This window comes from Hemicordylus capensis, chromosome 2, assembly GCF_027244095.1.
Source record: "Hemicordylus capensis ecotype Gifberg chromosome 2, rHemCap1.1.pri, whole genome shotgun sequence".
In the NCBI taxonomy this organism is placed as follows: Eukaryota; Metazoa; Chordata; class Lepidosauria; order Squamata; family Cordylidae; genus Hemicordylus; species Hemicordylus capensis.
This window is the reverse complement of record NC_069658.1, coordinates 235,730,598-235,866,226: the sequence shown is the minus strand read 5'-3', so window position 1 is coordinate 235,866,226 and position 135,629 is coordinate 235,730,598. Positions and strand designations below refer to the sequence as shown.

General features: G+C 48.1%; 5 protein-coding genes and 1 pseudogene across 12 annotated transcripts in view; all 6 read left to right on the top strand.

Annotated features, from left to right (window-relative positions):
* The first annotated feature begins 5,388 nt into the window (after positions 1 to 5,388).
* On the top strand, positions 5,389 to 47,731 carry LOC128341975 (zinc finger protein 585A-like; annotated as a pseudogene).
* LOC128341964 (gastrula zinc finger protein XlCGF8.2DB-like) lies at positions 10,622 to 17,349 on the top strand. Its single transcript, XM_053288689.1, is given in 3 exon segments — positions 10,622 to 10,742; positions 12,116 to 13,021; positions 13,024 to 17,349. Coding segments are annotated over 2 exon segments (1,062 nt in total). The 5' UTR covers positions 10,622 to 10,742; positions 12,116 to 12,213; the 3' UTR covers positions 13,278 to 17,349.
* Positions 36,681 to 42,533, top strand: LOC128341970 (zinc finger and SCAN domain-containing protein 9-like). Its single transcript, XM_053288702.1, has 5 exons — positions 36,681 to 36,769; positions 37,569 to 38,119; positions 38,559 to 39,184; positions 41,287 to 41,413; positions 42,414 to 42,533. The coding sequence occupies exons 3-5, from the start codon at positions 38,759 to 38,761 to the stop codon at positions 42,428 to 42,430; spliced, it is 570 nt and encodes a 189-aa protein (XP_053144677.1). The 5' UTR covers positions 36,681 to 36,769; positions 37,569 to 38,119; positions 38,559 to 38,758; the 3' UTR covers positions 42,431 to 42,533.
* Positions 47,732 to 66,522: 18,791 nt separating the features above from the next.
* On the top strand, positions 66,523 to 79,524 carry LOC128341951 (zinc finger protein 585A-like). Its single transcript, XM_053288642.1, has 6 exons — positions 66,523 to 66,797; positions 70,428 to 71,053; positions 72,790 to 72,928; positions 73,409 to 73,494; positions 74,177 to 74,303; positions 75,532 to 79,524. The coding sequence occupies exons 2-6, from the start codon at positions 70,628 to 70,630 to the stop codon at positions 77,700 to 77,702; spliced, it is 2,949 nt and encodes a 982-aa protein (XP_053144617.1). The 5' UTR covers positions 66,523 to 66,797; positions 70,428 to 70,627; the 3' UTR covers positions 77,703 to 79,524.
* Positions 79,525 to 79,874: 350 nt separating this feature from the next.
* LOC128341953 (zinc finger protein 260-like) lies at positions 79,875 to 129,128 on the top strand. Of its 4 annotated transcripts, XM_053288650.1 has the most exons (9): positions 79,875 to 80,176; positions 84,424 to 84,748; positions 85,617 to 86,242; positions 87,982 to 88,120; positions 88,433 to 88,518; positions 89,216 to 89,342; positions 90,994 to 92,580; positions 122,975 to 125,108; positions 127,059 to 129,128. In XM_053288650.1, the coding sequence occupies exons 3-8, from the start codon at positions 85,817 to 85,819 to the stop codon at positions 124,564 to 124,566; spliced, it is 3,957 nt and encodes a 1,318-aa protein (XP_053144625.1). In that variant the 5' UTR covers positions 79,875 to 80,176; positions 84,424 to 84,748; positions 85,617 to 85,816; the 3' UTR covers positions 124,567 to 125,108; positions 127,059 to 129,128. The 4 variants fall into 4 exon arrangements, with proteins under 4 accessions (XP_053144625.1, XP_053144623.1, XP_053144622.1 ...); XM_053288648.1 differs by lacking the exons at positions 79,875 to 80,176; positions 84,424 to 84,748; positions 85,617 to 86,242; ... (2 more) ...; positions 89,216 to 89,342; positions 90,994 to 92,580 and adding exons at positions 115,982 to 116,115; positions 117,782 to 118,407; positions 120,045 to 120,171; positions 120,660 to 120,745; positions 121,430 to 121,556 and having other exon boundaries at positions 122,732 to 125,108; XM_053288647.1 differs by lacking the exons at positions 79,875 to 80,176; positions 84,424 to 84,748; positions 85,617 to 86,242; ... (2 more) ...; positions 89,216 to 89,342; positions 90,994 to 92,580 and adding exons at positions 115,982 to 116,115; positions 117,782 to 118,407; positions 120,045 to 120,183; positions 120,660 to 120,745; positions 121,430 to 121,556 and having other exon boundaries at positions 122,732 to 125,108.
* Positions 129,129 to 133,759: 4,631 nt separating this feature from the next.
* LOC128341954 (zinc finger protein 586-like) overlaps positions 133,760 to 135,629 on the top strand; it is a 15,649-nt gene continuing 13,779 nt past the window's right edge. For 2 of the 5 annotated variants that reach the window (XM_053288653.1, XM_053288652.1), the window contains exon 1: positions 133,760 to 134,236. In XM_053288653.1, the coding sequence (XP_053144628.1) occupies positions 133,763 to 134,236 (474 nt within the window). In that variant the 5' untranslated portion in view covers positions 133,760 to 133,762. Of the gene's footprint in view, positions 134,237 to 135,115 lie in introns of those variants that run through there. The other 3 variants (XM_053288655.1, XM_053288654.1, XM_053288656.1) reach the window with 2 other exon arrangements.

Genomic DNA, 135,629 nt, shown 5'->3' with positions numbered 1-135,629 from the left:
CAGGACAGAAAAAGTATTGGCGCTTTTGAACTTTGGTGCTGGAGAAGACTTTTGAGGATACCATGGACAGCCAGGAAAACAAACAAATGGATCATAGAACAAATCAATCCAGAATTTTACATGAGGCACAAGTGACCAGGATCATACTATCATACTTAGGAAACATTATGCGAAAGCTCAGCTCCCTTGAGAAATCCATAATGCCGGGAAAGGTTGAAAGAAAAAGAAGATGATGATGACAAGCAGCAAGGCAAATGGACTCAATTATGACAGCAATGAATGCATCACTGGGAGACCTAAAAGGCCAAGTTGAAGACAGATCATCCTGGAAAGAATCTATCTATGTGGTCACTAAGAGTCGACACTGACTTGATGGTACTTAATCAACCAATCAACCAATCCTTAGAGACCACCAAACAACAAAGAGTTTAAGGATGATTCTCTAAATTTCGGATTTATGAGATTTAGCCATCATACAGACAAAACCAGTCACTTTGCACAAGGCACTTACAGGAAGAAACCATCTTATCAGGACTTTCATTTTAGAGTAAGCCTGGTTTTGGACTGCTTCCCTTATCTTTCAAGCAAACTGCCAGAGTTATCCACTGCAATCAATACATCTCTTTGAAGGAGGGAGACTTAACTTTTGAAAATACACTGAGGCTATTCCCGCGATCACTGGAAAGTGGGCTAAGGGAGCTTAGCCCGCTTTCCAGTGTTTGTGGGGACCACCGGGCTCACAGGCGAGCCTGGTGCTCCCAAGGCGGTTAGCTTGCCTCATTCCCCCTCCCCTTAAATGAGGTTAGAGGAGTGAGCACTCAGTTAGGAACATAGGAAGCTGCCATATATTGAGTCAGACCATTGGTCCATCCAGCTCAGCATTGTCTACACAGACTGGCAGTGGCTCCTCCAAGGTTGCAGGCAGGAAGCTCTCTCAGCCCTATCTTGGAGATGCCAGGGAGGAAACTTGAAAACTAGATGTTCTTCTCAGACCGGCTCCATCTCCTAAGGGGAATATCTTACAGTGCTCACACATCAAGTCTCCCATTCACATGCAACCAGGGCAACCAGGGTTGTCTCATTTTTTTGCTCACGTGTTGCCATGGCAAGGTGAAGCAAGGTGATAGCTGCAACTGAAGCTCTTGCTACCTTCTAAACATGTATACAGTCCCCCACTTTTGTGGATTCTGTGTTCTCTGCTAATATGTGATTGTCAAGAAATGTACATGCAAAGTGCTGGGGAGCAAGTGAGCAAGAATTGTCGTAGCAACCATGGATGGAATGTTGAGAGGAAGTTTTGACTGGAGATAGTTGGGGATAGTTGGAGAGTTAAGTTATTCAACATACACAAGAATTGTACTCAGAAAGGAGGTCAAAACACTCTGTGTGTGGTGTCTAACAGCTGGTTGATTTAATAACACTGTAATGAAGTCTACCTGCTCTGCTTTGCAGAGATCTCTATTTCCATCTTAAGTAAATAATAAACTTGTTCTTATTTGTTTTATACCTTATTCTTTGTCTTCCTGTATGCACTGAACACATCTATCTATCCTGAGCTTGCAAGGCTACGTGACCAAGACGTTATTTACTGAGAGCAGGGCAATAAACATAATCATATGGTGGCTGCAAAAGAAAGGAATAACCCAGGGGCGTAGCAAGGTTGGAGTGGGCCCAGAGACAAGATTTTAAAATGCAGCCCCCCCCCCCCACTGAAGCTCAGCTCATGAAGTAAAGAAATCTTAAATGAGGCTGAATAGTGGTTTTAAAAAAGCATAGTGTGTGTGTGTGTGTGTGTGTGTGTGTGTGTGTGTGTGTGTATATATATATATATATATATATATATATATATATATATATATATATATATTTAGTTATTCTAAATAACTAACTAACATGGGGGTAGACAGTCCAAATGGTAATCAAACAGAGATGTCAGATCTGATTGATACAGCACCCCAAAATGTGCTGTCCAAGCATCGGGAGAGATATGACCATTCAAACTACCAGAGGACCCTTTAAGACTGCCTGATACTATTTTCCCGAACAATTTAGCATCTTTTGACTTGGCCACTGCAAAAAGTTGATCCCAGGATTCCTTCACTGCTATTTGCTTTCCCACTAATTAGCCATTTATACTGGCTTTTCAGTTCCCTTATTTCTCTAGCCAAGTCATTGTTTTGAGAAGCCCTATATAAATTGAACTTAGCAACTAATGTATTCTTTACTTGGATGCAATCGTTATCAAACCAGCTACGGTGGGTATGCCTCTCAGGTTTACTTCTTTTAGGAGCCCTCTCCAGATGACCCTGTATCTCCTGAATAATGGAGCAAAATGGGACTAGCATATCTGAACCCAAAGGCACTATGTAACTCTAATATACCTAGACTTCCAGAGTAAAGAAGGATAAGAGCATTTCGCTATGAGCTCCTCTTCTACCGGCAACCCTAAGGCAAAAGTTAATGGTAAATGATCACTCTCAACAAATCCCACTATTCTGAAATAAATCAGATACTCTTGGACAAGCCTTGAAACATATACCTAATCTAAAACGCTAGCTCTATGTCCTAGCCAGCGCGTAAATTCGCCCTCCAAGTCATCCCGCACAGAACCATTTAGTACAAACAACATACAAAGCAAACATTGTCCGTGGTATGTTCTGTACCGTAGTTACCTAATGGTGCAGTGGGGAAATACTTGGCTAGCAAGCAAGGAGTTGCCACTTCAAATCCCCGCTGGTATGCAGTGTTCTCGCTAATTTTTAGAACAACTATTGTGACAAAAGTAGTACAGCATGAGCTATTATTGTTTCTTATTAGGCTCAGCTGTGCCCAAGACCTGTGTCTTTTTTCTGAGAGAGAGAGAGAGAGAACAAAAACCTTTCATCTTCTTAAGTTAGACCAAGAGCAAGTATGACAGAGGCAAATTCTATGCTAGGGATCATTAGGAAGGGGGAAGAAAATGAAAATGCTAGTATTACAATGCCCTTATACAAATCTATGGTGCAGCCACATTTGGAGTACTGTGTGCAGCTCTGGTTACTGTTTCTTAAGAAGTTTTTGTTCTCTCTCTTCTCTCTCTCTCTCTCTTTTTAAAGGGGGAGCTTCAGCAAGCCCAGTCAATAATAATAATAGCTCATGCGGTAATACTTGGAATACTGCGTGCAGTTTGGGTCACCCTATCTTAAGAAGGATGTTGTATTTTAGTACTGGGGAAAGTGCAGAAGGTGGCAACCCAGATGATCAGTGGCCTGGTGCACCTTATGAGGCTCGGCTACAACACCTGGGGATCTTTAGTTTGCAAAAGAGGCAACAAAGGGGAGACATGCCTAAGGTGTATAAAAGTATGCATGGAGAGGGTGGACAGAGAGAAATATTTCTCTTTCTCACATAACGCTAGAATCAGGGGCCACGGCCATCCCATAAATCTGAAGGCCGCCCACATGACTGCCGGCTCCGTCACGGAGCCGGCAGGGGCTGCAGGGACCGGGGACCACGTGCCACGGCGACACACAAGCAAAGAAATTAGGTTAACGGAGAGTTCACTCTGTTAACCTCATTTAAGGGGAGAATGTTCTAGGCAGGCTACCCTCATTGGGAGCACCAGGCTTGCCCGCAAGCCCAGGGGTCCCCACGATTGAGGGAAATTCCATCGATCGTGGAAATATCCTTTATGTTTCCATTGTCTAGGCTCCCTGGACTGCCAGCTGGCCCCACAGTAGCAATAGAAGGCAATAGAAGGTCAGGGAGATGCGAAGGAACTTATGGGTGGGGAGCAGTGGAACTTGCTGGCCGTTCACTTTGTGGGGTGGGGTCCTGGCTCCCCAGAGCCATAGGCGGTGGGCCTCTGGTCATCTTCTGACCCTGGACATGAATACCATCATTTTAGCACCACCTCTGAAAACCTCTTTTGAGCATTTGGAATTTCAAAATCTGTTTGCTGTGGTGGGGACAGCTGTGTTCTGAGAAAGATTAGGCCAAAGCCTTGGAATGAGTGCAAGCCATCCCATGCACACCAAAAGGGATGCCCGTATGTTTAGGTCACATTCAGTAGACTGGTGCTGAAAGTGATGAAGTTGGCTTCAAAAATTACCTGTCGTCCTCCTCCTCTTCTGGAACTTTAAGGAAAGCCTGTTGCTAGCTCTCTTACTTTCTCACCTCCACCCCAGCACCCACCCACCCAAGTGTGAAGAGCTGAAGTGGAGTATGTTGGGGGGAGGGGGTGACAAACAGAGTGTGGGGGGGGGGGAGAGAAGGGAGAAATGAATGAACCTGCTGCGCTCGTACACAATTGTAAAATCCATTCTTGAAAGCAACCTGGTTCTGCTGATCACTTAGATATATAAAGAAAGCATCCTCCAAGGGAGAAACGGGAGAGAAGTTGCTGCGGGCGCCCCCAACCTGCGAGGCTCCTTGCCTGGGAGGAGGGGGAGGCAGTGGCGGGCGGTGACGTCACGCAGCCCCTCTCCTCATCCGAGGAACTCGCCCCGACTCACGCGCTCCACCCTGCCAGAAATCCCCCTTCCGTGGCCCCTCCCCTCTGCCTGGAGGACCGCTGGGCAAGGGAAGGGAGTCGCGCTTCCTAGAGAGCCACCCGAGAAGACGCGGGGCGGGGTCACTGCATGTCTGCATGCACTTGGTGTTCCGTCTTGCTTGTCCTGCATGCAGCAGCAGCAGCAGCCGTCAGCCCTGTTTGTGTGAAGAATCTGGTGAGTGCAAAGTGAGGCTCTGGGGTGCAAGGGAGCCCTCCCCGCCCCCGGGACCAGGCAGGGAAAGCAAGGCCAGGCAGGCCGGGGAGGAGGCTTGGGGAAGTCTCAGGAGGAGAGAGGCCCATCAACTGGAGGCGCTGCCGCTCAATGGCAGTGTCAGTCTGCAGAGCTCCTACATCGCATGCAGAAGAAGCTGCCAGGTACAAGCCCTGGCTGGCAGCCTCTCCATGTCTCAGCAGGCCTGGGAAAGGCGGTTCAACACGAGCTGGACCGAGAGGGTGGCTCCGTAGAAGGAGCTCCCTAGCCAGGCTTCCCTCTGGGATCAGGTCAGAGAGATCTTTCTCCTGGTGGCAAGAAGAGCTGAGAAAACTGGGGCCATAGCTCAGTGGTTAAGCATCTGCTTGCAGACAGAAGGTCTCAGGTCTCTCCAAGCAGGGCTGGGAAAGGCTCCTGCCTGAAGCCTTGGAGACGCCACTGCCAGCCAGTGTAGACAATACTGAGCTAGATACATCAAGGGTCAAACTCAGTATAAGGCAGCTTCCTATTGCCCCTAATGACCCCTGGAGGAGCCCCACAAGAGAAGATTGAGCTGGATTCACCCAGGATCTGAAAGAGTAGCAGTTAACCTAGTCTTGAGGCTGAAAGGTCTTCCCCTGGAATTCTGGTGGGTGGGCTAAGCTGTCCCCCTATTGGGCTCTGGAAAATATGAGGGGGGTGGTGGTAATTGGTGCTGAGAAATAGTGATACAAAAGTCTGCCATGTTCTGATCTTAGAAACCCTTCGATTGCCCCTGACCACCACTAGGAATCCATACTGCTGGGCGTGATGGACAAGTCATCTCACTCAGGATAAGACACTGTTTGTAATCCATAAATAGGGGGATCCTGCATCCCAGCAAGCATGAATAAGGAGATTGCACAGAAAGGCTCTTGATATTAAATGATGGAGAAAGGGACACTGAGTGTTCAAGATTGGGAGACCAATCCTGCAGCAGCTTCACCCATCCTGCGGCAGTTTCATTGGTTACTGCTCTGCTTCTGGGCTCAATTGAAGGTGCTGGTTTTGACCCTTAAAGCTCTACACGACTTGGGGCAGGGGTACCTGTCGGCCCTATGAATGTGCCAGGGCCCTCCGTTCATTGTCTGAGGCCCTGCTCATGGCCCCGCCACTAACAGAGATCCGGTTGGCAGGTACTAGAGACAGGGCCTTTTTGGTTGTGGCCCCTCAGCCTTGGAACACCCTCCCTGAAGAGGTTTGCCATGCTCCCTCCAACAGTGCTGTTTTTTAAAAACAACAACTAAAGACATGTTTTTAAGGAGGCTTTTTAATGCTCCATCTTTGGTTCTATCTGGTATGTTCATTAGTTTTTCTACTTTTCAGTTATTAGCTTTTAAAATAGCGTTTAATTTGAATCTTAATTCTGATTGTGTTTTTTAACCTGACTTTTAACTTCTTTACTCAATTTGGTTAGTTTTATTACTTTGATTGTATATTCTATCTATTATTGTTGTGAGCTGCCCCCAGCAGTAGTGTACTGGAGGGGCGGGGTATAGAAATGTTAAATAAATAAATAATTTCTCCATGTGTGGCTCAGTTGTATGAACCAAACACTAAACTGAGGAAGATTTTGAATGATACAGAACCCTTCCTCCAGCCTAACTGAAGGGGGGGAAACTTAAAAATTAGGAGGGACTGTTGCTGAATAGGAGTTAGATGAAATTGTGTTGGTCTTTGATGCTCTCTGATTCTTCATGTTTTTTTCTTCTTCCCCATTTTCTCAGGGAAAAGCTGGACTTTGAAAGTGAATTATATGCCTGTCTGGAAACAACAATAACTTTCAGTGCCACCAGCAAACTTGCCTTGGCCTTGTGTGACTAAGAGGTGGATTTATCACATTCTTCTTGCCCTGAGAAGCAAAGTAGCATTAGAGGAAGAAGAGCTTTTTGATGTCTTGGGAGCTTAAGCTGAGCTTAGAGAGACCATGGATGTGCCAAGCCCAGCAAAGAGTGGATCAGGGAAGGGAACAGAAAAAGGCCCTCCAGCCACCCAGTCTGGCAATGATAAGGCATTCTGGGAAAGTACAGTGCAGAAGATGCTGGGAGGGGACACCACCAGCTCAGATGTCCAGCACAGGAGATTCAGGCAGTTCCGTTACCAGGAGACCGAGGGCCCCCGAGAGGTTTGCAGCCAACTCCACCAACTTTGCCATCAGTGGCTGAAGCCAGAGACACACACGAAAGCTCAGATGCTGGACCTGGTGATCCTGGAGCAGTTCCTGACCATCGTGCCCCCGGAGATGGAGAGCTGGGTCAGAGAATGCGGAGCGGAGACCAGTTCCCAGGCGGTGGCCCTGGCAGAAGGTTTCCTCCTGAGCCAGGCAGAGGAGAAGCAGCAGGAAGAGCAGCAGGTGAGAGAGCATTTCATCCTGGTAGTTTCAAGGGGCTGGAAGTGTGTTGGATACTGTCCTCACGAGTTCTATCACTTGCTGAGTTTTATGCAGAAATTATCTGAACTCTGATCTCCCCAGGCTCATGGTTCAGTTATACGTTGTGTGCTGGATAATGTTTTTATTTAACAGGAGTCTCTCAGCCCTATCTGCAGAAGGTGCAGATGCTCTTCCCTCAGCAGCCCGCTCCCTAAGGGGAATATCTGACAGTGCTCACATGCAGTCTCCCATTCAAAAGCCAGTCTGGGTGGACCATGCTTAGCCAAGGGAATTATTCATGCTTGCTACCACAAGACCAGTTCCCCTCCCATTCTTCCCTCTTCTAGTCCCTTCTAGTATCAGTCTTAAGTTACTATTCCAACCAAGTGGTTGTTACGTACTTGCCTGCCAACGACCTGGTTCCTTGTGGGTTACCTTAGGGCCCTCTGGGTAAGAGATTATCTTAGGAGACCCAAAATCAGAGACTGCTGCGAGAGGAACATGCCTCTGTTATGCAACTAGGGCAGACCCTTTTTAGCTAAGAGGACAGGTCATGCTTGCTACCACAAGACCTGCTTTGTATCCCACTTCTAAACAAAAGTGCTCCAAGTGGGATACATAAATATGTAAGAAGTTGGTTCTGTGACCCAGAATGGCTCAGAGCTTTAAAAAAAGAAACAGAAGGAGCCACTGGAGGATACAGTGCTGGGCCTGGATTGGAAGAGCATCTGCAGGCTTGCATGCAGAAGCTTCCAGGTTCCCTCCTTGGCATCTCCAAGATAGGGCTGAGAGAGATTCCTGCCTGGAACCTTGGAGAAGTTGCTGCTGGTCTGTGTAGACGATACTGTGCTAGGTGGTCCATTCGGATGACCCGCTATGAGGCAGCTTCCTCTGTTCCTCTGTCTGTTCCCTCCTGCTAAATATCAGAGAATCACCACTTTTTAAAGGCGCGCTCAGTCATCATGGGTTATCTTCTCTCTCCAAAGCTCTTCTGCTGCCTTCTAGAGGGCCTTCTGATCTGTGAGGCCTTGACTAGGAGAGGTTGTTCCCGGGGATGCCTGCTCTTTGAAATGCCTTGCCAGAGGGTATTGGAATAGGAACTGAGGAATGGAAATGCCTTTTTAAAAATACCCCCCACTGCGGCCTTCTCCTGTTTCAGACAGATGGGGTGTTAGCCCAAGCAGCCCCTGAGCTCCAAGATTGCGAGACGGCTCTGTTAAGAGGGATCGTGCAGGAGAGTGATGGAGGCCCCATTGCGCTGGGTAAGGATAAAGGTAAAGTGTGCTGATGAATCAGTGTCGACTCCTGACAGCCCTGTGGTTGTCTTTGGTAGAATACAGGAAGGGTTGACTATGGCCTCCTCCCACACAGTACGAGATGATGTCTTTCAGCATCTTCCTATCTTGCTGCTGGCCAATAGAGGTGTTGCCCATAGTCTGGGAAACAGACCAGCGGGGATTCGAACCGGCAACTTCATCCTTGCTAGGCCAGTTATTTCCTGCTGCGCTTTTGGCTTGGGTAAGGATGCATGGGGTGTCTTTCGACTTGGCTCTTCTCTCTTGAGAAACTCGAGGGCTGCTAAGGGGTTCCCCTTGAGCCTGTGTGTTGGAGATGCTTCTCTTGAGCCTGCTGAGTAGAGCTCCAACACAAAGCTTTGCATGAAGCCCTGAAGTGACAGGAAGACAGACTGATTTCACTGCTGCCACTTCCATGGAAAATGCCCTTCAAGCCCAAACTCTCTTCCCGCTTCCAGGCAGTGAAATGATGCTGGCGACTCCTCCTGGACCTTCTCCTCTTGGTGGTGGAGTGGAAACTGTGGCTGTGCACTCACCGGATCAGGTAGGAGATGAATCCCTGGTGGGGATGGGGAGAAAAGCAGCCCTCGCCTCTCTCTGGACCCCAGTGAGCCTCAGTCAAAGGGGCTCACTTCTGACTCTGAAAGCCACAGAGGAAATGTTGGGTCCTCCAGGAGAACCTTGAGCCTCCCCTTTCTGGCAAGACTGATGGAGATACAGTGAGGTGGTTCTCAGGACCAGCCATTCCTGGGTGAGGCAGTGCTAGCCCGGGAAAGGCTGGTGGTGAGAAGCACTGCGATGGCTCCCGATCCCGGTGCTCCTCTTCCAGGTAGCCCACCTTGGAAACCCCGGCTCAGAGTGAGGTAGGAGGTCACGTGCACACTTCTTCCCTCAATGCCCGGTTGTATGTCCTATTGGGGCTCTAAAAATGGCCGCCGGGAGTGGTGACCATAGAGCTCTGACTGTTGAGCAGCCAGGGAGAGTAGCCCTTCTGCACTGTAGCAGGCTTCCTTTGGACTGCCCACACAGGGCATTGTGGGATGAGGGAGGACTTCTTCCTTTCAATCCCATCTCAGGCAACTAAAGCAGGTAAGTCGACCCTGCCTCCCCCCTCAGCTCTCCCCAGCTTCAGTGCCATGGGTCACGTGTCCAACCTTCATGTTGTATTGCTCTTTTCAGGAGTCTGTGAGCTTGGACGAGGTGGCTGTGTGTTTCTCCGAGGAGGAGGCGGCTCTGCTGGATCCAGGCCAAAGGGCTCTGCACAGGGAAGTCCTGGAGGAGATTTCTGGGCATCTGGCCTTTCTGGGTAAGCCTCCCTCCTTGCCTCGGCTGATGGTTGTATGAACGTAGAAATGTCTGCTCTTGTCAGTCTGTAGCAAAGCACTCTGGGGATGACAGTGGCTGGACAATGTTCCTTGGATTTTCTTCTTATTTGATGAAAAAGGTGTTTGGTTGCCACCAGAGCCTACAAGACCACATTCCTGAAACCCTCAATCGAATGGCAAAACCCGCACAAGCTCCTCTTCCAAGCTGGCCAGACTGTGAGCTCCCTTCAGCCTCGTGAACCTCTTGCCACTACACTGGGTGGTGTCGGACATGGGGATTGGAGATTGTCTCCTGGCGTGGTCTAAGAGGGCGCTTTCCTCAGGGTTGGGGTTTCCTTGTCTGCACTGGGGCTGAGAGGGATACACCCTACAGATCTGTGATCGCTGGGATTCTAAAAACGGCCTGGTTTCTTTCCTTCTGAAGGAAGAAATTCCGTTCCTACACTTGAGCTCACCTCCTGGCTAGAATAAGGTCTGGAGGAGAACTGGTCCTGTTTTCGCAAGCATGCCTTCTCCCCTGGACTAAAGAGGGTCTGCCCTGGGTTGCCTCTGAATGGGGGCACCATCTGTGAGCACTGTCGGGCTCCCCTTTGGGGTTGGGGCTTCTCTGGGGAGAGCCCCTCATGCTTGCAGGCAGAAAGACACAGATTCCCTCCCTGGCAGCATCTCCGAGAGAGGGCTAAGAGAGAGTCCTGCCTGCAACCCTGGAGAAGCTGCTGCCAGTCTGTGTAGACAATACTGAGCTAGATGGACCTATGGCCTGACTCAGTATAAGGCAGCTTCCTATGTCCCTATGAAAGGGAGGGTGCATTTGTGGAGGAAGGAGAGGGATCAACAGGGAGTTGCTTGGCTGTGTGGTGGGCCTCTTTCTCCAGCAGGTCCTCCGGCTTGTTCTCCCCGGCAGAGCTTTTCCTCGTGCTGAATGTCACCCACTGGAAAGATCTGACAGGGTAGATGGCCAAGGAATAGCTGAAGTGATTCTATCTGCCGGGTGAGAGAGAGGGTACTGTTGTAAACTGGTTATCTGTTCTGATAGAAGAAGGAATTTTAAAATTTTCTGAATTCATTTGTGGTTTGGCTAGAATCATGGATGTCCTTTGATCATTTTAGATTTTCTCAGTCCATCAGCTTAATATATAAGATGATATACTATATCTCTCATTTAATACAGCTGGGACAGAAAAGACTAGAAGATTCAAGGTTTTTTTTAGAAATTTCCTTTTTAGTTAGTGTTGGAGAATAATACATAACAAAACATATTTTATTAAATATACACATTATAAGACTCTGTTAACCCACTTAATGAAAGTTTTCAAAGAACGTTTTCTTTTTCATCTTTCTTTCTTTCTTTCTTTCTTTATTTATTTATTTATTTATTTATTTATTTATACAGGTCTCAAATCAGATGCAGGACAAAATTAGAGCAAGGGAACTTATACTCTCTCTCCTATAGAATACAGAAACTAATCATTAATACTTAACACCATGTTTTTAGCTTGTGGGGCTCAAACCACAGAGCATTGGGGATGTCTTGCTCTGCGTTCGAATTACTCGTATTATTTCTATTTTATATGTCATAGTTGGGTTGGTTCTCTCCTCTTTAGACTGCCTGACAGTAGGATGATCAGTCATGCTGGGGCAGACTTTTTCTTTTTTAGTTTTCCCTTGAGGGGTTCAAGATTCTTTATTGATAGCTACTGATGCCTTATGCCTAGTTAAGGACTTTCTAGATTCAACTAATACTATTGTATTTTCCTGATGTTTTGGTTTTGATGGATAAGACGTTGTATGTAAACTTGTGTGGTTTTGTTGGATTCTCAGAGATGTAACCTTTCTGTTTCTACGTATAATACTAATAAAAGCATTGAAAGAAAGAAAGAGAGAAAGAAAGAAAGAGAGAGAGAGAGAAAAGAAAGATATGTAGATAAATAGATAGATCTGACAGGGGGAGACAGTCAACGGATAGCTGGAGTGATTCTATCCACGGGGTGGGAGAAGGTTTCAGCCATGCAAAGAAGGGTGTCCAAACGGTGGAAAATGCATCTCGTGGAGCAAGTGGCTGCCAGTTGAGACCACTCACTAGAAAGGGGTGCGCAAAGTGGGCCTTCCAGCTGCTCTGGAACTAAAACTCCCATCTTCCCCAGACAGGATAAATAGTGGCTGGGGGTGATGGGAGTTGTAGTTCAGCAACAGCTGGAGGGCCCAGTTTGCTCACCCATGCAATGGAGGCCGTTTTCTTCTTGCAGGAACTGCCTTTCCACTGCCTGTTTGACATGGTTGTCTCCTCACAGCAGTCAGCTGGGCTTGCTCCTTGAGATGAGACTCTGTTGCTCCTTCACCAAGTTCCTCTTTTTATTGCTGCAGGTGATTGGAGGGCAGGAGAGAAACCTGCCGATGGAGCGAGAAGGAGAACCGAAAGGAGCCAGAAGAGGAGGCAGACTAGTCCTTCTGAAGGGCCAGACATGCATTCCATCCCAATCCCAGGAGAATGCCACAAGGGAAGCCGAAGGAATAAGATCCCTCAGGATGTAGAAACCTTGACTAGTCAGCCACATCTAAGCAGACATCCAAGAATCTGCACAGGAGAGAAACGCTATACTTGCTCAGAGTGTGGCAAGAACTTCAGTCGTAAGGATATACTAACTTCCCATCAAAGAATCCACACAGGAGAGAAGCCATATTACTGCTCAGAGTGTGGAAAGAGTTTCAATGATAAGTCAGGACTTACTGTCCATCAAAGAATCCACACAGGAGAGAAACCGCATACCTGCTCAGAGTGTGGAAAGAGCTTCACTTGGAAGTCAACGCTTACTTCCCATCAAAGTGTTCACACAGGAGAGAAACCGCATACCTGCTCAGAGTGTGGAAAGAGCTTCAATACTAAGTCAGGACTTACTTCTCATCAAAGAGTCCACACAGGAGAGAAACCCTATACCTGCTCAGAGTGTGGAAAGAGCTTCATTAATAAGTCAGGCCTTACTGTCCATCAAAGAGTCCACACAGGAGAGAAACCCTATAACTGCTCAGAGTGTGGAAAGAGCTTCAAGGATAAGTCAGGACTTATTGTCCATCAAAGAGTCCACACAGGAGAGAAACCACATACCTGCTCAGAGTGTGGAAAGAGCTTCAGGCAGAAGGGAAATCTTACTTCCCATCAAACAATCCACGCAGGAGAGAAACCCTTTACCTGTTCAGAGTGTGGAACGAGGTTTACCCGCTATCCTGATCTTATTTCCCATCAAAGAGTCCACACAGGAGAGAAACCACACTCTACTCAGAGTGTGGAAAGAGCTTCAATGATATGTCAGGACTTACTGTCCACCAAACAATCCACGCAGGAGAGAAGCCTTTTAAATGCTCAGAATGTTCAAAGAGCTTTATTCAAGGTGTCAAGCTTACTGTCCATCAGCGAGTCCACATAGGAAAAAAACTACATACCTGCTCAGAGTGTGGAAAGTGGTTCAGTCACAAGTCACAGCTTTCTAAACATCACCGAGTTCACATTTGGGATAATAGTCAAAGGTGAATATTCACCTTAGTTGACTTTCCACAGAGACGGGTGAGTACTAAGACCTGACTTTGTCTTTCTTCCCAAAGTGGTGACAGACTTCCACGTGGCTCAGGAACTGCACCTGCCAGTCTTCTTTCCTGACCCCGTCTCAGAAAGAGACAGAGCATACCATTCTCTGGATGAGGACGAAGCACTGGCCTTTTATGTGGATAGGACGAAGCCTTTTAGAAAATCTAATTGGCTGTTGGTTTGCTATGCGGGTTCCTTCAAGGGAATGCCTGTCTCGACTCAGAGACTCTCTGTTTGGGTGTCTGGAACCATCACTTTGGCTTACCACACTGACTTCCAAGGCTTTCTGGAGAGCCATTCTTCTAGATGAAATCTGCAGGGCGGCGACCTGGTCTAGACCTCCCACTTTGCCTTGGATATCCATTCCCTGTCATGGGCAGCATATGGTGCTTCAGTTCTCTGGACTGTTTCCCAGTAGGCTGTTCCCTCCTTCCAGGTAAGGAAAGCTTGCGATGGTCCCAAGTGTGATGCACAGAGACCACAAAGGAGGAGCGCAGGCTTCCTACCTATAACTGTAGTTCTTCAAGTGGCCTAGTGTGCATTCACATGTCCCACCCTACCTCCCCGCAGCAGCCTCTTGGGATTTCTCAGGTCTTTGGTTGAGGCAGTCTCCTTGACTGAGGATGGGGGGTTGGGTATGATCCTATAGAGGGAGTTTGGGTTCTCGTTCGCTTTTCTTCTTAGGGTGAAGCATTGGGATGTCTATGTGCAAGTATTTGCATATTTTTCCCTTGGGCAGATGAGCAAGAATACAGCCAAATGTCCCTGTTCAAATCCTAGACATGGACACTGTATTTCTTCAAATGCATGACAACATTTCTCCTGAAATCTGTAGTTTTCAAGGGTATGACAGATCCAAACCCTCCCTTACTCTAGGGAACCTAAAAGACAAACTGAGATTCCCTTTTGGTCTCCATGCTCATCTGTCCTTTTGCTCCAACGTCTTCTCCCACTTCCTCCAGATTTGGTCTATAGATCCCTGGGATAAGATCCTTTTATTTAAAGAACTGTCCATTTATTTCTACCCTCTGTTTCCTGTTTTTGAACTAGTTACCGATCCACACATGAACCTATCCTCTTATCCCATGACTGCTAAATTTTCTCAAGAGTCTTTGATGAGGAACTTTTGTCGAAAGCTTTTTGCAAGTCCAGGTATACTGTGTCAACTGGATCACCTTTATCACCTGTTGACACTCTGAAAGAACTTTGCAAAGTTTGGTGAGGCAAGATTTACCTTTGCAGAAGCTATGCTAGGTCTCCCTCAGCAGGGCCTGTTCTTCTGTATGCTTAACCATTTGATCCTTGAGAATGCTTGTAGCGACCAGGCTCCCCAACCCCAATAGAGCTAACAGGAAGTGAACCCCTGGCCTTGACTGACAGGCTGGCGACCCCCAGGGCTGACCAATCAATCCACTAGGTGGGTGGGACATGAGGGCTGATGCTGGGAAGAAGAAGGAGAAAGTAGGAGAGGAGAGTGAGGAGGTGCAGGAAATCCAGCATGGTGACTCTGCAGATCCTTGAATGACAGTATTGCAGGAGGTTTGATCTCATCAGGATCTTTGGTGAGTTTTCAAAAGAGAATGGGCTTTGGAATCTAGCATAGGGAAAAGTATGCTTAGAAAGACCTTGAGTCAGGAGTTATTTTGCTTTCTGTGTGTGCTTTGCATTCTTAAATACCTGTTCTTTGTAACTGAGTAACTAAGATTTCAATGTGTGCCGTTTAAGAAAGATCTGGGTGTTTTGGAACACTGTTGTAACCAACCAAAGTGCAGCAGTCTGTAGTATAGAATAAACTGTGTTGTTTTTGTTCCTTTCTTCTTACAAGCCTCCCAGAGTTGGTTATGAACTCAGAAGAAGGGGAGGTGGAATCCCACTAGTGCACAGCGTCTCTAAGAGTTCAGCTCAGCTACCAGTAGCTCCAGGTGCAGGCAAGCGCTTGGGGAGCAGGTTTTTGTTTGTATTTGCCTAATAACCCATTCAAAAGAAACCCTAGACTAAAGCACTCTAGTCCAGTGTTCCGACCTCTGAAAGTTTAGAGGGCTTGGTGGCAGGGAATTTCAACTACCAGTTTCCCATTTTCTTTCATTAACTGCTGGCCCTAAAAGTTAAAGATTAAAACTCCAGTCAGCTTTGTAAGTTCAAGTTGACTCAACTATTATTAGTGTGGGGCCAGCTGGCAGTCCAGGGAGCCTAGCTGCTAATCACTAGATGATGGAAACATAGAGGCTATTCCCATGTTCGATGGAAAGTGGGTTAAGGGAGCTTAGCCCACTTTCCATTGATCGTGGGAACCCCTGGGACTGTGGGTGAGTCCTGTCCTCCCAAAGCGGCTAGCCTGTGTAGAAACACCTCATTTAACAGAGCAAGTGCTCCGTTAACTTCATTTCTTTATGTTGCGCTGTGGTGTGTGGCGACACATGAGTAGACCACTGACTGGGAGGCTGCAGCCAGCTTCCTGGGCTTGGGGGTTTCTCCAGGATGTCCCACACACTTGTATGCTACATCTTGGGACCTCCAGGGGCCACACGGCCCCCAATCCCTGCAGCCTTTTCTGTCTCCGTGACAGAGTCAGCAGCCGTGTGGGTGGCCAATCCGGTGCTGCCTTTTGACCCTCTGCGAGGACTGCAGACCCAACAGAAGCCCTTCTCAAGGATCATGAGAAGAGCTTCATACTCTGGTGGTTAGCAACATAGTCTAGTGATTAGTAACTTCTCTGGATTGATGCCAAAAGGCATATATAGTTGAGTTTTATGCGCTATGCTTCTGCTCTGTGGCTACCTTCTTGGGACTATTTCAACTCTTGGTGAGGAAACAGCAGCCATTCCTGGGAACAAGCTGAATCTTCGAATCCTAGGCAGTAAACCCCACTTTCTCACTCCCGGCTCTGCTGCATTCCTGAATGTTGGAGTGGAACCATCACCTGCCATCTCTTTTTGTCCCATCATGTGGCTGAGATCAGAAGTGGGGCGGGCTGCAGCTCCAGATGGCATCGGCCTTTTGCACCAATAACTCTAATGACCCCTAGGAGCAGTGGAAGTAGAGATAGTTAGAGTCTCCTCTTGCCTGCTGTATCTCTGCTTCTATGATCCCTCCTTGATAGAATGCACTCAGGAAGCTCCTGGGAGTGATTTCCTTTTTCTACTTCCCGAATTCTGACTACCATGCAGCTCAGCTGGTATGGGCCCCGCTGGTGGGGCGTGAGGCACCATTAAGTGTAAATTAGTAGGTGCTTACCTCCTGTACCGCAACACGGGAAACCTCTTCCCAGCTGCGGCTCCGCATCCAGCACCCACTGTGGCAGAGGATCAACTCCACCACTCAACAAATGGCCTCTGACACCTAGGTGGTGAAGCCGATCCTCTTCCTGCTGACAAGAGCTTCCAGGTGCGGCAGGACAGGAAGTAAGCACCTAATAATTTACGGGAGGTAAACACCTAATAATGTACACTTAAAGGCCACCACTGTCACCATGCCTCCACTGTCACTTTGTAGATAGCAGCTAGGGGCTTTCCTGTTGATGTGGATGGGGCTTGTTCCTGGGGCCGCTTAACCATTCAGTCAGACACAAGGATCGGGAATTATTAAGTGAGGTTTTATTGCTCTGCAGATAGCAATAGGTAATCAATAGGCTCATGCTCACAAACAGAATACAGTTTGGTTACAGGTGCATCTTACATTTATACCAACAATCTAAATGGTGCTGACACCCTAGACACAGTATACATGGCCCAAGTATCTAGTATGCATGCGAATGATTCATTGTTCATCGGGTGATTATTCCTTATTTGGTTAGATCCTGTTTTCTTGACTGTCAGTGAAAAACAGTGAGAACCTTGACTATGTTAACAAGTTTCATAGATACAATTTTGCTGCAGTAAAGGCAGTGATGTAAATTATGTCCCTGAGCTGGGCTGGGGTTAGAAATGGGGTTTCTAAGTAAAATGGATTTGCTTTTGTTTTCTAAACACATCACTATCACCATGTACTTCTAAATAAAGAAGGTTGGTTTCACCTTGAATCAATTTTCATTCTTATTGTTTACAAGCTGTTACTTCTGAGACCCTGTTAGCGTCTGCTGTAATGGAAGTGAGTTAACTTCTGAAAAACTCATATATATGTATATGTACAGTACTGTTGTCTTTCACCAACTGCTAAGGTTCTGTTCCTGGAATTCACAGTGGTTGGCAAATTCAGTTGACAAGGCATTGAAATGAATGGGAAACGGGGTTATGGGAATTGCGATTGGGAAAGTACCTAAAAATAAAGAAAAAAATAGAAAATATCCCCTGACCCCCAGAAATGAAGCACCCCCAGACTGTGTACCTGTTCCTTTTGGGGATGTATGACCCCATCCAGAATAGGCAGATCAAAATTGTCTTCTGAGTTCCGATCCCGCAAAATAAGTCCCTCCGTCAAATCTGGGTTCAGTCTCAGTTTGTTATTCCTCATCCAGCCCATCACTGCTTCCAGCAGGCATTTAGGGAAGTTATGTCCAATGATGTTGAAATGGAGAAGTGGATTTGGGTGTCATCATCAGCATACTGATTATACCCTGCATCAAATTTCATGATGATCTCTCCCAGCGCTTTCATGTAGATGTTAACATTGGGGACAATACGGATTCCTGAGGAACACCATACATGAACTTAGATTTTGTAGAGCAACTGTCTCCAAGGAACACTATCTGGAATCTGCCTGAGAGGTAGGAGTGGAGCCACTGCAAAGCAATGGAGGTAAAAGTTTTACCAATGGAGGTAAAAGTTCGGTGGGCAAAGTTTGCACTGCCACTGTATGATAGCATTTGTTGCCCTGCTCTCAGTGAAAATCTCTCCTTGGTTAAATAGCCTTGCGAGAGCGGGTTAGGACAAATGTTCTGTGCATTGAAAGAAACAAAGCTTAAAGTGTAAAGACAAATAAGAACAAGTTTGTTATTTACATAAGATGGAAAAGTTTATTCTTTCCATAAGACACAAACAATGTGTTAGGGAGGGCACACAGACTACTTTACAGATAAGCAGCTGTGGACACATCTGCCTCCCCTAAGAGCTAACGGGCCGTAGGGGCTGCGGGATGTGCTCATTAAAAACTCTGATCTCTTCGTTACCCCCGGAGGCCACCCTCCTCAGCAAGGAGTGATCAGCTTTGTGCCCCAGGGCATGTTGTGGGCTATAACTGGCCCAAGCACCATGAAGCCATGTGTCTCCTCTGGCTGCTCCTTCCTGGTGTTAGGGCAGGCCGTGTCTCAGCTTTTGTGCCAGTCCTGCTTTACCCCTCCAGATTGGTCCTCCTTGCTGACCTGGTCTGCACAGCATGTCTGGCTCCTACGAGAAACTGGCCCCACACGATCAGGCCTCTTTTGGATTGACCCTTGCTACCCACTCTCGGGAGGCATTCGGGTCCCCGCTTTGGCCTCCAGCTTCCCGGCCCATTCCTGAGGAGAGAGGTCCCTCGGGAACAACTGAGCTCCCAGAGTCCATTCACCCCACTGGACAGAGAGGGGTATAAAGAACTGCTGTAACCCTTGCTCCCCTCTATCCCTGCTCCTTCCAAAAAACCTTCCTTTTCTAACCAGCCTGGAGTCTATTTAATTTGGACATTGAGCTAAATTGCCTACTCAGACATTTTATATTCAATCTCTATATTTTAATAATAATATTGCATTGCCTTTTAATCAATCTTTTTTCTACTGTAAACCACACACACATACACCAAAACCCTTTAATAAACCTCATTGTATTTGAACCTCAAACTCTCTGTCAGTTTCTTTCCAGGAACAAAAGCTTTGCACAAATTTATTCAAACATGGGACTAATCTATTTTAGGTGTGCTAATTCTCCCACACAAGCCTAAAACGCAGTCAGGGGTCTTTGCCAATTCCCCGGGGAGCAGCCCCAGTAACACAGTCTCTCCCAGGAGCTCTGGCTTGCAGCTCCTTCTTCCGTCCCAACCAAACTCCCAACTGCCCCATATGTCAGCATCTGAATCACTGCCCCTGCCAACATACAGGGTTTCCATGATGACCTCTACTCCCTCACTCTCCAAACCACTCTGCTTGTGAACATCTCCTGATGTTTCCTCCACACCATTCTCACCAGAATGGTGGGTCTATCCTGAAATAATGGTCCTTAATAAGTAGTGTTGGTTTATTAGTATAATAAACCAATAAATAATAGTATTAATAACTCTATTATACTTTTAAAATAGAATTTAAGTAAAACTTAAAACTTTTTTTCTTTTTTATTGTCTTGATGAGGTCACCTTAAGTGGCGCAGTGGGGAAATGCTTGACTAACAAGCAGAAAGCTGCCGATTCAAATAATATAGTGGGCAGCAGTGATATAGGAAAATACTGAAAGTGGGAGGAGGCAGAGGCAAACCCCTCCTGTATTCTACCAAAGAATACCACATGGTTCTGTGGGTGCCAGGAGTCAAAATCTAAGGCACACTTTACTGTCTTGACAATGCATCAGCAATTACATTCTGTTTTTCTGAAATGTGTTCTATAACAAAAATGAACTCTTGCAAGATCCATGACCAACACTGAAGATTGGTGTTACTATATAACAACAATAAACTTTGTTAGCCGCCTCATAACAAATTATTCTCTGTGAGGATCACAACAGAGGATTAAAACATACAATAAACACACACAGCGCATTCAATCATAAAATAGAGGAAAATACAAGGCTACAACACCTAGGGCTTTTTAGTTAAGAAAAAAGACGACTGTGGGGAGACATGATAGAGGAACATAAAATTATGCATGGTGTGGAGAAAGTGGATAGAGAGAAATTCTTCTCCCTCTCACATAACACTAGAACCAGCGGTCATCCCATGAAATTGATTGCCAGGAAATCTAGGACCAACAAATGGAAGTACTTTTTCACACAATGCATAATCAACTTGTGGAATTCTCTGCCACAAGATGTGGTGACAGCCAACCACCTGGATGGCTTTAAGAGAGACTTTGGAATGCTCTCCCAGTGGCCATTCGCTCCTTGGACTCCATCACGGTTTTTAGAAAGCTTGTTAAAACTTGGCTTTTTATCCAGGCTTTTACATAATTGTTTTTACTGCTGCTTCTATGTGTTTTCACCTGTTGTATCGTTTTTATGCTTGCATTTTATAGATTTTTAAATTTGGTTTGTTTTATATTTTTTAGCTTAATACTTTTATTGTATGTTTTAACTTTTGTAAACCGCCTTGGGGTTGTCTTTTAACGAAAGGCGGTATATAAATGCAACAATCAATCAATCAATAAGAGGGGTTTGGATAACTTCTTGGAGGAGAGGTCTATCATTGGCTACTAGTTGGAGGGCTATAAGCCATCTCCAGCCTCAGAGGCAGGATGCCTCTGAGTACCAGTTGCAGGGGAGTAACAGCAGGAAAGAGGGCATGCCCTCAACTCCTGCCTGTGGGCTTCCAGTGGTATCTGGTGGGCCACTGTGTGAAACAGGATTAGATGAGCCTTGGGCCTGATCCAGCAGGGCTGTTCTTATGTTCTTACCCAGAAAGGCCAGATGCTCAGAAATCTCCTTGGTGACTTCCCTGTGCAGAGCCCTTTTGCCTGGAGGGCTATAGGCCACCTCCAGCCTCAGAGGCAGGATGCCTCTGAGTACCAGTTGCTGGGGAGTAACAGCAGGAGAGGGGGCAGGCCCTCAACTCCTGCCTGTAGGCTTCCAGCAGCATCTGGTGGGCCACTGTACGAAACAGGATGCTGGACTAGATGGGCCTTGGGCCTGATCCAGCAGGGCTGTTCTTCTTACAATATAAAACAGCTTTAAAAACTCATTATAAAATTAGTTAAAAATCAGATCAAATCTGAAAACTAGAATTTAAAAAGCCTGGGTTAACAAAAAGGTCTTTACCCATTTGTCATGGACTGCAACATTTCAGTGCTTTGTGGTGAGTTATCACACAGTCAGTTCTTGTCCCCAGACAGATGGTTGGAGTTTCTCCGCTGCCCATACAATTGCTGGGCATTCTTTTGGTATGGAGAAGAGTTTTCTCTCACGCCATATTACCAGAATAAAAGCCCTGCAAAGCATTACATCTCCTTCCGCTTTCCATCCCAGAATCCATAGACTGGGGAGAAACCAGACACGTGCCTAGAGTGTGGAAAGAGCTTCAGGCACAGCACAAGCCACCATCGACACCAGAGAGAAGTCCTGTTCCTGCTCAGGAAATAGAAAAACGTTTAGCGACAACGATGAAGTTGTTCTCCCGCAAAGGATCAATCCAGCAGAAAAACCATAGACCTATTCAGACGCCTCCTCCTCTGGCCTGTCTGAGACCAGGCCAGACCGTCGCCTGCGCTGCATCCCCCCCCCCCGCAGCGCCCCACACATGCATCCTCCAAGAGAGAAAGGGGAGAGAAGTTGCTGCGGGCGCCCCCAACTTCCGAGACTCCTTGCCCAGGAGGAGGGGGGCAGTGACGTCATGCAGCCCCTCTCCTCATCCGAGGAACTCGCCCCGACTCACACGCTCTCCGCTGCTTGAGATCCCCCTTCAGTGGCCCCTCCCCTCTACGTGGAGGACCGCTGGGCAAGGGAAGGGAGTCGCGCTTCCTAGAGAGCCACCCGAGAAGGCGAGGGGCGGGGTCAATGCCAGCATGCACAATGCACAGACTGTTCGTGTCCCGTCTTGATTGCTTTTCCTGCATGCAGCAGCAGCCGCCTGCCCTGTTTGTGTGAAGAATCTGGTGAGTGCAAAGTGAGGCTCTGGGGTGCAAGGGAGCCCGCCCCGCCCCCGGGACCAGGCAGGGAAAGCAAGGCCAGGCAGGCAGGCCGGGGAGGAGGCTTGGGGAAGTCTCAGGAGGAGAGAGGCCCATCAACTGGAGGCGCTGCCGCTCAGTGGCAGTGGCAGTCTGCAGAGCTCCTACATCGCACAAGCCCTGGCTGGCAGCCTCTCCATGTCTCAGCAGGCCTGGGAAAGGCGGTTCATCACGAGCTGGACCGAGAGGGTGGCTCCGTAGAAGGAGCTCTCTAGCCAGGCTTCCCTCTGGGATCAGGTCAGAGAGATCTTTCTGCTGGTGGCAAGAAGAGCTGAGAAAACTGGGGCCGTAGCTCAGTGGTTAAGCATCTGCTTGCAGACAGAAGGTCTCAGGTCTCTCCAGGCAGGGCTGGGAAAGACTCCTGCCTGGAGCCTTGGAGACGCCACTGCCAGCCAGTGTAGACAATACTGAGCTAGATCGCTCAAGGGTCAAACTCAGTATAAGGCAGCTTCCTATTGCCCCTAATGACCCCTGGAGGAGCCCCACCAGAGAAGATTGAGCTGGATGCACCCAGAATCTGAAAGAGTAGAAGTTAGCCTAGTCTTGAGGGTGAAAGTTCTTCCCCTGGAATCCTGTTGGGTGGGCTAAGCTGTCCCCCTATTGGACACTGGAAAATATGAGGGGTGGTGGTAATTGGTGCGGAGAAGTAGTGATTCAAAAGTCTGCAGTGTACTGATCTTAGAAACCCTTCCATTGCCCCTGAACACCACTAGGAATCCATACTGCTGGGCGCGATGGACCAGTCATCTCACTCAGGATAAGACACTGTTTGAAATCCATAAATAGGGGGATCCTGCAGCCCAGCAAGCATGAATAGGGAGATTGCACAGAAAGGCTCTTGACAGTAAAATGATGGAGAAAGGAACACCGAGTATTCAAAATTGGGAGACCAATCCTGCAGCAGCTTCACCCATCCTGCGGCAGTTTCATTGGTTAATCGTCTGTTTCTGGGCTCAATTGAAGGTGCTGGTTTTGACCCTTAAAGCTCTACACGACTTGGGGCAGGGATACCTGTCGGCCCTATGAATGTGCCAGGGCCCTCCGTTCATTGTCTGAGGCCCTGCTCATGGCCCCGCCACTAACAGAGATCCGGTTGGCAGGTACTAGAGACAGGGCCTTTTTGGTTGTGGCCCCTCAGCCTTGGAACACCCTCCCTGAAGAGCTTCACCATGCTCTCTCCCTCAGTGTTTTTAAAAAAACAACTAAAGACACATGTTTTTAAGGAGGCTTTTTAATGCTCCATCTTTGGTTCTATCTGGTATGTTCATTAGTTCTTATATGTTTCAGTTTCTAGCTTTAAAATAGCTTTTAATTTGAATCTGAATCCTGATTGTGGTTTTTAACCTGACCTTTAACTTCTTTACTCAGTTTGGTTAGTTTTATAACTTTGATTGTATATTCTATCTATTATTGTTGTGAGCTGCCCCCAGCAGTAGGGTACTGGAGGGGCAAGGTATAGGTATCTTAAATAAATAAATAATTTCTCCATGTGTGGCTCAGTTGTATGAACCAAACACTAAACTGTGGAAGATTTTGAATGATACAGAACCCTTCCTCCAGCCTAACTGAAGGGGGGAGGGGACTTAAAAATTAGGAGGGACTGTTCCTGAATAGGAATTAGATGAAACGGTGTTTGTCTTTGATGCTCTCTGATTCTTCATGTTTTTTTTCTTCTTCGCCATTTTCTCAGGGAGAAGCTGGACTTTGAAAGTGAATGATATGCTTGTCTGGAAACTACAATAACTTTCAGTGCCACCAGCAAATTTACCTTGGGGTTGTGTGACTAAGAGGTGGATTTATCACATTCTTCCTGCCCTCGGCAGCAAAGTAGCATTAGAGGAAGAAGAGCTTTTGGATGTGATGGGAGCTTAAGCTGAGCTTAGAGAGACCATGGATGTGCCAAGCCCAGCAAAGAGTGGATCAGGGAAGGGAACAGAAAAAGGCCCTCCAGCCACCCAGTCTGGTAATGATAAGGGATTCTGGGAAAGAACTGTGCAGAAGATCCTGGGAGGAGACAGCAGCAGCTCAGATGTCCAGGTCAGGAGATTCAGACGGTTCGTCTACCAGGAAGTTGAAGGGCCCCGAGAGAACTGCAGCCGACTCCACCACCTTTGCCAGCAGTGGCTGGAGCCAGAGAGACACACGAAAGCTAAGATGCTGGACCTGGTGATCCTGGAGCAGTTCCTGGCCATCCTGCCCCCGGAGATGGAGAGCTGGGTGAGAGAATGCGGAGCGGAGACCAGTTCGCAGGCGGTGGCCGTGGCAGAAGGTTTCCTCCTGAGCCAGGCAGAGGAGAAGAGGCAGGAAGAGCAGCAGGTGAGAGAGCATTTCATCCTGGTCGTTTCAAGGGGCTGGAAGTGTGTGGGACACTGTCCTCACGAGTTCTGTCACTTTCCCACTTTTGTGCAGAAATCATCTGAACTCTGATCTCCCTAGGCTCACGGTTCAGTTATACGTTGTGTGCTGGATTATGTTTTTATTTAACAGGAGTCTCTCTCAGCCCTATTTGCAGAAGATGCAGATGCTCTTCCCACAGCAGCCCCCTCCCTAAGGGGAATATCTGGCAGTGCTCACATGCAGTCTCCCATTCAAATGCAAACCAGAGTGGACCCAGCTTAGCCAAGGGGACAATTCATGCTTGCTACCACAAGACCAGCTCCCCTCCTATTCTTCCCTCTTCTAGTTCCTTCTAGTATCTGTGTTAGGTTACTATTCCAATCAAGTGGTTGTTACGTACTTGCCTGAAAATGACCTGGTTCCTCGTGGGTTACCTTAGGGCCCTCTGGGTAAGAGATGATCTTAGGATACCCATATTCAGAGACTGCTGCAAGAGGACTGTGACTCTGTTATCAGGATCATTCAGCTACCATAGGAACATAGGAAGCTGCCATCTACTGAGATAGACCATTGGTTTGTCTAGCTCAGTATTGTCTTCACAGCTTGGCAGCAGCTTCTCCAAGACTGCAGGCAGGAATTTCGCAGCCCTATTTTGGAGAATTCAGGGAGGGAACTTGAAACCTTCTTGCTTTTCCCAGAGCAGCCCCATCCCCTGCAGGGAATATCTTACAGTGCTCACATTTCTAGTATTCCTTTCATAAGCAACCAAGGCAGACCCTTCTTAGCTAAGAGGACAGGTCATGCTTGCTACCACAAGACCTGCTTTGTATCCCACTTCTAAACAAAAGTGCTCCAAGTGGGATACATAAATATGTAAGATGTTGGTTCTGTGACCCAGAATGGCTCACAGTTTTAAAAAAAGAAACAGAAGGAGCCACTGGAGGATACAGGGCAGGGCCTGGATTGGAAGAGCATCTGCAGGCTTGCATGCAGAAGGTTCCAGGTTCCCTCCCTGGCATCTCCAAGATAGGACTGAGAGAGATTCCTGCCTGGAACCTTGGAGAAGTTGCTGTCGGTCTGTGTAGATGATACTGTGCTAGGTGGTCCAATTGGATGCCTTGCTCTGAGGCAGCTTCCTCTGTCCGTTCACTCCTGCTAAACATCAGAGAATCTCCACTTTTTAAAGGTCAGTCATCAGGGGATATCCTCTCTCTCCAAAGCTGTTTTGCTGTCTTCTAGAGGGCCTTCTGTCCTGTGAGGCCTCGACTAGGAGAGGTTGTTCCCGGGGATGCCTGCTCTTTGAAATGGCTGCCCAAAGGGTATTGGAATTGGAACTGAGGCATGGAAATGCCTTTTTAAAAATACCCCCCCCACTTCCGCCTTCTCCTGTTTCAGACAGATGGGATGTTAGCCCAAGCAGCCCCTGAGCCCCAAAATTGCGAGACAGCTCTGTTCAGAAGGATCGTGCAGGAGAGTGACGGGGGACCCATTGCACTGGGTAAGGATAAAAGTCAAGTGTTATGTTGAGTCGGTGGTTGTCTTTGGTAGAATACAGGAGGGGTTGACCATGGCCTCCTCCCGTGCAGTACGAAATGATGTCTTTCAGCATTTTCCTATCTCGCTGCTGCCCAATAGGGGTGTTTCCCATAATCTGGGAAACATACCAGCGGGGATTCAAACCGGCAACTTCATGCTTGCTAGGCCAGTCATTTCCCGCTGTGCCATTTGCTTTGGTAAGGATGCATGGGGTGCATTTCGACTTGGCTCTTCTCTCTTGAGAAACTCCAGGGCTGCTAAGGGGTTCCCTTTGAGTCTCTGTGTTGGAGATGCTTCTCTTGAGCCTCCTGAGTAGAGCTCCAACACAAAGCTTTGCATGGAGCCCTGAAGTGACAGGAAGACAGACTGATTTCACTGCTGCCACTTCCATGGAAAATGCCCTTCAAGCCCAAACTCTCTTCCCACTTCTAGGCAGTGAAATGACGCTGGTGACTCCTCCTGGACCTTCTCCTCTTGGTGGTGGAGTGGAAACTGTTGCTGTGCACTCACCAGATCAGGTAGGGGAAGAATTCCTGATGGGGTGGGGGGAGAAGCAGCCCTCGCCTCTCTCTGGACCCCACAGTCAAAGGGGCTCCTTCTGACTCTGAAAGCCACAGAGGAAATGTTGGGTCCTCCAGGAGAACCTTGAGCCTCCCCCTTTCTGGCAAGACTGATGGAGATACAGGAAGGTGGTTCTCAGGACCAGCCCTTCCTGGGTGAGGCAGTGCTAGCCTGGGGAAGGCTGGTGGTGAGAAGCACTGCGATGGCGCCCGATCCTGGTGCTCCTCTTCCAGGTAGCCCGCCTTGGAAACCCCGGCTCAAAGTGAGGTAGGAGGTCACGTGCACACTTCCTCCCTCACTGCCCGGTTGTATGTCCTATTGGGGGTCTGAAAAGGGCCGCCAGGACTGGTGACCATAGAGCCCTGACTGCTGAGCGGCCAGGGAGAGGAGCCCTTCTGCACTGAATCAGGCTGCCTTACCACTGCCCATGCAGGGCATTGTGGGATGAGGGAGGACTTCCTCCTTTCAGTCCCATCTCAGGCAACTAAAGTAGTGCCGCTCCAGTGAGCATGTGAACGGTGGCACCCCACCCCAACTCCGCTTGTGGTGGGGAAGGTAAATCGATCATGCCTCTCCCCTCAGCTCTCCCCAGCTTAAGTGCCTTGGGTCACGTGACCAACCTTCATGTTGTATTGCTCTTTTCAGGAGTCTGTGGGCTTTGAGGAGGTGGCTGTGTGTTTCTCCGAGGAGGAGGCTGCTCTGCTGGATCCAGGCCAAAGGGCTCTGCACAGCGAAGTCCTGGAGGAGATTTCTGGGCATCTGGCCTTTGTGGGTAAGCCTCCCTCTTGGCCTTGGCTGATGGTTGGAATCAAAGTAGAAATTGCTGCTCTTGTCAGTCTGTAACAAAGCACTCTGGGGATGACAGTGGCTGGACAGTGTTCCTTGGATACTCTCCTTGTTTGAAGAAAAAGGTGTTTGGTTGCCACCAGAGCCTACAAGACCACATTCCTGAAAGCCTCAATCGAATGGCAAAACCTCCACCAGCTCCTCTTCCAAGCTGGCCATACTGTGAGCTCCCTTCAGCCCTTGCCTCGTGAACTAGGCTTGTGCCTGAAACGTTTCAGAGGCCATTATGAAGGCCTCTGAAACGTTTCGGCGCTGGGGGCGGTTTCGGCGCCAAAACGCTGACAGGGGTAGCACTTTAAGGGCGGGGGAGGGCGTACCCCATCGGCCATGTGCGCGCACGACGGGCACAAGTGTGCTCGCGACTTCCGGCCACTTCCGGCCGATAGGGGAAACGGGGCGGCAGGGAGGAACGCTGCCGCTCCAAGGGGCTTCAAAACAACAGCGTGCCGGCGGGGGAAATGCGGCGGGAGGGGTGAGTACACCCTCCCCGGCCCTTAAAGGGAACCTCTTGCCACTACGTTGGGTGGTGTCGAACACAAGAATTGGGGACTGCCTCCTGGCGTGGTCTAAGAGTCATGCTTTCCTCAGGGTTGTCGTCTGTGGCTGAGAGGGATACACTCTACAGATATGTGTTTGCTGGAATTCTAAAAATGATCTGGTTTCTTTCCCTCTGAAGGAAGAAATTCCATTCCTACACTTGAGCTCACCTCCTGGCTGGAATAAGGTCTGGAGGAGAACTGGCCTTGTGTTCGCAAGCATGCCTTGTCCCCTTGACTAAAGAGGGCCCGCCCTGGGTTGCCTTTGAATGGGGGCACTCCCTGTGACCACTCTCGGATTCCTCCTTGGGGATGGGGCTTCTCTGGGGAGAGCAGCTGCATGCTTGAAGGCAGAAAGACACCGATTCCCTCCCTGACAACATCTCCGAGAGAGGGCTAAGAGAGAGTCCTGCCTGCAACCGTGGAGAAGCTGCTGCCAGTCTGTGTAGACAATACTCAGCTAGATGGACCTATGGCCTGACTCCGTATAAAGCAGCTTCCTATGTCCCTATGAAAGGGAGTGTGCATTTGTGGAGGAAGGAGAGGGATCAACAGGGAGTTGCGTGGCTGTGTGGTGGGCCTCTTTCTCCAGCAGATTCGCCGGCTTGTTCTCCCCGGCAGAGCTTTTCCTCGGGCTGAATGTCACCCACTGGAAAGATCTGACAGGGGAGATGGCCAAGGAATAGCTGAAGTGATTCTATCCGCAGGGTGAGAGAGAGGTTTCAGCAGTCAAAAGAAGGGTGTCAAAACGGTGGAAAATGCATCTCGTGGAGCAAGTGGCTACCAATCGATACCTTTCACTAGAAAGAGGTGGGCAAAGTGGGCCCTCAGGTTACTCTGGAACTACAACTCCGATCTTCCCCAGACAGGATAAATGGTGTCTGGGAGTGATGGGAGTTGTAGTTCAGCAACAGCTGGTGGGCCCACTTTGCCCACCCCTGCAATGGAGGCTGTTTTCTTCTAGCAGGAGCTGCCTTTCCGCTGCCTCTTTGGTACGGTTGTCTCCTCACAGCAGTCAGCTGGTCTTGCTCCATGAGGTGAGACTCTGTTGCTCCCTCACCACGTTCCTCTCTTTATTGCTGCAGGTGATTGGAGGGCGGGAGAGAAACCCGTCGATGGAGCGGGAAGGAGAACCGAAGGGAGCCAGAAGAGGAGGCAGACTAGTCCTTCCGAAGGGCCAGACCTGCATTCCATCCCAATCCCAGGAGAATGCCACAAGGGAAGCCGAAGGAATAAGATTCCTCAGGATGTAGAAACCTTGACTAGTGAGCCACATCTGAGCAGACATCCCAGAATCCACACAGGTGAGAAACCATATTCCTGTTCAGAGTGTGAAAGGAGCTTCAGTAAGAAGAAAGGGCTTACTGTCCATCAAAGAATCCACACAGGTGAGAAGCCATTTAAATGTTCCGAGTGTGGAAAGAGCTTCAGTCAGAAGGGAACTCTTATTTCCCATCAAAGAATCCACACAGGAGAGAAACCATATACCTGCTCAGAGTGTGAAAAGAGCTTCAGTCACAAGGCAACGCTTACTAACCATCAAAGAATCCACACAGGGGAGAAACCATATATCTGCTCAGAGTGTGGGAAGAGCTTCAGTTGGAAAGCAATACTTACTTCTCATCAAAGAGTCCACACAGGAGAGAAACAACATACCTGCTCTGAGTGTGGAAAGAGCTTCAGTCGTAAAGAAATACTTATTTCCCATCAAAGAATCCACACAGGAGAGAGGCCTTTTAAATGCTCAAAATGTGGAAAGAGCTTCAGTCAGGGTGACAAGCTTACAGTCCATCAAAGAGTCCACACAGGAGAGAAACCATATAAATGCTCCGAGTGTGGAAAGAGCTTCAGTCACAAGGCAACGCTTAAGTCCCATCAAAGAATCCACACAGGAGATAAGCCTTTTAAATGCTCAAAATGTGAAAAGAGCTTCAATCAGAAGGGATCGCTCATTTCCCATCAAAGAGTGCACACAGGAGAGAAACCATATACCTGCTCAGAGTGTGGAAAGAGCTTCAGCCATAAGGCAACGCATCGTTCTCATAAGCAAGTACACACAGGAGAGAAACCATATACCTGCACGGAGTGTGGAAAGAGCTTCAGTCGTAAGGAAATACTTACTTCCCATCAAGGAGTCCACACAGGAGAGAAGCCATATACCTGCTCAGAGTGTGGAAAGCGGTTCAGTCAGAAGTCACAGCTTACTAACCATCACAGGATCCACACAGGGGAGAAACGAGATATCTTCTCAGAGTATGGGAAGAGCTTCAGGCAGAAGGAAGGAGTTACTGTACATCAAAGTATCCACACAGAAGAGAAACCATATACCTGCTCAGAGTGTGGAAAGAGCTTCAGTCATAAGTCTCAGCTTACTGTCCATCAAAGAGTCCACACAGGAGAGAAACCATATACCTGCTCAGAATGTGGAAAGAGCTTCAGTCAGAAAGAAGGTCTTAGTCTCCATCAAAGAATCCACACAGGTGAGAAGCCTTTTAAATGCTCAGAATGTGGAAAGAGCTTCACTCGGGGTGAAAGGCTTACTGTCCATCAGCGAGTCCACACAGGAGAGAAAGCACATACCTGCTCAGAGTGTGGAAAGCGTTTCAGTCAGAAGTCACATCTTACTATACATCAAAGAATCCACACAGGGGAGAAACCACATACCTGCTCAGAGTGTGGAAAGCGTTTCTGTCGGAAGTCACAGCTTACTGACCATCAAAGAATCCACACAGGGGAGAAACCATATACTTGTTCAGAGTGTGGGAAGAGCTTCCGGCTGAAGGAAAAGCTTACTTACCATCAGAGAGTCCACACAGGAGAGAAACCATACTCCTGCTCAGAGTGTGGAAGGAGCTTCAGTCAGAAGGGAACGCTTATTTCCCATCAAAGAGTCCACACAGGAGAAAAACCATATACCTGCTCAGAGTGTGGAAAGAGCTTCAGCCATAAGGCAACGCTTGGTTTTCATAAGCAAGTACACACAGGAGATAAACCATATACCTGCACGGAGTGTGGAAAGAGCTTCACTCGGGGTTACCAGCTTACTGTCCATCAGAGAGTCCACACAGGAGAGAAAGCACATACTTGCTCAGAGTGTGGAAAGAGCTTCAATCATAAGTCAGGACTTATTTCCCATCAAAGAGTCCACACAGGAGAAAAACCATATTGGTGCTCAGAGTGTGGGAAGAGCTTCAGTCAGAAGGCAAAACTTACTTCCCATCAAAGAGTCCACACAGGAGAGAAACCATAAATCTGCTCAGAGTGTGGAAAGAGCTATAGTCACAACCAAAACCTTATATTGCATCAAAGAATCCATACATTTTAAAGGCCATTTAAAATCCCAAACTGTGGAAAATGTTTTACTCAGGTTTTCAGGCTTACTGTCCTTCACAGAATCTTCACAGGAAAGAAACCATATTAGCTGAACCCGCACAGAGCATCTGTGCGATAGTTCACTTCCTTTTTGGGTTAAGTTGGGAGAATTCGTTTGGCTGGTCCTCCCACAGCTCTCTCGCTCGCTCTGTCCCCCCCCCCCCACTCAAGAGCTCTCTCGCTCGCTCTGTCCCCTCCCAGCGCCTCTCTCGCTCGCTGTCTCTCCCCCCCGTGCGCCTCTCTTGCTCGGTCTCTCCCCCCCGCGCGCCTCTCTTGCTCGCTCTGTCCCCCCCACAGCCCCTCTCTCGCTCGCTTTGTCTCTCCCCCCTACGTGGCTCTCTCGCTCGCTCTGTCTCTCCCCTCCGCGCGCCTCTCTCGCTCGCTCTGTCTCTCCCCTCCGCGCGCCTCTCTCGCTTGGTCTGTCTCTCCCCCCCGCGCGCCTCTCTCGCTCGCTCTGTCCCCCCCACAGCGCCTCTCTTGCTCACTCTGTACACTCCCCCCACCTTCTGCCCTACTCTCCTCCCCCCCAAGCCTTCTGCCCCAGCTTGCTCCCTCCTCCGTTTCCCCCTCTTTCTCTCTCTCTTTTTCTCTCTCTCATCCGTGCTCCCCCCCACACTTTTTAGCCTGCTTGTGTTTCCCCCGCTGGCCGTTGCTGCCTCCTCCTTCCTCCAGTCCCCAGTGTCGGACTCGGACTGCCAAGCGTTCAGCCGCCTCCTTCCTGCATGGCCCTCCCTCTAGCGAGCATCTTCCGAAGTGGCCAGCCAATCTGGCGTCTCCACCGCCCAGCCAATCTGCTGGGTTGCCGGGACGCATCCCCACAGAGGCACGTCTATGAGAATTAATATAATAGATAATGCACCCGGTGTCTCCATCAGGGCGCATATGCACTCTCCAGCCCAGGAAACACCTGACCCCAGCAGAAGCAGAGAGGCTCAGGAGACAGTGGGAGCGGTGCAGGGAAGTGGCAGGCAGCTGCAGCGGGGGACAGAGTGAGCAAGAGAGGCGCGCGGCGGGAGAGACAGAGCGAGCGAGAGAGGCGCGTGGGGGGAGAGACAGAGTGAGCGAGAGAGGCGCGTGGGGGGAGGGACAGAGCGAGCGAGAGAGGCGCACGGGGGGAGAGACAGAGCGAGCGAGAGAGGCGCACGGGGGGAGAGAGAGCGAGCGAGAGAGGCGCGCGGGGGGAGAGATCGAGCGAGCGAGAGAGGCGCGCGGGGGGGGAGACGGAGCGAGCGAGAGAGCTGTTGTGTGTGTGGGGGGGGACACAGAGCAAGTGAGAGAGCTGTGGGAGGACCAGCCAAACGAATTCTCCCAACTAAACCAAAAAAGGAAGTGAACTATCACACAGATGCTCTGTGCGGGTTCAGCTAGTTATTATTATTATAGTTATATCCCGCTCTTCCTCCAAGGAGCCCAGAGCGGTGTACTACATACTTGAGTTTCTCTTTCACAACAACCCTGTGAAGTAGGTTAGGCTGATAGAGAAGTGACTGGCCCAGAGTCACCCAGCTAGTTTCATGGCTGAATGGGGATTTGAACTCGGGTCTCCCCGGTCCTAGTCCAGCACTCTAACCACTACACCACACTGGCTCTCCTGTGCAGCCTCCTTCCTAGCAGGGTCCTGGCCCTGACAGAAGCAGAGGGGCTCGGGAGCCAGGGCGAGTGGGGTTGGGAGGGGCTGCCCCTGTAGTAGCCTGCTGACCCCACTACTCCTGCCTGCTCCCCAGAGCTTCTTGGCCTCTCCTGTTTCCCTCGGGCCAGTGAGGGGTGGTGATGGCGGTGGCTACGGCCTTGAGGTTGGCCACAACACTTTGCTTTGTAAAGTGCTTTATGAGCATTGTCTTTGTCGTAAAGTTGTAGACAGAATACAAAGATAGTCTTCCAAGAGTGAGATTTGGTCCTGACAATAAATTCTCTGCCTGGGTTTCTACCAAGCCCCGACTGAAGTGAAGCCCACCTTAGGAGCAGGAGGCTGCTCTAGCTAGAGGACCAGCTTTCATTCGACTCTGCTCCCTTCTGTGAGGTGGACTGAAGCACTAAGGCAATGGGTGCCGGCGCCAGCCGCAAGCTTGGAAGCAGCAGGGGAGCAGGCTGGGGGTGGGGAGGGCTGAGAGCTAGCGAGGGAGGGGACTGGGGAGGGAACTGGCTTTGTTAACTACAGGCCCTACATTCTTGGTGATGGCCATTTTTAAAATGTGAATTCAAGAATCAATGCCCTGAAAATTTACCTTGGCTCCTACACACCCAATCGCAGTGGGTTTCACCCCAGTGGGGCATTGGAGTTGTGCAGTTCTGATCTATGTAATCCCATCGCAATAATCTCTGGTTTATTTTTTGAATTGTTAAATGTATCTGTTTTAAACTGGTTTTAAGCTATTGTTATCCGCCCAGAGACAAAAGTTTGGGGCGGTGTACAAATTTGATAAAAGAATAGCAACTCCATGAAGCTAGGAAGCCAAGTCTCATTTTATAAGCCAGGACATGTACAGCATCTTCCTCCCGTTGACCACGCCCAGCATGACCAAAACAAAAAGGGTGGCCACCTCCTTGGCTAGGTAGGGAGAAGTAGACTGGTGATAGGAATGAGACTTGTGTTGAGTGTGGTTATTTATGTAGCAAATTTCTTGACCGCCTGACCACCTTAGACTCGAGGCTGTTTACATAAATAAATTTAGTTTACATAAATAAATAAATTAAAACAACAAAGAAGAAAACAGAAGGGGGAGAGAAAAAAAGGACACCCCCCTCACATGTTGAAAACTAAAAGCTGGTTTTGATTGGTTTTCAGAAGCTTAGGAACATAGGAAGCTGCCATATATACTGAGTCAGACCACTGGTCTGTCTAGCTCAGTATTGTCTTCATAGACCGGGAGCGGCTTCTCCAAGGTTGCAGGCAGGAATCTCTCTCAGCCCTGTCTTGGAGAAGCCAGGGAGGGAACCTTCTGCTCTTCCCAGAGTGGCTCCATCCCCTGAGGGGAATATCTTACAAAGCACACACTTCTAATCTCCCATTCATATGCAACCAGAGTAGACCCTGCTTAGCTAAGGGGACAAGTCACGCTTGCTACTACAATCGATTAGACAGTCCTCAAGTTAGTGCACATGCACCTCAACAGTTTATGCGTCCTCCATCTTGGATCATGGTGGGTGACATCATCACAAACTACAGCATTGGGGCATCCCTATGAGTCAATTCAGCTGTAGCAAATTTGGTTCAAATTGGTTAGACTGTCCACAAGTTAGCCCACTTATGCCTCAAAGGTTTATGTGTCTGCCATCTTGAATTGGGGTGGATGACATCATCACAATTGTCACCATTGAGGCATCCCTATGTGTCTCTACAGCTGTTCCAAATTTGGTTCAAATTGGTTAAGCTGTTCACAAGTTAGTGCACTTGTGCCTCAAAAAATTATCCTTCCGCCATCTTGAATCAGAGTGAATGACATCATCAAAAACTACACTACTGAGGTGTCCCTACACTCACTACAACTGTACCTAATTTGGTTCAAATCAGTTATACAGTCCACAAGTTAGCCCACTTGCGCCTTCTACATGATCCCCACCACACGTTAAGGTCATCTGAGGAGGTCCATCTCCAGTTACTACCAGTTTGGGTGGCAACTCAAAAACCTTCTCTGTAGCTGCCACGGGGCTGTGGAATGCACTCCTGGCAGAATCCATAATCTGAATTCATTGCTGGCCTTCAGGAGAGCCCTTAAAACCTATCTGTCTGGCCTGGCCTTCCAGGGTTTTTAATTTGTTGTAAATTGTTTTTAATTGCTGTAAGTGTCCAGCCTGGTTGTCCAGGGATTTTGACTGTTCAAATGTTTTAACTGTAAATTAGTTTCTGTTTTAATAGTTTTAACTGATGATTTTGTTTTTATTTTGATGTAAATCGCCCTCAGCCTTTTTTTGGAAGGGCGGTATATAAATTGAATAAATAAATAAATAAAATGTTCATGTGTCTGCCTTTACCCAATTTATTTCAAATAAATTAGGCAGTCCAAAAAATAGCCCGTTTGCGCCTCTGATGTTCAGGCGGACGCCACCTTGAATAGGAGTGGATGACATCATCACACACCATACCTTTTGGCATCCCTATGTGCCCCTACAGCTGTAGCAAATTGGGTTCAAATTGTTTAGGCGGTTCACAAGTTAGCCCACTGGTGCCTCCAAGGTTTACACATCTGCCCAGGGGCGTAGCAAGGTTGGTGTGGGCCCAGAGACAAGATTTTAAAATGGGGCTTCCCCTCACTGAAGCTCAGCTCATGAAGTAAAAGAAATCTTAAATAAGGCTGAATAGTGGTAACAAAAAGCATAGTAAATTTTTGTGTGTGTGTGTGTATAACCTATGTGCCACAACAGAACATCATCCTAAATTATTTTTTAAAAGGTTTTGTACATTGTGGACGATGCAAGTCATTTAATGGTACTAGAGAAAGACATGCTGTTCTGGTAGCTCCAGGTCTTAACACTCACATAAGTTTCGGAGGATGAATACAACTGAAGGAAGCCCGGGCGGGTGCGTGGCTGGGGGAGGCAGTCATGAGACTTGCCTCTGGGGGGCCCCCCAAGGCAGTCGGCCCCCAGACAACTGTCTCCCCTTGCCCTATTATAGTTACGCCCCTGCATCCGCCATCTTGGATTGGGGTGGATGACATCATCCCAAACAACACCCTTGAGGTCACCCTACAACTGTTCCAGATTTGGTTCATATTGGTCCAGACATTGCGAAGTGGATGGGGAGGAACCCAAACAGGGACACCCACACAGAATGCTGGGTGACCTCATCAGCCCCCTGGAAAGGAGGCTCCAAGCAGCACAGTGTGGGTCAGAGGGAGGGAGGGAGGGAAGCAGGAAGGGGGGTGATGCTGGCCTGGCGGGGGCCCCCGGCGGCGGCTCCCAAGGCCTTGAGGTCCAGGCTCCACATTGATCTCAGAGCAGCACTGGGGTCGGGCTTCTCCCTCCTGCAGTGGGGCCAGGCGTGGCTCTGTCTCCAAAGTGCTGAGGCGGGAAGGTCCGAAAGCAACCAGGGCTGGTCCTGGCTGGAGGGGCCTCCTCTTCCCTCCCTCCCTCCCGCCTGGCCTGTAATCCCAAGGGCCCCCCACCCCACTCCACCAGCGCCCCCCATGCACCCTCCAGCAAGGGAAAAGGGGAGCAGACGCTGCTGACGCCCGCTACTTCCGAGGCTCCCCCACCCGCACAGGAGGAGGGGCGTGGCAGGGAGTGACGTCATGCAACCCCTTTCCCAGCCGTGGCCGCCCAAAGAACCTGCCCTCGACTCCGCCCCCCACTTCTCTCCCCTGCCTGAGAAGATCCCCCTTCAGTGGCCCCTCCCCTCTGCCTGGAGGACCGCTGGGCAAGGGGAAAGAGTCGCGCTTCCTAGAGAGCCCGGTGAGACGCAAGGCTGGCTATGCAAGCAGGGACTTCCCGTCCGGTCTGGCTTTTCTCGCAGCAGCAGCTTCTTGGGGGGAGAATCTGGTGAGTGCCAAGAAGGGAAGATCTGGGATCCAAGCGACCCCCACCCCGCCACTCCCGGGACCCGACAGGCAAAGCAGTGACAGGCAGGCAGAGGAGGAGGCCTTGGGAAGTCAGGGGAAGTCTGGGGCAGAGGCCCATCCACTGAAGGGGCTGGCGATCAGTGGCAGTTTGGCAGACCTCTTACTAAGCGTGCAGAAGGTGCCAGGCACAAGCCCTGGCTGGCAGCCTCTCCATGTCGCAGCAGGCCTGGGAAAGGCGGTTCATCACGAGCTGGACCGAGAGGGTGGCTCCGTAGAAGGAGCTTCTAGCCAGGCTTCCCTCTGGGATCAGGTCAGAGAGATCTTTCTGCTGGTGGCAAGAAGAGCTGAGAAAACTGGGGCCGTAGCTCAGTGGTCGAGCATCAGACAGAAGGTGCCAGGTCTCTCCAGGCAGGGCTGGGAAAGGCTCCTGCCTGAAGCCTTGGAGACGCCACTGCCAGCCAGTGTAGACAATACTGAGCTAGATCGCTCAAGGGTCAGACTCAGTTTAAGGCAGCTCCCGATGTCCCTAATGACCCCTGTAGGAGCCCCACCAGAGAAGATTGAGCTGGATGCACCCAGGATCTGAAAAAATAGAAGTTAACATTAGTCTTGAGGCTGAAAGGTCTTCCCCTGGAATCCTAGTGGGTGGGCTAAGCTGTCCCCCTATTGGGCACTGGAAAATATGAGGGGTGGTGGTAATTGGTGCTGAGAAATAGTGATTCAGAAGTCTGCAATGTACTGACCTTAGAAATCCTTCCATTGCCCTTGACCACCACTAGGAATCCGTACTGCTGGGCGTGATGGACCAGTCATCTCACTCAGGATAAGACACTGTTGAAATCCATAAATAGGGGAATCCTGCATCCCAGCAAGCATGAATAAGGGGATTGCACAGAAAGGCTCTTGATTGTAAAATGATGGAGAACAATGGACATTTGAGTGTTCCAGACTGGAGACCCATCCTGTGCTTCACCCATCCTGCAGCTGTTTCATTGGTTACTAGTCCGCTTCTGGGCTCAATTCAAGGTGCTGGTCTTGACCCTTAAAGCTCTACATGACTTGGGGCAGGGGTACCTGTCGGACCACATTCACTCCTATGAATCTGCCAGAACCCTCTATTCATGGTCTCAGGCCTGGCTCATGGCCCCACCACTAACAGAGAACTGATTGGCAGGTACTAGAGACAGGGCCTTTTGGGTTGTGGCCCCTCGGCCTTGGAACAGCCTCCATGAAGAACTTCGCCATGCTACCTCCCTCAGTGCTTTTAAAAACAACTAAAGACACACGTTTTTAAGGAGGCTTTTAAATGCTCTATCTTTGGTTCTATCTGGTATGTTCATTAGTTTTTAGTTTTTGTAATTTCCCGTTTTCAGCTTTTAAAATAGCTTTTAATTTGAATCTTAATTCTGATTGTGGTTTTTAACCTGACTTTTAACTTCTTTACTCAATTTGGTTAATTTTATTACTTTTATTGTATATTCTATCTGTTATTGTTATGAGCTGCCCCCAGCAGTAGTGTACTGGAGGGGCGGGGTATAGATATTTTAAATAAATAAATAATTTCTCCATGTGTGGCTCAGTTTTATGAACCAAATACTAAACTGTGGAAGATTTTGAATGATACAGAACCCTTCCTCCACCTTAATTGAAGGAGGGGGGGACCTTAGAAATTAGTAGGGACTGTTCCTGAATAGGAATTAGATGAAACGGTGTTGGTCTTTGATGCTCTCTGATTCGTCATGTTTTTTTCTTCTTCCCCATTTTCTCAGGGAAAAGCTGGACTTTGAAAGTGAATTATATGCTTGTCTGGAAACAACAATAACTTTCAGTGCCACCAGCAAATTTACCTTGGGGTTGTGTGACTAAGAGGTGGATTCATCCCCTTCTTCTTGGCCTGGGCAGCAAAGTAGCATTAGAGGAAGAAGAGCTTTTGGGTGTGTTTGGAGCTTAAGCTGAGCTCAGAGAGACCATGGATGTGCCAAGCCCAGCAAAGAGTGGATCAGGGAAGGGAACAGAAAAAGGCCCTCCAGCCATCCAGTCTGGCAATGATAAGGGATTCTGGGAAAGAACTGTGCAGAAGATCCTGGGAGGAGACAGCACCAGCTCAGATGTCCAGGTCAGGAGATTCAGACGGTTCGTCTACCAGGAAGTTGAAGGGCCCCGAGAGAACTGCAGCCGACTCCACCACCTTTGCCAGCAGTGGCTGGAGCCAGAGAGACACACGAAAGCTCAGATGCTGGACCTCGTGATCCTGGAGCAGTTCCTGGCCATCCTGCCCCCAGAGATGGAGAGCTGGGTGAGAGAATGTGGAGCGGAGACCAGTTCGCAGGCGGTGGCCCTGTCAGAAGGTTTCCTCCTGAGCCAGGCAGAGGAGAAGAAGCAGGAAGAGCAGCAGGTGAGAGAGCATTTCATCCTGGTAGTTTCAAGGGGCTGGAAGTGTGTGGGACACTATCCTCAAAAGTTCCACCACATGCCCAGTTTTGTGCAGAAATCATCTGAACTCTGATCCTCCTAGGCTAGTGGTTCAGTTATACGTTGTATGACCACAAGATGTTTGACGTTTTAGAGAGTGAGATCATTGTCCCGAGAGCAGAGCCATAAGGCATTTTCTTCAGTGTATGCAGAAGTTCAGAACAACCCAAACTGCTTTGTTAATAATAGAAACTGCAGAGAAACAAGCTACCCTTCTAGCTAATTCCCTACTTGGCAGGTTTCAGGAGAGACTCTTGATAGAACATAGGAAGTTGCCACATGACTGCCGGCTCCGTCACAGAGCCAGCAGGGGCGGGGAGTTCGGGGGCTGTGCGACCCCCAGAAGCTCCAGCATGGCCTGCGCGAGTGCGCAGGGCATGCTGGAGAATCCCCCAAGCCGGGAGGCTGTTTTTCAGCCTCCCGGTCGGGGATCTCCTCGTGAGTAGCCGCGGTACGGAGCTGCACCGTAGCAACTCACTAGCAGAAAATCGGGTTTGCGGAGCCCGATTTCCTCCCATCATGTGAATAGTCTCAGTGAGTCAGACCATTGGTCCATCTAGCTCAATATTGTCTACACAGACTAGAAGCAGCTTCTCCAAGGTAACGGACAGGAGTCTCACTTAGCTCTATCTGGAGATTCCAGGGAGGGAACTTGGAACCTTCTGCATGCAAGCAGAAGATACAGATGCTCTTCCCAGAGAGGATCCATCCCTTTAGGGGAATATCTGACAGTGCTCACCTGTCGTCTCCCATTCAAATGCAAACCAGGGTGGACCCTGCTTAGCCAAGGGGACCATTCATGCTTGCTAGCACAAGACCTGCTCTCCTCCCATTCTTCCCTCAGTGTTAGGTTACTATCCCAATCAAGTGGTTGTTACGTACTTGCCTGCCAACGACCTGGTTGTGTCTTAAAGTTAAGTTGTGCCGTGAGTCAGTGTTGACACCTGGTGACCACAGAGCCATGTGATTTTCTTTGGAAGAATACAGGAGGGGGTTACCACTGCCATCTCCCACACAGTATCAGGTGATGCCTTTCAGCATGATCATCTACCCCCTTTACCCACAGATGGCCAGAAGAAGGTGCCTCTTCCTACCACGGTCATAGAGGGAAAGTATAAGAGGCTACCTTACACAGCTCGCCTCTGTCCTTGTGGTTCAGGCGATATTGAGACTACTGCCCATGTAATCCTTTATTGTGCTTTTTATAGGGATAGTCGCTTATTTCCCCCTTGTTAATAAATTGTCCTGGCAACACTGATCAATTTTATTTAGAGTTCTTGTTGTCTAATTTTAGAGAAACAATTTTGGTTAATGTGGCCAAGTTCTGCTTTATTGTTTGTAAGTTTTGTAAAGTTTTTATTGCTCACTTGAATGCTACTGTAAATTGTTGATTACATGCTGGTCTGTGACCGAAATAAACTTTGATCTGATCTGACACTCCTCAGGATCCTTCTGCTACAAGGATTTATATTCTGCTTTTCAACAAAGGTGCTCCAAGTGGTTTACATACATATATAATATAATAAGATGGTTCCATGACCCAGAATGGCTCACCAATCACTCAGGACCCAGTGGAGGATGCTGTGCTGCTCCTGGATTGGAAGAGCACCTGCATCCTGGAATGCTAAAGGGTCCAGGTTCCTTCCCTGGCATTGCCAAGTTAGGGCTGAGAGACACCCCTGCCTGCAACCTTGGAGATTCCCCTGCCAGTCTCTGTAGACAATCCCGAGCTAGATGGACCAATGGCCTGATTCAGTAGAAGGCAGGAATGTTCACATTCCATGGAACAATGTCCGTCCCCTAAATATCAGAGAATTGCCACGTTCTAAAGGCGCCTCTTTGCTCAGTCAGCAGGGGTTCTCCTCTCCCTCCAAAGCTCTTCTGCTGTCTGCTGAAGGACCTTCTGAGCTGTTCCCAGGGATTCCTGCTCTTTGAAATGGCTGCCCAAAGGGCATTGAAACGGAAACTGAGGGATGGGAATGCCTTTTAATAAATGCTCTCCACTGCCTCTTTCTCCTGTTTCAGACAGATGGGATGTTAGCCAAAGCAGCCCCGGAACTCCCAGAGTTTGAGATGGTGCCGTTGGTGACCCGGCAGAAGCTGCTGTTCAGGGGGATCATGCCAGAGAGTGACGGAGGCGCCATGGCACTGGGTAAGGATGCACGGGTTGTATTGCAATTGGGCTCTTCTCTCTCGAGAGACCCATGGGCTCCTTGTATGTTCCTCTTGAGCCCGTGTGTTGGAGATGCTTCTCTTTAGCCTCCAGAGTAGAATGCCAAAGCAAAACTTTGCATGGAGTTCCAAAGTTAAATGAAAAGAGACTGATTTCACTCCAGCCACTGGAATGCAAAATGCCTATCAAGCCCCAAACCTCTTTCCTCTCCTTATAGGCAGTGAAATTTCGCTGGTGACTCCTCTTAGAGCTTCTCCTCTTGATTGTGGAGTGGAAACAGTTGCTATGCACACACCAGATCAGGTAGGAGAAGAATCACTGGGGAAAGATAGGGGCAAACCTTGCCTCTCTCTGGGCCCCAATGAGCTTCCGACTTTCCCTTTGCTTCAGTCAAAGGTGCTCTCTTCCGACTCTGAAAGCCACAGAGGAAATTTTGGATCCTTCCAAAGGATCCAAAGGAGGACCTTGAGCATCTACCTTTCTGCCAATATTGATGCAGAAATCGAGAGGGCGTTTTCATGACCCACCCTACCTGCATAGGGCAGTACTAGCTTGGGTAGGGCTGGTTGTGAGAATTGCTGGGATCGCTCCCGATCCTGGCACTCCTCTGGCAGGTAGCCCACATTGGAAACCCAGGCTAAAAGTGAGGTAGGACGACGCATAAAAAACTGGGCCCCGGGAGTGGCAACTATAGAGCCCCAACTGCTGAGCAGGCAGGGAGAGGGCCCCTTCTACATTGTAGTAGGTTGGCTCTCCACTGCCCACACAGGGTATTATGGGATAAGGGAGGTCTTCTGATTCCACCTCGGGTGACTGCCACAGTGTCGTTTATGTGGGCATGCGAGTCATAGCATGTCAAAGAAATGACGCTCGTGATGGGGAAGTTCGACCAATCCTGCCTTCCCCCTCCCCTCAGGGGGGAGCTGCCTAAGTGCCTTGGGTTGTGTGAATGACCTTCATGTTTTATTGCTCTTTTCAGGAGTCTGTGAGCTTTGAGGAGGTGGCTGTGTGTTTCTCCGAAGAGGAGGAGGCTCTGCTGGATCCAGGCCAAAGGGCTCTGCACAGGGAAGTCCTGGAAGAGATTTCTGGGCATCTGGCCTTTCTGGGTAAGCCTCCCTCCTGGCCTCGGCTGATGGATGTAGGGAAGCAGAAATTTCTGCAATTGTCAGTCTGTAGCAATGTATTGTGGGATGTCAGTGGCTGGTCCATGTTTCTTGGAGATTGATTGATTGATTGATTCAATTTATATACCACCTAGTATAAAAATCTCAACGTGGTGTACAGATTAAAATATAAAATGTAACACATTTAAAATTCATAAGATAAAAATTAGATAAAAACATGTTTAAAACACATTAAAACTTAAAAAATCGAATCTCAGTTGAAGGCCTGGGAAAACAAGTACATCTTCAGGGTCCTCCTAAAAGCCAATACGAATATGCTCCTTATTTGAAGAAGAAAGTGTTTGGTTGCAACCAGAGCCAACAAGACAACATTGCTGAAACCTTCAATCAAATGGCAAAAGTTCCACAACCTCTTCTTCCAAGCTGGCCAAACTTTGATCTCCCTTCAGTCCTGGCCTAGTGAATGAGGGTATTAAAACATACATGCAAAACTGGGCAAATGGAGTCCAGCCTAGTTTGGCACATCCATGTGCTCCTCTGGGATCTGGCCCGATTCCGGCAGAACCATGGCAGCAAACCCTCCTATGAAGCCTTCCTCTCAGAACGGGTTTAGGAGAGCGAGCGCCTCCTTTACTAAAGAGGGTTTACCCAGGGAGACCCGAGTTCAATTCTCCATTCAGCCATGAAACTAGCTGGGTGACTCTGGGCCAGTCACTTCTCTCTCAGCCTAACCTACTTCACAGGGTTGTTGTGAGGAGAAACCTAAGTATGCAGTACACTGCTCTGGGCTCCTTGGAAGAAGAGCGGGATATAAAATGTTAAAAATTAAATAAATAAATAAACAATAAATATATGTGAGCACTGTCGGATTACCCGTTGGGGATGCGGCTTCTCTGGGGAGAGCATCTGCATCCTTGCATGTAGAAGGTCCTTGATTCCCTCCCTGGCAGAATCTCCGAGAATCTAGGAGAGAGTCCTGCCTGTAACCTTGCAGATGCTGCTGCCAGTCTGTGTAGAGTGTAGACAATCCTGAGCTAGATGGACCAATGGCCTGGCTGAGCATAAGGCAGCTTCCTCTGTTGCTCTGAAAGGGATGGAGCGTTTCTGGTGACTTTCGAGGAAGAAACAGGTAGCTGTTGGTGGTGTGGTGGGCACCTTGGTCAAGCTGATCATGCTGTGAGTTCTCCCCGGCAGAGCTTTTCCTTGGGCTGAATGTCACCCACTGGACAGGGAAGACGGCCAAGGAATAGCTGAAGTGATTCTATCCGCGGGGTGAGAGAGAGGTTTCAGCCATCCAAAGAAGGGTGTCCAAACGGTGGTAAATGCATCTCATGGAGCACGTGGCTACCAGTTGATACCACTCACTAGAAAGGGGTGGGCAAAGTGGGCCCTCCAGCTGCTCTGGAACTACAACTCCCATCTTCCCCAGACAAGATAAACAAGATAAAAATGTAGGTTATGGGAGTTGTAGTTCAGCAAATGCTGGAGGGCCCAGTTTGCCCACCCCTGCAATGGAGGCTGTTTTCTTCTAGCAGGAGCCGCCTTTCCACTGCCTCTTTGACACAGTTGTCTCCTCACAGCAGTCAGCTGGGCTTGCTCCTTGATGTGAGACTCTGTTGCTCCCTCACCCCATTCCTCTCTTTATTGCTGCAGGTGATTGGAGGGAGGGAGAGAAACCAGCCGATGGAGCGAGAAGGAGAACTGAAGGCAGCCAGAAGAGGAGGCAGACTAGTCCTTCTGAAGGGCCAGACATGCATTCCATCCCAGTCCAAGGAGAATGCCACAAGGAAAGCCGAAGTAATAAGATTCCTCAGGATGTAGAAACCTTGACTAGTGAGCCACATCTAAGCAGACATCCCAGAATCCACATAGGAGAGAAACCCTATACCTGTTCAGAGTGTGGAAAGTGTTTTAGTCAAAATGTACAGCTTACATTGCATCAAAGAATCCACACAGATGAGAAGACTTATAAGTGTTCAGAATATGGGAAGGATTTCACTCGGTGTGGCAAGCTTACTGTCCATCAAAGAGTCCACACAGGAGAGCAACCATATGCCTGCTCAGAGTGTAAAAAGAGCTTCCGTCAGAAGGCAGCACTCACTGTCCATCAAAGAATCCACACAGGTGAGAAGCCTTTTAAATGCTCGGAATGTGGAAAGTGCTTCAGTCGGAAGGGAACACTTATTTCCCATCAAATAATCCACACAGGAGAGAAACCACACACCTGCTCAGAGTGTGGAAAGAGGTTCTGTCATAGGGCAAGTCTTACTAACCATCAAAGAGTCCATACAGGAGAGAAACCATATACCTGCTCAGAGTGTGGAAAGACCTTCACCCGCTCTGGTGATCTTATTTCCCATCAAAGAGTCCACACAGGAGAGAAACCATATACCTGCTCAGAGTGTGGAAAGAGGTTCAGTCAGAGGTCAAAGCTTACTAACCATAAAAGAAACCACACAGGAGAGAAACCATATACCTGCTCAGAGTGTGGAAAAAGCTTCAATGATACGTCTGGACTTAATGTCCATCTTAGAAACCACACAGGAGAGAAACCATATACCTGCTCAGAGTGTGGAAAGAGGTTCAGTCAGAGGTCAAAGCTTACTAACCATCAAAGAAACCACACAGGAGAGAAACCATATACGTGCTCAGAGTGTGGAAAGAGCTTCAATGATAAGTCTGGACTTAATGTCCATCAAAGAAACCACACAGGAGAGAAACCACATACCTGCTCAGATTGTGGAAAGCGCTTCAATAGTAAGTCAGGACTTACTGTCCATCAAAGAATCCATACAGGAGAAAAACCATATACCTGCTCAGAGTGTGGAAAGAGCTTCATTGCTAAGTCAGGACTTATTGTCCATCAAAGAGTCCACTCAGGAGAGAAACCATATTCCTGCTCAGAGTGTGGAAGGAGCTTCAAGGATAAGTCAGGACTTACTGTCCATCAAAGAGTCCACACAGGAGAGAAACCACATACCTGCTCAGAGTGTGGAAAGAGCTTCAGGCAGAAGGGAAATCTTACTTCCCATCAAACAATCCACGCAGGAGAGAAACCCTTTACCTGTTCAGAGTGTGGAACAAGGTTTACTCGCTATCCTGATCTTATTTCCCATCAAAGAGTCCATACAGGAGAGAAACCACACTCTACTCAGAGTGTGGAAAGAGCTTCAATGATATGCCAGGACTTACTGCCCATCAAAGAATCCACGCAGGAGAGAAGCCTTTTAAATGCTCAGAATGTGCAAAGAGCTTTATTCAAGGTGTCAAGCTTACTGTCCATCAGCGAGTCCACATAGGAACGAAACCACATACCTACTCAGAGTGTGGAAAGTGGTTCAGTCACAAGTCACAGCTTACTAAACATCACCGAGTCCACACTCAGGATAATAGTCAAAGGTGAATATTCACCCTCGTTGACTTTCCAAAGAGACAGGTGAGTACTAAGACCTGACTTTGTCTTTCTTCCAAAAGTGGCGACGTGGTTCAGGCACGTGGCTCCAGTCTTCTTTCCCAACCCCATCTCAGGACTATTCAATTTTGTCAAAAGTCTTTGATGAGGAATTTTTGTCGAAAGCTTTTTGAAATTCCAGGTATGGAGCAAGATGGAGGTTCGGCTGTGAGGGAGGGACTTTCATGTCCTCCTTCACTTCTTTTGCATTCCTTAATTAATTACAGCTGGACAAAGCTGTTTTCAGAGGGAAGAGTTAGTTCCAACTTTGGGAGTTGCCGGAGTTAAGGAGCCCCCTTGAATCTGGTGAACCCAGAAGGAATAAATCTTCAGAAACCCGGGTCTGCGAAAGTCCTGCTTTTCCATCAGCAACCAAGAACCTGCCTGCTATGAACCTGTCCATCATTTATGGACTCCTAGATCTCTTGAAGTTTCTTACTCCTAAGTATTATACTTTTTTCACTTTGATTTTTCTTATTACTACACCTTCTCCTCTCCTTTTTATTAACTGAGATTATTTTGAGCTTCAGAATGAGCACGGTTATTTGAACATCTTCCCCTGCCTGATGGAGCTTTACTATTTGACTGCAGCAATCTTACAACTACAGCAGGACTTTAAAAACTACTCTGGACTCAGACTGGAATAAGATTTAAGACTGTGGCCATTTGTTACTTACAGCTGGATGTCGTAATTTTTCAGACTGCTGTCAGTGTTTGAGGATTTATTTCGCTCTCCTGCGTAATCGCTGCTGGTGTCTCGCCTTGTCTTTTTCTCTTTTCTCTAATATTAAAAAACTTACGCCCTCTTATATTTCTTTTTTAAGTTTATGGTGTTCTTTTTAATTGTAATCCTGGTTCTTCGTTGGAAGTGTTTATTCACAAATGCGACTATCTCTCATTCACTGCAGAAGGATTTTACAGCCTCTGTGTAGAAAAGACTTTTTCTCGCTGAGTTAATTGGACTTTCAGGGGGATCTTTACGAGACATTAATTACGGTTGATTAATGACTGCAATTTCCTTCGCTTTTTGAAGAAGACTTTTTAATTTCAGAAATTCAGTTGGACCTTTTTTCTTATTTCAGCGCGCAGGGTTTAAATTTCTCACAGACTACTTGTTCCAGTCATTTCATTACGTCATTGTCTCCTGGGCCCCCTTTCCTTGTATTGGCTCTAAGTGCATTTTGTAATTCTAACTATTTACCACATGAGGACTCAGCCTCTCATATTCGTTGATAGTCCATAGAATAGTCCTTAGTCCATAAGGTCTTTTGTTTCAATTTTAGTCTTTCAATGGTTGGTTGATCAATTAGGGCAACTGTGATACCGTTCTGGCAATAAGAAACTTATGTGTTTCTGAATACTCTATTTTTTGTTATTTGGTTAAGGGATGAACAAGCTGAAGATTACGGGAATAATGTTCTGATTTCATTGTTTACTAACAACTTCATATTAACAGCATAATTAAGCTCAAAGTATTGAGTTTGAACTTTGTATTCCCAGAGGTTAACGGCTTTCTTATAGTCATTTTCAGATAGGGAAATTATTTGAGGATTATTAGCAAGTATAACGCAATCAGAGTAGAGTATTTTAGCTTTGATTCCCAAAGAAATTGATAGCTTATTTAAACTTGTGCTTAACTAGGGATTTATTTTTGGATTTTTCTTTCTTTCTATTTATAACGCCCCCGCCCCCCCAATAAAGACAGCTTATTGTGCCATTGAATTTTTTCCTTTTTTGTTTTTCATCTCCCCCCCCCCACATCAACTTTGATGATAAGGGGAAAGGGAATTAATCAGAAAGATGGAGTTGCAATTTCAAGAAGGGATGTTATCCATCTCTGCGCTGCAACAGACTTTAATTGCAGAGTTAGGTAATTTTTCTATCTGAATTGAGAAGAATCTGAATCATTTGATTATGCTTATTCCAAGATAGGACTTGATTGCAGAGAAATCTATGGATTTGATTTGGCCGGACAGAAAGTGGCGGATTTTGAAGAACAAGAACATTCGGTTTTTCTTTTCAACATGAAGATTTCTGAACTGGTAAGGATTTCCTGGAAAGAAGACTTGGAAACAAGAGATGGGGCGACTTCCTCTTTACAAGTTTTGGACCTGTTTACTCAAGAGATCTACAGATTCTGCTTCAGACAAGATGGTGATAATAATTCTTTAAGAAACACCAACTTAGTACTTGAGTACATGGTGGCTTCAAAAGTACACATTTTTACTCTAAGAAATTGGTTTGATTGGTCTCTTTCTAGAAGGGGGAGTTAAATACAGATGTGTGGTGCTTTTTTGGCTTGAGGTCATTCTGGAAGACTGACGATATAGATTCTCCTAGAAACTTTTGATATACTGTCCTGTTATGGACTCTTTTACAATTATAGGTTAAGTTTTCAGTCAAAGAATTTCTCTTTGGAGTGAATGGCACGATTGTTATCTTAAGAGGGAAGAACTAATTACAGATGGATGATACATACATACAGTTTCCTCCTGTAGCTTAGTGTTTTTTGGCCTGATATGATCCCTTTAGGGGAGGAAGAGATGTTTTTTATTTCAATGAGATTTCAGTTGTTTTTTAAATCTAGCGCAAGTCAGTTCATACAAAACTCAATATATTACCCAAATAGCAGCAATAAAATAATTTTTTTAACAAACTTTCTAACTGCGATAGAGGTAGCTTAGGATATTTTAAATCTTATTAACATTCTAACAGTATCATCATTTTACAATATAATTTGTTAGGTTAAAATTAACTGGGGAACTTCCTCATATCTTTCTATTATTTACTATTTAGGTCCTTTGATCTATGACTTGCATTATAGTTCAACTGTATTATGGAGTAAGAATAGGTTATTAACAGTTGTTATTTCTGGAGTCAATAATTTTTTTAGGTTGGCATACATAATAATGTAAAACTATATACAGCCTTTGTAACTTGGAAATTCAAGAGATGTATCTTTGCTTTTGTTCATTTTATCTTAAAATAAAAATCTATTTGGAAAAAAAGAAAAGAAAGTAAGTCCAGGTATACTATGTCAACTGGATCACCTTTATCACCTGTTGACACTCTGAAAGAACTTTGCAAAGTTTGGTGAGGCAAGATTTACCTTTGCAGAAGCCATGCTGGTTCTCCCTCAGCAGGGCCTGTTCTTCAATATGCTTAACCATTTGATCCTTGAGAATGCTTGTAGTGACCAGGCTCCCCAACCCCAGTAGAGCTAACAGGAAGTGAACCCCTGGCCTTGACTGACAGGCTGGTGACCCCCAGGGCTGACCAATCAATCCACCAGGTGGGTGGGACATGAGGGCTGCTGCTGGGAAGAAGAAGGAGAAAGTAGGAGTGTAGAGTGTGGAGGTGCAGGAAATCCAGCATGGAGTTTGCTCCCCTGCATGGTGACTCTGCAGATCCTTGAAAGACAGGATTGCAGGAGGCTTGATCTCATCAGGATCTTCGGTGAGATCCTGAAGAGGGAATGGGCTTCAGAATCTAGCATAGGGGAAAGTATGCTTAGAAGGACCTTGAGTCAGGAGTTATTTTGCTTTCTGTGTGTGCTTTGCATTCCTAAATATCTGTTCTTTGTAACTGAGTAACTAAGATTTCAATGTGTGCCATTTAAGAAAGATCTGGGTGTTTTGGAACATTGTTGTAACCAACCAAAGCATTTTTTAACTGCACCAGTCTGTAGTACTGAATAAACTGTGGTGTTGTTGTTTTTGTTCCTTTCTTCTTACAAGCCTCCCAGAGTTGGTTATGAACTCAGAAGAAGGGGAGGCGGAATCCCACTAGTGCACAGAGTCTCTAAGAGTTCAGCTCAGCGATCAGTAGCTCCAGGTGCAGGCAAGCACTTAGGGAGCAGGTTTGTGTTTGTATTTGCCCAATAACCGGTTCAAGGGAGGCCCTGGACTAAAACACTCTAGTCCAATGGTCCGACCTCTGAAGGTTTAGAGGGCTTGGTGGCAGGGAATTTCAACTACCAGAGTTTCCCATTTTCTTTCATTAACTGCTTGCCCTAAAAGTTAAAGATTAAAACTCCAGTCAGCTTCGTAAGTTCGAGTTGACTCAAGAAAATTCTCCCTTGTGAGCCAGCTGGCTGGGACCGGTTCCTTACAATGCTTTCCACCGATTTGCCTGGAACAGACATTAAGCTAATTGGTCTGTAATGAACCTGATCCCCCCTGGTTCCCTTTTTGAAAATTGGTCTTACATTGGCTTCTTTCCAGTCTTCCGGTACAGAGCCTGACTGTAGTGATAAGTTATATATTTTTGCAAGGAGGTGAGTTCTTTAAGGATTCTTGGGTGGATGCCATCTGGCCTTGGCAATTTGTTACTTTTCCCAGACAGTTTAGGTCATCAGCTGTTGTCGCCTCTATCTGACTTGGCTCTTTAGCCTCTGTCCCTGAGAAGCCTGATTCAGGCACAGGTATAGGCTCTCCATCTTCTGCCGTGAAGACAGATGCAAAGAACTCATTTGGTTCTCAGCAATCTCCATATGCTCCTTAATAATTCCTTTCACTCCCTCATCATCTTAATAGACCAACCGCCTTCCTGGAAGGTTTCCTGCTTCTGATGTGTTTTTAAAAGTTTGTTTTCCCCCTTCATGCTTTTAGGTAAATGTTCCTCAAACTCTTTTCGCCTGCCTTATTGCCACCTTGCATTTCTTTTGCCAGAAGTTGTGTTCCTTTCTGTTCTTGTCATGTGGGCAGGCCTTCCCATTTTTGAAGGATGTCTTCTTCCCCTTTATAGTTTCCTTTGCCTTACTTGTTAGCCAAGCTGGCATCCTCCCAGACTTGGTGGTACCATTTCTCCTTTTTGATATACATTCTAACTGGTCTTCCATTATTGTGGTTTTAAACAAACTCCATGCATTGTGGAGCGAAGTGACTCTCCTGATTTTCCCTTTCAGTTTTCCTTTCACCAAACACCTTATTTTAGAGAAGTTTCCTCTTGTGAAATTCAAAGTGCCTATGTTAGACTTCCTTGGGAATTCTCTCCTTGCATGTATGCCGAACTTGATCACACTATGGTCACCTGCCGGGTGACCCCGCCCCCTTGGAATCAGCCCCTCCCCGTGCTGCTTGAAAGGCAGGATGTCTGGAAGGAGGGAAGGGGGCTTCCAGCAGTCAGTGCAGAGGGAAACAGGGCAACTCCCGGAGGACTCATCCTGGGGGTGGGCTGCATGATAGTCCCAGTGACTCAAGCTGTGCACCTTGTCAGTCACGCACTTATTGGGAGCACAGAAGGAGCGAAGCATGCCTGGGTGGAGGGAGCCCCACTTCCCCTATTTGTTTTGGTTTGTGTTTGCTGGGTGTTAGGTGGGAAAAGCTGTCTGGAATTTTTTTCCTTTCCCTAATGCAAGCAGAAGTTTGCCAGTTTGAATCCCCGCTGGTATGTTTCCCAGACTGTGGGAAACACATATCGGGCAGCAGCAATATAGCAAGATGCTGAAAGGCATCATCTTGGACTGCAGGCAATGGTAAACCCTTCCTGTATTCTACCAAAGACAAGGGCTCTGTGGGTGCCAGGAGTTGAAATCAACTTGACGGCACACTTTACCTTTTAATGTGTGCAAAGATTTTCACCACTCTTTCTCTCTCTCCTCTCTTCCACCTCCTGTGATCATTTGCTCTTCTGATTGGTATCCAGGAATGTAAAAATATTAAAAAGAAAAGCAGGTCAAAAAGAAAAAGTGCATACACCCTCTCTCGAAGCGGTTGCCTTTTTCTTTCTTTCTATATCCAAGTGATCAGCAGAACCAGGTTGCTTTCAAGAATGGATTTTACAATTGTGTACGAGCGCAGCAGGTTCATTCATTTCTCCCTTCTCTCCCCCCCCCACTCTGTTTGTCACCCCCTCCCCCCAACATACTCCACTTCAGCTCTTCACACTTGGGCGGAAGGTGCTGGGGTGGAGGTGAGAAAGTAAGAGAGCTAGCAACAGGCTTTCCTTAAAGTTCCAGAAGAGGAGGAGGAGGAGGAGGACAGGTAATTTTTGAAGCCAACTTCATCACTTTTAACACCAGTCTACTGAATGTGACCTAAACATACAGACATCCCTTTTGGTGTGCATGAGATGGCTTGCACTCATTCCAAGGCTTTGGCCTAATCTTTCTCAGAACACAGCTGTCCCCGCCACAGCAAACAGATTTTGAAATTCCAAATGCTCCAAAGAGGTTTTCAGAGGTGGTGCTAAAATGATGGTATTGATGTTCAGGGTCAGAAGATGATCAGAGGCCCACTGCCTATGGCTCTGGGGAACCAGGACCCCACCCCACAAAGTGAACGGCCAGCAAGTTCCACTGCTCCCCAGCCATAAGTTCCTTCGCATCTCCCTGACCTCTGAGTTTCCTTCTTTTGCTACTGTGGGGCCAGCTGGCAGTCCAGGGAGCCTAGTTGCTAATCACTAGACGATGGAAACATAGAGGCTATTTCCACGATTGATGGAATTTCCCTCAATTGTGGGGACCCCTGGGCTTGCGGGCAAGCCTGGTGCTCCCAATGAGGGTAGCCTGCCTAGAACATTCTCCCCTTAAATGAGGTTAACAGAGTGAACTCTCCGTTAACCTAATTTCTTTGTGTGTCACCATGGCACATGGTCCCTGGTCCCTGCAGCCCCTGCCGGCTCCGTGACGGAGCCGGCAGTCATGTGGGCGGCCTTCAGTTTCATGGGATGGCCGTGGCCCCTGATTCTAGCGTTGTGTGAGAAAGAGAAATATTTCTCTCTGTCCACCCTCTCCATGCATACTTTTATACACCTTAGGCATGTCTCCCCTTTGTTGCCTCTTTTCCAAACTAAAGATCCCCAGGTGTTGTAGCCGAGCCCCATAAGGTGCACCAGGCCCCTGATCATCTGGGTTGCCACCTTCTGCACTTTCCCCACTACTAAAATACAACATCCTTCTTAAGATAGGGTGACCCAAACTGCACGCAGTATTCCAAGCATTACTGCATGAGCTATTATTATTATTGACTGGGCTTGCTGAAGCTCCCCCTTTAAAAAGAGAGAGAGAGAGAGAGAGAGAGAGGGAACAAAAACTTCTTAAGAAACAATAACCAGAGCTGCACACAGTACTCCAAATGTGGCTGCACCATAGATTTGTATAAGGGCATTGTAATACTAGCATTTTCATTTTCTTCCCCCTTCTTAATGATCCCTAGCATAGAATTTGCCTTTGTCATACTTGCTCTTGGTCTAACTTAAGAAGATGAAAGGTTTTTGTTCTCTCTCTCTCTCTCTCACACACACACAGAAAAAAGACACAGGTCTTGGGCACAGCTGAGCCTAATAAGAAACAATAATAGCTCATGCTATACTACTTTTGTCACACTAGTTGTTCTCAAAATTAGAGAGAACACTGCATACCAGCGGGGATTTGAAGTGGCAACTCCTTGCTTGCTAGCCAAGTATTTCCCCGCTGCACCATTAGGTAGCTACTGTACAGAACATACCACATACAATGTTTGCTTTGTATGTTGTTTGTACTAAATGGTTCTGTGCGGGATGACTTGGAGGGCGAATTTACGCGCTGGCTAGGACATAGAGCTAGCGTTTTCGATTAGGTATATGTTTCAAGGCTTGTCCAAGAGTATCTGATTTATTTCAGAATAGTGGGATTTGTTGAGAGTGATCATTTACCATTAACTTTTGCCTTAGGGTTGCCGGTAGAAGAGGAGCTCATAACGAAATGCTCTCATCCTTCTTTACTCTGGAAGCCTAGGTATATAAGAGTTAGATGGTCTCTAACTGGCTTTAAGTGATCAAGTCAGGGCTCTTTTCGTTTCAGAGCCGATCTCCTCACTGCGCCTTTCTATTTTAGAAGTGCCTTTGGGTTCAGACATGCTAGTCCCATTTTGCTCCATTATTCAGGAGATACAGGGTCATCTGGAGAGGGCTCCTAAAAGAGGTAAACCTGAGAGGCATACCCACCGTAGCTGGTTTGATAACGATTGCATCCAAGTAAAGAATACATTAGTTGCTAAGTTCAATTTATATAGGGCTTCTCCAAACAATGACTTGGCTAGAGAAATAAGGGAACTGAAAAGCCAGTATAAATGGCTAATTAGGGGGGGAAAGCAAATAGCAGTGAAGGAATCCTGGGATCAACTTTTTGCAGTGGCCAAGTCAAAAGATGTGTAATTGTTCTGGAAAATATTATCAGGCAGTCTTAAAGGGTCCTCTGGTAGTTTGAATGGTCATATCTCTCCCGATGCTTGGACAGCACATTTTGGGGTGCTGTATCAATCAGATCTGACATCTCTGTTTGATTACCATTTGGACTGTCTACCCCCATGTTAGTTAGTTATTTAGAATAACTATATCTATCTATCTATCTATCTATCTATCTATCTATCTATCTATCTATCTATCTATTTACTATGCTTTTTTAAAACCACTATTCAGCCTCATTTAAGATTTCTTTACTTCATGAGCTGAGCTTCAGTGGTGGGGGGGCTGCATTTTAAAATCTTGTCTCTGGGCCCACTCCAACCTTGCTACGCCCCTGGGTTATTCCTTTCTTTTGCAGCCACCATATGATTATGTTTATTGCCCTGCTCTCAGTAAATAACGTCTTGGTCACGTAGCCTTGCGAGCTCAGGATAGATAGATGTGTTCAGTGCATACAGGAAGACAAAGAATAAGGTATAAAACAAATAAGAACAAGTTTATTATTTACTTAAGATGGAAATAGAGATCTCTGCAAAGCAGAGCAGGTAGACTTCATTACAGTGTTACTAAATCAACCAGCTGTTAGACACCACACACAGAGTGTTTTGACCTCCTTTCTGAGTACAATTCTTGTGTATGTTGAATAACTTAAGTCAGGTGTTTTCTACTGTATTTGTGAATCTCGGTGTAACAACACAGACCTCTTGTCAGCTGAACCAGGAATTCTGCCTCTAGGCACTTTTCCCTCTCAGGGTTCCCACTCAGGCTTTTTACTCCAAACCCCAGGGTACTATTCCAGTGCTCTGAACATCAATTAACCAAGAATCCACACAGAATTTGACCAATTTCCCTTGTTCAGTCATCCACACAGACACTCTGGCTCTGTTCTCCTGTCTTACTTCGTCTTCCCCTCCTAACCAAGTCTCCGACTATCCCCAACTATCTCCAGTCAAAACTTCCTCTCAACATTCCATCCATGGTTGCTACGACAACTCTTGCTCACTTGCTCCCCAGCACTTTGCATGTACATTTCTTGACAATCACATATTAGCAGAGAGCACAGAATCCACAAAAGTGGGGGACTGTATACAAGTTTAGAAGGTAGCAAGAGCTTCAGTTGCAGCTATCACCTTGCTTCACCTTGCCATGGCAACACGTGAGCAAAAAAATGAGACAACCCTGGTTGCCCTGGTTGCATGTGAATGGGAGACTTGATGTGTGAGCACTGTAAGATATTCCCCTTAGGAGATGGAGCCGCTCTGAGAAGAACATCTAGGTTCCAAGTTCCCTCCCTGGCAGCATCTCCAAGATAGGGCTGAGAGAGCTTCCTGCCTGCAACCTTGGAGGAGCCGCTGCCAGTCTGTGTAGACAATGCTGAGCTGGATGGACCAATGGTCTGACTCAGTATATGGCAGCTTCCTATGTTCCTAACTGAGTGCTCACTCCTCTAACCTCATTTAAGGGGAGGGGGAATGAGGCAAGCTAACCGCCTTGGGAGCACCAGGCTCGCCTGTGAGCCCGGTGGTCCCCACGAACACTGGAAAGCGGGCTAAGCTCCCTTAGCCCACTTTCCAGTGATCGCGGGAATAGCCTCAGTGTATTTTCAAAAGTTAAGTCTCCCTCCTTCAAAGAGATGTATTGATTGCAGTGGATAACTCTGGCAGTTTGCTTGAAGTATAAGGGAAGCAGTCCAAAACCAGGCTTACTCTAAAATGAAAGTCCTGATAAGATGGTTTTTTCCTGTAAGTGCCTTGTGCAAATTGACTGGTTTTGTTTGTATGATGGCTAAATCTCATTAATCCGAAATTTAGAGAATCATCCTTAAGCTCTTTGTTGTTTGGGTCTCTCTAAGGATTGGTTGATTAAGTACCATCAAGTCAGTGTCGACTCTTAGTGACCACATAGATAGATTCTTTCCAGGATGATCTGTCTTCAACTTGGCCTTTTAGGTCTCCCAGTGATGCATTCATTGCTGTCATAATTGAGTCCATTTGCCTTGCTGCTGGTCATCATCATCTTCTTTTTCCTTCAACCTTTCCCGGCATTATGGATTTCTCAAGGGAGCTGGGCTTTCGCATAATGTGTCCTAAGTATGATAGTATGAGCCTGGTCATTTGTGCCTTGTGTAAAAATTCTGGATTGATTTGTTCTATGATCCATTTGTTTGTTTTCCTGGCTGTCCATGGTATCCTCAAAAGTCGTCTCCAGCACCAAAGTTCAAAAGCGCCAATACTTTTTCTGTCCTGCTTCTTCAAAGTCTAGTTTTCGCATCCATAGAGTGTCATGGGAAAAACCATTGTCTGAACGATTCTAATCTTTGTAGGTATAGGCACATCATGGTATCTAAATATCCTTTCCAAGGCCTTCATTACAGCCCTATCAAGTGCTAGTCTGCGGCATATTTCTTGACTGCTGGATCCTTTACTCTTGATGGTTGATCCTAAAAGGCAGAAGCTATCCACCACTTCAGTGTCTTCATTGTCAATTCTGAGGCTGGTTGCTGTACCTGTTGTCATTTATTTAGTCTTCTTTATATTTAGTCGTAGTCCCACATCCGCATTCTCAGCTATCAGAGTGGTGTAATCAGTGTAGCGCAGGTTACTGATGTTTCTTCCTCCAACTTAAAAAGTGCACTCATCTTTTTTCCAATCTAGCTTCTCTCAGTATATGTTCAGCATATAAATCTTACTCCTTTGCCGATCTGGAACCAGTCTGTTTCACCATGTTTCGTCTGGACTGTGGCTTCCTGTCCTGTGTAAAGGTTTCTCATGAGAACAATGAGATGTTTCGGATGTCAATTTTCCTAAGGATATTCCACAACTTGACACAATCGAAGGCTTTTCTGTAGCTAATGAAGTACATGTTGACTTCCTTTTGGTATTCTTTGGCTTTCTTATCCCAGGCCCAGGATACTGAAGTACAAAATAATCCTTACCCTGCGTCTTTCCCCTTATCAATTGAGGTCCCTCCCCTCCCACTTCCCAATATATAGTTTCTTTTCCCACACTTCTTAGCAGGCAGGACACAAAGCTTGAAATAGTGGGGAGCACACAGCTGCAACCATCTGCTGACTGCTGCTTCCCCCTTTTAAACAAATCAGATGACCTGCTCGCTCCCCTCCCACACACATTGTTAATCCCCTCCTTGCCCCCTTTATTTGTGCCCTCCCTCTTCGTTGCCCCCTTTCTTTGTTCTTTCCCCTTTCTTTGTTCTGTTGCCCCCTTCTTTGTTCTCTTTTTTTCATTGTTGCCCCTCCTTCTGTGTTGCCCCCTTTCTTCCTACCTCATCTTCCACAGTCTCTCATCACCTCCTTGAATTCCTGTCTTCTTGTACTTTTCCCACCTTGCCCCATCCTTAGCTTTACATGCTTAGCACTAGCATCCTTAGCATCTACAATGCCAGGTCAGTTCAGAATAAGACCAAAATTGTCCATGATTTGATCGTGGATGAGGTAGCTGACCTGGCATGTATAACTGAGACCTGGTTGGGGGAGGCGAGTGGTCCAGTGTGGGCTCAGCTTCTCCCTCCAGGTTCCTCTGTCATGGAGCAGGCTAGAGGAAGTGGGTGGGAGCGGGGTGGAGTGGCTGTGGTCCATAAGGATACCATCTCCCTTACTAAGGCTCCTGTGAGACAGTTGACTTATTGATTTACTTACTTACTTATTTATTTTATTTTATTAGAAACACTTGATGTACCACCCACTCCAAAGACTCTGGGCGGTGTACAAAAACATGCAAAACAAAACAGCATTAAATTACATTCTAAATAAAACTAAAGTTAACAGGGGAGTGGGAATTAGGTAAACTACAGGGTAAAAGCCTGGCGAAAAAGAAAAGTCTTTAATAGAGACTTAAAAATCGACAAGGAAGTTGCTAAACAAATCTGCAGGGGAAGGGAATTCCAGAGAAGTGGGGCAGCAACCGAGAAGGCCCTTTCATGGGTCCTAGCACCCCAAACCTCCCAGAAATCGGGAACCGACAAAAGGGCCATCTGAGCAGATCTGACCGGACAGGATGTAAGTGGATGGGAGAGGCGGGTCTGTAGGTAAACAGGTTCCAAACCCTGCAAGGCTTTGAAGGTCAAAACCAGGACTTTAAATTGAACTTGGTAGTGAATAGGCAACCAGTGCAATGACTGCAGGAGAGGTGTTACCCTGTTATATTTTCTGTCACCCATAAGTAAATGAGCCGCTGCATTCTGGACTTATATTGAGTGCATATTTTTGAGGTTGGGAACTAGGGATGGATTGAGGATTATGTTGGTGTACCATCCACCCCACTGCCCAACTGACCTCCTAGCTGAGCTGATGGAGCTGGTTGCAGAGTTGGTGTTGGAGTCTCCTAGACTTTTGGTGCTGGGGGACTTCAACATTCACTTTGGGGCTGGCTTGTCTGGTGCAGCTCAGGAGTTCCTAGCGGCTATGACAACTATGGGCATATCCCAATCAGTTTCTGAACCAACTCATATTGCCAGCCATGCACTCGATTTGGTCTTTTGTTTGGCTCAGGGGGGTGTTCCATGGGTGGGGGATCCGGTGGTTTCCCCATTGTCATGGATGGACCACTACCTGATTAAGGTTGGTTTAACAGCCACAATCCACCCCTGCAGACCTTAGGAAGGTCTGTCCTAAAAGGCTGCTGGATACAGCAGAATTTCAAAAGGCCTTGGAGGATTTTGATGTTGGTGTGGTTGGTGATTCTGTCGATATCCTGGTGGGAACCTGGAACAGGGAACTCAACAGGGCAGTAGACCTGATTGCTCCTAAGCGTCCCTTCCAACCTGCTTCAAAAATGGCCTCTTGGTATACTGAGGAGTTGTGGGGGTTGAAGTGGTTGGGTAGGAGACTAGAACACAACTGGAGGAGAACTCCAAATTTGACAGGATGCAGAATGTTACCCTTATGAAGACTTATGCAATAGCAATGTGTACAGCGAAAGAGTTTTTTGTCTGCGTGCATTGTGACTGCAAGTTCGCGCTCAGCAGAGCTATCCTGGGTTGTCCTCACAAGTTACCCCTGCTAACTTGGCAAAGAGGCACCTTTTAATGTGGTGATTCTCTTTATTTAGCAGGGGGAGAGTAACTTGCCCTGTCCACCCCAGCACAGTACCTCCAGTGACTGTTGCTGGTGTCTATCTTATGTTTCTTTTTAGATTGTGAGCCCTTCAAGGACAGGATTCCATCTTATTTGTTTGTTATTTTTCTGTGTAAACCATCCTGAGCCATTTTTGGAAGGGCGGTATAAAAATCGAATGAATGAATGAATGAATGAGTTTAGGTTCTTCTCCTACTTCAAATCAGTACCTAGGGTCGTTCTGCTGTGACGCTTTTAATGGGTTCTTTGCAAACAGGATCTCCTGTATTTGAGCTGACTTGGACTCCACTATTTCTGCAAGGTCTATGGAGGAGGTGTCCAGCACTCCTTCTTGCAGTATTAGGGTTGGATCAGTTTCAATCTGTGACTCCTGAGGATGTGGACAAGCTGCTAGGGGCGGTGCGATCTACTTTGTCTGAGTTGGCTGCTTCTATCTAGCAGGAAGATTGTTGGAGTTGGCCTAGTTAATATCAGAAATGCATTGCTGAGGGAGGGTGGGGTGCCCCCCTGTCTGAAGGAGGCAATGGTTAGACCACTCTTAAAGAATCCTTCCCTGGACTCCTTAGCGATGGATAGTTACAGGCCAATCTCCAATCTCCCTTGGTTGGGGAGGTGATTGAGAGGGTGGTGGCTGACCAGCTCCAGGCAGTCTTGGAGGAAACTGATTATCTAGACCCATTTCAAACTGGCTTTAGAGCTGGCTATGGGGTTGAGACAGCTTTGGTAGGCCTGACGGACGACCTTTACCAGAGAATTGACAGAGGGAGTGTGACTCTGCTGGTTCTTCTGGATCTCTCGGTGGTGTTTGATACCATTGACCATGGTATCCTTCTGGATCGCCTGGGGGAGTTGGGGATAGGGGGCACTGCTTTGCAGTGGTTCCATTCCTATTTCTCAGGTAGATTCCAGATGGTGGAGCTTGGTGACAGTTGCTCCTCAAAACAGGAGCTGTTATATGGAGTCCCTCAAGGCTCCAGTCTGTCACCAATGCTTTTCAATATCTACATGAAACCACTGGGTGAGGTCGTCAGAAGGTTTGGTGCTGGGTGTTATCAGTATGCTGATGACACCCAAATCTACTTCTCCTTTTCATCTTCAGGAAATGGCACTCATTCTCTAAATGCCTGCCTACAGGCAGTAATGGGCTGGATGAGGGATAACAAATTGAATCTGAATCCAAGCAAGAGGGAGGTGCTCATTGTGGGGGCTCAGAATCTGAGGGGTGAGTTAAATCTTCCTGTGCTGGATGGGGTTACACTCCCCCAGAAGGAGCAGGTGCACAGCTTGGGAGTACTCCTGGACCCAGGCCTCACCCTGGTATCTCAGGTGGAGGCTATGGCCAGGAGTGCTTTCTATCAGCTTCAGCTGATTGGACAGCTGCACCCATTCCTTGAAGAGGAAGACCTCAAAACAGTGGTGCATCAGCTGGTAACCTCCAGGCTTGACTATTGCAATGCACTCGATGTGGGGCTACCTTTGTATGTAGTTTGGAAACTTCAGTTAGTTCAAAATGCAGCATCCAGATTGGTCTCTGGGGCAACCCGGAGAGACCATATTATGCTTGTCTTGAGACAGTTACACTGGCTTCTGATATGTTTCCTGGCAAAATACAAAGTGCTGGTTATTACCTTTAAAGCCCAGAATGGCTTAGGTCCGAGTTATCTTAGAGAGAATCTGCTTCTGCATGATCCCCACCACATGTTAAGGTCATCAGAGGAGGTCCGTCTCCGGTTACCATTGGTTTGTCTGGTGGTGAGTCAGAGGCAGGCCTTCTCTGTAGCTGCTCCTTGGCTATGGAATGCACTCCCGGCAGAAATCCGTAATTTGAATTCATTACTGTCTTTCAGTAGAGCCTTTAAAACCTATCTGTTTGGCCTGGCCTTCCAGGGTTTTTAAACTTTTGTAAACTGTTTTAAATGTTTGCCCTGGTTCTCCAGGGTTTTTAACTGTTTGAACATTTAATTGGTTTTATTCTGTTTTATAGTTTTGATTTGAATTGTTAACTGGTTTTAATTGTTTTTATTCTGTTGTAAACCATCCTGAGCTGTTTTTGGAAGGGCGGTATATAAATTGAATAAATAAATAATAAATAACTTATTTGAAGATTCAATAAGTTACTGCTCAGATATCTATCTGAATCTGCTGAAAAATTCTTTTATTGAATTTTACTAAATATAATGTAGTCAAATGTTTCTGGGTGTTCTCAGAAGCAAAGGGAGCCTCTTACTATATATAACCCTCTGTAGTGCATATTTATATGTTTGACAATAATAATAATAAGCACATTGTCATAATAAATTAGAACTTCAAAAGCCATGGTATCCTTCTGGACCGCCTGAGGGAGGTGGGATTGAGTGGCACTTTTTAACAGTGGTTCAGCTCCTACTTCTCTGGTAGATTCTAGATGGTGTCGCTTGGAGACTGTTGCATTGCCAAGCAAAAACTGAAGTATGGAGTTCCTCAAGACTCCATACTGTCTCCAATGCTTTTTAACATCTACATAAAACTGCTGGGAGAAATCATCAGGAAGTTTGGTGCTGGGTGTTATCAATATGCTGATGACACCCAGATCTACTTCTCCATGTTGACCTCATCAGGAAATGGCATTTCTTCCCTAAATGCCTGCTTGGAGGTGATAATGGGCTGGATAAGGGATAACAAACTCAAGTTGAATCCAAATAAGACAGAGGTACTGGCTCTGTGGGCACCTGGGAGATAGTTTAGATCTGCCTGTTCTGGATGGGGTTACATTTCCCCTGAAAGATCAGGTATGTAGCTTGGGAATGCTCCTGGACTCAAAGCTCTCCCTGATTTCTCAGGTTGAGGCAGTGGCCAGGAGCCCTTTTTATCAGCTTTGGCTGATACGTCAACTATGTCCATTTCCAGAGATGAATGACCTTAAAACAGTGGTACATATGCTGGTAACCTCCAGACCTGACTACTGTAATGCGCTCTACATGGGGCTGCCTTCGTATGTAGTCCTGAAACTACAATGGATACAGAATGCAGCAGCCAGATTGCTCTCTGGGACAACAGGAAGGGACCATATAAAGGGACCGGTTTTGAAAGAATTGCACTGGCTGGCGATATATTCCGAGTGAAATACAAAGTGCTGGTTATCACCTATAAAGACCATAATGGCTTCTCTGCTGGCAACTCAGGTCCAGGCTTTCTTTGCAGCTGCCCCAGGGCTTTGGAATATGCTCCCTGCTGAGATAAGAGCAACTCCTTCTCTGTTTGTTTTCAGGAAGACCCTCAAGACTCTCCTGTTCTTGCAAGCTTTTAATTAGAACTAGCCAAACCCGCACAGAGCATCTGTGCACTCTTTGGGGCCAGTGGTTACCTCCCCCCCGCTTCTGCCCCAGTCTCTGCTTCTGGGCCCAGCCGCCTCTCCTCCCCACCACCACTTCTGTCCCCACACTTTCTTTCCCCCCTCCTGGGCCTTGCCTCCATGGGCGGGCTGGGCCCACCACCGCCTCTGGCCTCCGCGACCAGGCCTGCCACCGCAGCGACCAATCCTCCTGGGTGCGCCTCAGCCAATCAGGCGCGTCCGCTGCCCAGCCAATCAGCTGGGTGCTGGGATGCACATTCCAAGGCACACCCAGGAGAATTAATATAATAGATTGAAACAATTGTAATTTGTTTTATACTATTGTTTTTATTGTGTTTCATGTATTTTAATCTGATTTTTAATATCTTAAACTTAAACTAAAGAAAGAAAGAACAGCCAGGCTGATGTGGGGGCTGCTGCCTTTTTGTCCCCATGGCACTTCCTGCCAATAGGCCCATTGGACAAACAGGGACAAATGTCCCTGGGCCCAGAGGGTCAGGGGCCCCCAAGCAGGCCACCCCTCCCCCCACCACCACTATTTGTGTTGGCCTCCGTGGGTGGGGAGTGAGCCAGGGGGTTAGCCGAGCGGTGGCGGTGGGCACTGAGGCCGGCCCGCTTCTCCGCTGGCCTCTCTGCCCGAAATGCCTGTCTGCCACCCCTGCCCCACCACAGCTATTTTTGTTGGACTGGGGGGGGGGGTTGGTGGGTGAGTGGGCAGTGGTGGCAGCAGGTGCTGTGGCCATCTGTCTGCCTTCTCCACCAGACTCTCTGTCTAAACTTTGTGTCTGCACAGTTTGGATATGGATGTTGCATGCCGGCCGGCCACAACTGCCACCACTGCCACCACATGGCTCAACCCCTACCCCACCCAGGCCAACACAAATAGCGGCAGTGGGGCAGGGGCAGAGGTGGCGGGGCAGGGGTGGTGATATTTGTTTCCCCCTCCCATGTCTGATGTCAGATGCAGGGGGTGTGGCTTAGGGGGCGGGGGCGGCAAGCATGTTTTGTGCACGATGGGGAGGCCCGCCAAAGATTTTGTCTCCTGGCCCCCAAGGGTCTCTCTACGCCCCTGATCCTGCCAGTTGGAGATGCTGTGGAAAGGGGCAGAAGGCAGGGGCTCTTTTAGAACTGTGGCCCAGTGGAGGTGAAGCCTTACTTGCTCCCCCTGGAATGTTTCTACTAATGTATATTTGCACAGAGAGTCTTGTAGCAATAGCAATAGCAATAGCACTTACATTTATATACCGCTCTATAGCCGGAGCTCTCTAAGCGGTTTACAATGATTTAGCATATTGCCCCCAACATTCTGGGTACTCATTTTACCGACCTCGGAAGGATGGAAGGCTGAGTCAACCTTGAGCCCCTGGTCAGGATCGAACTTGCAACCTTCTGGTTACAGGGCGGCAGTTTTACCACTGCGCCACCAGGGGCTCTTTATGTACATCTTTATGTTCTTGCAAATTCAGTTGCTTAAATATTGGATCCTTTAAAGCCAGAAGGGGGAGTGGGGAAAGAAATATGTGGGATGGGAGTATATAAAGTTGTATGTTGAAATGTTTCTGCTACTGCATATTTGCAATAATATACCTGTTTTATAGTCATATATTCTTGTGAGTGCAGTTGCGGTTTGTGCAGAACCCACTTGTTAACAAGTTGTTCTAGTAAGAACTAATCAGCCTACTTTCCTTTCAGTGTCTCTACATCTGGACTAAATTTGGTGCAAGGTCCACAAGTTAAATCAAACCAAGGTCCACAAATCAAGGTCCACAAGTTAGATCTCTTGTGCCTCAAATGTTTATGTGTCCACCATCTTGGATTGGGGTGGATGTCATCATTACAAACTACACCATTGAGGTGTCCCTGTGTGTCACTCACTAAAGCTGTTCCAAATTTGTTTCAAATTGATTAGTCCTCAAGTTAGTGCACTTGTGCCTCAAAAGTTTATGCTTCTGCCATCTTGAATCAGAGTGGATGACATCATCAAAAACTATGCTACTGAGATGTCCCTGTGTCACTCACTACAACTGTACCTAATTTGGTTCAAATCAGTTATACAGTCCACAAGTTAGCCCACTTGCGCCTTCTGCATGATCCCCACCGCACGTTAAGGTCATCTGAGGCAGTCTGTCTCCAGTTACCACTGGCTCTTCTGGTGGCAACTCAGAGCCGAACCTTCTCTGTAGTTGCCTCAGCGCTGTGGAATGCACTCCCAGCACGCTGTCTGGCCTGGCCTTCCAGGGTTTTTAATTTGTTGTAAATTGTTTTTAACTGCTGTGAGTGTTCAGCCTGGTTCTCCAGGGATTTTAACTGTTTAAATGTTTTAACTGTAAATTAGTTTTATGCTGTTTTTATAGTTTTGATTTTAACTGTTGATTTTGTTTTTATTTTGATGTAAACCGCCCTGAGCCTTTTTTTGGAAGGGTAGTATATACATTGAATAAATAAATAAATAAATAAATAAAATGTCCACATGTCCGCCTGTACCCAATTTGGTTCAAATGTTAGGCAGTCCACAAATTAGCCCACTTGTGCCTCTGATGTTCAGGTGACCGCTACCTTGGAGCGGATGACATCATCACACACCATGCCCATTGGGAATCCCTATGTGTCCCTACAGCTGTAGAAAATTGGGTTCCAATCGGTTAGGCGGTTGACAAGTTAGCCTACTGGCGCCTCCAAGGTTTACGCGTCCGCCATCTTGGATTGGGGTGGATGGCATCATCACAAACGATGCCCTTGAGGTGTCCCTACAACTGTACCCAATTTGGTTCATATTGGTCCAGACATTGCGAAGTGGATGGGGAGTGGGGGGGAACCCAAACAGGGACACCCATGATAACGAATTGTTCAATCCAGGCCTACAAATAAGTATATAAAAGTATGTATCAAAGTATAATTCAGGAAAGTTTGGTTCATATCCCTAATCCTCTCTAATAAAAGCCTTGGTGTCCGTCCGTGGACACCAAGGCGTGTGTTCGTGCCTCCCTGGCCTGTACTGGGCATGCGCAAAGTGCATGCCCAGAACAGTGCAAGGGAGACACGACCAGCGGCCATCTTGGGCAGCCAGAAGCGGCTGCCCCGAAAAGGCCGGGTGTGCGGCGGCGGGGGAAACTGGCCAAGGTGGCGGCAGAGCCACCGCCTCAGCCAAAAAAGACGGAGCGGAGGCCGGTGGCGGCACGGAGCCGACCGCGAATGGCCCGGCCCGGTTGCGGAGGCCGGCAGCGGCGCCCCCAGAGTCTGCCCGGCCGCTGAATGAGGGGGAAAGAGGCGGCGGGGGAAGCCGGCCAAGACTCTGCCGCCGCGCCGGAGCCGGGAGGGAGAATTTGGGGCCTGAAGCCGGGCAGGGGGGAGAAGCGGTGGGGGGAGCCGGCCGAGGCGGCGGCAGAGCCAGGCGGGAGGGCGAATATGGGCCCCTTCCCTTCCTAGCGCCCGTTATTCAACGGGCTAAAATTTACTTGTGGAATATAAAGCTAGCAGGTTATTCAGAGTTGAGAAGCCTCTCGGTAACAGAGGCCAAAGTCAAGAGCGGGAGGCCCCCTCTCAAGAATGTGGGTTGAGAAGCCCACCAGAGATGGCAGGTACCAGGAGGGGTCAAACACAGGCCATTAGCTAAATTCCTCAGTCAGCAGAAAGAGGGTCTTGCTGGTAAGAGATACCATAGGGATTAAAGTTGTCGGTCCAAAAGCAAACAGGGCTGGTGATCCTGGCTGGAGACTGGCTGGGGCGCCTCCTCTTCCCTCCCTCCCGCCTCCTCCCTTCCAGCAGGAAAGTCTTCCCCGCCTTCTCCATCTCGCCTGGCCAGAGCGCCGCCTGCTGCCCTGCATTCACCCCACCCGCCACCCTGACAGCGCCCCCCGCACCCTCCAGCAAGGCAAAAGGAGAAGCAGATACTGCTGACGCCCGCTGCAACCTCCGAGGCTCCACACGCAAAGGGAGGGGCGTGGCAGAGAGTGACTTCATTCAGCCCCCTTCCCAGCCGTGGCCATCCAAAGAACCCGCTCCGGGAATTCTCGCTCCCCCGCCTGAGATCCCCCTTCAGTGGCCCCTCCCTTTTGCCTGGAGGACCGCTGGGCAAGGAAAGAGAGGCGGGCTTCCTAGAGAGCCCGGTGAGACGGAAGGCTGGCCCTGCAAGCAGGCACTTCCCGTCCCTCTGGCTTTTCTTGCAAGCGGCACCAGCAACTTATAGTGAGAAGAATCCGGTGAGTGCCAAGAAGGGAGGATCTGGGGTGTAAGGGACACCCTCCCCCTCCCGGGACCCGACAGGGAATGCAAGGCCAGGCAGGCAGGGGAGGCGGCGGCGGCCTCGGGAGGAAAGGGGCCCGTCAATTGGAGGGGCTGCCACTCAGTGGCAGCAGTCTGGCAGAGCTCCTGCTTCAATCCCTGACTGGCAGCCTCTCCATGTCGCAGCCGGCCTGGGGAAGACGACTCATCGGCAGCTGTACCGAGAGAGAGGGTGGCTCCGTAGAAGGAGCTCTCTAGCCAGGCTTCCCTGTTGGATCATGTCACAGAGATCTTTCTCCTGCTGGCAAGAAGAGCTGAGAAAACTGAGGCTGTAGCTCAGTGGTCGAGCATCTGCTTGCAGACAGAAGGTCTCAGGTCTCTCCAGGCAGGGCTGGGAAAGGCTCTTGTCTGAAGCCTTGGAGACGCCACTGCCAGTCAGTGTAGACAATACTGAGCTAGATCGCTCAAGGGTCAGACTCAGTATAAGGCAGCTTCCGATGTCCCTATTGACTCCACCAGAGGAGGAGCCCCACCAGAGAAGATTGAGCTGGATGCTCCCAGGATCTGAAAGAGTAGAAGTTAACATTAGTCTTGAGGCTGAAAGATCTTCCCCTGGAATTCTGGTGGGTGGGCTAAGCTGTCCCCCTATTGGGCACTGGAAAATATGAGGGGTGGTGGTAATTGGTGCTGAGAAATAGTGATTCAGAAGTCTGCCATGTACTGACCTTAGAAAGACTTCCATTGCCCCTGACCACCACTAGGAATCCATACTGCTGGGCGTGATGGACCAGTCATCTCACTCAGGATAAGACACTGTTGAAATCCATAAATATGGGGATCGTGCATCCCAGCAAGCATGAAAAGGGGATTGCACAGAGAGGCTCTTGGTTGTAAAACAATGGAGAACAATGGACACTTGAGTGTTCCAGATTGGAAGACCCATCCTGCGGCGTTTCATTGGTTACCGGTCCGCTTCTGGGCTCAATCCAAGTTGCTGGTCTTGACCTTTAAAGCTTTACATGACTTGGGGCAGGGGTAACTGTTGGACCGGATTCACCCCTATGAATCTGCCTGGGCCCTCTGTTGATTGTCTGAGGCCTAGCTCATGGCCCTGCCACTAACAGAGATCCGGTTTGTGGGGACTAGAGACAAGGTCTTTGGGGTTGTGGCCCCTTGGCTTTGGAACACCCTCCCTGAAGAGCTTCGCCATGCTCCCCCACTCCGTGTTTTTAAAAAACAACTAAAGACACACATTTTTAAAGGAGGCTTTTTAACGCTCCATCTTTGGTTCTATCTGGTATGTTCATTGGTTTTTAGTTTTTATACTTTCCCGTTTTTAGCTTTTAAAATAGCTTTTAATTTGAATCTTAATCCTGATTGTGGTTTTTAATCTGACTTTTAACTTCTTTACTCAATTTGGTTAATTTTATTACTTTGATTGAATATTCTATCTATTATTGTTGTGAGCCGCCCTGAGCAGTAGTTTACTGGAGGGGCGGGGTGTAGCTATTTTAAATATATCAATAAATAATTTCTCCATGTGTAGCTCAGTTGTATGAACCAAATACTAAACTCTGGAAGATTTTGAATGATACAGAACCCTTCCTCCAGCTTAACTGAAGGGGGGGGACTTAAAAATTAGGAGGGACTGTTCCTGAATAGGAATAAAATGAAACGGTGTTGGTCTTTGATGCTCTCTGAAAAATAGCTTTTAATTTGGTTTGTCTTGGTTTGTCTGGGGATGGGGAGGCAGGGGGTGTGTCCACTGACAGTGGGTGGCCATTCTGGCGGTGGTGGGGAATAGAGGAAGTAAAGCTGGCAGATCACCTTGTAATTACAGGGGAAGGGAAGTAAATAATCTATTAGCTGTTTCCCCTTCCAGTTGCCCTGCCAGCTCTTTGACCTTGGGAGCAGTGCCAACCTCCCACAGACTCTCACCTTGCTCCTCTGTAATGCCAAATCTGTCCAGAATAAGTTGGAAACCATCCATGATCTGATTCAGTATGAAGGGGCAGATCTGGTATGTATTACAGAGGCTTGGTTGAGGGAAGCTGGCAACCCAGTCTGGTTCTAGCTTCTCCCTTCAGGGTACTCTGTTGATGAGCAGGTGCGGGGATGTGGGCGGGGAGGTGGAGTAGCTGTGGTCTATAAGAATAACCTCTCCCTGACCAGAATCCCTGTGGAAATGTCTGGCCACATTGAATGTGTGTACCTAAATTTGGGGACCAGGGATAGAATGGGCCTTCTCTTGGTGTACCGATCGCCCCACTGCCCAGTGGAGTCCCTCACTGAGCTGACGGACTTAGTCTCAGGTTTGGCATTGGAGTCTCCCGGGCTTGTGGTGCTGGGGGACTTCAATGTCCACTTTGGGGCCAATTTGTCTGGGACAGCTCAAGAGTTCATAGGAGCCATGACAACTATGGGCTTATCCCAAAGGGTCTCGGGACCGACACACATTGCAGGTCACACGCTTGATCTGGTCTTTCACTCTGATCAGGTGGTGTTCCGTGGGTGGGGACTCCTGTGATTTTCCCATTGTCATGGACGGACCACCATCTGGTTAAGGTTGGACTCACAATCACAACCCACCATTGCAGGGGCGAGGGGCCTATTAGAATGGTCTGCCCAAGAAGGTTATTGGATCCAACAGGGTTTCAAGAAACCTTGGAGGGATTTAGTGTTGGCTCTGCGGGTGATGCTATTGATGCCCTGGGGGAGAACTGGAACAGCAAGCTCACCAGGGCAGTAGACATGATTGCACCTAAGTGTCCTCTCCAACCTGCTTCAAAATTGGCCCCTTGGCATATGGAAGAACTACAGGGGCTGAAGCGGTGAGGTAGACGACTGGAATGCAAGTGGAGGAAGACTCGACTTGAATCTGACAGATTACAACATAGAGCACTTTTGAAGATCTATGCTCTGGCTATACGGGCGGCAAAGAAGCGATTCTTTTCAGCCTGTATTGCGTCCGCAAGTTCACGTCCGGTGGAGTTATTCAGGGTTGTGAGAGGGCTAGTGAGTGCCCCCCTCCCTTGAATCAGAATTTGGAACCATCTATTACCCACTGTGACGTGTTTAATGATTTTTGTGTGGATAAAATCTGTTGTATGCGGGCCGACTTGGATTTAGACCTCACAATTACTGCAGTGTCTGAATCGGAGGTGTCCAGTGACTTCTCTTATGTGATTAGGCTGGATCAGTTTCAGTTTGTGACTCGTGAGGATGTGGACAAGCTGCTTGGAGCGATGCAGCCTACCACCTGTTCTCTTGACCCTTGCTCAACGTGGCTAATATAGTCTGGCAGGGAGGTTGTTGTAGAAGGCCTAGTAGAAATCATAAATGCTTCTCTAAGGGAAGGAAGGATGCCTCCTTGTCTTAAGGCAATTATTAGACCACTTCTGAAGAGGCCTGCCCTGGATTCCTCAGAGCTGAGCAACTATAGGCCTGTCTCCAACCTTCCGTAGCTGGGCAAGGTAATTGAGATGGTGGTGGCCTCCCAGTTCCAGACAGTCTTGGATGAAACTGATTATCTAGACCCGTTTGGTCTTTGGTTGATCTTTGATGCTCTCTGATTCTTCATGTTTTTTTCTTCTTCCCCATTTCCTCAGGGAGAAGCTGGAGTTTGAAGGTGAATTATATGATTGTCTGGGAACTACAATAACTTTCAGTAATGCCAGCAAACTTGCCTTGGCCTTGTGTGACTAAGAGGTGGATTCATCCCATTCTTCTTGGCCTGGGCAACAAAGTAGCATTAGAGGAAGAAGAGCTTTTGGATGTGTTAGGAGCTTAAACTGAGTTTAGAGAGACCATGGTTGTGCCAAGCCCAGCAAACAGAGGATCAGGGAAGGGAACAGAAAAAGGCTCTCTAACCATCCAGTCTAGCAATGATAAGAGATTCTGGGAAAGAACTGTGCAGAAGATCCTGGGAGGAGACACCACCAGCTCAGATGTCCAGGTCAGGAGATTCAGACGGTTCGTCTACCAGGAGTTTGAAGGGCCCCGAGAGAACTTCAGCCGACTCCACCACCTTTGCCAGCAGTGGCTGGAGCCAGAGAGACACACGAAAGCTCAGATGATGGACCTGGTGATCCTGGAGCAGTTCCTGACCATCCTGCCCGTGAAGATGGAGAGCTGGGTGAGAGAATGCGGAGCGGAGACCAGTTCGCAGGCGGTGGCCCTGGCAGAAGGTTTCCTCCTGAGCCAGGCAGAGGAGAAGAAGCAGGAAGAGCAGCAGGTGAGAGAGCATTTCATCCTGATAGTTTCAAGGGGCTGGAAGTGTGTGGGACACTGTCCTCATAAGTTCTTTTACTTGCTGAGTTTTGTTCAGAAATCATCTGAACTCTGATCTCCCTGGGCTCATGGTTCAGTTATACGTTGTATGACCACAAGATGCTTGACATTCCAGAGAGTGAGTTGATCCACCTGGGAGTAGAGCCAAAGACATTTTTTTCAGTGCCTTCAGAAGTTCAGAGCAAGCCAAAGTGCTTTGTTAATCATTGAAGCCGCAGAGAAACAAGCCACCCTCTTACCTAATTCCCTACTTGGCAGGTTTTAGGAGGGAGCCTGAGATGGAACATAGGAAGCTGCCATATACGGAGTCTGACCATTGGTCCATCTAGCTCAGTATTGTGTACACAGACTGGCAGCAGCTTCTCCAAGGTTATGCACAGAAGTCTCTCTCAGCCCTATCTGGAGGTGCCAGGGAGGGAACCTGGAACCTTCTGCATGCAAGCAGAAGATGCAGATGCTTTTCCCACAGCAGCCCCCTCCCTAAGGGGAATATCTGACAGTGCTCCATTGAGTCTCCCATTCAAATGCAAACCAGGGAGGACCCTGCTTAGCCAAGGTGACAACTCATGCTTGCAACCACAAGACCAGCTCCCCTCCCAATCTTCTTTCTTCTAGTCCCTTCTAATATCTGTGTTAGGTTATTTTTCCAATCAAGTGGTTGTTATGTGCTTGCCTGACAACGACCTGGTTCCTTGTGGGTTACATTAGGACCCTCTGGGAATGAGATGATCTTAGGACACTCAGATTCAGAGACTGCTGCAAGAGGAATGTGCCTCTGTTATCAGGATCGCTCAGCTACAATAGCAACATAGGAAGCTGCCATATAGTCAGACCATTGGCCTATCTAGCTCAGTCTTGTCTTCACAGACTGGCAGCGGCTTCTCCAAGGCTTCAGGCAGTAATCTCTCTCAGCCCTATTTTGGACAAGCCAGGGAGAGAACTTGAAACCTTCTTGCTCTTCCCAGAGCAGCCCCATCCCCTGAGGGGAATATCTTACAGTGCTCAAACTTCTAGTCTCAATTTCATATGAAACCAGGGAGGACCCTGCTTAGCTAAGAGGACAAGATATGCTTGCTACCACAAGAACAGCTTTGTATCCCACTTCTCAAGAAAATTGCTCCAAGTGGTACACATAAATATTTAAGAAGTTTGTTCTGTGAACCAGAATGGCTCATGGTTTTAAAAAAAAGAAACAGAAGGAGTCACTGGAGGATACAGTGCTGGGCCTGGATTGGAAGAGTATCTGCAGGCTTGCATGCAGAAGGTTCCAGGTTCCCTCCCTGGCATCTCCAAGATAGGCCTGAGAGAGATTCCTGCCTGGGACCTTGGAGAAGTTGCTGCCAGTCTATGTAGACAATACCATGCTAGGTGGTCCAATTGGATGGCTCGCTCTGAGGCAGCTTCCTCTGTTCCTATATCCGTCTCCTCCTGCTAAATATCAGAGAATCTCCACTTTTTAAAGGCGCTGCTGTGCTTAGTCATCAGGGGATATCCTCTTTCTCCAAAGCTGTTTTGCTGTCTTCTAGAGGGCCTTCTGTCCTGTGAGGCCTCGACTAGGAGAGGTTGTTCCCGGGGATGCTTGCTCTTTGAAATGGCTGCCCAAACGGTATTGGAACTGGAACTGAGGCATGGAAATGCCTTTTTAAAAATACCCCCCACTGCCGCCTTCTCCTGTTTCAGACAGATGGGATGTTAGCCCAAGCAGCCCCTGAGCTCCAAGATTGCAAGAGGGCTCCGTTGGTGACCCGGCAGAAGCTGCTGTTCAGAGGGATCGTGCAGGAGAGTGACGGAGGCCCCATTGCGCTGGGTAAGGATAAAGGTAAAGTGTGCTTTTGAGTCGGTGTTTACTCCTGACAGCCCTGTGGTTGTCTTTGGTAGAATACAGGAGGGGTTGACCATGGCCTCCTCTCACGCAGTACAAGATGACGTCTATCAGCATTTTCCTTTCTCGCTGCTGCCCGATAGAGGTGTTGCGCATAGTCTGGGAAACATACCAGCGGAGATTTGAACTGGCAACCTCATGCTTGCAAGGCCAGTCATTTCTCGCTGCGCCTTTGGCTTGGGTAAGGATGCTTGGGGTGTATTTCGACTTGGTTCTTCTCTCTTGAGAAACTCCAGGGCTGCTAAGGGGTTCCCCCTTGAGCCTGTGTGTTGGAGATGCTTCTCTTGAGCCTCCTGAATAGAGTTCCAGCACAAAGCTTTGCATGGAGCCCTGAAGTGACAGGAAGACAGACTGATTTCACTGCTGCCACTTCCATGGAAAATGACCTTCAAGCCCAAACTCTCTTCCCACTTCTAGGCAGTGAAATGACGCTGGCGACTCCTCCTGGACCTTCTCCTCTTGGTGGTGGAGTGGAAACTGTTGCTGTGCACTCACCGGATCACGTAGGAGAAGAATCCCTGGTTGGGTAGGAGGAGAAGCAGACCTCGCCTCTCTCTGGACCCCACTGAGCCTGAGTCAAAGGGGCTCCCTTCTGACTCTGAAAGCCACAGAGGAAATGTTGGGTCCTCCCGGAGAACCTTGAGCCTCCCCCTTTCTGGCAAGACTGATGGAGATACAGTGAGGTGGTTCTCAGGACCAGCCCTTCCTGGGTAAGGCAGTGCTAGCCCGGGAAAGGCTGGTGGTGAGAAGCACTGTGATGGCTCCTGATCCTGGTGCTCCTCTTCCAGGTAGCCCACCTTGGAAACCCCGGCTCAAAGTGAGGTAGGAGGTCACGTGCACACTTCCTCCCTCACTGCCCAGTCGTATGTCCCATTGGGGCTCTACAAATGGGCCAGGAGTGGTGACCATAGAGTCCTGAAAGCTGAGCGGCCAGGGAGAGGAGCCCTTCTCCACTGTAGCAGGCGGCCTTTCCACTGTCCACACAGGGCATTGTGGGATGAGGGAGGACTTCCTCCTTCCAATCCCACCTCAGGCAACTAAAGCAGTGCCGCTCCAGTGAGCATGTGACCGGTGGCACCCCGGCCCAACTCCTCTTGTGGTGGAGAAGGTAAGTCGACCCTGCCTCCCCCCTCAGCTCTCCCCAGCTTCATGTGACCAACCTTCACGTTGTATTGCTCTTTTCAGGAGTCTGTGAGCTTGGAGGAGGTGGCTGTGTGTTTCTCCGAGGAGGAGGCGGCTCTGCTGGATCCAGGCCAAAGGGCTCTGCACAGGGAAGTCCTGGAGGAGATTTCTGGGCATCTGGCCTTTGTGGGTAAGCCTCCCTTCTTGCCTTGGCTGATGGTTGGATGGACGTAGAAATGTCTGCTCTTGTCAGTCTGTAGCAAATGGCAAGACATCCACCAGCTCCAACTTCCAAGCTGGCCCAACAAGAGCTCCCTTCAGCCCTTGCCTCGTAAACCTGTTGCCACTAAGTTGGGTAGTGTCAGACACGAGGATTGGAGACTGCCTCCTGGCGGCATCTAAGAGGGCGCTTTCCTCAGGGTTGGGGTTTCCTTGTCTGCACTGGGGCTGAGAGGGATACACCCTACAGATCTGTGTTTCCTGGAATTCTAGAAACGGCCTGGTTTCTTTCTCTCTGTAGGAAGAAATTCCGTTCCTACACTTGAGCTCACCTCCTGGCGGGAACAAGGTTGGAGGAGAACATGCCCTGTGTTCGCAAGCATGCCTTGTCCCCTGGACTAAAGAGGGTCCGCCCTGGGTTGCCTCTGAATGGGGGGACTTCCTTTGAGCACTGTCGGATTCCCCTTTGGGGCTTCTCTGGGGAGAGCAGCTACATGCTTGCATGCAGAAAGACACAGATTCCCTCCCTGGCAGCATCTCCAAGAGAGGGCTAAGAGAGAGTCCTTCCTGAAATCCCGGAGAAGCTACTGCCAGTCTGTGTAGACAATCCTGAGTTAGATGGACCTATGTCCTGACTCGGTATAAGGCAGCTTCCTATGTCCCTATGAAAAGAAGGGTGCATTTCTGGAGGAAGGAGAGGGATCAACAGGAAGTTTCTTGGCTGTGTGGTGGGCATCTTTCTCCAGCAGATCCGCCGGCTTGTTCTCCCCAGCAGAGCTTTTCTTTGGGCTTAATGTTACCCACTGGAAAGATCTGACAGGGGAGAGAGAGGTTTCAGCCATCCAAAGAAGGGTGTCCAAATGGTGGTAAATGCATCTCGTGGAGCAAGTGTCTACCAGTTAATACCTCTCACTAGAAAGGGGTGGGAAAAGTGGGCCCTCCAGCTGCTCTGGACCTACAACTCCCATCTTCCCCAGACAGGATAAATGGTGGCTGGGGGTGATGGGAGTTGTAGTTCAGCAACAGTTGGAGGAGCCAGTTTGCCCACCCCTGCAATGGAGGCTGTTTTCTTCTAGCAGGAGCTGCCTTTCCACTGATTCTTAGGCACGCTTGTCTCCTCACAGCAGTCAGCTGGGTTTGCTCCTTGAGGTGAGACTCTGTTGCTTCCTCACCACGTTCCTCACTTAATTTTGCTTCAGGTGATTGGAGGGAGGGAGAGAAACCGGCCGACGGAGCGAGAAGGAGAACCGAAGGAAGCCCGACGTGGAGGCAGACTAGTCCTTCTGAAGGGCCAGACATGAATTCCATCCCAGTCCAAGGAGAATGCCACAAGGAAAGCAGGAGGAATAAGATCCCTCAGGATGTAGAAACCTTGACTAGTCAGCCACATCTGAGCAGACGTCCCAGAATCCACACCGGAGAGAAACTGTATACCTGCTCAGAGTGTGGAAAGAGCTTTACTCGCTATACTGGTCTTATTTCCCATCAAAGAGTTCACACAGGAGAGAAACCCTATACCTGCTTAGAGTGTGGAAAGAGCTTCAGCCATAAGGTAACGCTTACTTCCCATCAGCGAGTCCACACAGGAGAGAAACCCTATACCTGCTCAGAGTGTGGAAAGAGCTTCATTCAGAAGGGAAAACTTACCTCTCATCGAAGAGTCCACACAGGAGAGAAACCATATTCCTGCTCAGAGTGTGGAAGGAGCTTCAGTCATAAGGTAACACTTACTCACCACCAGAGAGTCCACACAGGAGACAAGCCATATATGTGCTCAGAGTGTGGAAAGAGCTTTACGCGCTCTACTGGTCTTATTTCCCATCAAAGAGTCCACACAGGAGACAAGCCATATACCTGCTCAGAGTGTGGAAAGAGCTTCAGTTGGAAGGCATCGCTTACTTCTCATCAAAGAGTCCACACAGGAGAGAAACCATATAAATGCTCCGAATGTGGAAAGAGCTTCAGTTGGCACGCAATGCTTACTTTCCATCAAAGAGTCCACACAGGAAAGAAACCATATAAATGCTCCGAGTGTGGAAAGAGCTTCAGTTGGAACGCAATGCTCACTTATCACCAGAGAGTCCACACAGGAAAGAAACCATGCTCAGAGTGTGGAAAGCACTTCAGTCATAAGGTATCACTTACTTATCACCAGAGATTCCACACAGGAGAGGAACTCTATACCTGCTCAGAGTGTGGAAAGAGCTTCAGTCAGAAGTCAACGCTTACTTACCATCAAAGAGTCCACACAGGAGAGAAAACACATACCTGCTCAGAGTGTGGAAAAAGGTTCAGTCAGAAGGGAATGCTTATTTCCCATCAAAGAGTCCACACAGGAGAGAAAACACATACCTGCTCAGAGTGTGGAAAAAGGTTCAGTCAGAAGGGAATGCTTATTTCCCATCAAAGAGTCCACACAGGAGAGAAAACACATACCTGCTCAGAGTGTGGAAAAAGGTTCAGTCAGAAGGGAATGCTTATTTCCCATCAAAGAGTTCACACAGGGGAGAAACCACATACCTGTTCAGAATGTGGAAAGAGGTTCAGTCAGAAGGGAATGCTTATTTCCCATCAAAGAGTCCACACGGGAGAGAAACCATATACCTGCTTGAAGTGTGGAAAGAGCTATAGTCAGAAGGAAGGACTTACTTCCCATCAAAGAGTCCACATAGAAGAGAAACCCTATACTTGCTCAGAGTGTGGAAAGAGCTTCAATAAGAATTCACGACTTAATGTCCATCAGCGAATCCACACAGGTGAGAAACCATATATCTGCTCAGAGTGTGGAAAGAGCTTCAGTCAGAAGTCAACACTTACTTACCATCAAAGAATCCACACAGGGGAGAAACCACATACCTGCTCAGAATGTGGAAAGAGCTTCAGCTGGAAGGCAACGCTTACTTCCCATCAAAGAGTTCACACAGGAGAGAAACCACATACCTGTTCAGAGTGTGGAAAAAGGTTCAGTCAGAAGGGAATGCTTACTTCCCATCAAAGAGTACACACAGGGGAGAAACCACATACCTGCTCAGAGTGTGGAAAGAGGTTCAGTCGAAAGTCACATCTTACTAACCATCAAAGAGTCCACACGGGAGAGAAACCATATACCTGCTCAGAATGTGGAAAGAGCTTCAATGACAAGTCAGGACTTACTGTCCACCAAAGAGTCCACTCAGGAGAGAAGCCGTTTAAATGCTTGGAATGTGGAAAGAGCTTCAGTCAGAAGGGAACGCTTATTTCCCATCAAAGAGTCCACACAAGAGAGAAATCATATATCTGCTCAGAGTGTGGAAAGAGCTTCAGCCATAAGGCAATGCTTAGTTCTCATAAGCAGGAACACACAGGAGATAAACCATATACCTGCACATAGGGTGGAAAGAACTTCACTCATGGTGACCAGCTTACTGTCCATCAAAGAGTCCACACAGGAGAGAAACCATATACCTGCTCAGATTGTGGAAAGAGTTATAGGCAATACCGAAACTTTATATTGCATCAAAGAATCCACACATTTTAAAGGCCTTTTAGATGCCCAAAATTTGGGAAATGTTTTACGTGGATTGTCAGGCTTACTGTCCATCACAGAATCTTAACAGGTGAGAAACCATATACCTGGTTATGAGTGTTGAAAGAGCTTACGTTGGAACATAGGAAGCTGCCATATGCTGAGTCAGACCATTGGTCCATCTAGCTCAGTATTTTCTTCATAGACTGGGAGCGGCTTCTCCAAGGTTGCAGGCAGGAATCTCTCTCAGCCCTATCTTGAAGAAGCCAAGGAGGGAACTTGAAACCTTCTGCTCTTCCCAGAGCGGCTTCATCCCCTGAGGGGAAGATCTTCCAGTGCTCACACTTCTAGTCTCCCATTGGAGCAAAAATCTCAAATTGCCTCAATGATTCCACATAGGTAAAAGCTGGACCTGCTGTCGGACTGGTTCCCAGATACTCAAAGTTTACTTAGAATGTGGTGACCAATACTGAAGTCCCATTTTCAACAAAGGAATGTTATTGCCCTTTTGGACATACTGAGATGGGGGGGGGGGTGAGTTAGAAAGGTTTCTCTGGACAAATTTATGTGATAAAAGCCAGAGTCATGAGATGTTCCATGCCTTCTACCTTCGGTGTGTAAGTTTTGATTGGGCTAATTAGGCTGTGCTTGCTAGCTTGGAAACCAATTAGAGGGGGGATTCCCCCCACCCCTTGAATTGGGCTTGTACACCTAGGCAAATACAGGCACTGTGTTAATTTTCACTCCATTAAACAGTCCCACCTTTTGTGGGCTTTTAATGCTTTGATTTTGAACCTTTAACAAGTATTATTCTATTGCTTTGCATAAGCTTTGTTGTATGTAATAAAGACTTTGTTATAAGCCCAATGGTAAGGAACCTATGAGCTTATATTTGTATAAACAATACTCCTGTATTAACGGTGGGTGTTTGTTTCATGCTTGAAGAGATGTTGACCAGGATAACTCAAATGTTCCTGGCAGTTGTACAAGAGTCTCATCTTGACTCAGTCTAAATTTCTACAGATGACTGACCTTACAAGAGTGGGCCATATGCTAGTAACCTCCAGGCTTGATTACTATAATGCACTCTACGTGGGGCTACCTTCGTACATAGTCTGGAAACTCTAATTGGTATAGAATGTGGCAGCCAGATTGGTCTCTGGGACAACACAAAGGGACCACACCACACTGGTTTTAAAAGAAGTGCACTGGCTGCCAATATGTTTCCAGTTGAAATACAAAGTGCTGGCTCTTACCTAGAAAGCCCTTAATGGCTTGGGTCCAGGCTATTTAATAGCGCGCCTCCATTGTCATGAACCCTGCTGCCTGTTACGATCTTCTGAAGAGGTCTGGTTATTGGTTGCCACCAGCTGGTTTGGTGGCGACCTAGGACTGGGCTTTGGAATATGCTCCCTGCTGAAATAAGAGGAACTCCTTCTCTGTTTGTTTTCAGGAAGAACCTCAAGACTCCTGTTTTCTCAGGCTGTTTATTACAATTAATTTTAATCATTTAAAAAACTTTTTAAAATCACAATTTTGTTCTCTTGTTTTTATTTTATTATGCATTTTAATCTGTGACTTTTAAATATTTTAAATTTTGTAAACCGCCAGAGATGTACATATCAGGCAGTATAAAAATATGATGAAACAAATAAATCAATAAAGCCAGTGAGTATGGATTCTGTAAGTTTGAGAGTGTGTGTCTTCTGTCCACAGGTTCTCCCACTGATGAGCCGACTAGGGCAATGAAAGGACCTGCCTTTTACCTCCCTCTCCACCCCCCCACCCTCTCTGGCCGGGCAGCAGGAGAAGTGGAAAGGTGCAGGGTCCCTGCAGCTGCCTGCCGCTTCCCTGCACCGCTCCCACTATCTCCGGAGCCCCTCTGCTTCTGCTGGGGTCAGGTGTTTCCTGGGCTGGAGAGTGCATATGCGCCCTGATGGAGACACGGGGTGCATGTGCAGCTTCCTTCCCAGCAGGGTCCTGGCCCTGACAGAAACAGAGGGGCTCGGGAGCCAGGGCGAGCGGTGTTGGGAGGGGCCGCCCCAGCAGTACCCGCCAGAAGAGGAGGGGCCGTGGCAGGGAGTGGTATCTTGCAGCCCCCTTCCCAGCCGTGGAAAGAATCCGGCCGGGAGTCTCGCGCTCTCGACTCAGCCCTTCCCTTGCCTGAGAGATCCCCTTTCAGTGGCCCCTCCCCTCTGCCTGGAGGACCGCTGGGCAAGGGAAGAGAGTCGCGCTTCCTAGAGAGACAGGTGAGACGGAAGGCTGGCCCTGCAAGCAGGCACTTCCCGTCTGGTCTGGCTTTTCTCGCAGCACCAGCAGCTGCTTGGGAGAAGAATCCGGTGAGTGCCAAGAAGGGAAGATCTGGGGTCCAAGGGACCACCCCCCTCCCGGGACCCGACAAGGAATGCAGTGACAGGCCGGCAGGGGAGGAGGCTTTGGGAAGTCTGGGGCAGGGGCCCATCACCTGAAGGGGCTGGCGTTCAGTGGCAGTCTGGCAGACCTCTTACTAAGCGTGCAGAAGGTGCCAGGTATAATCTTCTCCATGTCGCAGCCGGCCTGGGGAAGACGACTCATCGGCAGCTGGACCGAGAGGGTGGCTCGGTAGAAGGAGCGCTCTAGCCAGGCTTCCCTCTGGGATCAGGTCAGAGAGATCTTTTTCCTGCTGGCAAGAAGAGCTGAGAAAACTGAGGCTGTAGCTCAGTGGTCAAGCATCTGCTTGCAGACAGAAGGTGTCAAGTCTCTCCAGGCAGGGCTGGGAAAGGCTCCTGCCTGAAGCCTTGGAGACGCCACTGCCAGTCAGTGTAGACAATACTGACGTAGATCCATCAAGGGTCAGACTCAGTTTAAGGCAGCTTCCTATTGCCCCTAATGATCCCTGGAGGAGCCCCACCAGAGAAGATTGAGCTGGATGCACCCAGGATCTGAAAGAGTAGAGTTTAGCCTAGTCCTGAGGCTGAAAGGTCTTACCCTGGAATTCTGGTGGGTGGGCTAAGCTGTCCCCCTATTGGACACTGGAAAATATGAGAGGTAATGCTATTTGGTGCTGAGAAATAGTGATTCAAAAGTCTGCAATGTACTGACCTTAGAAACTCTTCCATTGCCCCTGACCACCACTAGGAATGCGTACTGCTGGGCGTGAAGGACCAGTCACCTCACTCAGGAAAAGACACTGTCTGAAATCCATAAATAGGGGAATCGTGCATCCCAGCAAGCATGAAAAGGGGATTGCACAGAAAGGCTCTTGATTGTAGAACAATGGACACTTGAGTGTTCCAGATTGGAAAACCCATCCCGCGGCAGTTTCATTGGTTACCAGTCTGCTTCCGGGCTAGATTCTTTAGTAAATTTTTATTTAAAGAGTAGAAATAAAAACAGAAAAGTATGGTTACATCTCTTGAACTTCCAGTATACAAAATATATATGCAATATATTAATACCATTCAGAAAGAAAGACCTCATCCATCCCTTCTCTCCCTTGCTAACTTGGCAAAGAGGCACCTTTTAATGTGGTGATTCGCTTTATTGAGCAGGGGGAGAGTAACTGGCCCTATCCACCCCCAGCACAGTACCTCCAGTGACTGTTGCTGGTGTCTATCTTGTGTGTTTTAGAATGTGAGCCCTTTGGGGACAGGGAGCCATCTTATTTATTTCTCTGTGTAAACCGCCCTGAGCCATTTTTGGATGGACGGTATAGAAATCAAATAAATAAATAAATAATAAATAACCATTATCACATTAAGAAACTGAAACAACTCCAAAAGATCTATAATAATAGAATAATATGGTGATATAGTATAACATGAAAAGCATCATTAAAGGCAACCAAACTTCAAATTTTAATAACTGTTAATAAGAGCGAAGTATAAGTAAGATTTGTGTATCTGCCCACTCCCCAAAAAGACTTCCAGACTGAAAGAGATCATCCGTTTATACTTGGTTTAACCTGAAAACCTAAATAATAAGCTTTGTTAATGAAAACAAAGCTTTAGGTATAGACAGCTACTCTATAACAAATATAAGATTTTTAGAAGATTCCCGGACCATCAAATTATAGCCATGATTATACCCTTGATTTTATTTCAGCAATACCTTGTATTAATAAAAGGTAATATCTGATTCTTCCTCCTCAGTTATTCTCCTGTTTAATCCTCATCAGAAGATTTATTTAATACTAATGAAGGATCTGTTACTGTAGCCCTACTTATTTCCGTGATTTTATTTTGGCAATAACTAACTTGTATGAAAAAAAGATAACGACTAATTCTTCCTCTTCGGTTCGTTCTTCTGATTGATACGCATTCAAGGGTTTGTTTAATACTGGCAGGGAATCGGTTAAAAATGAGCTAAAAGAAAGAAATCAATCATTTATACCTAGTTCAGCCTAAAAACCTAAATAATAAACAGCATATGAAAACAACTTTAGATATAGATGACTACTCTATAAAATATTATAAAAGATTATAAAAAATTTATAGAAGATTCCCAAGCCATCAGATTATAGCCCTAAATATTCCCGTGATTTTGTTTCTGCCAGATCCTGCATTAAAAAGAAACAATGCCTAATTCTTTCTCCTCGATTCATTCTCCTGTTTAAATCTCATCCGAAGATTTGTCTGGTACTAGAGAGGAATCTATTGCTGTAGCACTGCTTATTCTCGTGATTTTATTTCGGCACTATCTTGTATGAAAAAGAGATAACATCTAATTCTTCCTCCTCAGTTCATTCTTCTGGTTGATCTGTTACCATTAAAAATTCCAGGGAACCTTACATATCAGAGAATTTATATGCCTGTGCGCTTCCAGAAGAACTTCCAGCCAGAAAGGAATCTCCCATCTATATTTGGTTCTCTTTGCCTGGAGAGTGAGAATTGCAAACTTTGATTCTCGGTTTTGCTTCAAATCCAAGAAATCTGGTTGCCCTTCAATCCGCTTTCCTCATTCCCAGAGAGGGATTCTTTGGAGAGGAAGGCTTACTTCTTTGGTCATTCCATTTTGAAATTTTATCTTAGTGTCTCCTGGGAGATCCTGATCCCTGGTATAATCGTCGATCATTCTATGGGATTCTTGAATGTCTAAGAAGTCCTTTGGAACACGGAATTTCAGGTTGGATTGCCTGCCAACTTCTCATGCTGTCTTGTCTGTCTGATTTTCAGAAATTCTTTGCGTTGGTTGATCTCATTAAGTTGATTTCATTTCAATGACATGAAGTCCCGGTATAAATGTTGCTTGCAGAGAATCCATTCTCCTTTCAATTTGATTAAAAACTCTTTTCAGGTCCGTCATTAAAATTTCTTGAAATTTGGAGAAAAAAAGACATTTGTTCTTGCAAGTTGGAACTCACCACTGCAGCTGCATTAGTTAATGAGTTCATTCTTCTTGTCTTGGCTATTCTTCTCTTGGGTTTTATCTGAGTAAATTTTTCTAAATAATGCCCCTAATTTAAGCTCCCTGATGAAAAAGCTATTAACTTCTTTGGGACACAAAATTTGAGCGATATACTTGAATGAATTATACTTATCGCTGTATCAGAATGGTTTCCCTGATTTAAACCACTTCTAATAAAGAGTTATTCTTTCCTTTAGGAATCAAGATCCAAACTTCATATCTTGGGTCTAAGTTGTTATCACTATGCTGATATAATAATGTAAAACAGTATCAAAAGTTATTATGACATTATTACAGCTTACCCCAATAACAACTGATAAAAGAAAAGAGTAAGTAAAGAAAAGGATTTTTTAAAACTTATATTTAGGTATAAATTCCACTAAAACTACCCTATTTTAATAGTCAACCATTAAAATGAAATTAAGTACAAAACTTAAGAACGCTTACATTATGTTATATAATGTTAAAGCTCTCTAAGTGTCCAGCCAAGAAACATTCAGTATACAATAATATCCAGGACACAGAAAAATTGAGACTCAGCAGTTTTTTTATAACACATAAATATCCAAGAGTCAGATAGGATCTCCCATTAAAGAGTTTTCAGTACTCTAGGAAAATGAGTGGTAGTCTGGTTCTCTCTTGTGGCAGCCACTAAAATCGCTGTCCGTTGAAACTCCAGGAAAAGAGAAAAACAGCATGTAGATAAGGGAGAGTAAACACAAAAAATAAGTTCCAATTGAGGTTTTGGGAATTTGAAAGTTTACACGCACCAAAAATATCAAAAAAGAAATACTTCCAGCTAAAAGTCAGCAATAGAAACGTCTTTATTTAAAAAAAATAAACCATAAAGAAAAGAAAAAGTTATAATCCTTCAGAATTAATATTCCTTTAAGCTTTCTCCTTTAAATACGGTTAAACAAAATGATGGCAGAGTTAGGGAGTCTTTTCCAAGTCAAAGCTATAAATCCTTCCGCAACAGCTCCGCGAGTTCAGAGATATTTATTAACCCAGGTTTTAAACTGGGTTAATAGAAGTTTACTAAAAAGTTAAAAGTTAAAAAGTGACTTAAAAATAAAAGTTTTACTAAACTGGGTTAGTAAAAGAAACCAAAACAAAGTCAAGTAATTAAACTCGTAAATCTTGTCCCTTGCAGAGCCTGAATTGTCTTTAAAATCTTGGTGTATTTATAATGTTCCTACAGTGGTAGCTCAATTCAGAAGCTGAAGAAGCCGCTCAGAAGAAAAAATATCCACGTTTAATCATGCAAAACTAAATCCGGAAAAAAAAAACCCTGAAAATGAAAGAGTGAAGGAGGTTCTGAAGAAGTAAAATATATGGTACTTAGAGTCAGAAGTTCAAGGGAAGCCGTTTCCAGTCTTTAAGAAACTGCAGGGCGATCTTTGGCTACAGTGACCGGCAGTTCTCTTTCACACATCAAGAATTTGCAGATGTTATTTGCTTGAAGAAAAACTCCTTCTGGGATGACCCCGGAGCACAGAAAAATGTCCATAAGGGCAGCCTCCAGGGTAGGCGTCAGCTCTTACTGTTGAGACAGGCTTGGACAGCTGATTTTTAAATTAAGAAATGTGAAAGGGGTGTCAGGAGCTGAAATCACAGTTCTGACTCTTCAGATCGACACCTTGCTTCCCGGGCTAGATTCAAGGTGCTGGTCTTGACTTTTAAAGCTCTACACAGCTTAAGCCGGGGTACCTGTCGGACTGTATTTGCTCATATGAATCTGCCAGCGCCCTCCGTTCATCATCTCAGGCCCTGCTCATGGCCCCTCCACTAACAGAGATCTGGATGGCGGGTACTAGAGACAGGGCCTTTTTGGTTGTGGCCCCTCGGCCTTGGAATGCTCTCCCTGAAGAGCTTCACCAGGCTGTCTCCCTCAGTGTTTTTAAAAAAACCAACTAAAAGCACACCTTTTAAAGCAGGCTTTTAAATTCTCCATCTTTGGTTATATCTGGTATGTTCTTTAGTTTTTATACTTTTCAGTTTTTAGATTTTTAAATCGCTTTTAATTTGAATCTTAATTCTGATTGTGGTTTTTAACCTGACTTTTAACTTCTTTACTCAGTTTGGTTAATTTTATTATTTTTATTGTATATACTATCATTGTTGTGAGCTGCCCGAAGCAGTAGTGTACTGGAGGGGTGGGGTATAGAAATGTTAAATAAATAAATAATTTCTCCATGTGTGGCTCAGTTGTATGAACCAAATACTAAATCGTGGAAGATTTTGAATGATACACAACCCTTCCTCCAGCCTAATTGAAGGGGAAAAACTTAAAAATTAGGAGGGACTGTTCCTGACTAGGAGTTAGATGAAACAGTGTTGGTCTTTGATGCTCTCTGATTCTTCATGTTTTTTTCTTCTTCTCCATTTTCTCAGGGAGAAGCTGGACTTTGAAAGTGAATTATATGCTTGTCTGGAAACGACAATAACTTTCAGTGCCACCAGCAAACTTGCCTTGGCTTTGTGTGGCTAAGAGGTGGATTCATCACATTCTTCTTGGCCTGGGCAGCAAAGTAGCATTAGAGGAAGAAGAGCTTTTGGATGTGATGGAAGCTTAAGCTGAGCTTAGAAAGACCATGGATGTGCCAAGCCCAGCAAAGAGTGGATCAGGGAAGGGAACAGAAAAAGGCCCTCCAGCCATCCAGTCTGGCAATGATAAGGGATTCTGGGAAAGAACTGTGCAGAAGATCCTGGGAGGAGACACCACCAGCTCAGATGTCCAGGTCAGGAGATTCAGACGGTTCGTCTACCAGGAAGTTGAAGGGCCCCGAGAGGTTTGCAGCCGACTCCACCACCTTTGCCAGCAGTGGCTGGCGCCAGAGAGACACACGAAAGCTCAGATGCTGGACCTGGTGATCCTGGAGCAGTTCCTGACCATCCTGCCCCCGGAGATGGAGAGCTGGGTGAGAGAATGCGGAGCGGAGACCAGTTCGCAGGCAGTGGCCCTGGCAGAAGGTTTTCTCCTGAGCCAGGCAGGGGAGAAGAAGCAGGAAGAGCAGCAGGTGAGAGAGCATTTCATCCTGATAGTTTCAAGGGGCTGGAAGTGTGTGGGACGCTGTCCTCCTAAGTTCTGTTACTTGCTGAGTTTTGTTCAGAAATCGTCTGAACTCTGATATCCCTAGGCTTATGGTTCAGTTATATGTTGTGTGATCACCAGATGCTTGACAATCCAGAGAGTGAGTTGATCCTCCTGGGAGTAGAGCCAAAGACATTTTTTTTCAGTGCATGCAGAAGTTCAGAGCAAGCCAAAGTGCTTTGTTAATCATTGAAGCCGCAGAGAAACAAGCCACCCTCTTACCTAATTCCCTACTTGGCAGGTTTTAGGAGGGAGCCTGAGATGGAACATAGGAAGTTGCCATATACGGAGTCTGACCATTGGTCCATCTAGCTCAGTATTGTCTATAGACTGGCAGCAGCTTCTCCAAGGTTACGGACAGAAGTCTCTCTTAGCTCAGGTAATTTTCTAGGGAGGGAACCTGGAACCTTCTGCATGCAAGCAGAAGGTGCAGATGCTCTTCCCACAGCAGCCCCCTCCCTAAGGGGAATATCTGACAGTGCTCCATTGAGTCTCCCATTCAAATGCAAACCAGGGAGAACCCTGCTTAGCCAAGGTGACAATTCATGCTTGCAACCACAAGTTGAGCTCCCCTCCTGTTCTTCCTTCCCTCTTATAGTCCCTTCTAATATCAGTGTTAGGTTACTTTTCCAGTCAAGCGGTTGTTAACGTACTTTCCTGCCGATGACCAGGTTCCTTGTGGTTTACCGTAGGGCCCTCTGGGTATGAGATCATCTTAGGAGACCCAAATTCAGAGACTGCTGTGAGAGGAACATTCCTCTGTTATCAGGATCGTTCGGCTACAATAGCAACATAGGAAGCTGCCATCTACTGAGTCAGACCATTGGTCTATCTAGCTCAGTCTTGTCTTCACAGACTGGCAGTGGCTTCTCCAAAGCTGCAGGCAGTAATCTCTCTGTGCCCTATCTTGGAGAAGCCAGGGAGGGAACTTGAAACCTTCTTGCTCTTCCCAGAGCAGCCCCATCCCCTGAGGGGAATATCTTACAGTGCTCACACTTCTAGTCTCAATTTCATATGAAACCAGGGAGGACCCTGCTTAGCTAAGGGGACAAGATATGCTTGCTACCACAAGACTAGCTTTGTATCCCACTTTTCAACAAAAGTGCTCCAAGTGGTATACATAAACATGTAAGAAGTTGGTTCTATGACCCAGAATGGCTCACAGTTTAAAAAAGAAACAGAGGGAGCCACTGGAAGATACAGTGCAGGGCCTGAATTGGAAGAGCCTCCGCACGCTTGCATGCAGAAGCTCCCAGGTTCCCTCCCTGGCATCTCCAAGATAGGGCTGACAGAGATTCCTGCCTGGAACCTTGGAGAGATTGCTGCCAGTCTGTGTAGACAATACTGTGCTAGGTGGTCCAATTGGCTGATTCGCTATGAGGCAGCTTCCTCTGTCCCTATATCCGTCTCCTCCTGCTAAATACCAGAGAATCGCCACTTTTTAAAGGCACTGCTGTTGTCAGTCATTGGGGGCTATCCTCTCTCTCCAAAGCCCTTTTGCTGTCTTCTAGAGGGCCTTCTGGGCTGTATGGCTCCGACAAGGAGAGTCTGTTCTTGGGGCTGCCTGCTCTCTGAAGTGGCTGCCCAAAGGGTATTGGAATTGGAACTGAGGCATGGAAATGCCTTTTCAAAAATGCCCCCCACTGCCGTCTTCTCCTGTTTCAGACAGATGGGATATTAGCCCAAGCAGCCCCTGAGCTCCAAGATTGCGAGACAGCTCTGTTGGTGACCCGGCAGAAGCTACTGTTCGGAGGGATTGTGCAGGAGAGTGACGGAGGCATCAGTGCGCTGGGTATGGATAAAGGTAAAGTGTGCCGTTGAGTCGGTGTCTGGGAATCATGCTTGCAAGGCCAGTCATTTCCCACTGTGCCATTTGCTTGGGTAAGGATGCATGAGGTGCATTTCGACTTGGCTCTTCTCTCTTGAGAAACTCCAGGGCTGCTAAGGGGTTCCCCTTGAGCCTGTGTGTTGGAGATGCTTCTCTTGAGCCTCCTGAGTAGAGCTCCAACACAAAGCTTTGCATGGAGCCCTGAAGTGACAGGAAGACAGACTGATTTTACTCCTGCCACTTCCATGGGAAATGCCCATTGAGCCTGAACTCTCTTCCCACTTCTAGGCAGTGAAATGATGCTGGAGACTCCTCCTGGACCTTCTCCTCTTGGTGGTGGAGTGGAAACTGTTGCTGTGCACTCACCAGATCAGGTAGGAGAAGAATCCCTGGCAGGGTGGGGAGAGAAGCAACCCTCGCCTCTCTCTGGACCCCACTGAGCCTGAGTCAAAGGGGCTCCCTTCTGACTCTGAAAGCCACAGAGGAAATGTTGGGTCCTCCCGGAGAACCTTGAGCCTCCCCCTTTCTGGCAAGACTGATGGAGATACAGTGAGGTGGTTCTCAGGACCAGCCCTGCCTGGGTAAGGCAGTGCTAGCCTGGGCAAGGCTGGTCGTGAGAAGCACTGCGATGGCGCCCGATCCCAGTGCTCCTCTTCCAGGTAGCCCACCTTGGAAACCCCGGCTCAAAGTGAGGTAGGAGGTCACGTGCACACTTCCTCCCTCACTGCCTAGTGGTATGTCCCATTGGGGCTCTAAAAATGGCCGCTGGGAGTGGTGACCATAGAGCCTTGACTGCTGAGCGGCCAGGGAGAGGAGCCCTTCTGCTTTGTAGCAGGCTGCCTTTCCACTGCCCACGCAGGGCATTGTGGGATGAGGGAGGACTTCCTCCTTCCAATCCCACTTCAGGCAACTAAAGCAGTGCCACTCAAGTAAGCATGTGACCGGTGGCACCCCGGCCCAACTCCGCTTGTGGTGGGGAAGGTAATTCGACCCTGCCTTCCCCCTCAGCTCTCCCCAGCTTAAGTGCCTTGGGTCACGTGACCAACCTTCATGTTGTATTGCTCTTTTCAGGAGTCTGTGAGCTTGGAGGAGGTGGCTGTGTGTTTCTCTGAGGAGGAGGCGGCTCTGCTGGATCCAGGCCAAAGGGCTCTGCACAGGGAAGTCCTGGAGGAGATTTCTGGGCATCTGGCCTTTCTGGGTAAGCCTCCCTCCTTGCCTCAGCTGATGGTTGTATGAACGTAGAAATTTCTGTTCGTGTCAGTCTGTAGCAAAGGAATCTGGTGATTTGTGATTTGATTTGATTTGATTTCTATACGCCCTTCCAAAAATGGCTCAGGGTGGTTTACATAGAGAAATAATAAATAAATAAGATGGCTCCCTGTCCCCAAAGGGCTCACAATCTAAAAATAAACATAAGACAGACACCAGCAACAGTCACTGGAAGTACTGTGCTGCGGGTGGATAGGGCCAGTTACTCTCCCCCTGCTCAATAAAGAGAATCACTAGATTAAAAGGTGCCTCTTTGCCAAGTTAGCAGGGGCTTACTTAATACAACCTACAAGCCTCTCTCCTTGCCTCGGCTGATGGTTGTATGAATGTACAAATTTCTGCTTTTGTCATTCTGTAGCAAAGCACTCTGGGGATGACAGTGGCTGGACAATGGTCCTTAGATACTCCCCTTACTCTCCTTATTTGAAGAAAAAAGTAGTTGGTTGCCACCAGAGCCTACAAGACCACATTCCTGAAACCCTCAATCAGATGGCAAAACCTCCACAAGCTCCTCTTCCAAGCTGGCCAAACTTTGATCTCCCTTCAGTTTTGTCCTAGTGAACGAGGCTATTAAAATGTACATGCAAAACTGGACTAATGGAGTCCAGCCTGGTTTTGCACGTCTGTGTGCACCGCCGGGATCCAGCCCGATTCTGGTAGAACCATGGCAGCAAACCCATCTCTGAAGCCTTCCCCTCAAAAGGGGGTTAGGAGAGAGAGCACCTCCTTTACTAAAGAGGGTCCACCCTGGGTTGCATTTGAATGGGGGACTACATTTGAGCACTGTTGGATTCCCCATTGGGGGTGGGACTGTTCTGGGAAGAGCATCTGCATGCTTGCATGTAGAAGGTCCCAGATTCCCTTCCTGGCATCTCCAAGGTCGGGCTGAGAGAGGCTCTTGCCTGCAAGTTTGGAGAAGCCACTGCCATTCTGTGTAGACAATCCTGAGCTAGATGGATCAATGGCCTGGCTGAGTATAAGGCAGCTTCCTCTGTCGCTCTGAAAGGGAGGATGCACTTCTGGTGACTTGAGGAAGAGAGGGATCAACAGGTAACTGCTTGGCAGTGTGGTGGGCACCTTGTTCAAGCAGATCAGGCTGGGAGTTCTCCCCGGCAGAGCGTTTCCTCGGGCTGAATGTCATCCACTTGGAAGATCTGGCAGAGGAGATTGCCAAGGAATAGCTGAAGTGATTCTATCCGCAGGGTGAGAGAGAGGTTTCAGCCATCCAAAGAAGGGTGTCCAAACGGTGGTAAATGCATCTTGTGGAGCAAGTAGCTGAGAGTTGATACCTCTCACTGGAAAGGGGTGGGCAAAGTGGGCCCTCTAGTTGCTCTAGAACTACAAATCCCATCTTCCCCAGACAGGATAAATGGTGGCTGGGGGTGATGGGAGTTGTAGTTCAGCAAATGCTGGAGGGCCCAGTTTGCCCACCCCTGCAATGGGGGCTGTTTCCTTTTAGCAGGAGCTGGCTTTCCACTGCCTCTTTGGCACGCTTGTCTCCTCACAGCAGTCAGCTGGGCTTGCTCCTTGAGGTGAGACTCTGTTGCTCCCTCACCACGTTCCTCTCTTTGTTGCTGCAGGTGATTGGAGGGAGGGAGAGAAACAGGCCGATGGAGCGAGAAGGAGAACCGAAGGGAGCCAGAAGAGGAGGCAGACTAGTCCTTCCGAAGGGCCAGACGTGCATTCCATCCCAGACCAAGGAGAATGCCACAAGGGAAGCAGAAGGAATAAGATCGCTCAGGATGTAGAAACCTTGACTAGTAAGCCACATCTGAGCAGACATACCAGAATCTACACGGGAGAGAAACGACATTCCTGCTCAGAGTGTGGAAAGAGGTTCCGTCATAAAGCAAAGCTTACTAACCATCAGAGAGTACATACAGGAGAGAAGCCTTTTAAATGCTCAGAATGTGGAAAGTGCTTCAGTCGTAAGGATATACTTATTCCCCATCAAAGAGTTCACACAGGAGAAAAACGACATTCCTGCTCAGAGTGTGGAAGGAGCTTCAGTCAGAAGGAAGGACTTACTGTGCATCAAAGAATCCACAGAGGTGAGAAGCCTTTTAATTGCTTAGAATGTGGAAAGTGCTTCAGTCGGAAGGCAACGCTTATTTCCCATCAAAGAGTGCACATAGGGGAGAAACCACATACCTGCTCAGAGTGTGGAAAGAGCTTCAATCATAAGTCACGACTTGCTGTCCATCAAAGAGTCCACACAGGAGAGAAACCATATACCTGCTCAGAGTGCGGAAGGAGCTTCACCCGTTCTGATGGTTTTATTTACCATCAAAGAGTCCACACAGGAGAGAAACCATATAACTGCTTAGAGTGTGGAAAGAGCTTCATTAATAAGTCAGGACTTACTGTCCATCAAAGAGTCCACTCAGGAGAGAAACCATATACCTGCTCAGAGTGTGGAAGGAGCTTCAAGGATAAGTCAGGACTTACTGTCCATCAAAGAGTCCACACAGGAGAAAAACCACATACCTGCTCAGAGTGTGGAAAGAGCTTCAGGCAGAAGGGAAATCTTACTTCCCATCAAACAATCCACGCAGGAGAGAAGTCTTTTAAATGCTCAGAATGTGGAAAGAGTTTCATTCGGGCTGACAAGCTTAGAGTCCATCAAAGAGTCCACACGGGAGAGAAACTCTATACCTGTTCAGAGTGTGGTAAGAGTTTTACCGGTTATACTGATCTTATTTCCCATCAAGGAGTCCACACAGGAGAGAAACCACATACCTGCTCAGAGTGTGGAAAGAGCTTCACTACTAAGTCAGGACTTACTTCTCATCAAAGAGTCCACACAGGAGAGAAACCCTATACCTGCTCAGAGTGTGGAAAGAGCTTCATTAATAAGTCAGGCCTTACTGTCCATCAAAGAGTCCATACAGGAGAGAAACCATATACCTGCTCAGAGTGTGGAAAGAGCTTCAAGGATAAGTCAGGACTTATTGTCCATCAAAGAGTCCACACAGGAGAGAAACCACATACCTGCTCAGAGTGTGGAAAGAGCTTCAGGCAGAAGGGAAATCTTACTTCCCATCAAACAATCCACACAGGAGAGAAACTCTTTACCTGTTCAGAGTGTGGAACGAGGTTTACCCGCTATACTGATCTTATTTCCCATCAAAGAGTCCACACAGGAGAGAAACCACACTCTACTCAGAGTGTGGAAAGAGCTTCAATGATATGTCAGGACTTACTGTCCACCAAACAATCCACGCAGGAGAGAAGCCTTTTAAATGCTCAGAATGTGCAAAGAGCTTTATTCAAGGTGTCAAGCTCACTGTCCATCAGCGAGTCCACATAGGAAAAAAACTACATACCTGCTCAGAGTGTGGAAAGTGGTTCAGTCACAAGTCACAGCTTACTGAACATCACCGAGTCTATACTCGGGATAATAGTCAAAGGTGAATATTCACCCTAGTTGACTTCCCACAGAGACAGGTGAGTACTAAGACCTGACCTTGTCTTTCTTCCCAAAGAGTTGATGGACTTCCACGTGGCTCATGAACTGCATCTGCCAGTCTTCTTTCCTGACCCCGTCTCAGAAAGAGACAGGGCATACCATTCTCTGGATGTGCGCAGAACACTAGCTCTTTACGTGGACTGAACAAAGCCTTTCAGAAAACCCAATAGGCTGTTGGTTAGCTATGCAGGTTCCTCCAAGCGAATGCCTATCTTGACTCGGAGGCTCTGTGTTTGGGTGTCCGAAACCATCACTTTGCCTTACCACACTGACTTCCAAGGCTTTCTGGAGAGAAATTCCTCTAGATGAAATCTGCAGGGCGGTGACCTGGTCTAGACCTCCCACTTTGTCGTGGATGTCCGATCCCTGTTGTGGAAAGCATTTGGTGCTTCAGTTCTCCGGACTCTTTCTCAGTAGGCTGTTCCCTCCTTCCAGGTAAGCAAAGCTTGCTATGGTCCAAGTGTGATGCACAGAGACCACAAAGGAGGAGGGCAGGCTTCCTACCTGTAACTGTAGTTCTTCGAGTGGCCTACTGTGCATTCACACGTCCCACCCTACCTCCCTGCGGCAGCCTCTTGGGATCTCTCAGATCCTTGGTTGAGGCAGTCTCCTAGACTGAGGATGAGGGGTTGGGTATGATCCTGTAGAGGGAGCTTGGTTTCTCGCTCCCTTTTCTTTTTAGGGTGAAGCATTGGGATGTCTGTGTGCAAGTATTTGCATAGTTTTTCCTTGGGCACCTGAACAAGAATGCAGACAAATGTCTCTGTTCAAATCCTAGACATAGACACTGTATTTCTGCAAATGCTTGACAACATTTCTCCTGAAATCTGTAGTTTTCAAGGGGATGACAGATCCAAACCCTTCCTTACTCTAGGGAACCTAAATGACAAACTGAGATTCCCTTATGGTCTCCATGCTCATCTGTCCTTTTGCTCCAACATCTTCTCCCACTTCCTCCAAATTTGGCCTACTATAGATCCCTGGGATAACCCACTTCTTTCTTCCCTTTATTTAAAGAACTGTCCATTTATTTTTGCCCTCTGTTTCCTAGTTCAATCCACTCATGAACCTATCCTCTTATCCCATGACTGCTAAATTTTCTCAAGAGTCTTTGATGAGGAACTTTTGTTGAAAGCTTTTTGGAAGTCCAGGTTCACCTTTATGACCTGTTGACACTCTGAAAGAACTTTGCAAAGTTTGGTGAGGCAAGATTTGCCTTTGCAGAAGCCATGGTGGGTCTCCCTCAGCAGGGCCTGTTCTTCTGTATGCTCAACCATTTGATCCTTGAGAATGCTTGTAGTGATGAGCCTCCCCAACCCCAACAGAGCTAACAGGAAGTGAATCCCTGGCCTTGATTGACAGGCTGGCGACCCCCAGGGCTGAACAATCTATCCACCAGGTGGGTGGGACATGAGGGCGGCTGCTGGGAATGCTGGGAAGAAGAAGAAGGAGAAGTGGGAGAGGAGAGTGAGGAGGTGCAGGAAATCCAGCATGGAATTTGCTCCCCTGTATGGTGACTCTGCAGATCCTTGAAAGACAGGATTGCAGGAGGTTTGATCTCATCAGGATCTTTGGTGAGTTGAATGGGCTTCGGAATCTAGCATAGGGAAAAGTATGCTTAGAAGGACCTTGCGTCAGGAGTTATTTTGCTTTCTGTGTGTGCTTTGCATTCCTAAATATTTGTTCTTTGTAACTAAGATTTCAGTGTGTGCCGTTTAAGAAAGATCTGGGTGATTTTTGGAACATTGTTATAACCAACCAAAGCATTTTTTAAGTGCACCAGTGTGTATTACCGAATAAACGGTGTTCTTGTTGTTTTTGTTCCTTTCTTCTTACAAGCCTCCCAGAGTTGGTTAAGAACTCAGAAGAAGGGGAGGTGGAATCGCACTAGTGCACAGTGACTCTTAAGAGTTCAGCTCAGTTATCAGTAGCTCCAGGTGCAGGCAAGCGCTTAGGGAGCAGGTTTTTGTTTGTATTTGCCCAATAACCGGTTCAAGAGAGGCCCTGGACTAAAACACTCTAGTCCAATGGTCTGAAAGTTTAGAGGGCTTGGTGGCAGGGAATTTTAACTACCATAGTTTCCCTTTTTCTTTCTTTAACTGCTTGCCTTAAAAGTTAAAGATTAAAACTCCAGTCAGCTTCGTAACTCCGAGGGAGGAGTGACTCAACAAAATTTCCCCTTGTGAGCCAGCTGGCTGGGATCGGTTCCTTACAATGCTTTCCACCAGTTTGCTTGGAACAGACGTTAAGCTAACTGATCTGTAATGTGCCGATTCCCTCTGGATCCTTTTTTGAAAACTGGTCTTAACATTGGCTACTTTCCAGTCTTCCGGTACAGAGCCAGATTTTAGTGATAAGTTATATATTTTGCAAGCAGGTCAGTTCTTTAAGGATTCTTGGTTGGATGCCATCTGGCCTTGGCAATTTGTTAATGTTTCCAGACAGTTTAGATCATCAGCTGTTGTCACCTCTATCTGACTTGGCTCTTTAGCCTCTGTCCCTGAGGAGCCTGGTTCAGGCACAGGTATAGGCTTTCTATCTTCTGCCCTGAAGACAGATGCAAATAACTCATTTGGTTCTCAGCAATCTCCATATCCTCCTTAATAATTCCTTTCACTCCCTCATCATCTAATAGAGCAACCACCTTCCTGGAAGGTTTCCTGCTTCTGATGTGTTTAACCCCCCCCCCCTTCATACTTGTAGCTAAATGTTCCTCAAACTCTCTTTTCGCCTGCTTTATTGCTGCCTTGCATTTCTTTTGCCAGAGGTTGTGTTCCTTTCTGTTCTTGTCATGTGGGCAGGCCTTCCCATTTCTGAAGGAAGTCATCTTCCCCTTTATAGTTTCTTTTACCTTACTTGTTGTTAGCCATGCTGGTGACCCTGCCCCCTTGGAAGCAGCCCCTCCCCACGCTGCTTGGAAGGCACCATGTCTGGAAGGAGAGAAGGGGGCCCCAGCAGTCAGCACAGAGGGAAACAGGGCAGCTCCTAGAAGACTCTTCCTGGGGGTGGGCTGGATGATAGTCCCAGTGACAGTGGGGCAGAAACTCAAGCTGTGCACCTTGGCAGTCACACATTCATGGGAAGCACGGGTGGAGGGAGCCCTGCTTTGCCTATTTGTTTTGGTTGGTGTTTGCTGGGTGTTAGGTGGGAAAAGCTGTCTGGATTTTTTTTCTTTCCCTAATGCAAGCAGAAGGTTGCTGGTTCAAATCCCTGCTGGTATGTTTCCCATACTATGGGAAACACCTATATCGGGCTCTGTGGGTGCCAGGAGTTGAAATCGACTTGACGGCACACTTTACCTTTAATGTGCTCAAAGGTTTTCACTACTCTCTTGCTCTCCCTCTCCTCTCTTTCACCTCCTGTGATCATTTGTTCTTCTGATTGGTATCCAGGAATGTAAGAATATTAAAAAGAAAAGAAGGGGGGAAAGTTAAAGTGCATACACCCTCTCTCGAAGTGGCTGCCTTTTTCTTTCTTTCTAAATTCAAGTGTTAAGCAGAACCAGGTTGCTCTCAGGAATGGATTTTACAATTGTATACAAGCTCAGCAGGCTCATTCATCCCACCCCCCCCCCGCAAAAAAACCCACACTCCGTTTGTCACCTCTCCCCCGAGCATACTCCACTTCAGCTCTTCAGATTTGGGGGTGGTGGGTGCTGGGGTTGGATGGCTCTGGGGAGCCAGGACCCCACCCCACAAAGTGAACTGCCAGCAAGTTCCACTGCTCGCCACCCATAAGTTCCTTCGCATCTCCCTGACCTCTGCCTTCTATTGCTCCTGTGGGGCCAGCTGGCAGTCCAGGGAGCCTAGTTGCTAATCACTAGACCAGGGATTCTCAAACTTGGGTCCCCAGAAGTTATTGGACTTCAACTCCCATAATCCCCAACCGAAGGCCACTGGAGCTCGGGATTATGGGAGTTGAAGTCCAATAACAGCTGGGGACCCAACGTTGAGAATTCCTGCACTAGACAATGGAAAGGCTAATCCAACGATCAACAGAAAGCGGGCTAAGGGAGCTTAGACCGCTTTCTGTCGATTGTGGGAACCCCTAGGCTTCCAGGCGAGCCCGGTGCTCCCAAGGCGGCTAGCCTGCCTAGAAATCCTCCCCTTAACTGTGGTTAACAGAGTGAGCGCTCCGTTAACGTCATTTCTTTGTGTGTTGCTGTGGCGTGCAGCGACACACGAGTAGACCACCAACCGGGAGGCTGCAGCCAGCTTCCCGGGCTCACGGGTTTCTCCAGGATGCCCCGCACACTTGCGTGGGGCATCCTGGGGCCTCCAGGGGCCACATAGCCCTCGATCCCTGCAGCCACTGCTGGCTCCGTGATGGAGCCCGCAGTCGCGTGGGCAGCTAATCCGGTGAGAAGAGCATAGTCTAGTGGTTAGCAACATAGTCTAGTGATTAGTAACTTCTCTGGATTGATGCCAAAAGGCATGTAAAGTTGAGTTTTATGCGCTATGCTTCCGCTCCATGGCTACCTTCTTGGGACTATTTCAACTCTTGGTGAGGAAACAGCAGCCATTCCTGGGAACAAGCTGAATCTTCGAATCCTAGGCAGTAAACCCCACTTTCTCACTCCCGGCAATGCTGCATTCTTGAATGTCGGAGTGGAACCATCACCTGCCATCTCTTTTTGTCCCATCATGTGGCTGAGATCAGAAGGGGGGCAGGCTGCAGCTCCAGATGGCATCGGCCTTTTGCACCAATAACTCTAATGACCCCTAGGGGCATTGGAAGTAGAGATAGAGTCTCCTTTTGCCTGCTGTATCTCTGCTTCTATGATCCCTCCTTGATAGAATGCACTCAGGAAGCTCCTGGGAATGATTTCCTTCTTCTACTTCCCAGAATTATCTCTACCATGCAGTGGCAGCTGGTACATGCCCTGCTGGGGGATGTGAGGCACCTTTAAGTGTAAATTAGTAGGTGCTTACTTCCCGTACCACCAAACGTGAAAGCTCTTCCCAGCTGTGGCTCGGCACCCAGCACCCACTGCAGCAGAGGATCAACTCCACCACTCAGCGGGCCCCCAAATGAAGCACCCCCAGACTGCGTACCTGTTCCTTCTGGGGAAGTATGACTCCATCCAGAATAGGCAGATCAAAATTGTATTCCGAGTTCTGATCCCGCACAATAAGTCCCTCCGTCTTATCTGGATTCAGTCTCAGTTTGTTATCCCTCATCCAGCCCATCACCGCTTCCAGCAGGCATTTAGGGAAGTTGTGCCCAATGATGTTGAAATGGATTTGGGTGTCATCAGCGTACTGATAATACCCTGCATCAAGTTTCATGATGATCTTTCCCAGCGGTTTCATGTAGATGTTAACATTGGAGACAATACACAGCCCTGAGGAACACCATACATGAACTTAGATTTTGTAGAACAACTGTCTCCAAGGAACACTATCTGGAATCTGCCTGAGAGGTAGGAGTGGAGCCACTGCAAAGCAATGGAGGTAAAAGTTTTACCAATGGAGGTAAAAGTTTGGTGGCCAAAGTTTGCACTGCCACCGTATGATAGTGTTTGTTGCCCTGCTCTCAGTGAAAATCTCTCCTTGGTTAAATGGACTTGCGAGAGCAGGATAGGACAAATGTTCCGTGCATTAAAAGAAACAAAGATGAAAGTGTAATAAGAACAAGTGTGTTATTTACATAAGATGGAAAAGTTTATTCTTTCCATAAGACGCAAACAATGTGTTAGGGAGGGCACACAGACTTCTTTACAGACAAGCAGTTGTGGACACATCTGCCTCCCCTAAGAGCTAACGGGCCGTAGGGGCTGGGAGATGTGCTCATTAAAAACTCTAATTGCTTCGTTACCCCCGGAGGCCACCCTCCTCAGCAAGGAGTGATCAGCTTTGTGCCCCAGGGCATGTTGTGGGTGGCGCAGTGGTAAAACTGCCGCCCTGTAACCAGAAGGTTACAAGATCGATCCTGACCAGGGGCTCAAGGTTGACTCAGCCTTCCATCCTTCCGAGGTCGGTAAAATGAGTACTCAGAATGTTGGGGGGTAATATGCTAAAATCATTGTAAACCGCTTAGAGAGCTTCCAGCTATAGAGCGGTATATAAATGTAAGTGCTATTGCTATTGCTATAACTGGCCCAAGCACCATGAAGCCATGTGTCTCCTGTGGCTTCTGCACTTTGGATTCACCACTTGTGCATGGACAATTGGCTGGACAACCACCCTAACAACAGGCCGTGTCCCATGCAATCAGGCCTCTTTTGGATTGACTATCCTTGCTACCTAACCCTCGGCAGGCATTCGTGTCCCTGCTTTGGCCTCCAGCTTCCTGGCCCATTCCTGAGGAGAGAGGTCCCTCGGGAACAACTGAGCTCCCAGAGTCCATTCACCCCGCTGGACAGAGAGGGGTATAAAGAACTGCTGCACCCCTTGCTCCCCTCTATCTCTGCTCCTTCCAAAAAACCTTCCTTCTCTAACCAGCCTGGAGTCTATTTAATTTGGACATCAAGCTAAATTGCCTACTCAGACATTTTATACTCCATCTCTATATTTTAATAATAATATTGCATTGCCTTTTAATCCATCTTTTCCTCACTGTAAACCAACCCCCAACACCCTTAATAAACCTCATTGTATTTGAACCTCAAACTCTGTCAGTTTCTTTCCTGGAATAAAAGCTTTTCACAAATTTATTCTAAGGTGGGACTAATCCAATTTTGGTGTGCTAATTCCCCCTCACAAGCCTAAAACGCAGTCAGGGGTCTTTGCCAATTCCCCGGGGAGCAGCCCCAGTAACACAGTCTCTCCCAGGAGCTCTGGCTTGCAGCTCCTTCTTCCGTCCCAACCAAACTCCCAACTGCCCCATCTGTCAGCATCTGAATCACTGCCCCGAACATGCCATACAGGGTTTCCATGACAACCTCTACTCCCTCACTCTCCAAAGCACTCTGCTTGTGAACATCTCCTGATGTTTCCTCCCCACCACTCTCACCAGAATGGCGGGTCTAAGCTGAAATAATGGTGCTTAATAAGTAGTGTTGGTTTATTAGTATTGCTTTCATAATTAATAACTTTACAGGTTGAGTATCCCGTCTCCAGACATCCAAAATCTGGGATGCTCCAAAATCCGGACACCACGCTGTAAAACAAACAAATGCCTCAGCTCATTCGGCTTGGTAGCCCTCTGGCAGCTCCTGGCAGAGTGCTGCTGCTCCTAGCTGTGTGCCATGTGTTTGGGAGCCATCTTCACTTTCTTTTTATGCTTTTTTGCCGGCACCGCATTCACCCTGGTTGCGAGGGTGTCGGTAAGCGTCCTATCGCAGCTGTGTGGCTGCCCGCCGTGCTCCCCTTCCGACAGAGAGCCTCGAAGAGTCTCTGCGGTGTGAGCGCGCTCCATGTTAGGCAAGGGGAGAGGAGGAAGAGAAGGCTGGAGGCCAAGCGTGGGAAGACCAAGGAGGAAGTAAGGTGAAGAATCAACGCCTAGAGCCAGGGGTAAGGAGAAGGGAAAAGGTCTGGACTGAGGGTCTGTGAGGGAAAACTTTGAGCAGACAATAAAATCCCGCAACCTTTCATGTTTAAATTTGGATCTCATGCCCAAGATACCTCATTACAAGTATGCAAATATTCCAAAATCCAGAAAAGTCCAAAATCCAGAACACTTTTGGTCCCAAGCAGTCCAGATAAGGGATACTCCAACTGTATTATACATTTCTCTTATAGAAGACGTTAAACTTAAACTCCCCCCCCCTTTTTACTGTCTTGATGAGGTCACCTTAAGTGGCGCAGCGGGGAAATGCTTGACTAACAAGCAGAAGGTTGCTGGTTCGTATCTCCGCTGGTACTATATTGGGCAGCAGCAATATAGGAAGATGCTGAAAAGCATCATCTCATACTGCGCGGGAGGAGGCAATGGTAAACCCCTCCTGTATTCTACCAAAGAAAACAACAGGGCTCTGTGGGCGCCAGGAGTCAAAATCAACTTGATGGCACACTTTAACTTTACTGTCTTGACAATGCATCAGCGATTTGAGAGCCAGCGTGGTATAGTGGTTAGAGTGCTGGACTAGGACTGGGGAGACCCGAGTTCAAATCCCCATTCAGCCATAATACTTGCTGGGTGACTTTGGGCCAGTCACTTCTCTCTCAGGCTAACCTACTTCACAGGGTTGTTGTGAGGAGAAACTTAAGTATGTAGTACACCGCTCTGGGCTCCTTGGAGGAAAAGCAGGATATAAATGTAAATAAATAATAATAATATAATAATTACATTCTGTTTTCCGGGAATGTGTTCTACATCAAAATTGAACTCTTGCAAGATCCATGACCAACACTGAAGATTAAGCACATAAGAACAGCCCTGCTGGATCAGGCCCAAGGCCCATCTAGTCCAGCATCCTGTTTTGCACAGTGGCCCACCAGATGCTGCTGGAAGCCACAGACAGGAGTTGAGGGCACGCCCTCTCTCATGCTATTACTCCCCTGCAACTGGTACTCAGAGGCATCCTGCCTTTGAAGCTGGAGGTGGCCCACAGCCCTCCAACTGGTAGCCATTGATAGACCTCTCCTCCATGAAGTTATCCAAACCCCTCTTAAAGCTATCCAGGTTGTTGGCTGTCTCCACATCCTGTGGCAGAGAGTTCCACAAGTGGATCACGCATTGTGTGAAAAGGTACTTCCGTTTGTTGGTCCTAGACCTCCTGGCAATATTTTTATTGTCTTTTATTGTATGTTTAAACTTTTGTAAACCGCCTTGGGGTTGTCTTTTAACGAAAGGCGGTATATAAATGTAACAATAAATAAATAAATAAATAAATTTCATGGAGTGACCCATGGTTCTAGAGTTGTGTGAGAGGGAAAAGAGTTTCTCTCTCTCTCTCTCTCTCTCTCCACTTTCTCCACACCATGCATGATTTTATAGACCTCTATCATGTCTCCCCACAGTCGTCTTTTTTCTAAACTAAAAAGCCCCAGGTGTTGGTGTTACTATATAACAACAACAACAACAAACTTTGTTAGCTGCCTCATAACAAATTATTCTCTGGGGGGTCTCTCTCCCCCTGCCCACTCTCTTGCCCTCCCGCCCGCACTCTCGACCGCTCTCTCGCCCACCTGTGTTGACCTGTCATTTTTCAACTGTCCTTCAGTCTCCATTTCTCCGTCAGCAGGTGTGGCGGGCGGGCAATAGCAACGCGTTCTGAGGCGGCCAACCGCCAGCCGCCCCCTTCTGCCCAATTCGTTGATGCTTGCTGATGTGGCCCAATGCAAACTACCTCCGCTCCAACTGACAGTCGACCCAGCCGGCAAACTCCCTCCTGACGGTGGGTATGGCAGGCGGGCACTAACAACAGCCTCCCTGCCACCCACTCGCTTTCCACAGTGCCCTTGTTCCGGCCTCAAGCTCCTTGGTGCGTTTTGAGGCAGCGAACCACCACCCGCCCCCTTCTGCCACATTTCCTGGCACTTTATGTTGCAGCCCTCCACAAACTCCGTTCCCAGTCCCCAAACTCCCTGCTTCATGACCCCAGCCAGCAAAGTTCCTGACTTTCGCACTCCTCTCTGGCTGCTGCCTTCTCACTTTCCGAACTCTTGCGTGCTGTCAGCCAATCACCTCCTCCACCCTCTGTCAGCCAGTCACCTCCTTTCTGCCACGTCCCCACGCATGGACCATCTTGGAGAATTAATACGATAGATAGATAGATAGATAGATAGATAGATAGATATGATTTCTATACTGCCCTTCCAAAAATGATTCATTAAAAACAACACAAAAATCAATCAACTGTTAAAATAAAAAACTGTAAAAACAACATAAAACCATTATTAAAACAATTATAACAGTTTTTAAAACCCTGGAAAACCAAGCCAAACCTTTCCGGTTTAAAAACAGTTTAAAAACCCTGGAAGGCCAGGCCAAACAGATAGGTCTTAAGGGCTCTCTGGCCAGTAATGAACTCAGATTATGGATTTTATTTATTTATTTATTTATTTATTTATTTATTTTTACATTTCTATACCGCCTTTCATTAAAAGAAAACCCCAAGGCGGTTTACAAAAATTAAAACATACAATAAAAGCAATAAAAACATCAAGCAATAAAAACATCAAGCTAAAAACATATAAAACAGGCATAAAAACAAGACAACAGATAAAAACACAGAGAAGCCGCAGTAAAAACAATTATGTAAAAGCCTGGGTAAAAAGCCAAGTCTTTAAAAGCTTTCTAAAAGCCGTGATGGAGTCTGAGGAACGAATAGCCACTGGGAGAGCATTCCAGAGTCTAGGGGCAGCAACAGAGAAGGCCCTGTCCCGAGTGCACGAAAGCCGGGCCTCCCTCATTGTCGGCACCCGGAGCAGGGCCCCCTCAGATGTCCTTGTCAAGTGGGCAGCAACCCTTGGGAGCAGGCGGTCCCTCAAATACCCCGGGCCCAAACCGTTAAGGGCTTTAAAGGTCAAAACCAGCACCTTGAATTGGACCCGGAAACGAACCGGCAGCCAGTGCAGCTCTTTCAAAATGGGGGTGATATGTTCCCAACGGGCAGCTGTGGATAACACCCTCGCTGCTGCGTTTTGCACTAGCTGCAGTTTCCGGATACTCTTCAAGGGCAGCCCCACGTAGAGCGCGTTACAGTAATCCAGCCGCGACGTGACTAAGGCGTGGGTAACCATGGCCAGATCTGCCTTCTCGAGAAAGTGACGCAGCTGGCGCACCAGCCGAAACCGTGCAAAGGCACCCCTGGCCACCGCCTCCACCTGAGCTTCCAAAAGCAGAGCCGGGTCCAGTAGTACCCCCAAGCTGCGTACTTGCTCCTTCAAGGGGAGTGCAACCCCATCCAGAACCGGTAAAATCTCCTCATCCCGATTGGCTCTCCTACTGACCAACAGTACCTCCGTCTTATCCGGATTCAATTTCAGTTTGTTAGCCCACATCCAACCCATCACGGCCTCCAGCCCCCGATTCAGGACATCCACCGCCTCCCTAGGATCAGATGACAAGGAGAGATAGAGCTGAGTGTCATCCGCATATTGCTGACAACTCAGTCCAAATCCCCGGATGACCTCCCCCAGCGGCTTCATGTAGATGTTAAACAGCATGGGGGACAAGACCGATCCCTGCGGGACCCCACAGGCCAACGGCCACGGGGCCGAGCAGTAGTCCTCCAGCACCACCTTCTGGATCCTCCCTTCAAGAAAGGACCGGAACCACTGCAACACAGTGCCTCCGATTCCCATACTCAAGAGGCGGCCCAGAAGGATACCATGGTCGATGGTATCGAACGCCGCCGAGAGGTCCAGCAGAACCAACAGGGACACACTCCCCCTGTCTAGTTCCCGGCGTAGGTCATCCACTAGAGCAACCAAGGCAGTCTCAGTCCCATACCCGGGGCAGAAGCCAGATTGAAAAGAGTCCAGATAATCCGTATCATCCAAGACCCTCTGCAGCTGGGACGCCACCACACGCTCCATCACCTTGCTCATCCCTCAGTAGTAGTAGTATGTTTATTGTGGTCACAGACCAGATTAACAAACAATAACAATTAATAACATTAATGAGAAAATTCAAAAATTTCAAAAGTTTACAAAATCACAAACTGTTCAAATAACAAATATAGTCTTTACAGAGCTTTGACGCCACAAAACAGAACTCTACCACATTATCTGAAATTATAGGTTTAAAATTGGCCAGCATAATTCCCAAATAAAATTGGTCTGTGTGACCAGGATAAGTGGCTAAAATATAACTCATCCCTCAGATTCTGAGCCCCTACAATGAGCACTTCCATCTTGCTTGGATTCAGTTTCAATTTGTTATCCCTCATCCAGCCCCTTACTGTCTGTAGGCAGGCATTTAGGGAATGAATGCCATTTCCTGATGATGAAGATGAAAAAGAGAAGTTGATTTGGGTGTCATCAGCATATTGATAACACCCAGCACCAAACCTCCTGATGACCTCACCCAGTGGTTTTATGTAGATATTAAAAAGAATTGGTGACAGAAAGGAGCCCTGAGGGATTCCATATAACAGCTCCTGTTTTGAGGAGTAGCTGTCACCAAGCTCCACCATCTGGAATCTACGCGAAAGGTAGGAGTGGAACCACTGCAAAGCAGTGCCTCCTATCCCCAACTCCCCCACACGTGATCCAGAAGGATACCATGGTCAATGGTATCAAACACTAATGAGAGATCCAAAAGAACCAGTGGAGTCACACTCTGTCGGTTCACCGGTAAAGGTCATCCATCAGGCTGACCAAGGATGTCTCAACCCCATAGCCAGCTTTAAAGCCAGTTTGAAATGTGTCTAGATAATCAGTTTCCTCCAAAAACGTGTGGAGCTGGTCGGCCACCACCCTCTCAATCACCTTGCTAACCAAGGGAGATTGGAGACTGGCCTCTAACTCTCCATCGCTAAGGAGTCCAGGGAAGGCTTCTTAAGAAGCGGTCTAACCATTGCCTCCTTCAGACAAGAAGGCCCCCTACCCTCCCTCAGCGATGCATTTATGATATTAACCAGGCCTCCACCAACAATCTCCCTGCTAGATAGAAGCAGCCAAGTCGGGTAAGGATCCAGAAGACAAGTAGTAAGTTGCACCACCCCAAGCAACTTGTCCACATCCGCAGGAGTCACAGATTGAAACGGATCCAACCTAATACTACAAGAGGGATTGCTGGACACCTCCTTCATAGACCATGCAGAAGTAGTGGAGTCCAGGTTGGCCCAAATACAGGAAATTTTGTCCGCAAAGAACCCATTAAAAACGTCACAGCAGAACGTTTCCAGGGATTGACTGAAGGCAGAAGGAGCAGAAATTAAACTCCTCACAACCCGGGATAGCTCCGCTGAATGCAAACCTGTGGATACAATGCGCACAGACCAAAATCTTTTTTTGCTGCACGCACTGCTACTGCATAAGTAGGCATAAGCCTTCAAATGGTTCCTATCTGCATCCTGTCAGATTTGAGCCGAGTTCTCCTCCACTTGCATTCTAGTCACCTACCCAGCCGCTTCAGCCCCCGCAACTCCTCAGTATACCAAGGGGCCATTTTTGAAGAACGTTGGAAGGTATGCTTAGGAGCAATCAGGTCTACTGTTTTGTTGAGTTCCCTGTTCCAGGTTCCCACCAAGGCATCGACAGAATCGCCAGCCGCACCAACAATGAAACCCTCCAAGCCTTTTTGGAATCCTACTGGGTCCAGCAGCCTTTTTGCACGGACCTTCCTAATAGGTCCACCACCCCTGCAGAGGTGGATTGTGGCTGTGAAACCAACCTTAATCAGGTAGTGGTATGTCCATGACAATGGAGAAACCATCAGATCCCCCAGCCACAGAACACCTGATCCGAACAAAAGACCAAATCGAGTGCATGGCCGGCAACATGAGTTGGTTCAGAAACTGATTGGGATATGCCCATAGTTGTCATGGGCGCTATGAACTCCTGAGCTGCGCCAGACAAGCCAGCCCCAAAGTGAATGTTGAAGTCCCCCAGCACCAAAAGTCTAGGAGACTCCAACACCAACTCCGCGACCAGCACTGTCAGCTCAGTTAGGGAGTCATTTGGGCAGCGGGGTGGATGGTACACCAACAGAACCCCCAATCTATGCCTGGTACCCAGCCTCAAAAATACACACTCAGTATAAGTCAACTGTCTCACAGGGGTAAGGGAGATGGTATTCTTATGGACCACAGCCACTCCACACACACCCCCTGCCCACTTCCTCAAGCCTGCTCCATGACAGAGTATCCTGGAGGGAGAAGCTGAGCCCATACTGTACCACTCGCCTCCTGCAACCAGGTCTCAGTTATACATGCCAGGTCAGCTCCCTCATCCACGATCAAATCGTGGACAATTTCGGTCTTATTCTGAACTGACCTGGCATTGCAGAGGAGCAAGGTTGTTGGAGCTGCTCCCTAAGGCCTGATAGTTGATGAAGCAGTTGGAAGAGGAAACAGTTACTAAATTACTGATTTCCCTTCCCCTGCCAGTGCCAATTCTTCTATTCCCCACCACTACAGTAATAGCTGCCCCAGAACTGCCGGATGCACCCCCAGCACCATCCCACGCAAGAAAGCCTAAACACATGCCTGCAAAAAGGCCTGGCACAACCCAGTACAATAGAAGACCAGCAACCGCTGACCCAGACCTCTATCCCCATCCTCTGAAATATAACCTCCTCCCAGCCCTTACTCCCACTCAAAGGTCTGGCCCCATGTTGCGGGAAAATCCTCTGGAACCTTGCCCTCCTATTTAATTCAGCCCCTTGCGTTCATCCTTCCATCAGATTGACAGAGAATGGGGCGTCTAACTGAAGCAAAGAGGATTAGACAGGGTTACCACAATGGAACTTGTTGCCTGACAGAAATAAGCCAATTCAACAAGGGTGTGTCCTCAAATTAGCTTTTATTCATGATCATGAAGGCAGAGTACGAGTCAGAAGGCTGACAAGCACTGCCCCCAATGTGTGCGACTGCCAGTTTATATAGATTAAAAGCAATTCAGTACATCCATCAGCATATATCATTTGTGGTTAAACATTATGTTTTCCTGTGGTGCCAGTTAGAGCCTTGGACATGAGTTACTGTTTGGCCTTTCTGCTGACCCTACTCCTTATCAGCATCTCCTGGTGCCAGCTGTGTTTCTTTCTGCTGAGTGGGGAATTTGTCTCATGACCTTGGTTACATACATACATAATCTCCTGTCAGGCTCTGGTATTTTTACCTCTTGGCTGATGGGCCTCATGTCCTTGACTCGAACAATTTCATTCATGTGTGCACGCCTTAGAGGAAACACTGATGGGGTCTACTCACAAGTAAGGGTGAGTTCTCATATGTGAGAGTTCCCAGCCTTGCTATTGTACATAGCTGGGGGGGAAAGAACTGATGCACCTGTCAGAAAACCAATAAGGGGCATCTCTTGCAAGTAACTGCCAGAACTGCATCTGTTGAACTAATACTTTCCCTATCAATTTCAGCCTGAAAGAGCAAAGCAAGGTATGGGTGCATGGAGCTTTATTTCTAAAGCAGCATAATATAGAAGACTGTTCTGTGTCCTTGCAGCTCATATGGTGCAGAAGTGAAAATGAGTACCTTAACTCGCAATTTCCATGCTTCTTAGAGGACAAGTGAAAATGGAAAGCATTTAAACCACAGGGTTTTGGATGGATGAATTTGCAGGCACTTTGAAAAGGGATTCTGGGCACTGTAGAAAAGGGGAGTTCTCTGCAGTGGCTCACCTAAGTTTGGCTAAGTGCAGCCTCCCTATTGACAAGCAGTCTATCTCTTTCCTGTAGAAAGTGATGTTCAGATGCAGTCTGCCTCTGCCTTGTATGCCCTTGCAGAGCCCCTTGCCATTTTGCCTTCCCTCCCAGGTCCATTTCCCACCACACCCCAGCTTGCCTCATGGTGCTGGGCAGGCCTGTTCCAATCCTGCCTAGTATTGTGGCCTGCAGTGCAGGGAGAGGCAGTGCTGATTTATCAGCAAGAAGTGAGGCATAGATCAAGGTTACCAAGAAGAGATCAGAAAGCCAGGAGATGAGGTCTGCATGGGAGTAAGATAAAGCAGGGTCAGAAAGCCAGGAGGTCCAGTCTGCATGGAAGCAAGGTAAAGTAGAAGGAGCAGACTTAAGCCCATGTAAGCAATGCTGCTTCAGAAAGGTTCTGCCGCAAACTGAGTGCTTTTAAAGCAGAAGTGTGGAGCCTGGCCACGCCCCTTTGTCTTTACTGCTAAAGGCTTAAAGGGCCCATGTCTTATTCGGTCATCCTTGGCTTCTGCAGAGCTGAAGGAGCACTGGTGCTGGGATTTGTGTGGTTTCTGTCTTGTCTTCTGAACTAGAAAGGGAAGACGAGGGCAGCAGGGCATCCTCAGGCTGAAGGGCAGGTGTGGGAGCTATAGGGTTCTCAAAGTCCTGGAGGACATCCTTGGGCTTAAGAGGGGTTTCAAGGGATGTAGGATCCTCTGGGTCCTGGAGTGGGGGGACGTCACAGACTGCTTCCTGCTCTGCATCATCGGACTCTGTCTCAGGGTCTGCCTCAGGTGAAGAGGGATCAGACCCACGTATAACTCCTAGCCATTCTTAAAATGGCTGCATGAATATAAAATGGCTGTGCTGATGCTAAGGAATGCATCTTTGCCTAAACAAACAAAAACAAACAAACAAACAAACAAACAACCCTCATGTTGCAAGTGTTCAACTGACCATGGGAGGAAGCAGTTGGAGAGAGTGACCTAAATTGGCCTTCTCTTGTTAGAATGTAAATAAAGATTGTTAGGATTGTCAGAATGTAAATACGTGCAGGTGATCTCAAGAAGTCTTAGATAGTTGCGCCATGACAAAAAAGAGTACTTGGGCAGAAAAGGTACCCACCATATTAGCAGCTATCAGGACCCCAACTTCTGATACATTATTTTGTCCCCTGCTTGATACCCTCTTACGGCTTCTTTCTGGTGGATTTTCTGCTTGGACCTTCTCAGAGGTCTCCTGTAAAGCAGCTTTCACCTCGGCTTGTAGAAGGGCTACGTCTTCCCTCAGATCTTTGACATATTGCCTGTGTAGCCAGGGGGCCTCCATTGCCTCAAGCCACCCACTCCCCCTGTGTCTGACATCAGACGTTTGATTGCTGCCAATCAAATAGTGCCCTACTTGTGGGGCACACACACACTTTTAAGCCCCCCGCTGGGGCGAACATAGTTCCTGAGGCCGGCCACCCCGCCTCCCTCCCGGTCAGCTGTCTCGTTACACATCCCACCTGCCTGCTCAGGCCCACTCCTCCCTCAGCTTCAGCCCACGCAGGAGGTAGGTGGCCGGACATCCATCCTCCCCCAGGGCAGGGGTAGCCATGGCCTGCCCACCTGTCTGCCGCTGGGAAGGACTGGGCGGGGGCTGCGGCAGCTCCTTCACCCCAGCCGCGCCAGGAGAGCTGGTCTTGTGGTAGCAAGCATGACTTGTCCCCATAGCTAAGCAGGGTCTGCCCTGATTGCATATGAATGGGAGACTAGAAGTGTGAGCACTGTAAGCTATTCCCCTCAGGGGATGGAGCCACTCTGGGAAGAGCAGAAGGTTCCAAGTTCTGTCCTTGGCAGCATCTCCAAGATAGGGCTGAGAGAGATTCCTGCCTGCAACCTTGGAGAAGCCGCTGCCAGTCTGTGAAGACAATACTGAGCTAGATAGACCAATGGTCTGACTCAGTATATGGCAGTTTCCTATGTTCCCTCTCACAGGCCCCTCTGCGGAGCCCAAGCAACCCTCCCGGGCCTGCCAGCCATCCCTGACCAGCCGCTCGCCTGAGCCTCTCTTTGGCGACCACCCAGAAAAGCCCTCCCTTTCGCTACTGGCTACCAGCTTACCCAGGTGGCTCGCTTTCCAGGCTGCCTAGCTCGAAGCTCGCCCAGGCCGGACAAGTATGAGAAGAAGAGGACAACTTATGGGCAAGAGGGGACTGGCCGTGGGGGCCCCTCAGACCCCGTGGGCCAGGGGACATTCCCTCCCCCCATCCAATGGACGCTTCGACCTTGCAGCCAGGGCATTGCAAAAGACTCTGTCAGCTTTTAAAGCTGCTTTTGTATTTTCTTACATCCCTGTTCCTTGTGACTGGGAAACCACGATTTATAAAACGTGTCACCCCAACATCCTTCGGGTTGCCTTTTTAAAAGTATGCTTGTAACCTACTGAGCATTTCTACCTGTACATAAAACCTCAGAAAGCCTCAGACGGAAGTAGTCTGTAATCCTGGAAATAATGCTCCCCCCCCCCCCGCTTTTCTTTTATGAGCCTCTCTGAGTGGATTCTTAACTCAAGGAAAGGTGGGGGGCTGAAAAGGGTTTTTAATCTGGTGCAAACACGTTTTCTCACAATGTGTAGGCTTGCATGTGGAAGGTTTGTTTGTTTTTTGTACTTTTCCAATATCAAAAGAAAAAGAGTTTTGCCTGGGATTCTACCCAAGCCCAGAGGGGTTCAAGCTCTGTGGATAAGCGGGTGTTGCTGTTGGAGGTTGTTAATTTTTACCCCCAGTAGGTAAATAGCATAGCACTAAGGAAGAGAGCACACACTCCAGTTACAGAGTAGGTAGCAGAGGATGGTTTTGATGTTGCAGTTATTTAGAGAAAACACATGGAGATTCTTGTAGAACTAAATACTAAGTATTTAATGGTCAAGTACACTTGGATAGGAAAGGCCTAATCCTAATCTAAAGGACTACATAATGAAAAGGTAAGGAGAGAGAGGGAGAGACTCAGCTCAGGAAGTGCTGAAGAGTCAGATCTGGGGTCATAGAGTAAGGACAGGTAGAACAGTCAGGAAGACCCTTACTCACTATCTCTACTCATAATGCCCCTACTGGTCATTAGGATAGTTGGCACAAAAGGTCGATGCACTGGAAGTCCATCTCCAATGTCTACTCTTCACCGACTGCCAGTGGCTCTCTAAAATTGAAGGCAGGAATCTTCCCAGCCTTACCTGGAGATGCCAGGAACTGAACCTGGGACTTTCTGAATGCAAGCAGATGCTCTAGCACTGAGCTGCAGTCCACCCTAAATAGAGCTCACATGTAGTATTCTGTCCAAATGCAAAGCAAGGGGAACCCTGCTTCACAAAGGGGACAATTCATGCTCATAACACAGGACCTGCTCTCATCCCCATCGATTCACCCTTACCCGTTCAATTCAGGTGTGGGGGGGTGCCCTCATCTTGCTATCTCCCCGCTCCAAAGGCAGAAGGTGGAGATAGGGCAGGAAGGTGCTGGGCGGCTCCCCTCTGCCTTTGGAATAGACTACAATCTTAAGCAAATTAAAAACTGGGGGGACCCATGTTGTGTGCATGCCCAGATGCCCAGAACATGGGTTCTGCCCCACATGCACAGATTCTGCTGACCCCCCTCCTCCTGCCCACCACCCCTATCTCTCTGCTTCTTCCCATCCTCCTTTCCCACTAGCTGGCAGTGGCAGCAGCCATGTCCTGTCCTCCTCTCCCTCCTGATCGTCCCGCCCTGCAGCTGCAAAAGACAGAAGGAAGGGGAAGTTGGAGTAGCAGGAACTGAATAGCCAAACTAAGTTGAAGGCCTCTTGGGGAGATGGACTGGGTGGCCACTTAGCATTGAGATGCAATGGGGTGGGGGGTCACCAGCTGAGAGGCATGCAGTGAGAGCCCTTCATTCCTCACCCGTTGGTTTGCGCCTCGAAGCAGAGCCTAGTCTAAAGTAGTACTTCTGGGTGGGGCTGGGGGGAGAGGAGCAAAAGCACAAACTCAGTGGGCAGCAGTTGTAAGGGATTCCCCATGTTCCCTCTGGTCTCCATGCACCCGGCCTTCAGAAGCGGCTGCAGTGCTGAGCTGGACGGTAGCAAGGTTCTCCGCCACATCAGACCTGGAAGAGTGGGCCAGCCTGTGGGAAGGGAGAGCTGGACTACGGCACGACTGAAGGTGCATAGAGGGGATTTGAGCCAGACCTGCTCATGCTCTTTCCAGGGGATGGGTGTGAGAGTGCAGATGGGCCACGAGGGGCAGAACTGGAGAAACACAGACTTGGAGAGCCAGAAGATATCTTTAGAAGTCAAGAGTTTCCAAACAAGCCAGAGGGAAACCAAGCTAGGAAGCAGAGGAATCAATCCATTTCTTGCCATGCCAGTGTGGGGACGTTCTGAAAATTCCAATTCATCAAGATGAGCCAAAAGGAAAGGGAGCAAAGTTCTGCTTAGTGTGTGGGGAAACTTTCTACCACAGAAACATGCCCATTGTAGGAGCATTTCCAGGTCTAGTTTTGCCCCAGGATGTTCTAGAAGTTGGAGTCACCATTCCCCACTCTAAAGATGCAACTTCTGTACCTGAAGCTGTTGCTAGGCAACACAGGTTCATTCTCAGTATGAGCCATGACGAACGTTATCATTTTTAATAAAAACTACACACATTCAACACTACTACAAGGACAAAGCTCATACTAGGGCAGAGCTCGTACTTAACATATTTACGTGCTCTGCCCCCACCTTCCTGCCTAAGGTTTCCCCAAAAATAAGAGTTTGCAACAGTCCAATGCCAGGAAAGTCTCTGAGAAAACAAGAAGTTTGGTATGATGGTATGAACTAATCCGCCTACTTTCCCGTCACTATAATTTTATGTCCCTATGTGGTACTACAGCCGCCTAACTGCACAGCGGGGAAATGACTTGCCCAGCAAGCCAGAGGTTGCCAGTTCGAATCCCCGCTGGTATGTTTCCCAGACTATGGGAAACACCTATATCGGGCAGCAGCGAGATAGGAAAATGCTGAAAGGCATCATCTCATACTGCGTGGGAGGAGGCAATGGTAAACTTCTCCTGCACTGCAAAGTTGTTCAGGGGGAAAATGCACACAGCCACCATCTTGATTTAGAAGGGGTTAGACAAATTAATGGTATCAGTGACTTCTAGCTCTGGTTGTGAGAGAGGCAGGTTGTGTTCTCCCCAATTACCTCCCTAATAAATGGTCCTGGTTCTTATCTTCTTTTCGTTTTTGCTTTGCATAAGACTGTCACTGACAGCTGCTCTTGATTTCAGAGTCTTCTGCCTCCTCCCCCCCGCCATGTGGGAATATTTTAATATATCTAAAAATTGATCTAGGGTGAGAGAAAGCCAGTCACCTAGGGAGACATGACTGCATCCCATAGCTGAGGTACGGAAATCATTTCTGCAAGACATGGTGATGACTATTTAATAACCTATATACTTAATTCCTGTAGATGTGCCGCTGGGGATGCGTGGCAGAACCCTTGCGAGAGTTTGACTTTGGGTGCGTGCGGCAGGAGGTGGTTGGCCGGCTGAGGGAGTTGCTGCTGTTGAAGGAGGCTTGCGGCCAGCCAGCAGACGAAGCCTCGCTGGCGTGAGGTGGTAGCCGGCCGGCACGGCTTTACCCGCCAGTCAGGAGCAGAGCGGGACTGCTGGCAGTCTGTGTGCGGCCGCGGTGGCTGCCCCACTGATCCCGCCCCCTGCATCTGACGTCAGACGTGGGGCTAGCCATGCCCCCTGCGTCTGATGTCAGATGCGGGGGGTGGTGGTGGTCTGGCTCCCGAACGCAGCCTTGAGGTTCCATCCGGGAGTTGGAGTTTAACTCCGAAAGGGGTCGCAATGTCCCTCCTTGCAGGCCTAGTAAGCACTGTACCAGAAATGGCCGACGCACGTGCACATGGCACGCATATGTGTCAGCCATTTCCGGTACGATGCTGACCAGGGCTACAAGGCGGTACCGGCGGGGGGGAAAGCAGCAGGGCAGGGATGGGCAGGTAAGAGGCACCCTCCGTGCCTCTTAAAGGAACCCGCTGCCTCCGAACTGGCTCAAACACTGAACCGGTTCATGCACATCCATAAAAGGTGTGTGGTTAATGCATGGTGGAGATCTTGCAGAGGAAAGTGCTCTCTTAGGTTGTTGAAAGTGCTCTCTGAGATTGTTGCTCAGCCTCAGTACGGAAACCTCCAGGGAAGAAGAATCATCTCCACTGCATACGGCAGATTGCTGCTCCACCGTCAAAAGAGCTCTGACTGTTAAGAGGTTCCCCCTCACATCTAGCCCAGGAGCATAAGGAGCTGCCTTATATGGAGTCAGGCTTTTGGTCCATCCAGCTCTGCATTGTCTACACTGACTCTCTTTCCAGTGACACTGACTCTCTCTCTAGCAGCTCTCCAAGGTGGACCGTCTGCATGCAAGCAGATGCTCTGCCGTTAAGCATCAGCTCCATCCCCTAAGGGGAGTATTATTATTATTATTATTATTATTATTATTATTATTATTATTATTATTATTTCGATTTCTATACCACCCTTCCAAAAATGGCTTAGGGCGGTTTACACAGAGAAATAATAAATAAGATAAGATGGATAAATAAATAAATAAATAAATAAATAAGATGGATAAATAAACAAGATAAGAAATAAGATAAGAATATCTTATAGCAAACAGTACTTGTGCCCATCCAAACGTAAACTGGGACAGATGCAACTCAGCAAAGGGGGCCATTCATGCTTGCTACCACATCACCAGCTCTCTTCCCCCAAACTCTGCTTCCTTGCCGTTTCAGCCCACTCAGTGGCGTAGGGAGACTCCCAGTGGTCCCGAGATAAAGTTGTTTTGGGGACTCCCCACACACCCCAGCTCCGAAGTCACACCCCTACTTTCCAGCCTCACCCTGCTGTGCTTCCCCCTCTATTTACCTGTGGCGGCTGGTGGGCAGCTGGCAGGGGCGTAACTATAATAGGGCAAGGGGAGACAGTTGTCTGGGGGCCCACTGCCTTGGGGGGCCCCCTAGAGGCAAGTCACATGATGGACTCCCCCAGTCACACACCCGCCCAGGCTTCCTTCAGTTGTATATTGATCCTCTGAAATTGATGTGAGTGTTAAGACCTGGAGCTACCAGAACAGCATGTCTTTCTCTAGTACCGTTAAATGACTTGCATCATCCACAATTTACAAAACCTTTTAAAAAATAATTTAGGATGATGTTCTATTGTGGCACATAGGTTATATATAGGATATATATAACTATGCTTTTTGTTACCACTATACCACGATTCAGCCTCATGTAAGATTTCTTTACTTCATGAGCTGAGCTTCAGTGAGGGGGGCCCATTTCAAAATCATGTCTCTGGGCCCACTCTAATCTTGCTACGCCCCTGGCAGCCGGGTTTCTTGGCGCACCAGCTTCTCTCCGGCCAGCATGCTGGATTCTCCCCAGCTGGCACTCCGGCCGGGGAATGGAGAAGCGGGTGCACTGGCTTCCCTCTGGGTTCAAATGGGACCCGACCCCCCCGCCACACCCCTAAGTGAGCTTGCCGAGGATGGCAACCAGGGCTGGTCCTGGCTGGGGCGCCTCCTCTTCCCTCCCTCCCTCCAGCAGGTGAGACGTCTCCTCCTCCTCCTCCTCTCTTGGCCTGGCTGGACTGTCGCCTGCTCGGAATACCCCACACATACACCCTCCAGTCCAGGGGAGAAGAAGATGCTGCTGTGCTGAGGTCGGCAATCTCCAAGGCTGCTTTCCCAAGAGGAGGGGGCCAGGGCAGGCACTGACGTCACGCACCCGCACCCGCACCCCCACCCCCCGTAGCAATGCAAGGAACCCTCCACGACTCGCGCGCCCTCCCCGGCCTGAGATTGAGATCCCCCTTCAGTGGCCCCTCCCTTCTGGCTGGACTCTGGAGGACCGCAGCTGTGCAAGGAAAGAGAGTCGCGCTTCCTAGAGAGCCACCTGAGAAGGAAAACCGGCGCTGGGTGAGAGGAGGCATGACTCGTCTTCCTCCAGTCCAAGGGCTTATTCTTAGAATTTGGTGAGTGCAAAGTGAGGCTCTGGAGTGCAAGGGAGCCCCCCGGGCCCAGACAGGGAATGCAATGCCAGGCAGGCAGGGGAGGAGTATTCGGGAAGTCCCAGGAGGAGAGAGGCCCCCCAATTGGACGGGCTAAAGCTCAGTGGCAGTCTGCAGAGCTCCTACATTGCATTGCAGAAGCTGCCAGGTACAATCCCTGGCTGGCAGCCCCTCCATGTCGCAGCAGGCCTGGGGAAGACGGTTCATCGGCAGCTGGACGGAGAGGGTGGCTCCGTAGAAGGAGCGCTCTAGCCAGTCTTCCCTCCTCTGGGATCAGGTCAGAGAGATCTTTCTCCTGACGGCAAGAAGAGCTGAGAAAACTGGGGCCGTAGCTCAGTGGTCGAGCATTTGCTTGCAGACAGAAGGTCCCAGGCAGCTCCCGATGTCCCTAATGACCCGTGGAGGAGCCCCACCAGAGAAGATTGAGCTGGATGCACCCAGGATCTGAAAGAGTAGAGTTTAGCCTAGTCCTGAGGCTGAAAGGTCTTCCCCTGGAATCCTGGTGGGTGGGCTAAGCTGTCCCCCTATTGGGCACTGGAAAATATATGGGGTGGTGGTAATTGGTGCTGAGAAATCGTGATTCAAAAGTCGGCAATGTACTGACCTTAGAAAGACTTCCATTGCCCCTGACCACCACTAGGAATCCATACTGCTGGGCGTGATGGACCAGTCATCTCACTCAGGATAAGACACTGTTTGAAATCCATAAATAGGGGACTCCTGCATCCCAGCAAGCATGAAAAGGGGATTGCACAGAAAGGCTCTTGATTGTAAAATGATGGAGAAAGGGACACTGAGTGTTCCAGACTGGAAGACCCATGCTGTGGCAGCTTCACCCATCCTGCGGCAGTTTCATTGGTTACCTGTCCGCTTCTGGGCTAGATACAAGGTGCTGGTCTTGACCTTTAAAGCTCTACATGGCTTGTGGCAGGGGAACCTGTCGGACTGGATTCGCCCCTATGAAACTGCCAGGGCCCTCTGTTCATGGTATCACACCCTGCTCATGGCCCTGCCACTAACAGAGATCCAGTTGGCAGGTACTAGAGATGGGGCCTTTTTGGTTGTGGCCCCTCGGCCTTGGAACACCCTCCCTGAAGAGCTTTACCATGCTCTCTCCCTCAGTGTTTTTATAAAAACAACTAAAGACACAAGTTTTTAAGGAGGCTTTTTAATGCTCCATCTTTTGTTCTATCTGGTATGTTCATTAGTATTTAGTTTTTATACCTTTGAGTTTTTAGCTTTTGAAATAGCTTTTAATTTGAATCTTAATACTGATTGTGGTTTTTAACCTGACTTTTAACTTTACTCAATCTGGTCAGTTCTATTACTTTGATTGTATATTCTATCGATTATTGTTGTGAGCCGCCTTGAGTAGTAGTGTACTGGAGGGGCGGGGTATAGATATTTTAAATAAATAAAAAAATTCTCCATGTGTGGCTCAGTTGTATGAACCAAACACTAAACTGTGGAAGATTTTGAATGATACAGAACCCTTCCTCCAGCCTAATTGAAGGGAAAAAACTTAAAAATAAGGAGGGACTGTTCCTGAATAGGAATTAGATGAAACGGTGTTTGTCTTTGATGCTCTCTGATTCTTCATGTTTTTTCTTCTTCTTCCTTGTTTTCTCAGGGAGAAACTGGAGTTTGAATGTGAATGATATGCTTGTCTGGAAACGACAATAACTTTCAGTGCCACCAGCAAACTTGCCTTGGCCTTGTGTGACTAAGAGGTGGATTCATCACATTCTTCTTGCCCTTGGCAGTAAAGTAGCATTAGAGGAAGAAGAGCTTTTGGATGTGATGGGAGCTTAAGCTGAGCTTAGAGAGACCATGGATGTGCCAAGCCCAGCAAAGAGTGGATCAGGGAAGGGAACAAAAAAAGGCCCTCCAGCCATCCAGTCTGGCAATGATAAGGGATTCTGGGAAAGAACTGTGGAGAAGATCCTGGGAGGAGACAGCAGCAGCTCAGATGTCCAGGTCAGGAGATTCAGAGAGTTTGTCTACCAGGAAGTTGAAGGGCCCCGAGAGGTTTGCAGCCAACTCCACCACCTTTGCCAGCAGTGGCTGGAGCCAGAGAGACACACAAAAGCTCAGATGCTGGACCTGGTGATCCTGGAGCAGTTCCTGGCCATCCTGCCCCCAGAGATGGAGAGCTGGGTGAGAGAATGTGGAACGGAGACCAGTTCCCAGGCGGTGGCCCTGGCAGAAGGTTTCCTCCTGAGCCAGGCAGAGGGGAAGAGGCAGGAAGAGCAGCAGGTGAGAGAGCATTTCATCCTGGTAGTTTCAAGGGGTTGGAAGTGTGTGGGACACTGTCCTCATGAGTTCTGTCACTTGCCCAGTTTTGTGCAGAAATCATCTGAACTCTGATCTCCCTAGGCTCATGGTTCTTTTATACGTTGTATGACCACAAGATGCTTGATATTCCAGAGAGTGATTTGATCCACCTGGGAGTAGAGCCAAAGACATTTTTTTCAGTGTCTTCAGAAGTTCAGAGCAAGCCAAAGTGCTTTGTTAATCATCGAAGCGGCAGAGAAACAGGCCGCCCTCTTACCTAATTCCCTACTTGGCAGGTTTTAGGAGGGAGCCTGAGATGGAACATAGGAAGCTGCCACATACCAAGTCAGACCACTGGTCCATCTAGCTCAATATGGTCTACACAGACTGGCAGCAGCTTCTCCAAGGTTATGCACAGGAGTCTCTCTCAGCCCTATCTGGAGGTTTCAGGGAGGGAACCTGGAACCTTCTGCATGCAAGCAGAAGATGCAGATGCTCTTCTCTCAGCAGCTGCTTCCCTAATGGGAATATCTGACAGTGCTCACATGCAGTCTCCCATCCAAATGCAAACCAGGGTGGACCCTGCTTAGCCAAAGGGACAATTCATGCTTGTTACCACAAGACCAGCTCCCCTCTCATTCTTCCCTCTTCTAGCCCCTTCTAATATCAGTGTTAGGCAATCAAGTGGATGTTACATATCAATCAAGTGCTTTGGAACATAGGAACATAGGAAGCTGCCAACTACTGAGTCGGACCATTGGCATATCTAGCTCAGTATTGTCTTCACAGACTGGCAGTGGCTTGTCCAAGGTTGCAGGCAGGAATCTCTCTCAGCCCTATCTTGGAGTAGCCAGGGAGGGAACCTGAAACCTTCTGCTCTTCCCAGAGCAGCTTCATCCCCTGCGGGGAATATCTTGCAGTGCTCACACATCAAGTCTCCCATTCATATGCAACCAGGGCAGACCCTGCTTAGCTATGGGGACAAGTCATGCTTGCTACTACAATACTAGGTTTGTATCCCACTTTTCAACAAACGTGCTCCAAGGGGGATACATAAATATATAAGAAGTTGGTTCTGTGACCCAGAATGGCTCACAATTTAAAAAAAGAAGGAGCCACTGGAGGATGCAGTGCTGGGCCTGGATTGGAAGAGCCTCTGCACGGTTGAATGCAGAAGGTTCCAGGTTCCCTCCCTGGCATCTCCAAGATAGGGCTGAGAGAGATTCCTGCCTGGAATCTTGGAGACCATACATGGAGCCAGCATTTACCTTGGAAAAGTTGCTGCCAGTCTGTGTAGACAATACTGTGCTAAGTGGTCCAATGGGAAGACATGCTATAAGGCATGTTCCTATGTCCATTCCCTCCTGCTAAATATAAGAGAATCGCCACTTTTTAAAGGTGCTGCTGTGCTCAGTCATCAGGGGATATCCTCTTTCTCCAAAGCTCTTCTGCTACCTTCTAGAGGGCCTTCTGGGCAGTGATGAGGTTTCGACTAGGAGAGGCTGTTCCCAGGGATGCCTGCTCTCTGAAGTGGCTGCCCAAAGGGTATTGGAATTGGAACTGAGGCATGGAAATGCCTTTTCCAAAATGCCCCCTACAGCCACCTTCTCTTGTTTCAGACAGACGGGATGTTAGCCCAAGCAGCCCCTGAGCTCCAAGATTGCGAGACAGCTCTGTTGGTGACCCGGCAGAAGTTACTGTTCGGAGGGGTCGTGCAGGAGAGTGACGGAGGCCCCATTGCGCTGGGTAAGGATAAAGGTAGAGTATGTCGAGTCGGTGTCGACTCCTGACAGCCCTGTGGTTGTCTTTGGTAGAATACAGGAGGGGTTGACTATGGCCTCCTCTCGCGCAGTACAAGATGGCGTCTTTCAGCATCTTCCTATCTCGCTGCTGCCTGATAGAGGTGTCGCCCATAGTCTGGGAAACAGACCAGCGGGGATTTGAACTGGCAACCTCATGCTTGCTAGGCCAGCCATTTCCAGCTGTGCCTTTGGCTTGGGTAAGGAGTCATGGGGTGTATTTCGACTTGGCTCTTCTCTCTTGAGAAACTCCAGGGCTGCCAAGGGGTTCCCCTTGAGCCTGTGTGTTGGAGATGCTTCTCTTGAGCCTCCTGAGTAGAGCTGCAACACAAAGCTTTGCATGGAGCCCTGAAGTGACAGGAAGACAGACTGATTTCACTCCTGCCACTTTTATGGAAAATGCCCTTCAAGCCCAAACTCTCTTCCTGATTCTAGGCGGTGAAATGACGCTGGCGACTCCTCCTGGACCTTCTCCTCTTGGTGGTGGAGTGGAAACTGTTGCTGTGCACTCACCGGATCAGGTAGGAGAAGAATCCCTGGCGGGGTGGGGAGAGAAGCAGACCTTGCCTCTCTCTGGACCCCATTGAGCCTCACTCAAAGGGGCTCCCTTCTGACTCTGAAAGCCACAGAGGAAATGTTGGGTCCTCCAGGAGAACCTTGAGCCTCCCCCTTTCTGGCAAGACTGATGGAGATACAGTGAGGTGGTTCTCAGGACCAGCCCTTCCTGGGTGAGGCAGTGCTAGCCTGGGAAAGGCTGGTGGTGAGAAGCACTGCGATGGCTCCTAATCCCGGTGCTCCTCTTCCAGGTAGCCCGCCTTGGAAACCCCAGCTCAGAGTGAGGTAGGAGGTCACGTGCACACTTCCTCCCTCACTGCCCGGTTGTATGTCCCATTGGGGCTCTAAAAATGGCCATCGAAAGTGGTGACCATAGAGCCCTGATTGCTGAGCGGCCAGGGAGAGGAGCCCTTCTGCACTGTAGCAGGCTGCCTTTCCACTGCCCACACAGGGCATTGTGGGATGAGGGAGGACTTCCTCCTTCCAAGCCTACCTCAGGCAACTAAAGCAGGGTTGCTCCAGTGAGCATGTGACTGGTGGCACCGTGGCCCAACTCCTCTTGTGGTGGGGAAGGTAAGTCGACCCTGCCTCCCCCCTCAGCTCTCCCCAGCTTCACGTGACCAACCTTCATGTTGTATTGCTCTTTTCAGGAGTCTGTGAGCTTGGAGGAGGTGGCTGTGTGTTTCTCCGAGGAGGAGGCGGCTCTGCTGGATCCAGGCCAAAGGGCTCTGCACAGGGAAGTCGTGGAGGAGATTTCTGGGCATCTGGCCTTTCTGGGTAAGCCTCCCTCCTGGCCTCGGCTGATGGTTGAATGAACATAGAAATGTCTGCTCTTGTCAGTCTCAATCAAATGGCAAAACCTGCACAAGCTCCTCTTCCAAGCTGGGTCAATGGTGAGCTCCCTTCAGCCCTTCCCTCGTGAACCTGTGACAACCAAGTTCAGTGGTGTTGGACACGGGGATTGGAGATTGCCTCCTGGCGTGGTCTAAGAGGGAGAGGGAGCTTTCCTCAGGGTTGGGGCTTTCTTTCCTTCACTATAGCTGAGAGGAATACTTCATGGTTGCTTTGGCTCCCTGCAGTTCTGTTATTGCTGGTATTCTAAAAACTATCTGGTGTCTTTTTCTCTGGCCTTGTGTTAGCAAGAATGCATTGTCCCCTTTACTAAACAGGGTCCACCCTGAGTTGCATCTCTTAGGGGATGGGTCCATTCTGGGATGAGCATCTCAGGTTCCAAATTCCCTCCATGGCATCTCCAAGATGAGGCTGTGAGAGGCTCCTGCCTGTAACCTTGCAGATGCTGCTGCCATTCTGTGTAGACAGTACTCAGCTAGATGGACCCCTGGCCTGACTCCGTACAAGGCAGCATCCTATGTCCCTCTGAAAGGGAGGGTGCATTTCTGAAGGAAGGAGAGGGATCATCAGGGAGTAGCTTGGCTGGGTGGTGGGCATCTTTCTCCAGCAGATCCTCCGGCTTGTTCTCCCTGGCAGAGCTTTTCCCGGGCCGAATGTCTCTCAGTGGAAAGATCTGACAGGGGAGATGACCAAGGAATAGCTGAAAGTGATTCTATCCGCGGGGTGAGAGAGAGGTTTCAGCCGTCCAAAGAAGGGTGTGCAAACGGTGGAAAACACATCTCGTGGAGCAAGTGGCTACCAATTGATACCTCTCACTAAAAAGGGGTGGGAAAAGTGGGTCCTCCACCTGCTGTGGAACTACAACTCCCATCTTCCCCAGACAAGATAAATGATGGCTGGGGGTGATGGGAGTTGTAGTTCAGCAACAGCTGGAGGGCCCAGTTTGCCCACCCCTACAATGGAGGCCGTTTAATTCTAGAAGGAGCTGCCTTTCCGCTGCCTCTTTGGCACGCTTGTCTCCTCACAGCAGTCAGCTGGGCTTGCTCCTTGGGGTGAGACTCTGTTGCTCCCTCACCACGTTCCTCTCTTTATTGCTGCAGGTGATTGGAGGGAGGGAGAGAAACAGGCCGATGGAGCGAGAAGGAGAACCGAAGGGAGCCAGAAGAGGAGGCAGACTAGTCCTTCCGAAGGGCCAGACGTGCATTCCATCCCAGTCCAAGGAGAATGCCACAAGGGAAGCAGCAGGAATAAGATCCCTCCGTATGTAGAATCCTTGACTAGTCATCCACATCTGAGCAGACGTCCCAGAATCCACACGGGAGAGAAACGCTATATCTGCTCAGAGTGTGGAAATAATTTTAGTAATAACACAAACCTTTCAATGCATCGAAGAATCCACACAGGAGAGAAGCCTTTTCAATGCTCAGACTGTGGAAAGAGCTTCACCCGGGGTGACCAGCTTACTGTCCATCAGAGAGTCCACACTGGAGAGAAACCATATAACTGCTCAGAGTGTGGAAAGTGTTTCAGTCAGAAGGCAAAACTTACTTCCCATCAAAGAGTCCACACAGGAGAGAAACCATATACCTGCTCAGAGTGTGGAAAGAGCTTTAGTTGGAAGGCAACACTTATTTCCCATCAAAGAATCCACACAGGTGATAAGCCATATACCTGCACAGAGTGTGGAAAGAGCTTCATTCACAAGGCAACACTTATTTCCCATCAAAGAATCCACACAGGTGAGAAGCCTTTTAAATGCTCAGAATGTGGAAAGAGCTTCACTCGGGGTGACCAGCTTTCTGTCCATCAAAGAGTCCACACAGGAGAGAAACCACATACCTGCTCAGAGTGTGGAAAGAGCTTCAGTCATAAGGAAACACTTACTTCCCATCAAAGAATCCACACAGGAGAGAAACCGCATACCTGCTCAGAGTGTGGGAAAAGGTTCAGTCAGAAGTCAAAGCTTACTAACCATCTAAGAGTCCATACTGGAGACAAACCACATATCTGCTCAGAGTGTGGAAAGAGGTTCAGTCAAAAAGCAACGCTTACTTCCCATCAAAGAATCCACACAGGAGAGAAGCCTTTTAAATGTACAGAATGTGGAAAGAGCTTCACTCAATCTGACCAGCTTACTGTCCATCAAAGAGTTCACACAGGAGAGAAACCATATACCTGCTTAGAGTGTGGAAAGAGGTTCAGTCATAAGGCAAAGCTTACTAACCATCAAAGAGCCCACACAGGAGAGAAACCATTTACCTGCTTGGAGTGTGGAAAGAGGTTCCTTCATAAAGTAACACTTACTTACCATCAGTCTGTCCACACAGGAAAGAAACCATATTCCTGCTCCGAGTGTGGAAAGAGCTTCAGTTGGAAGGCAACGCTTACTTCCCATCAAATAATCCACACAGGGGACAAGCATTTTAAATGCTCAGAATGTAGAAAGAGCTTCTCTCGGGGTGACCAGCTTTCTGTCCATCAGAGAGTCCACACAGGAGAGAAACCATATACCTGCTCAGAGTGTGGAAAGAGCTTCAGTTGGAAGGCAGCACTTATTTCCCATCAAAGAATCCACACAGGAGAGAAACCATATACCTGCTCAGGTTGTGGGAAAAGCTTCAATCAGAAGGCAAAGCTTACTTCACATCAAAGAATCCACACTGGGGAGAAGCCATATAACTGCTCAGAGTGTGGGAAGAGCTTCAGGCAGAAGGGAAAGCTTACTTCCCATCAAAGAATACACACAGGAGAGAAGCCTTTTAAATGCTCAGAATGTGGAAAGAGCTTCACTCGGGGTGACCAGCTTACTGTCCACCAAAGAGTCCACACAGGAGAAAAACCATATACCTGCTCAGAGTGCAGAAAGAGATTCAGTCATAAGGCATCACTTACTAAGCATCAAAGAGTCCACACTCGAGAGAATAGTCAAAGATGAATACTCACCTTACTTGGCTTTCCACTGAGACGGGGTAGTACTAAAACCTGACCCTGCCTTTCTACCCATAGTGGTGACGGACTTGCACGTGGCTGAGGAACTGAGCCTGCCAGTCTCCTTTCCTGACCCTGTCTCAGAAAGAGACAGGGCATACTATTCTCTAGATGAAGACAAAGCGCTGGCCTTTTATGTGGACAAGACGAAGCCTTTTAGAAAATCCAATAGGCTGTTGGTTTGCTATGTGGGTTCCTCCAAGGGAATGCCTATCTTGATTCGGAGACTCTCTGCTTGGGTGTCTGAAATCATTGCTTTGGCTTACAACTGGCATGGAAGCCACCGCCACGCTCTATCCAGGCACACTCCACCTGAGCAGTAGCATCTACCACGACTTTCTGGAGAGGCATCCCTCTTGATGAAATCTGCAGGGCTGCGACCTGGTCTAGACCTCCCACTTTGTCGTGGATGTCCGATCCCTGTCGCGGGCAGCATTTGGTGCTTCGGTTCTCTGGACTGTCTCCCAGTAGGCTGCTCCCTCCTTCCAGGTAAGGAAAGCTTGCTATGGTCCCAAGTGTGATGCACAGAGACCAGAAAGGAGGAGGGTAGGCTTCCTACCTGTAACTGTAGTTCTTTGAGTGGTCTTTTTGGCATTCACACGTCCCAACCTACTTCCCCGCAGCAGCCGCTCGGGATCTCTCAGGTCCTTCGTTGCGGTGGTCTAGACTGAGAAAGGGTTGGATATGATCCTGTAGAGCAGGGATTCTAAACGTTGGGTCCTCAGATGTTTTTGGACTTCAGCTCCCATAATCCCCAACCAAAGGCCACTGGGGAGGGGAATTATGGGAGTTGAAGTCCAAAAACATCTCGGGACCCAACGTTGAGAATCCCTACTATAGAGGGAGCTAGGTTTCCTGCTCTTTTTTTCCTTTTATTGTGATGCTTGGGAATCTTCCGGAACTATCTGCATATTTTCTCTTGGGGAGATGAACAGATTGTGAGAAGAGGCTCAGTGTATCTCTCCTGTAGAAAGTGATGTTCAGATGTAGCCTGTCTCTGCCTTGTGCGCCCTTGCAAAACCCCTTGCCTTCTGGCTGCTGTCTTGCCTTTCCTCCTAGGTCCATTTGCCACCACAGCTCACCTTGCCTCGTGGTGCTAGGCAGGCCTTTTCCTGCCTAGTATCGTGTGGCAGTGCTGGTCTGTCAGTGAGGCGTAAATCAAGGTCACCAAGCCGAGGTCAGAAAGCTGAGATCAGACCTGCGTGGGAGGAAGATCAAAGTACAAGGAGCAGGTTGAGAGCTTGGCAAGGATGCTGCTTCAGAAAGGTTCTGCTGTGAAGTAGGGATGTTCACGGAACCGGCTGGCCTGGTTCGATTCGAGTCTGGACTGGACTCAAATCAGACCAGCCAAGTTTGGTCGAGCCCCCATCGAACCCCCCCGTCCGGTCCGGGGGGGCGGGGTTTCACAATTTTTAATTTAAAAATAAAATAAAATACCTGTAGCCCCTTCAGGGGGCTTCCTGTAGGCCACGGGGTGAGGGTGGGGGTCCGCGAAGGTTCCCCCTCCCCCCCACCGGCCTCTGAAATCACTGCCGTGGCCAGGTAAATGGACTATTTTTGTCCTGTTTGGACCGCCGTAACTGCGCACGGCGTCCATTTTGGCTACCGCGGCATATGCGTAAATGGCCTCTGCGAGGCCTGGCCTGGCCCACGGCCTTGCAGAGGTTATTTGCGCATGCGCGGCAGCCATTTTGTTTTTCCCAAAATGGCCACTGTGCATGCGCAAATGACCTCTGCGAGGCCGTGGGCCATGCCAGGCCTCGCAGAGGCCATTTACGCATGTGCCGCGGCGGCCAAAATGGCCACCAACGTGCGCAGTTACAGAGGCTGAAATGGGACAAAAAGAGTCCATTTACCCAGCCATGGCAGTGATTTCAGAGGCCGGCGGGGGGAGGGGGAACCTTCACAGACCACCCCACAGCCTACAGGAAGACCCTCGAAGGGGGTACAGGTATTTTTAAAATTATTTTAAATTTTTTTAAAAAATTGCTGATTTGTCTGGAGGTTCGGTTCCGATCCAGACGGAACCGGGGGTGGGGGTGGTCGCTTCGATCTCGAACCTCCAGACTGAACCCCTGAACTGGTCCGCACATCCCTACTGTGAAGTGAGTGCTTCTGGAGGGGAAGTGTGGAGCCTGGCCACGCCCCTCTGCCTGTACTGCTGCAGTCTTAGTGCCCATGCCTTATTTTGTCCTTTCTTCTGTCATCATTGGCTCTGGTGGAGCTGAAGGAGCACTGGTGTTGGGGCTGGTGTGGCTTCTGGCTCCTCTTTTGAACTAGAAGAGGGCAGTGGGGCATCCTTGGATGAAAGGGCAGGTGCAGAAGATATAGGGTCCTCCGAGTCCTGGAGGGCATCCTTTGGCTGAAGAGGGGGTTCAAGGGATATAGGATCCCCTGAGACCTGTAGTGGGAGGACCTCACAGACTTTTTTCTCCCCAGCATCATCAGACTCTGTTTGGGGGGCTGCCTCATATGAAGAGGGGGTCAGACTCATGGACCATGACTCCTAGCCAGTCTTAAAATATAAAATGGCTGTGCTGATGCTAAGAAATGCATCTTTGCCGAAACCCTTGTGTAGCGAGTGTTTGACCAACCGTGAGGAAAAGCAGCTGGAGAGAGTGACCAGAAAAATCTATGCAACAAGCTACTGCTTTGTTGACTTCCTCGCTGAGAAGAAGACAGAAGCCCTCTCTAACCGCTATCTGGAAATGTGAGAAGACCATCTGCTTTCTCTGAAGAAGACAACCGGTATGAAGAATAAACAAAGGTTTCCTAGATGTAAATATTCAGTATGTATCATTTTGGTAATGAATTGGCCTTCTCTTAATATAAAGTGAACAAACAGATAAGTAATTGGTAGTTATAAATCTGCCCAGTAGAAGATAATAGCATAAAGTTTATTTTAAAGAGTTAAGTTTTCCTCCTTCAGAGAGCTGTATTGATTGCAGTCGATAACCCTGGCAGTTTAAGACTGTTGAATGTCTGGTAACGATTCTAACAGCGGGTTCACCTAAGAAAGATAGCTCCGATAAGGAAAATGTTTTTTTGCCTGTAAGTGCCTTGTGTTAATGGGTTTTGTTTGTATGACTATATCTCATTAATTCTGAATTCCGAGAATCATCCTTAAGCTCTAAGTCATTTGGATATCTCTAAGGAATACCGGGCATGTAACATGGTTTTTACAGGCTGAGGTCCTAGCTTCACCCTTCTTTCTTGATCATGGGGTATAGCTGCTTAGGCTATGCTTCCCTATGTGATGTCGAGGAGGTGTTGAAGAAGAACGCACATGTAAAATGAACTTGGAGGTGTTCTTGTTTGGGTTTTCCTGTACAAAGAGATTCCCTCCCATTTCATCACTCTGTTTTAATTATGAATACTCTTTAGAAAGAAAGAGAGAACTTGTGAATGGGAATCATGCCTGATGTAACATGAAATTGATTTGTAACTTTGTTTACATTCCATGTGTTTGAACTGAGTCAGGGCATACCAGTGTCTTGAGCAAGATTATATTAAGAAATAAAACCTGAAAGAATAAAGAAACAATGAACAGAGAAAGTAACTTATGAAACAAAGAAAATGTTAAAGAGCTCTTAATGAAAGGTGTACCCCAACAGCAACACCAAATGAAGGGCTTGTGTATGTCTATTTAATTGCAACTTGTTTGTGAATGCTTTGCTTATTGTTTAGCATGTGCGAGTGTGTTGTTTGAACCATTTTGCTTGTACCATTTCAGTAAGAATTGTTACTTGATTGTTAATTGTTAATTGAATACTGTAAGTAAGAATTGTTTGTCTTTTATTATTTTACCACTGAGCTCCAGTGGTTAAATGAGTAGGTTAAAGGTTGGGTTGAGTGTCCCTCTTTCTGCCATTTCTTCACAATCTGACAGTTGGAGGAAGTCGAGCCCCCACCAAGAGGAAGGTGTTATGGACAGCGTCCCATTTTGGGTGGGCATTTGATCCCAAAGTGACAAAAGGGCCATTTTGACCCTAAGAAAAGCTATTCTGCACAGTCTTCTTTCTTGCTGAGAACTGCACCTGGTGTTTCTGTGTGGCCTTCCCTTCTCCCCTCCCAGTCAAAACAATCAGCTCACCCGGGTCTGACTTCTTGTTTGGAATTGGGAGTGGGGAAAGTGATAGTGAAAACTGTTAAACTGAGGCCTGTAACAGCATTTCCGCGGCAGAAGGAAAGGGTCTGGAGTGGATACTACTGTGGCTTTGAAACATCTGGGATGGAGAAGACAACTTTGAAAGCTTTTTTCTGGCAAGTCCTCAGAGAGAGAGAGAGAGAGAGAGAGAGAGAGGAACTGTCCTATATTTTTGAACTTGCTTGATTTTTGTATTCCCTCACCCCCCCACCCCCAGTGTGTTTTGTATTTAGGTCTTGCTACTGTGTCTTGAAACTAAAAACCTCTACTTCAGTGACATGCCTTGGCTTTATGTCAATGTTTGAGTTTTGCTTTTGATACTATTTTTGACCCTGGCAATAAAAGAGATCTTAGAGGAGAAATGATGCCCTCTTCTTTCTTTCTTTCTTTTTTTTACTTGTCTGAACAATCCTTGGATTATCTTAGCCTAATATCACAGGAGTTCATTCTTCACTCTGCTACACATGGGATGGCTGTCACCAACCAGCAGGGCCTGGAGGAGACTTGCCTGTGCTCTGGGGCTGGAATCACAGGGGGGAAAAAACCTGCCCGGAGCCCTCCAATCTGCACCCGCAGCCAGAAAGGAGAGGGAGTGGAGGCACCTGTGCTGCTGCCCACCTCAGAGTTTGCTGGCTCTCCACCTGGTTCTTCGCCTTTCTCCTACCAGCCGAGTCCTCCATGGTGGTGCAGAAATGAAGCCAAGCTCCATTTCTGGCACTTTGGCTGGTGTGAGGGGCAGGCCGGGAAGGGCTGTTGGCTGTTCAAGGCCCCAGGTTTGGAAAGGTAGATCTACAACCCACACCCACCCCGTGATCTCCCACATTAGATTAAGAATTCCTTTCTCCCTTTCTCAGTTTCTTTTCTATCTTTTACCAGTGGTGGATCCTAGTCCCCTAAGGATCATTTCATATGAATTTTTCTGATCACACGTATTTGAGTGGTCAGAAGCAAAGGAAGCCACAAGTAATAGGAATGGAGACCTCCCAACATATGTCTTTGTCTCCACCGGAACAAAAAGCATCCCCTGGCAAGAAAAGAAGAGATCCGTTATCCATGAATAGGTTTCCCCAACTATGGTAAAAGGTCACCTAAAGCCATCCAAACCCTCCTTCCTGCCTCCCTCCCTCTGCTAACCCCTTTAATCATAGTGACCAGCCTGGGAGAACTGCACACTCATGTTGTCTTTCATGTAGATTAATTCACTCATCGTCCTTCCCCTAACCCTAACAATTGCCTGTCTCAGACAACATTCCCAAGTACAAGATACCCTCGTTTCCCACGGATTCTCCTATTGTGGTTCCGGCTATTTGTAGTCCGGTCATAGGGAGCTTGTTTCCGCTTCCCCCAGGGTAATTTCAGGGGACTTGTTGTGTCATTTTATCTGCTCTATCTTTTTGTTTTAGGATGACTTTTATTTTATTGCCTTATACTCTTTTATTCTTTTATCATGGGTTTTATGTTTTTATGCTTTTTTTGTAAGTCACCCTGAGCAGTCGTATGTTGGAGGAGCAGAATACAATTTTAGAAATAAATTCATTAGGCTTCTTAGTAGGGCTACCTCCTCACTCCCCAGGAATGTGTCAAATTCACTCAGGAGTAGTAGACGGCACCCTTGATTGTGAGGAGACTTGCAACCATCCTCAGAAATGAATCTTGAATCCTTTCTCATGAACAGGTGGGCGGGGGGCTACCCATGAACAAGGATGCATTGTCTACTCACAAGTAAGTTGTTGGGTCAATATGCAAGTAAGGCTGACGGTTTATTCACAAATTAGGTGATGATGCAGTGACCAGTTTCCCCCCTAAAGAGATAACAGGAAGTGAGCCCTTGTCTTGACTGACAGGCTAGTGAACTCCAGGCTCAACCAATCAGTACGCCAGGTGGGTGGGACCTAGAGAGCTGTTGCTGGGAGCTCTGGGAAGGAGAAAGGAAGTCTGGGCTGGAGGAGCGAAGAGGACATGCAACAATGGAGTTTTGCTGCAACAGGATGATTGTAGATCCTTGTGAGACAGGATTGCAGAAGGCATGATTCTCATCGGGAGCTTGGTGAGTTCAAGGGAACAGGAAGCCAAGGCTAGGGGCTTTGGAAGTTTAGGGCAGGAGGAAGTGTTTTAGTAAGAACTTGCATTAGAATTTCTGTTTCTTTGGTGTGTGTGCTTTGCATTTCCAAAATATCTGTTTTTTGCAACTGAGTAACCAAGACTTTTAAAGTGTGCCACCCCAGCATCATTCGGGACCTTTTGAGGTGTTTTTGTAACCTACTGAGTATTTTTAACTATCTACAAAGCTGAGAAATCCTCAGATGGAAGCAGTCTGTAGTATTTGAATAAATGTTTTCTTTTTCTGTTCTTTTTACAAGCCTCAGAGGGTTGGCTATTAAGACAGCAGGAGGTGTGGGGGGACTTCTCTGGTGCAAAAACTTATCTCAAGGAGCGCTTGGCCAAATTAATAATTAGCTCCATGTGCAGGCAGACGCACGGGAGAGATAGTTTCTTCTTCTTTTCTTCATTCTTACCTGGTAACAAAGGGAAAGAGGAGGGAGAAGGGGATTTTTAATCACTCCGTCCCCATTAGGGACAGCCTGGTCTTACAGGAGAGATTTGATGGCAGCGAGATTTACCCTACCAGAATATTTTTCTTTCTGGGTTTTAGAAAGTTAAAGATTTTTAAACCAGCCAGTCTGCTTTCCAAGCAGAGGAAAGGGATGACTCAGTGCTAGTGTCTTCCCTCGTGCTGCAGAACTGACTCAGACTGGTCAGTGAGTTAAGCATTAACTGGCTGAGTCAGGAGGAAAGGAAATCTTCCATACCCACAATCCGCTACCGATGACTATCCAGAAATACAGCTGAGGAGTGATCCATGAGTACCTTCCACTAGGGATGTGCACAAACTGGTTAACCTCTCTTTTTTGTGGAGTGCCAAACTGGTTCAGAAGTACGATGTTCGAGCTGGTTCGGAGGTGGGGGGAACATCCTTTAAGGGACAGGGTGGGCGCCCTTACCTCCCCTGCTACATTTCACCTGCTGGCACTCTCCCCAAAACTGCTGGTGCGGGGCTGCAGCGTACCTCCTTGCAATAATTGTGAACCACCCCGACACTTTGGTTTGGGGCAGTATATAAATGTATTAAATAGAAATAAATAAATAAATAAATCCCTGGTCAGTGTCACACCAGGAGTGCCCGATGCATGCACAAATGATATAGGATCCCCTGGGACCTGGATTGGGGGGATCTCACAATCTGCTTCCTCCCCTGCATCATCGGACTCTGTCTCAGGGTCTGCCTCAGTTAGAGAGGGGTCAGATCCACGTATCATGACTCCTAGCCTTTTTAAAAATGGCTGCATGAATATAAAATGGCTGTGCTGATGCTAAGAAGTTCATATTTGCCAAAACCTTTGTGTAGTGAGTATTCGACTGACCATGGGAGAAAGCAGCTGGAGAAAGTGACCAAAAAAAGCTCAGCAAAAAGCTACAAATTCTTTGACTGCCTCGAATAAGACAGAAGCCCTCTCAGACCAGTATTTGGAAATGTGAGCAGACCATCCGCCTTGTGATCCATTTCAGCATATGTGCAAGTGGAGAACTGTCAAGGAAATCCAACACAGATGCAAAAATGAGGGGACTAGTAAAAAGGAAGCTGAAAGGGAATGTCAGAAGGGTCAAATCACTCCAGAAAGCATGGAAGTAGAGTCAGGGAAGCTATAAAAGGAAAGAAGACTTCCTTCACAAAATGATAGTCCTGCCCAAATGAAGAGAACAGAAAGACATCTGGGATGAAGTCAACTTTGAAAGCTTTTTCTAGTAAGCCTGGCGTAGCGGAGTGGGAAGATTGGAACATTGATGGATGTACAGTGTAGAAAAAAAGGATGATTTGGGAGAGTTGGACAGGATAGAGATTCTATAATTGAATAACAGTTTGGGAGAAGCTGGAAGGGGGGAAATACCCCTATTTATTGAGCTTAACATTAGACTTCTAGGTCACCATTCTTGGCTTTGTTTTGTTTTACTTGCTTAACAGGAACATTTAAGAACTATGTTCAGTTTCTAAGCATCTTCCCGTTTCTAAGCATCTTTAGAGGAATATAGGAAGCTGCCTTCCACTGAGTCCGACCATTGGTCCATCTAGCTCAGTGTTGTCTACACAGGCTGGCAGTAGCTTCTCCAAGGTTACAGGCAGGAAGGAGAAATTGGTTCTCCCCAAAACTCTGCTTCCTTACAGTTTCAGCCCACTGGTCCTCATCCTCCCCTCAGCAGCAACAGAGAAGTCAGCTCCTTCCATGTGACAGCTCTTCAGATATTTGAAGGCTGCTATCAACTCTCTTCTTAGGATTCTCTTCTAAATATACCCATCTTCTCTGTCTGCCCTTCATAGGTCTTGGTTTCTAGATCCCTCACCATCTTGGCATCTCCAGGTAGGGCTGGGAAAGACTCCTGTCTGAAATCCTGCAAAGCTGCTGCCGGTCAGTACAGACATGACTGAGCTGGATGAAAAGCCCAGCTGGATCAGGCCAAGGGCTATCTAGTCCAGTATCCTGTTTCACATAGTGGCCCACTACATGCCTGGTGCTAAAAGGGGACTCCTTATGCTATATCACCTAATAAATAATTGTATTAAAAAGACAGCTTGGGCAATCCTGAAGTTTACTCCAAAGTAAGTTCATATGGGACACCCCTAAGTGAGCTTGCAGAGGATGGCTTTCTGGGCTTCCACCCTTTTGCATAGAGAGTAACAGAAATCGTTCTGCTTACACTTGGGCTAGATCTGCACTGCAAGTGTCCATAAGCAAATGTGTGCCTATAGGAATGAAGTGGTGCAGAATCGAAGGGAGCCCAGAGCAAGCTCCGAGGACCTCCCCTCTCCGCCTCTTCCTTCAGGTAAGGAGGAGGAGGACCCAGGCGACAACGGACCCCGGAGGGGGCGGACGGGCTTCTCTCTCCTGCAGTTTGGCCAAGCGTGGCTCTGTCTTCAAAGTGCTGAGGCGGGAAGGTCCGAATGCAACCAGGGCTGGTCCTGGCTGGGGCTCCGTCTCCCTCCCAGAAGGAAAGGCTTCTTCTCTTCCTCCCCTGGCTGGGCTGGACAAGCATCCCCCGCCCGCGGCAGAGCTCCACATGTAGCCTCATGGGAGAAGGGGGAGATGCTGCTGAACCCCGCTACCTCCGAGGCGCCTCTCCCAAGGGGGCGGGGGCGGAGCAGGCAGTGACGTCATGCACCTCCCCCTCCCTGCCAAAGCAAGTCAAGGAACCTTCCACGACTCGCGCGCTCTCCCCTGCCCGAGACCCCCCTCCCGTGGCTCCTTCCCTCTGCCTGGACCCTGGAGGGCCGATGGGCAAGGGAAGAGAATCCTGCTTCCTAGAGAGCCACCTGAGGAGGAAGGCGGGCACTCCGAGCAGCCACTTCCTGTTCCGGTTTGCTTTCCCCGGCGCGCGCAGCAGCAGCCGTTCGTTCGCTTCTTGTGAGAAAAATCCGGTAAGTGTAAAGACGTGAGGATCCGGGGAGCCGCCCCACCCCCGGGACCAGACAGGGGAGGAAGTGGCAGTGGCAGTGGCAGGCAGGGAAGGAGAGGAGGAGGCCTCGGGAAGTCTCGGGAGGAGAGAGGCCCCTCTCAGTTGGAGGGGCTGCCGCTCAGGGGCAGCAGTCTGGCAGAGCTCCCTCCCGCTTCAATCCCTGGCTGGCAGCCTCTCCATGTCGCAGCCGGCCTGGGAAAGGCGGTTCATCACGAGCTGGACCAAGTGTGGCTCCGTAAAAGGAGCTCTCTAGTCAGTCCTCCCTCTTGGATCATGTCAGAGAGATATTTTTCTTGACGGCAAGAAGAGCTGAGAAAACTGGGGCCGTAGCTCAGTGGTCGAGCATCTGCTTGCAGACAGAAGGTCTCAGGTCTCTCCAGGCAGGGCTGGGAAAGACTCCTGCCTGGAGCCTTGGAGACGCCACTGCCAGCCAGTGTAGACAATACTGAGCTAGATCGCTCAAGGGTCAGACTCAGTATAAGGCAGCTTCCTATTGCCCCTAATGACCGCTGGAGGAGCCCCACCAGAGAAGATTGAGCTGGATGCACCCAGGATCTGAAAGAGTAGAGTTTAGCCTAGTCCTGAGGCAGTTGCTACTACTACTACCACCACTACTGCTACAGATATTTATATACTTTTCTTCAACCAAAGTACTCAAAGCGGTTTATATAGAAAAACACATAAATAAAATGGTCCCCTGTCCCCATAGAGCTCACATTCTGAAAAAGAAACATAAGGCAGATACCCGCAATAGCCACTGGAGGGATGCTCTGCTGTGGTTGGATAGTGCCAGTTGGTCCCCCCCCCCCCGCCCCACTAAATATAAGAGAATCACCATTTTAAAAGGTGTCTCTTTGCTCAGTTAGCAGGGGTTAGAGACTGAGAGGTATTGCCCTTGAATTCTGGTGGGTGGGCTAGGCTGTCCCCCCTTTGGACACTGGAAAATATTAGGCATGGTGGTACTAGTTGCTGATTCTGACAAATGGTGCCTTACTACAACACTGCAATGTACTGACTTGTGCTTGGTTGCTAATGAAACATAGATATAGTGGGCATAATGGAAACCTGGTGGAATGGTGAGAACCAGGGGGCACTGTTATTTCCAGATATACACTCTAAAGAAAAGACAGGAAGGGAAGGACTGAGGTTGTGGTAGTGCTGTATATTAAAGGAGGGATTTAATCCAACAAGCTAGAAAACCTAGGAGGACCAGAGTCCTCCACAGAATCATTATGGGTGACAATACGAGGACTGAAAGGAAATGGGTTACTAGGGGAATAACAAAAATGGCTTTAAATATATCAGAAGCAGAAAACCTGCCAGGGAGGCGGTTGGACCCTTAAATAATGAGAGCG

Bases quoted from the DNA above. Each gene is read 5' to 3' on its own strand.
- LOC128341970 (XM_053288702.1), top strand. From the start codon at position 38,759: ATGGATGTGCCAAGCCCAGCAAAGAGTGGATCAGGGAAGGGAACAGAA. The intron at 39,185-41,286 runs GTGAGAGAGCAT...CTCCTGTTTCAG, and splicing joins AGAAGCAGGAAGAGCAGCAG to ACAGATGGGATGTTAGCCAA.
- LOC128341951 (XM_053288642.1), top strand. From the start codon at position 70,628: ATGGTTGTGCCAAGCCCAGCAAACAGAGGATCAGGGAAGGGAACAGAA. The intron at 72,929-73,408 runs GTAAAGTGTGCT...TCCCACTTCTAG, and splicing joins TGCGCTGGGTAAGGATAAAG to GCAGTGAAATGACGCTGGCG. The intron at 73,495-74,176 runs GTAGGAGAAGAA...TGCTCTTTTCAG, and splicing joins CTGTGCACTCACCGGATCAC to GAGTCTGTGAGCTTGGAGGA.
- LOC128341953 (XM_053288650.1), top strand. From the start codon at position 85,817: ATGGATGTGCCAAGCCCAGCAAAGAGTGGATCAGGGAAGGGAACAGAA. The intron at 88,121-88,432 runs GTAAAGTGTGCC...TCCCACTTCTAG, and splicing joins TGCGCTGGGTATGGATAAAG to GCAGTGAAATGATGCTGGAG. The intron at 89,343-90,993 runs GTAAGCCTCCCT...TTGTTGCTGCAG, and splicing joins TGGGCATCTGGCCTTTCTGG to GTGATTGGAGGGAGGGAGAG.